We start from the raw sequence: 121,181 nt of genomic DNA, 5'->3' as shown, positions 1-121,181 counted from the left end.
TCCTCCTCCACCCCGCCATTCCGGAGCTTACCTGACAGCGGGACCCTTCCCTGCATGCACCAGGGATGAGCCCACCGCTCCATCCTCCTCGGATCCATTCTGATAGTGGGGTCAGCTCATCGTCCCGCTGTGCCTCGGTGGGATCTACTGCTCTCCCAGCAGCTTACTAAACAGCAGACAAACTAAAACGTCCATGCTGGGCCCTCTCTCCTACCGGGTGGAAGTTTTAGTTTGCCTGTCGAGGGGACAAGTATTTTAAAAATCCGAATGCCTAACAAGCTGCTGGGGCTCCGGAATTTACTACAGTTCTGTCAGCGGGCAGCGCCGCCCCCCCTTAAAAATGCTGCCCTAGACAAACGCCTTGTTTGCCTCGCGGTAAACACACCCCTGATCATCGCTTCTCACCCATACACCGCCCTATCAGAACCAACCAGCAGGTAATCTTGTTGACGGTGCATTTGGGAGGGGCCCCTTCAGGAGGCGTTTGGGCGGCATTTATCATCCACTGGTCTCAGTTTTTTCTTTATTAATTTTTGTTTCATCATTTTTGCCTGAGATATATGAGAAATCCGTGGCTGTGTTCACAAAACAATTGATTTTTAATATTTCCTGACGGTTTCACCTCACATGGAATCATACGTCATGCCTTCTTGGGCAATTCTGAAGAAGAGATTTTTGTTGATCTCAAAACGCATCAACTGTGAACCGTGCATGATCCATGATTAGCATTGCAACACCATCTCTGATGACACCGCCGCAGTATGGATTGTAGATTTATATTTATTTATGAAGAAGGGACATTCTTCCCACTGACCCCCAATGTATTCTTCCCACTGACCCCCAATGTAAGGGACATTCTTCCCACTGACCCCCAATGTAAGGGACATTCTTCCCACTGACCCCCAATGTAAGGGACATTCTTCCCACTGACCCCCAATGTAAGGGAGCATTCTTCCCACTGACCACCAATGTAAGGGACATTCCTCCTACTGACCCCCATTGTAAGGGACATTTTTCTATTGACCCCCAATGTAAGGGACATTCTTCCCACTGACCACCAATGTAAGGGACATTTTTCTATTGACCCTTTGTGAAATAATCTTAGCAGGGGTTCCGTGACAACGGCTGCAACAGACCAATGCCTGTAGACACTACTAGAGTGGAGCAGGGGAGGTGTAATGTTTAAAATCTATGATATCACTGCTCCTTGCGGTTTACATAGGACACAATTGTAAATGAACAGAACCTATTCTACTTGCCACTGATCCCCAATGTAAGGGACATTCTTCCCACTGATCACCAATGTAAGGGACATTCTTCCCACTGACCCCCAATGTAAGGGACATTCTTTCCACTGACCCCCCAATGTAAGGGACATTCTTCCCACTGACCCCCAATGTAAGGGACATTCTTCCCACTGACCCCCAATGTAAGGGACATTCTTCCCACTGACCTCCCAATGTAAGGGACATTCTTCCCACTGACCCCCAATGTAAGGGACATTCTTCCCACTGATCACCAATGTAAGGAACATTCTTCCCACTGACCCCCAATGTAAGGGACATTCTTCCCACTGACCCCCAATGTAATGGGCATTCTTCCCACTGACCACCACTGTAAGGGACATTCTTCCCACTGACCCCCAATGTAAGGAGCATTCTTCCCACTGACCCCCAATGTAAGGGACATTCTTCCCACTGCCCACCAATGTAAGGGACATTCTTCCCATTGACCCCCAATGTAAGGGACATTCTTCCCACTGACCTCCCAATGTAAGGGACATTCTTCCCACTGACCCCCAATGTAAGGGGCATTCTTCCCACTGACCACCAATGTAAGGGACATTCTTCCCACTGACCACCAATGTAAGGGACAATCTTCCCACTGATCACCAATGTAAGGAACATTCTTCCCACTGACCCCCAATGTAAGGGACATTTTTCCCACTGACCACCAATGTAAGGGACATTCTTCCCACTGACCCCCAATGTAAGGGACATTCTTCCCACTGACCCCCAATGTAAGGGACATTCTTCCCACTGACCCCCAATGTAAGGTACATTCTTCCCACTGACCCCCAACGAAAGGGAGCATTCTTCCCACTGACCACCAATGTAAGGGACATTCCTCCTACTGACCCCCATTGTAAGGGACATTTTTCTATTGACCCCCAATGTAAGGGACATTTTTCTATTGACCCTTTGTGAAATAATCTTAGCAGGGGTTCCGTGACAACGGCTGCAACAGACCAATGCCTGTAGACACTACTAGAGTGGAGCAGGGGAGGTGTAATGTTTAAAATCTATGATATCACTGCTCCTTGCGGTTTGCATAGGACACAATTGTACATGAACAGAACCTATTCTACTTGCCAGAGCTATCAAAGTTCTACGTTTCCCTGCACAGCACCCCACATATGTTTCTGTACACACTTCCTTCCTGCCTAAGCTTTGTTGGCCAGCTCCTCCACCCTTACTTACTCTTCTCACATTCATCTTGTTGGTATGACATCCATCCACTGAAATCCTCAGATACAGAAAAGCAAAAGCAAAAGACAACAGGCAGAACAAACCCTAACACTGCCTGAGCCGCTGTGGTCCAACGTTCCCCCTGAATTTGGTGAATTCATCCCCCACACTGTCCTCAGGAGGAAAAGGTAAAATGATGAACGTCGCCTCCTTCATCAAAGGACGCTTCAACATCGTTGAGAACTCCCTTCTTGTGATGGTTCTTCTCGGATTAGAGAAGCTGATGGACATGGAATTTAGGTGTCCCGCTGACAGACCCCTGGCGATCGCCTACAGCTCGGTGTTCCTCTTCGTACCGACTGTAATTGTCTGGGTTATGGCGTGCTATCTAAGCCCGGGAGGGATGTGCTGCAGAAGAGGGAGCAATGCTGAAATCAATTCGGGCGCTGAGGAGGGCGACATCGCTGAATCAGAAACGTCAATGGTGGCAGTGGAGACCGAAACCGAGAACGCAACGTGTAGCCGCTGCTGCGCAATTATGCCGAGTTGTGCCTTTAAAATGAAGGCTATCGTGTCTTGGATACTGATTGTGCTCACAGACGGACGGTACGGGGAATGTTTGGTGAAGTCCGTGGGTGAGCTGATAGAATTAAACAATTCAAATATCTCTGATAGAAAACCTCTGCTGAGCTGGATAGAAATACAAGATAATTACCTGATACAAATGTCCCAGGTAAGTACATTTTTCACCTATGAGATCACTGAACCAGTCAAATCAGTCTCTGTACCAGAGGAGCTTACACTCGAATGTCCCCCCCCCACAGTCACATCAGTCTCTGTACCAGGGGAGCTGACACTCTAATGTCCCCCCCCCACAGTCACATCAGTCTCTGTACCAGGGGAGCTTACACTCTAATGTCCCCTCCCCACAGTCACATCAGTCTCTGTACCAGAGGAGCTGACACTCTAATGTCCCCCCCCCACAGTCACATCAGTCTCTGTACCAGAGGAGCTGACACTCTAATGTCCCCTCCCCACAGTCACATCAGTCTCTGTACCAGAGGAGCTGACACTCTAATGTCCCCTCCCCACAGTCACATCAGTCTCTGTACCAGAGGAGCTGACACTCTAATGTCCCCTCTCCACAGTCACCTCAGTCTCTGTACCAGGGGAGCTGACACTCTAATGTCCCCTCCCCCACAGTCACATCAGTCTCTGTACCAGAGGAGCTGACACTCTAATGTCCCCTCCCCACAGTCACCTCAGTCTCTGTACCAGAGGAGCATACACTCTAATGTACCCCCCCCCACAGTCCCATCAGTCTCTGTACCAGAGGAGCTTACGCTCTAATGTACCCTCCCCACAGTCCCATCAGTCTCTGTACCAGAGGAGCTTACACTCTAATGTCCCCTCCCCGACATTCATATCAGTCTCTGTACCAGAGGAGCTTACACTCTAATGTCCCCTCCCCCACAGTTCCATCAGTCTTTGTACCAGAGGAGCTTACACTCTAATGTCCCCTCCCCCGCAGTCCCATCAGTCTCTGTACCAGAGGAGCTTACGCTCTAATGTCCCCTCCCCCGCAGTCCCATCAGTCTCTGTATCAGAGGAGCTTACGCTCTAATGTCCCCTCCTCCACAGTCACATCAGTCTCTGTACCAGAGGAGCTTACGCTCTAATGTCCCCTCCCCCACAGTCACATCAGTCTCTGTACCAGGGGAGCTTACATTCTAATGTCCCCTCCCCCGCAGTCACATCAGTCTCTGTACCAGAGGAGCTTACACTCTAATGTCCCCTCCCCCACAGTCACACACTATTATTATTATACATGTATATAGCTCTGACATAGACCGCAGTGCCGGACGCATGGCTTAGGATTGCTTGTCTGCTAGACACCCATACACACACAGATCCCTGTCTGGCAGACTTGCTGGCACTGATCTGAATGCAATGTCATGCAGGTCACAAGCAAACATTCACTGAGCATAGACTCTGGTCCTTGCTGGCCTCCCCAAATGGCCATAGGTTTTATGGGCCGGCTGGTTCTGATGGGCGACACCCCAATCACAGCATCTTTCTTGTAAATGGTATCTTCCTGAAACTCTCGGGACTAAAGAAGTGTGTTACGTCCTATATACACACACAGTATATATATATATACAGGGCGGGCAGAAACCCACCCTTCACGGTCAACTCGCCACCCCCATTCCCGCCCTCCAGTCCCGCCATTCCTGGAAAAAGAGAAATAATGGGAGTGGTCAGGGCTTACGGTCCCTGCCCCTGATCCACAGCCAACCTTCTCTCTCCATCCACAGACCACCCTCTGCCCCCCTGTCCACAGCTTACCCTCCCCCCATGTGCACAGCTCACCCTCTCTCCACCCCATATCCACAGCACACCCTCTCCCCCCCCACCCAACCAAGCATCCACAATTTACCCTCTCCCACCCATCCACAGATCACCTTCTCCCTCCCTGTGCACAGTTCATCCATCCATGCACAACTCACCGGCCCCCCCCATTCACAGCTCCCCCTCTCCCCCTCTCCACAGGTCACCTTCTCCCTCCCTGTCCACAGTTCATCCCTCCATTCATAACTGACGGCCCCCCCCCCCCCATCCACAGGTCACCCTCTCCCCCCCTCCACAGGTCACCCTCTCCCCCCCATCCCCAGTAAACCAGGAAACAGACTACTTTATTTTAACACAGATACAAGATATATACATTCATGGAACAACCCCCCTCCCTGCATAATGACACAGGGCGAGGCAATCTACCTTTAGTAACAAGAGACACACCAATAGACAGTCCCATCAGGAGGGAGGGCTGCTGGAAACACCCCCCACCAAGCCAATACACAAACACATTCATCCCATAATAGTTTGCCCCAAGCAAGACACACAATAGAACAATGGGATGCACCACATGGCATTAAACAATCCACAACCCCCCCACCCCAATATTAGGACAGATCACCCTGTACCCAGGGGCGGACTGACCATTTGTAAACACGGGCACTGCCCGAGGGCCCAGGGTCAGTAGAGGGCACCATGAGATGCCCCTGGTACATTTTTCATAGGCTTTTTTGAATTTGGGCAAGGACACAAGGGCCCCATGATCCCCTATTGCCCGGGGGCCCCATGAGTTGTCAGTCCGCCCCTGCCTGTACCCCTAACAGGCACAGGGTGACATAAGAGGGATATGGGGAGATGAGACAGGGGTCTCCCCACCTCTCCAAAGTGAGCTGTGTTCCATGAGCCCCCCACCCAAAGTGACTCCCTTCACAACACATTGTTATATGAACACAGCCACGGATTTCTCATATATCTCAGGCAAAAAATGATGAAACAAAAATTAATAAAGAAAAAACTAAGACCAGTGGATGATAAATGCCGCCCAAATGCATCCTGAAGGGACCCCATCCAAATGCACCGTCAACAAGATTACCTGCTGGTTGGTTCTGATAGGACAGTGCTGCAATGTAAATAATAAAAAGCAATATTAATATCAATTGGATATAAAACCCTTTTTCAGTTTAAGAACTAGCGGCATGTACCTGATGGGAGACTGAAATGATGAGGTCGGCCTCACTTGTGTCACTAGCCCTGACCCCGCTGGAGTTGGAACAGAGGGAGCTTAGGACCCAGGGGAACAAGAGTGCCAGTAGTTGTTGTTTGCAGCTCTTGCAGATGATGACCTTGGAAGGCTGATGATCCTCTGATCTTGGCACAGTAGTAGTAGGCAGAGCAGGTTTTGTAGATTGCCAGAGCAAGGCAGGTAGTGAGGACATGAGACAGGAGCAGTGTCATAGGAATAGCCGGGGTCATCAACAGTCGGGCAGCACGATCAAGATTCAGAAGGAAAAGCCAAGGTCAGGAGCAGAGCCGAAGTCAGGAACAGGTATCAGGAGAGCAATCAGAGTCAGGTGAGGAACAAGCCGGGTCAGCAACAAAGGAATCACTCAGGAACAAGCAGGACACGGGGGAGCTGAAGACCAGTCAGCACTGAACATGAGCAGAGGCACACCTTAAATAGGCCGTCTGGCGCCAATCTTCGCCGTGCGTGTGCGCGATCGCGCATTCCTGCGTGCGTGCGTGAAAAATGATGAAACAAAAATGAATAAAGAAAAAACTAAGACCAGTGGATGATAAATGCTCCTCGTCGGATAGACCTGGTATATTGCCCCATATTGGGCTGTCTTTCACATCTCAATCCTGATTTTTATCAGGTCATCAACATTTTCTCACGCAAAGTCTTCCAGCAAGAAGAATCGCGATCGGAAATGTGCATAGGAATTCCCGGATAGGAATTCTTCTCCGAATAGGATTCTTCTTGCCGGAAATCCCTTACAACTAGACGCACCTACTATGAGTGCGAAGCGATGACCACAAGGACTTTGCGTGAGAAAATGTTGTTGACCTGATAACAATCAGGATTGAGATGTGAAAGACAGCCCAATATGGGGCAATATACCAGGTCTATCCAATGCTTGATGGCTCTGAGCATTTATCATCCACTGGTCTTAGTTTTTTCTTTATTCATTTTTGTTTCATGATTTTTCACCTGAGATATATGAGAAATCCACGGCTGTGTTCACATAACTATGTGTTCTTAAATTTCTTGGCGGTTTGTACCTCACATGGAATCGTACGTCATGCCTTCTTGAGCACTTCTGGAGGAAGAGATTTTTGTTGATCTCGAAACGCGTCAAGTGCGACCCGTGCATGATCCACGATTATCATTGCAATACCACCTCTGATGACACCGATTGCAGCTGGATTGCAGCTTTATGTTTATTTTTGAAGATTGTACTATATAAAGTAAATTGTGCCGTTAAAGTCTCACCAAAAAAAGAGGACTCCCCCCCCCCCCCCCTTGTATTAAAGAGACGATCAACACTAGAAGTGGCTAGGTGAGCTACTAAAACGTATTTATGCTTTTTTGAGTAGAAATGTGCATCACTACGAGGGACGAGTGAAAAGCTCTTTGCCTACCCATGAAGCATTTGTCTTCGCCCAATTTTATTTTTGCTCCTCATAGTACATATCTGTGCGAGGTTCCATACCAAATGCTTCATGGGTAGGCCGAGAACTTTTCAGTGGCCCCTCATATTGAAAATTTTCTCTGTCTGCAGATTATTGGCCTTATCGGGATTCTACTGATTATCATTGTGGTCGTATGCCTCCAATCAAAGATCTGTTCCTGTCTCTCATGCGGGTGCAATTGTGGATTGGAATCAGAATCAGAGAGGTGTAGGAGGATGAATGAAGACAATTTGCTGCAGATCACTGAGGACCTCTTACAGGAACAAGCCAGACAGAGGCAGAAGGATTTTGTAGTGACTCTACTTAGCAGAGAAAAGTGGACTTCTTATAACCCGAGATCACCCAAAGCCCTGCAGGAACTGGGAAATATCACAGCCAAATGGAAACAAGAAGTAAAGAGACAATTGAAACGTGCAGGGCTTGGCCGGGCTGAGTCAGAAGGGGCACCTACCTTGTCTGCTGTGCCGCGAGAGGGACAGCCGAGGAATGTGCCTCTGCTGCCTCCTCATCGTCCACCTGTGTTCTCAAACCTGAACCCAGAACCTGAGATCCTCCAGATGACACTCCTAAGTGAACCAAAATGAGAGCCAAATGATGGTCTCAAGAGTCCAATTTGAGTCTATTAGACCCCAGATCTCTCCTCTGGCCTCCGAAGCATCTGATGAAACTGAGATTAGTTTGATCAGATGCTTTCACATGACGGCAATGGCTTGTTTGCATCAGACCAAAACCCAGAAGAGACAAATTCTTGTTGCTTCTAGTTTCTTAGACCATAGAGCAGAGGCGTCCCTAAGGTTGGTATCACCCTCTCCGACGATCCCCGCAGGATCGTCAGCATGCAACCTATACGGGGTGACACCGGACCCGCTCCAAGAAAAGGTAAGTTGTAAAGAAAGCTGACAATCCCCGCAAGATTTATTTATTTCAGGTACTTACATAGCGCCGTCAATATACGCAGCACTTTACATACAGTGGGGATCAAAAGTTTGGGCACCCCAGCTAAAAATGTGTATTAATGTGCATAAAGAAGCCAAGGAAAGATGGAAAAATCTCCAAAAGGCATCAAATTACAGATTAGACATTCTTATAATATGTCAACAAAAGTTAGATTTTATTTCCATCATTTACACTTTCAAAATAACAGAAAACCAAAAAATGGCGTCTGCAAAAGTTTGGGCCCCCTGCAGAGTTAATATCTTGTACTGCCCCCTTTGCAAAGCTGAGACCTGCCAGTGTCATGGATTGTTCTCAATCATCGTCAAAGACCAGGTGATGTCAATCTAAGGTCCCTAACTCACATTCATACATACACATACTAGGGACAATTTAGACAGGAGCCAATTCACCTCCCAGCATGTCTTTGGAATGTGGGAGGAAACCAGAGTACCTGGAGGAAACCCACGCAGGCACAGGGAGAACATGCAAACTCCAGGCAGGTGGTGCCGTCGCTGGGATTTGAACCAACAACCCGAATATTGCCAGGTGGAAGTGCTAACCATTTAGCCACTGTGCTGCCCCTAGCCTGCAGGGATCGTCAGCTTGCTTTACAACTTACCTTTTTGTGGAGTGGACCCGGTGTCACCCCGTGCGGTCGGTGTCACCCGGTGCAGACCGCACTCCCCGCACCTGCCTTTGGATACCACTGCCGTAGAGATGACTGGGGTCCTCGGTCATCTCTATGGCTTCAGTCCCAGGCTCCCGGGTAGAACTGAATAAACTGAAAATCGTTGTTATGGCACCAAAATAAAAAAACGTTGAGTAAAACATGAAGCTGCCCCTAATAAGGTGAATAACCACATTTGTACAAACCAATAATTATAAACAGACAGGCGCTACATAAATAAAGTGCATAAACATAAAAGAGGCTCGTTTCATAACATGCCCATAAACCAAACTGTTGAATTTTATATATTGCACCTATATATATATTGCACCTATATATATATATATTATATATTGCACCTATATATATATTGCACATATATATATATATATATTATATATTGCACCTATATATATATATTTTATATATTGCACCTATATATATATTGTATATATTGCACCTATATATATATATATATATATATATATATATATATATATATATATATATATATATATATTATATATTGCACCTATATATATATTGCACATATATATATATATATTATATATTGCACCTATATATATATATTTTATATATTGCACCTATATATATATATTTTATATATTGCACCTATATATATATTGCACCTATATATATATATTTTATATATTGCACCTATAGTGGGTGCTATAACTTTGCAAAAAAACACAAAAAACCCACAAAAATCAATAAAAATCCAAAAGTGAATTTAGGTTTTGAAAGAAGTGACAGTCCTTTCTATTCCTCTACGATGTGGCCCAGAAAAGAGTGACTTTATATCTTCAAAATACAAAAGCGTGTCGCGCTCGACTGATATACAACAAAATAGAATGTGCTCCCAAAATATATAAACCCTATAGAATTTACAAAAATATATATCTCAAACAATATAGTTTTTATATAGCATACAGTACATAAGTGATCCTACTGCAAATCCGTGCTTATTATCACTGCACAATCCATGAAATATTAAATTAGTATGCGTCTAAAAAATTATATAAATTTGTTTTTATAAAAATTATATAAAAAAGTCCACGCAGTGATTCGTTCTCCTCCTGTGCTCCTTCACCAGAGTGCGCTCACCTGATTTCTATGACCAAACCGTTAAGTGAGATCAAAAACAGCTTGTGTCCCTTTACATGGACTTGTAGATGAATGGAGATACATATCCCTGTCCCAGACGGATGGATGGATGGATGGATGGATGGATGGATGAGTGGAGTATTTCCCTTTTTCCAGCAGGGGGTCTTGCTGTTTTCCAGAGACCTAGTTTCCTGGATTCGAGTGGATGGATGGACTTATCCCACTCTCCTCTCCTTATAGATTGATCTCTCCATGTGGGTGAATGTCACGTAATCAAAGAATATAATATAGCGCCTTATCTCCTTTATAAAGTATTTATTAGGCTTCATATAACGCACTCACATTTTAAAAAACATAAAACCGCATTGTATTGCAATATTATATTGTCCTCTATGTGTTTTCGACACTCCTTATACCCGTTGTGTATTTTCCTTTAAGCATCATGACGTCAGAGCCCCTCCCCTACGTGTTACGCCACCGAGTCACGTGGCTTCATCAGGGGGAAATGATCTTTTATACTTTATGTAGACTTTATAGCTTCACCACGTGCCGGCAAGGTATATATAAATTGCTCACTCACCAGACCTTTTGACCCCAATTAAGGTGGTCATATAGGGGACCATCCTCTCAGGGTCTCCTAGAATATTACTCCCCTCCAGCAGCTCTCCGTTGATATGGCCATAAAGCATTGAGATTCCCAGCACACTTTCCGAGTCATCTATGGTGTTCAATGCGGGATAATCCTTAACCACTTGACACCGACGTCACACAAATATGCGGCCTCACAGAACGGGGCTTTTTTCCGTGGGGCTGCATATTTGGATATCTGTCTGTGTGCTGGGAGCACACCGCATAACGACCGCAGTGTCACTGAGAGCACCAGATCCCATTCTAACGATCGGGACCCGGGACTCCCGATTCCGGGTCACATGTTCGCTGTGATAGCCTCTGATTGGCTATCACAGTGATCAGTCACTGTACAGTCCGCCCCCTTATTTTTTTCTCTCTCTATGGATGGAGGACAGAGATACATTGTATCTCTCTAACTCCTGGCATAGAGGGGAAAAAAATGTTTGTTAAAAAAAAAGATAAATATATATATAAAAAAAGAAACAATACCTAGATCAAGGTTTGATTTAGTTCAGTGCCAGGGTTAGTGTTTGGGGTCAAAGGTCAGGGTCAAAGGTCAGGGTCAAAGGTGAGGATTAAATAAAACATTTGGTATTAGCGTCGATGTCAGTGTGTTTTAGGTAAAAAAAAAAGACAAAACAAAATGCGCACTATTGTTTCTGGGCTGTACTCCGGGTGCAAACAACAAATAACGTACACATATATGGTATCGCTGCGATCGTCAAGAGCTGGAGAATTTATTTTGGGTCGTTCTTTGGTGGTAGGTTGTGGTAGTAACAAGAAACACACAGCTAAATAAAAAAAGGTTTTTTTTTTTTTACTATTTTGGGACAGTTTTCCTTTGATAATAAAAAAAAAAAAATTAGAAGCTATCCATTACCATTTACCACCAAATGAAAGCCCAATTTGTCCTGAAAAAAAATGAGGTATAATTTACCCGGATGTACGAAGTAGTTGTGATGATACGGACGGTTTTACGTTTTACACGTTGCAAAATTGTGCTTAGGCATTTAGATTTGTTTTACCCTCAGGCAGGGAAGGGGTTAAGGAGATTTGGCGCCAGACCGCTCGCTGTCCCCTAGATAAACATGTGCGCTCAGACAGCCAGGGGGAGAAGTGAATGAGAACTATTGCTGCTACTTAGCTGCTCTGATCACTTTTCCTTTCATTAGCATCACCAGCCGAAAACACTGAGCTGCAGCCATGGCCCTGGTACAACCAATGGTGTATTTATGTTTTGTGCTGCCCTAGGCAACACAAAAATTGTCTCCCCCCCCACAGAGAGACCCTGACAAATACCCCCCTCCCCCACGAAAAGAGCCTGACATTGACTAACAACACCCCACCTGAGAGAGCCTTCCACTACCACCGCCCCCCCATACACTGGCAACCCCCCCACCCTACCCCGGCGAGAGAGAGGACACTCACCTTCACAGCTCTGGACATCCCCGGGAACAAGAGTCAGGCTCTGCATACACCATCAAGCAGCCCCTCTCAGATCCCACCTGGTCCCCAAGCTGCGTGTGTCCTTTCTTCCATCCCTTCTTTCGGTGGGTGACTCTGCCTCCCTGAAATAATGCCGCCCTAGGCAAATGCCTTGTTTGCCTTGTGGTAAATGCACACCTGGGTACAACCACTTCAACCCAAGGGAGTCCGGGGGCGTCCTACAGGCAGGAAGAGGAATATGAATTTTTAATACAGTTTCATAGATTTTATAGGATCATTTGTATTTTGTAATTCTTTGGTCTTAGAGATATATTTGCAATTTGAAAGTCTCCCTGTGGTGTGGCCAGTATGGTAAAGGGTTTCCTTTCTAGCAATAGGTAATGAGTAATTGCTTCTGTTATTTCTCCTGTTATTTCTCCTGCTCTTCTGGCTCGCCTATTATGTTATTGCTCAATAAACCAACTCAGTTATTGGACCGCCTGCGTTACTTTGTACCTATCCCGGGCCTCGCGATCTCTCAGCTTCTGAGGAGTCTTAATTTATTACAGAGCAGTACGACACGCCAACCTACAATTGATAACCGCATAGTTTGGCATTGAGCCGTGTCTTGGGAGATGGGAGTATGCGTTATAGACAGCAGCTTCTCCAAAGTCCAAAGCGCTTTACAATATAACGGGAGACAATACAGCAACAATACAGTTCAATACAAGAGGGTTAGGAGAGCCCTGATCCTGGGAGCTTACAATCTAAGAGGGAGGGGCTGGTGGTACAAAATGTAGTAACTGTGCGGGATGGACTGGTTGGAAGAGTAGAAGATTCCAATTATTAGCTGAGGGCAGGATAGGCTTCCCTGAAGAGATCGGTTTTCAGAGATCGCCTAAAAGTGAGCAGAGTAGGCGATAGTCTGATAGATTGGGGTAGAGAGTTCCAGAGGATGGGGGAAGCTCTGGAGAAGTCCTGGAGATGAGCATGAGAGGAGGAGACAAGGGAGCTAGAAAGCAGGAGGTCGTGCGAGGAGCGGAGAGTACGGTTTGGGTGATATTTGGAGACAAGATTGGTGATGTAATTTGGGGTGGAGTTATAAATGGTTTTATGTTATTGTTAATGTTTTGAATTTTATCCGTTGGGCAATGGGATTGGCAGAGAGGGATGGAGGACACTGAATGGAGGCCAGTGGAGGGATTGGAAGAGAGCGGTGGAGGACACTGAATGGAGGCCAGTGGAGGGATTGGAAGAGAGGGGTGGCGGACACTGAGTGGGGGCCAGTGGAGGGATTGAGGACACTGAGAAGAGGCCAGTGGAGGGATTGGCAGAGAGGGGTGGAGGACACTGAATGGAGGCCAGTGGAGGGATTGGCAGAGAGTGGTGGAGGACACTGAGTGGACGCCAGTGGAGGGATTGGCAGAGAGGGATGGAGGACACTGAGTGTGGGCCAGTGGAGGGATTGGCAGAGAGGGGTAGAGGACACTGAGTGGAGGCCAGTGGAGGGATTGGCAGAGATGGGTAGAGGACACTGAGTGGAGGCCAGTGGAGGGATTGGCAGAGAGTGGTGGAGGACACTGAGTGGACGCCAGTGGAGGGATTGGCAGAGAGGGATGGAGGACACTGAGTGGGGGCCAGTGGAGGGATTGGCAGAGAGGGATGGAGGACACTGAGTGGAGGCCAGTGGAGGGATTGGCAGAGAGGGATGGAGGACACTGAGTGGAGGCCAGTGGAGGGATTGACAGAGAGGGGTGGAGGACACTGAATGGTGGCCGGTGGAGGGATTGGCAGAGAGGGATGGAGGACACTGAATGGGGGCCAGTGGAGGGATTGGCAGAGAGGTGGCAGATACAGAACCGTTAGTAAGGTGGATGAGTCTGGCAGCAGCATTCATGATAGACTGAAGAGGGGATAGCCTGCGATGAGGTCGGCCAATGAGGAGGGAGTTGCAATAGTCAAGGCGAGAGATAACCAGGGAAGGAATAAGCTGCTTAGTAGTTTCCGAAGTTAAAAACGGCCGTATCTTGGAGATTTCTGTGCAGTTTATGGAGACAGCCATGAAATAGAAGAAAAGACGCCTTGAAAACGGATTTCTGCTAACTGACACTGAGGTTCCGAGTGGCACTACACAGATCCAGCACAGCCCTCAAGAAACACAATTACATCGTTTTAACGTTACATTGTTATCTTTAGAAAAAAACTAGACCATTCTATATGTCTGTCCAACATTTTTGATGCTTAGATGGGTGTCCCATACGCGTTTCACAGGGCAAACACCAGCTTCTTCAGGAGATGTAGGAGAGGCCAATATCTGTTTAATCGCATAGAAAACACACCTATGATATGTACACTATACAATACATACAATATTTGTACATTAGTCAGTCTAGTATATATATATATCAAAGATAAAGGTAGTTATTCAAATCAGGGGCGGACTGACCATTTGGAAACTCGGGCACTGCCCGTGAGATGCCCCTGGTACCTTTTTCATAGGCTTTTTTGAGTTTGGGAAAGGACACAGGGGCCCCATGATTCCCTATTGCTCGGGGGCCCCATGAGTTGTTAGTCCGCCCCTGATTCAAACTCAATAATTGGATGAAGTCAATCTTTCAGCCGCACACACCTTAACCAAAGAGGACAGAGGAGATCCTACGTGGCTGTCTAAAAAAACCATTAAAGCGGAGTTCCACTCATCCTGTCAAAAAATAAAAGTCAGCAGCTACAAAAACTGTAGCTGCTGACCTTTAAAAAACAGCCACCCTCGGTCCCTCGGTGTGTCCCCCGCAGCCCATTTCACCGGCCGTAATGTATTCCAGGAGGCCGGCATCTTCAGTGTGGGCGGACGGCTGTGAGTACCCACTGCACATGTGCGAGTAGCGCTGCGCTTTATGAATGGCCCTGTAGTCTTCTGGGACCTGTCACATGTCCCAAAAGACTACAGGGAGGGAGGACACCTTCTGCTTCTGATCGCCTAGGCGATCGGACCGGAAGTGGGAGCGGGTACCTGTCAAATTCAGATACCCGCTCTCCTCCCGCTCCCCAAAGGTGCCAATCCTTAATGGGGAGCGGGGGGAGCAGTCTTTAAAGAGGAACTTCCCCTTTTGGGTGGAGCTCCGCTTTAATGAGATGAACATATCCAAGTGATATGAATGAAATCTCCCAATATGTAGTAAGAGAACTTACAGATGTCTCTTTGTATAATGACAAGAAGCTCTGTCACCTGGGCCGTGGATAAGGGGGGTACCACCAGTCTGTACGGGGCCCAGGCCAGCAGGGTGATCGGAATGCAAGGGGGTAATTACTGTAACCGATCCCCTGTATGGTTCTCTCTGCTGCAGCTGAAAGCCGGCTTCTTCTCCTCCCCCTCCTCCTGGCTTCTTCTCCTCTCCCTCTTGCCGGCTTCTTCTCCTCTCCCTCCTCCTGGCTTCTTCTCCTCTCCCTCCTCCTGGCTTCTTCTCTTCTCCCTCCTCCTGGCTTCTTCTCCTCTCTTCCTCCTGGCTTCTTCTCCTCTCCCTCCTGCCAGCTTCTTCTCCTCTCCCTCCTCCTGGCTTCTTCTCCTCTCCCTCCTGCCAGCTTCTTCTCCTCTCCCTCCTCCTGGCTTCTTCTCCTCTCCCTCCAGCCGGCTTCTTCTCCTCTCCCTCCATCCGGCTTCTTCTCCTCTCCCTCCAGCCGGCTTCTTCTCCTCTCCCTCCATTCGGCTTCTTCTCCTCTCCCTCCTTCTGGCTTCTTCTCCTCTCCCTCCTGCCGGCTTCTTCTCCTCTCCCTCCTGCCGGCTTCTTCTCCTCTCCCTCCTTCCGGCTTCTTCTCCTCTCCCTCCTCCTGGCTTCTTGTCCTCTCCCTCCTCCTGGCTTCTTGTCCTCTCCCTCCTCCTGGCTTCTTCTCCTCTCCCTCCTCCTGGCTTCTTCTCCTCTCCCTCCTCCTGGCTTCTTCTCCTCTTCCTCCTGCTGGTTTTCAGCTTCTGCAGAGAGAGCCATACAGGGGATCAGTTCCAGTAATTGCCCCCTCACTCCCCCCCCTACACACCTCACTTTCCCTGCGCTCCATACATTTGCCCACTGGCAGCTGCAAGCACACAATAGGATCCTTCAGGATGGAGACTTCTTCTCCTCTCTCTCCCACTGGCTTTTGGCTGCTGAAGAGAGAGCCATACAGGGGATCAGGGGGTAATTGCCCCCCCCAACTCACCGATCATCCTCCCTGTGCACTATACATTTACCTCTACTGCCCAGGTCCCCTATGTACCCTCCTTACCCCCGCAGTGCTGCCAGCTTTCCAAAAGGCTCCACTGCTGGCTTCCCTTGGTCAATATGGTGGCGCCAGCATCAGACAGCTGATTGAAGAATTGGCTCAGAGCGAGGACACCATTGGACCCCTGGACAGGTAAGGGTCTAATATTAAAAGTCAGCAGCTACAGGACTTTTAGCTGCTGAATTTTAATTCTTGGGGGGGGGGAGGGGCGGAACTCCTCTTTAATAAGTACAGGCCAGTGTGAGAGATCCCAGTGCCTGTGTGCTAAGTTCCAAATAGAAATCAAACCTGCTATGGGTGTTAGATTGCCACCATCACATACACAATACCATTATTAACCTCTAATGGGATTTTGAAGACAACAGAGAACAAGAAATTGTCTAATGTATGTATAAAGGAAATAAACCATATAACAATATCAACCATGTCAATTAAAATTGATTTTGGCCAAAACTTTCACTGTAGTAAAAATTTGGGAAGCCACGATGGTGAGCTCAAGTGTGCCGGAACTGTTCTGAGCTCACAGAATGAAACAGGAAGGCCTGATCCTCTCTACATGGGCATGCTGGACGCCATTTTGTTCTGCATATTCTATTTTCATGGTTTCTGAACCTTAAGAGCAAACATTCCAAGGTTGTTACAGCTTATGTTTCCAGGTTATACATTTGGGGGGTACGGTGGTACCAGACGGCTACAAGATGAAGACTAGACATGATACCAAGTGGTAAGATAAATGGATGACTCCATGTCTAGATGGAACAAAGGACAAAGGAACCGTTCACAATGATTTTTTTTCCCCATGAACCTCTGGAAAAAGAGTACATATTAAACTTTACATTGAATGCGTTGTTATTATTATTATTTTATTGGTTAAAATATTCCTGCCAATTGTATTATTATTATAAGAAGTGAATACTTGGTTACTTAAGTAATTCAGGTTTTATATTACTATATTCTAGTTATATATAATTTATTATTTTTTATTACAGGTACTTATATAGCGCTGTCAGTTTACACAGTGCTTTACATATATTGTATATTCATATCTGTCCCTAATCCTCAAGGGGGGTGCAATCTAAGGTCCCTAACTCACATTTGAACATACTGGGGCCAATTTAGACAGGAGCTAATTAGCTTACCAGTATGTCTTTGGAGTGTGGGAGGAAACTGGAGCACCCAGAGGAAGCCCACGCAGGCACAGGGAGAGCATGCAAACTCCAGGCAGGTGGTGCCATGGTTGGGATCTGAACCAACGACCTGAGTACTGCCAGGCGGAAGTGCTAACCATTTGGCCACTCTGCCACCCAATATATAATTAATACATATTGGTAAATTGTGGATATTATGTTTTCAACATTATATATAACTGAGTTTGAGTTCATTATATTATAAAATCTGCATTCTGCAAAAGACGTGAGATAATAAGAAACCTCAGTACTATATCTCAACAAATGTCTAAGATATATAAGTAGATTGTTTTTCTCCAGAATCACTTAGGTAATACACAATGACATGGGTACCAGTCTGTCTGTCAGAAAAGCAGTTCTCTCTAATATTCATGATATTCTTACTAGCCAAGGTTAAAGGTCAACCTTTCACATGCTACATAAGTCATTCTACGAGGGACAGTTCCCTTTTCCTCAGAGCCAGTCTTCGAGGGACAGTTCCCTCTTCCTCAAAGCCAGTTTTCGAAGGGACAGTTCCCTTTTCCTCAGAGCCAGTCTTCGAGAGACAGTTCCCTTTTCCTCAGAGCCAGTCTTCGAGGGACAGTTCCCTCTTCCTCAGAGCCAGTCTTTGAGAGATAGTTCCCTCTTCCTCAGAGCCAGTCTTCAAGAGACTGTTCCCTCTTCCTCAGAGCCAGTCTTCAAGAGACAGTTCCCTCTTCCTCAGAGCCAGTCTTCAAGAGACTGTTCCCTCTTCCTCAGAGCCAGTCTTCAAGAGACTGTTCCCTCTTCCTCAGAGCCAGTCTTCAAGAGACAGTTCCCTCTTCCTCAGAGCCAGTCTTTGAGGGACAGTTCCCTCTTCCTCAGAGCCAGTCTTCGAGAGACAGTTCCCTCTTCCTCAGAGCCAGTCTTCAAGGGGCAGTTCCCTCTTCTTCAGTGCCAGTCTTCGAGAGACAGTTCCCTCTTCCTCAGAGCCAGTCTTCAAGAGACAGTTCCCTCTTCCTCAGAGCCAGTCCTCAAGAGACAGTTCCCTCTTCCTCAGAGCCAGTCTTCGAGAGACAGTTCCCTCTTCCTCAGAGCCAGTCTTCGAGGGACAGTTCCCTCTTCCTCGGAGCCAGTCTTCGAGGGACAGTTCCCTCTTCCTCAGAGCCAGTCTTCGAAGCGACAGTTCCCTCTTCCTCAGAGCCAGTCTTCGAAGCGACAGTTCCCTCTTCCTCAGAGCCAGTCTTTGAAGCGACAGCTCCCTCTTCCTCAGAGCCAGTCTTCGAAGGGACAGTTCCCTCTTCCTCAGAGCCAGTCTTTGAGGGACAATTCCCTCTTCCTCAGAGCCAGTCTTTGAAGCGACAGTTCCCTCCTCCTCAGAGCCAGTCTTTGAAGCGACAGTTCCCTCCTCCTCAGAGCCAGTCTTTGAAGCAACAGTTCCCTCTTCCTCAGAGCCAGTCTTCAAACGGACAGTTCTCTCTTCCTCAGAGCCAGTCTTTGAGGGACAGTTCCCTCTTCCTCAGAGCCAGTCTTTGAAGCGACAGTTCCCTCCTCCTCAGAGCCAGTCTTTGAAGCGACAGTTCCCTCTTCCTCAGAGCCAGTCTTTGAGGGACAATTCCCTCTTCCTCAGAGCCAGTCTTTGAAGCGACAGTTCCCTCCTCCTCAGAGCCAGTCTTCAATGGACAGTTCCCTCCTCCTCAGAGCCAGTCTTCAATGGACAGTTCCCTCCTCCTCAGAGCCAGTCATCAATGGACAGTTCCCTCTTCCTCAGAGCCAGTCTTCGAAGGGACAGTTCCCTCTTCCTCAGAGCCAGTCTTCGAGAGACAGTTCCCTCTTCCTCAGAGCCAGTCTTCAAGAGACAGTTCCCTCTTCCTCAGAGCCAGTCTTCGAGAGACAGTTCCCTCTTCCTCAGAGCCAGTCTTCGAGGGACAGTTCCCTCTTCCTCAGAGCCAGTCTTCGAGGGACAGTTCCCTCTTCCTCAGAGCCAGTCTTCGAGGGACAGTTCCTTCTTCCTCAGAGCCAGTCTTCGAAGCGACAGTTCCCTCTTCCTCAGAGCCAGTCTTCGAAGCGACAGTTCCCTCTTCCTCAGAGCCAGTCTTTGAAGCGACAGCTCCCTCTTCCTCAGAGCCAGTCTTCGAAGGGACAGTTCCCTCTTCCTCAGAGCCAGTCTTTGAGGGACAATTCCCTCTTCCTCAGAGCCAGTCTTTGAAGCGACAGTTCCCTCCTCCTCAGAGCCAGTCTTTGAAGCGACAGTTCCCTCCTCCTCAGAGCCAGTCTTTGAAGCAACAGTTCCCTCTTCCTCAGAGCCAGTCTTCAAACGGACAGTTCTCTCTTCCTCAGAGCCAGTCTTTGAGGGACAGTTCCCTCTTCCTCAGAGCCAGTCTTTGAAGCGACAGTTCCCTCCTCCTCAGAGCCAGTCTTTGAAGCGACAGTTCCCTCTTCCTCAGAGCCAGTCTTTGAGGGACAATTCCCTCTTCCTCAGAGCCAGTCTTTGAAGCGACAGTTCCCTCCTCCTCAGAGCCAGTCTTCAATGGACAGTTCCCTCCTCCTCAGAGCCAGTCTTCAATGGACAGTTCCCTCCTCCTCAGAGCCAGTCATCAATGGACAGTTCCCTCTTCCTCAGAGCCAGTCTTCGAAGGGACAGTTCTCTCTTCCTCAGAGCCAGTCTTTGAGGGACAGTTCCCTCTTCCTCAGAGCCAGTCTTTGAGGGACAGTTCCCTCTTCCTCAGAGCCAGTCTTCAAAGCGACAGTTCCCTCTTCCTCAGAGCCAGTCTTCGAAGTGACAGTTCCCTCTTCCTCAGAGCCAGTCTTTGAGGGACAGTTCCCTCTTCCTCAGAACCAGTCTGGCTCTGAGGAAGAGGGAACTGTACCTAGAAAACGCGTCAGCTCGAGGTTTTGGAGTTGACCTGGTTGCTTTGAGATTATGATGCTTTTGATAAAAAATTGTTTGTGAGTATATTTTGATGTTTCTATTGCAGTTTTATACTCAGGTAAAGCACTAGGCTGGTGCTACCTGTCTTCCATTGTTTTTGAGGAAGAGAGAAATGTCCCTCAAAATGCGTCAACCATCTGAGGGTCTTCACGAGGTTTTGGAGTTGACCTGGTGATCTGGTCGCTTTGAGATTATGATGCTTTTGATACAAAATTGTTTGTGAGTATATTTTGATGTTTCTAATAAAGTTTTATACTCAGGTAATGCGCTAGGCTGGTGTGCCCTTTCTTCCATTTTTTTTTGCAGTTTACATTTGGGTTCCTCCTCGACCCTTAGAGGGCAGCAAGGCCGGTGCGGGAAATGGATGCCTAAAGACCTGTACATCATCCCACAACTCTTGAGCGCAGGGGACTTTCTCTTTTTTTCCTTTACTGAAAATGAAGTGTCATGACTGTCCTGTAAAATGCAAAACTTCATAAATTGTCAGCAGAGCTCAAGCCACACGAGTGGTAAGTGAACAGTTAAGTGGGCCTCTGACAGCAGCACAGGGTCAGGATGTACAGCAGATAGTATGTATGATGGAAAACATCCTGCTGGTGTTATTCTGGCACACAGCCAAACTGAATACACATGCCTGAAAAATCCACGTATCTGATCCTCATCGCCTGCAAGAACAAAGTAGCAGCCTCTAATTCAACGATCTCCTCGCATGGAAATTCAAAGTCGGTGCAGAACACATTGATTACAGGACTGTGGTACTAGTACTTACAATTGGCAGCAACACATCGACTCTTCGGGGTTGGGGGAATCCCATCTAGCTTGTAAGTCTGTGATTGGATGATCACAAAGCAAAAGTTCACAAGTGCAACGCTATTGCTCCATACATATCTCAATGGGGTGCTGAAGCTTCTTTCAGTTGCAGAAGGTCAAGGTCAGGGTTTCTCAACCAGGGTTCCTCCAGAGGTTGCCAGGGGTTCCTTGAGCAATGAGCAATTTTTTTCCTCTCAGGTAAGTTCTCACTGACACCATTGATCTTCTTAGCTCTCTGTAAGGGGGGAATTCTTCCCAATGACCACACGTGTGAGGAGCATTCTTATCTCTGACCACCACACTAATGTATCATGAATTGTAGATAAAGTCATTTTTAGCCGGGGTTCCCTGAGACCAGAAAACAATGTCAAGGGTTCCTCTGCATTGAACAGGTTGAGAAAGGCTGGTTTAGAGCCACTTTCTTACACACTTAGCAAACTAGGTGGTCGCCTAGGGCGCACTGCCACCTAGGGGAGCCCTGGTGCAGCACAGGCCGGCACTGTCTCTGTGTGGGACACCGCCATGTAATGAATGATCCTCCAGCTGAGGGGAGAGGCAGCAGAGGGGAGGAAGAAAGGACAGAGGAAGATGCCCGGAGTATGGGGCCAGCAGAGCTGCCGCACCTTCCAGGGTTCCTCTCAGACTCAGTCCTTTACTGCAAGCTGGCTGGCGGCTGCTGCTGATCACTGTGGAGTTTCAGCTCTTCTCTTCCCTTCTCTTCCAGCTGAGCTGCCTCTCCTTCCAGGGTTCCTCTCAGACTCAGTCCTTTACTGCAAGCTGGCTGGCGGCTGCTGATGATCACTGTGGAGTTTTAGCCCTTCTCTTCCCTTCTCTTCCAGCTGAGCTGCCTCTCCTTCCAGGGTTCCTCTCAGACTCAGTCCTTTACTGCAAGCTGGCTGGCGGCTACTGCTGATCACTGTGGAGTTTCAGCCCTTCTTTTCCCCTCTCGTCTCTTCCAGCTGAGCTGACACTCCTTCCAGTGTTTCTCCCAAACTCAGTCCCTTGATGCAAGCCGGTTGGTGGCTGCTGCTGATCATTGTGGAATTTCAGCCCTTCTCTTCCCTTCTCTTCTCTTCTCTTCTCTTCCAGCTGAGCTGCTTCTCCTTCCAGTGTTCCTCTCAGACTCTGTCCCTTACTGCAAGCCAGCTGGCGTCTGCTGATCACTGTGAAGTTCCAGCCCTGCTCTTCCCTTTCATCAGGCCGAACCGTACCTATGGAAAAAGGTAATGTCTGACTCTGATGTCTTGTGTTTGTGAGAGTGTGACCCAGCCGGCCATCCATCACATGTGCAATGTGTCAGTGAGTGATGACATCATCACGATCCCCCAGCCTGCTCTTCTAGTGCCTGCTGATCTTTGTCATTGTTGGTGGTGGTGTGTTGTGTCGGATCTGTTACTGTGTGGGATCGCTCAGTTCAGGTGTTCTCTGTGTGTGGGGGCTGAGCTGCCTGCTGTCACAGTGTTTTACCTCCCCCCATTGCCTGGGGAATCCATCCTCCTCCACCCACTGCAATTTTCACCCAGCCACAGATACAGTCCGTCCGGGACACTGATTTTCTCTTTAATATTGGTTCTGGTGGCATCTTATGGCACTTATTTTTGCAAATTAAAAGAAATTTAGCAGTTTCATGTTTTGTTGAGTTATTATTTCTACCATTTTAAAAAATGTTTATGTTTTATTTTGGGGGGGGGGGGTGCAAGTAGCTGGTCTTGCCTAGGGCGCAAAATAGTCTAGTATCGGGCCTGCTTGCATTATATCACCTGGACACAACAGGTAAGTGGGACAAGAAGGAAATGCAGAAAGTGGAGGAATTGTGGGAAGCAGAGGAAGTGAGGAAAGTAGAGGAAATGTGGGAAGTGGAGAAAGTGGAGGGAGTGCAAGAAGTGGAGAAAAAGGAGGAAATGGAAACAAGTGCGGGAAGTGGAAAAGTGTGGGAAGTTAAAGAAGCTGATGAAAAGGAGGAATTGTAGGAAGTGCAAGACAGTGGAAGAAGTACAGAAGTGGAGGAAGTATAGAATATGAAAGAAGTGGAGGAAGTGCAGTATGAGAAGCAAAGTTAAAGGACAGAGTGCAGGAAGTGGATCAGCTGTTTATAGTGGAGGAAGTAAAGGTGGAGGGAATGCAAAAAGTGGAAGTGGAGGAAGCATGGGAAGTGGAGGAAGTATGGGAAATGGAAGAAGTATGTAAAATAGAGAAAGTTTGGGAAGTGGAAGAAATTGGAAGAAACGGTGGAAATGAGAAGAATTTTAGAAAAAGGAGGAAGTGGAAGAGGTGTAGAAAATTGAGGAAGTGCAGGAAGCAGAGAAAGTGTGGGAAGTGTAGGAAGTGAAGAAAGTGCTAGAAGTGGATATGCAGGAAGTGTGCAAAGTCAAAAACGTGCAGGAAGTGAAGGATGTGCGAGAAGTGGAGGAAAAAGAGAAAGTGGAGAAAATGTGGAGAGTGGAAAAAATGTGGTAAGTGAGGGAATTGTAGGAAGTGCAAGACAGTGGAAGAAGTACAGAAAGTGGAGAAGTGAAGGAAGTATAGAATATGAAAGAAGTGGAGGAAGTGCAGTATGGGAAGCAGAGTTAGAGGACAGAGTGCAGGAAGTGGAATAGGTGTGGATAGTGGAGGAAGCAAAGGAAACGCAAGAGGTGGAGGGAATGCAAAAAGTGGAAGTGGAGGAAGCATGGGAAGTGGAGGAAGTATAGGAAATGGAAGAAGTACGTAAAATAGAGGAAGTTTGGGAAGTAGAAGAAATTGGAAGAAATGGTGGAAATGAGAAGTTGAGAAAAAGGAGGAAGTGGAAGAAGTGTGGGAAATTGAGGAAGTCCAGGAAGCAGAGAAAGTGTGGGAAGTGTAGGAAGTAAAGAAAGTGCTAGAAGTGGACGTGCAGGAAGTGTGCAAAGTCGAAAACGTGCAAGAAGTGAAGGATGTGCAAGAAGTGGAGGAAAAGGAGAAAGTGGAGAAAATGTGGAGAGTGGAAAAAAATGTGGTAAGTGGAGGAATTGTAGGAAGTGCAAGACAGTGGAAGAAGTACAGAAAGTGGAGGAAGTATAGAATATGAAAGAAGCAGAGGAAGTGCAGTATGGGAAGCAGAGTTAGAGGACAGAGTGCAGGAAGTGGAATAGGTGTGGTTAGTGGAGGAAGTGAGGGAAGTAAAAGAAGGGAGGGTAGTGGAGAAAGTGAAGGAAGTATAGGAAGCAGAGGAAGTGCGGCAAGGGGGAAGAACCGTGGGAAGCAAAGGAAGTGGAGAAAATGCAAGTGAAATGGAGGAACTACTGTATGTGCAGTTGAGGAAATCTGGGAAGTAAAAAGTAAAAAAAAATATTTTTTTTTCAAAATTGTCCGTCTTTTTAATTTTTTTTTATATTGCAAATTTTTTAAAAAAAAAATGCAGAGGCGATCAAATACCTCTGAAAGAAAGCTCTATTTGTGGGGGAAAAAAAAGGACATAAATTTAATTTGGATGCAGCGTGGCGTGACCGCGCATTTGTCAGTTAACCCCCCTGGTGGTGGTAGTCCTGAGTGTAGCTCGAGTTTCAGCACCACAAGCGGTTAACCCCCCCCCCCCCCCCCCGAGCTACACTTGGGAATACACTGCAGAGCTGCTCCGGGATCTCTTCTTCACTTACCTTGTCCTGCGCTCCCGCGATGTCCCTCCTGCAGTGTCCCCTGTAATGTCCTCCGGCTGATGCCGGCATCTGTCTTCCGGGTTCCGTTCCCTGCGACGTCGGGACGTACGGGGGACGGAACGGCGGGAAATTTGAAAATGACAAAAAGTGCCATTCACTAAATACACTAAAATCACATAGTATAACATTCCTGTATCAAACCATTTCACATACATTGTGTCCCGAGTGCTTTGTCCGGCGCCCTGCCTGCATTTTTACTGTTCTTTCTGCCTGGAAACTGAGAAACGTCCATGGCGTCCAAAAAGCGTCCCTTTAGGTCAGACGCGGTTTTAGACCGGCTAGAGAACAGCGATAGTAAATCAGAACCACTTGCAGAATTGAGTGATAATGATTCGTGGGGGAAATTCCTCATCAGACAATGAAGATGATTCTGCGACTGAGCTCAGCGATGGGCCAACTTGGCGCTCTATTTCACATTTCAGTGTTTTTGGTTTGATTATATTATTGAATTAAATTTATTATTATTATATTATTAATTTTTATGATTATTTATTAAATTATAGTTTATGATTTCGTGTTTCAGATTTTATCCTCCCCGGGATGTTTACTAGACTCTTGTTCAGATTTCAGGGAGTTATTCCTAAGGATTACAGACCTACAATTAAAAAAATACATATTTCCATGCAAAAAAATGTACCGCTTTGAGCACAGAAATACTGACATCATCAGAACGCTAGGGAGGTTACAGTAACTCAGCATCAGGTTGCAAAAAAAGAAAAAGAAAAAAAAAAGGCCTGGTCAGGAAGAGGGGGGAGGGGGGGAAATCCTCTAACGTCTGCCTGGGAAGGAAATCGTTCTATTATCATGTATCTACTTAGCTTATGTAAGCGATAAGGATCAGAATGGAAGGAATTTTCCTGACACACAGAATATGTTCAGCTTGGCCATGTGCCTGAGCCCGGGTTCACACTGATGCGGTGCGGAATTTGCATCGGAATCGCACACCGTTCATGCGAACTGCTGCGGGTGTGAATGTTAAGTTAGCAACACCCCGAAAGCGGTCCGCAATACGCGGTGCGAGGTGCAGAATCGGATCATATAGGTGTGAATACCCGTGCGATCCGATTCTAGTGCGGACCAAAAAAAAAAGGGTCCTGCGTGTTTTTGGTGCGGGTGCCGTGCGATTAGAGCCATACAAAATGTACGCCTCCGATCGCACCGCACACAAATCACATGTGATCTGCAGGGAATGCGGTGCGGTTCCGGTGCGAATCACATACGATATACCGCACCACATGTTTGTAAACTCGGGCTCAAGAGTAACTCCGCTGCGCTGCGATGTGCAGAAACAGATCATATAGGTATGAATACCCGTGCGATCCGATTCTAGTGCTAACCAAAAAAAGGGTCCTGCATCTTTTTGGTGCGATTGCAGTGCGATTAGAGCCATACAAAATGTACGCCTCCTATCGCACCGCACGCAAATCACATGCGATATACCGCACCGCATGTATGTGAACCCGGGTTCAAGAGTAACTCCGCTGCGGTGCGATGTGCAGAATCGGATCGCATAGGTGTGAACACCCGTGTGATCCGATTCTAGTGCGGACCAAAAAAAAAAAGGGTCCTGCACGTTTTTGATGCGGGTGCGATTAGAGCCATACAAAATGTACGACTCCGATCGCACCGCACACAAATCACATGTGATCTGCAGGGAATGCTGTACGGTTCCTGTGCGAATCACATGCGATATACCGCACCGCATGTATGTAAACCCGGGCTCAAGAGTAACTCCGCTGCGGTGTGATGTGCAGAATTGGATCGCATAGGTGTGAATACCCGTGCGATCCGATTCTAGTGCGGACCAAAAAAAAAAAGGGTCCTGCACGTTTTTGATGCGGGTGCGATTAGAGCCATACAAAATGTACGACTCCGATCGCACTGCATGCAAATCGCATGTGATCTGCAGGGAATGCTGTGCGGTTCCTGTGCGAATCACATGTGATATACCGCACCGCATGTATGTAAACCCGGGCTCAAGAGTAACTCCGCTGCGGTGCGATGTGCAGAATTGGATCGCATGGCTGTGATTCTACTGCGGACTAAAACAAAAAAGCGTCCTGTACATTTTTGGTGCGGACGCAATGTGACTAGAGCCATACAAAATGTACAACTCCGACTGCACGCAAATCGCATGTGATCTGCAGGGAATGCGGTGCGGTTCCTGTGTGAATCACAAGCGATATGCTGCAACGCATGTATGTGAACCCGGGCTCAAGAGTAACTGCACTGCGGGGCGATGTGCAGAATCGGATCTCATAGCTGTGCATACCCATGCGATCCGATCCCAAAAAAGGCTCCTGCACGTTTTTGTTGCGGGTGCGGTGCGACTAGAGCCATCAAATGTACAAAGATAGAGGGGATGGACTTAGCGAGCGCTTACAGTTAGCAGGTAAAGCACCAAAAAGGAACCACAAACCTTTCCAGAAATGATAAAAGTAAACATAGTGCAGCGCTAAAGAATTAGTAAAATAAGTGAATAAAAACAACCAACATGAATAACATCAGAAAGGTCCTCAGATACCCGGAAGTAACAGCACATATACATGAAGTCCGAGATGTGATTGCAGCAATGATGAAGTGACAAAGTGTCCAGTGATAATAAATCCAAAACAATATCAACAGCAGATGTATATCCCAGAGCAGGGGCGGACTGACCATTTGGAAACTCGGGCACTGCCCGAGGGCCCGGAGTCAGTAGGGGGCCCCATGAGATGCCCCTGGTACCTTTTTCATAGGCTTTTTTGAATTTGGGCAAGGACACAGGGGCCCCATGAGTTGTCAGTTCACCCCTGTCCCAGTGTGAGCGAATGGTGATCCAGTGAAGAGCGACAAGAAATGGTAAGAATGCGCACTCACCGGAAGCACGATCTTAATGCGCATTGATCATAAATAAGGTCTCCCTTAGATGTAGCCTGATGTAGAATCTCCTCCTTTGTATATGGGTTGTCACTCAGAGGGGTCTGGTCAAAGGATTCTCTCCCTGGAGCTGGACAGGTCACCTGGGGTCCTGGGATGGAGCTCAGTTGCTCGAGTGTACAAGTTGTTTAGTAGTGTCTGGGGTGAGGAATGTACGTATCTTGGAGATGTTGCGGAGGTGGAGCCTGCATGATCTTGATTGTAATTGGACGTGAGGTAGGAAGGAGAGGTGGGAGTCCAGGGTGACACCCAGGACTTTGGCATGTGGGGTGGGAGTGATGGTGGCGTTGTTAGTAGTGATGGAGAGGATGGGGGGGGGGCCGCAGGCTGGGGGGAAGACCAGGAGCTCGGTTTCAGACAGGTTTAATTTGAGGAAATGGAGTGACATCCAGTCTGATATGTCGTTCAGGAGGTGGGCGATGCGGGCGGAGACCGAGGGGGTGAGGTGGGGGGTGGAGAGGTAAATTTGTGTGTCATCGGCATAGAGGTGGTAATTGAAGCCGTGGGAGCGTATTAGTTTGCTGAGGGAGGAGGTGTAGATGGAGAAGAGGAGGGGCCCGAGGACAGAGCCTAATAAATCCGAAACAATATCAACAGCAGATGTATATCCCAGTGTGAGCGAATGGTGATCCAGCAAAGAGCGACAAGAAATGGTAAGAATGCGCACTCACCGGAAGCGCGATCTTAATGCGCATTGATCATAAACAAGGTCTCCCTTAGATATAGCCTGATGTAGCATCTCCTCCTCTGTATATGGGTTGTCACCAGGGGCAGACTGACAACTCATGGGGCCCCCCGGGCAATAGGGGATCATGGGGCCCCTGTGTCCTTGCCCAAACTCAAAAAAGCCTATGAAAAAGGTACCAGGGGCATCTCATGGGGCCCCCTACTGATCCCGGGCCCCCGGGCAGTGCCCGAGTTTCCAAATGGTCAGTCCGCCCCTGGTTGTCACTCAGAGGGGTCTGGTCAAAGGATTCTCTCCCTGGAGCCGGACAGGTCACCTAGGGTCCTGGGATGGAGCCCAGTTTCTCGCTCATACTGTAGTAGGTAAATGATCCATTATTGATGAAATTAACACCAGAGCATAAAAAAGGTCCCAGTAAGGATGTAAACAATATACAGGCGAATATGGCAGGAGATTCGCTCACATATAATATTAGTAGCACATTGGCTGCTCCAAACTTTCGGGCATAAAATAACTGTTGGAGAAACTCCAGGCTGGACACCGGTGATTAGAAAAACAAATTGATTGGTTTATTTCATGCGCATGGAGAAAACACAACACAAACGGGCCGCCTCGCTTGTCAATGTGTGTTCTAACTAAATGTAAAGCTCTAGGTTTTTATAGTCTTTATTAGTGACGTGTCCCCTCGTGCTCAACTCTGCCAATCCCTCCACTGGTCTCCACTCAGTGCCCTCCACCCCTCTCTGCCAATCCCTCCACTGGCCCCCACTCAGTGTCCTCCACCCCTCTCTGCCAATCCCTCCACTGGTCTCCACTCAGTGCCCTCCACCCCTCTCTGCCAATCCCTCCACTGGTCTCCACTCAGTGTCCTCCACCCCCCTCTGCCAATCCCTCCACTGGCCTCCATTCAGTGTCCTCCACCCCTCTCTGCCAATCCCTCCACTGGACTCCATTCAGTGTCCTCCACCCCTCTCTGCCAATCCCTCCACTGGCCTCCATTCTGTGTCCTCCACCCCCCTCTGCCAATCCCTCCACTGGCCTCCATTCTGTGTCCTCCACCCCTCTCTGCCAATCCCTCCACTGGCCTCCATTCTGTGTCCTCCACCCCCCTCTGCCAATCCCTCCACTGGCTCCTGGTCGCCCAACGCATCAAATTTAAACTACTAACTCTGACCTACAAAGCCATTCACAACACCGCCCCTAACTACCTCACCAACCTGATTCCCAGGTACCACCCTACCCGTACCCTTCGCTCTTCACAGGACCTCCTTCTATCTTGCTCCCTGGTCTCCTCCTCCCACGCACGACTGCAAGACTTCTCCAGGTCCTCCCCCATCCTCTGGAACTCACTACCCCAATCCATCAGACTGTCACCTTCCCTCCTCACCTTCAGGCGCTCCCTCAAAACCCACCTCTTCAGGGAAGCCTACCCCACCCTCACCTAACAGCTGTTCCCCTTCATTCCTCCCACAACTCCATCCCCCACAGCCACTTCCTCCTGTACCACTACCCCCCCTCCTAGACTGTAAGCTCGAAAGAGTAGGGCCCTCTAACCCCTCGTGTGTTGTTTGTTGTTGCTGTACTGTTTCATGTATTGTCCCCCCCCTATTGTACAGCGCTGAGCAATCCCTTTGGCGCTATATAAACTCGATGTAATAATAACTCGAGGTGATAATAATGTTATTGTAAGATGGGAAACAGCTCTCATTGTTTGAATACTGATTAAAGTAAATTAGAGAACGTCCTGACTGACGTTATGCAGTTTGGCCACAAGATGTCACTGTTTCTAACACAGCCTCAGACTGACTAGCTCAGGGGTGGGCAAACTTTTTGACTTGAGGGCCGCAATGGGTTCATATATTGGACCCGGGGGCCGGACCAAGAGTAGATGAATGATGTGTATGTGTCATCCATAGTAAGTATAGTAATATTCCCCCATAGTAAGCATAGTAATTAATCCCCCATAGTAATTAATCCCCCATATAGTAATTCATCCCCCATATAGTAATTAATCCCCCATATAGTAATTCATCCCCCATATAGTAATTCATCCCCCATAGTAATTCATCCCCCATAGTAATTCATCCCCCATATAGTAATTCATCCCCCATATAGTAATTCGTCCCCCATATAGTAATTCGTCCCCCATAGTAATTCATCCCCCCTATAGTAATTCATCCCCCATAGTAATTCATCCCCCATATAGTAATTCATCCCCCATAGTAATTCATCCCCCACATAGTAATTCATCCCCCACATAGTAATTCATCCCCCATATTAATTCATCCCCCATATTAATTCATCCCCCATATAGTAATTCATCCCCCATATAGTAAGTCCCCCATATAGTAATTCATTCCCCATATAGTAAGTCCCCCATATAGTAATTCATCCCCCATATAGTAAGTCCCCCATATAGTAATTCATTCCCCATATAGTAAGTCCTCCATATAGTAATTCATCCCCCATATAGTAAGTCCCCCCCCTGTGTCAATTCACTTACCTTTGGTCCGCGCGTTCCTCTCGTATTCCCGCGCCGTTCTGGTCTTCAGGGAGGACTGTGAGAGGAGTTCGTCACGCTGCCCCGCCTACATCCTGGCTGCCCCGCCTACATCCTGACAGCTGCAGAGTCCTGACGTCCGAGAGGAGGGAGGGGGGCGGCCATCCGAGAGGGGGGGCGGCCATCCGAGAGGAGAGGAGGGGAGAGGAGGAGAGGAGGGAGGGGAGCGGGCGCCCGGCACACAGGAGAGCCGCATCTAAATTTGTAAAGAGCCGCGGCTTGCCGACCACTGGCCTTGCGGGAGCCTAGCTCCGCGGGCCGGATTAAAAGGTCAGCCGGGCCGTATACGGCCCGCGGGCCGTAGTTTGCCCATTGCTGGACTAGCTATTTCTATATTCAATAAGGGGTGGGGTTCTCTCAAGGAGAGTGAACAGGAAGAGAAAAAGAGAAGCCATACTGAAGAGAGAGAGAAGAAGGCTGAGTGATCGGATAATCCGTTGCCATCCAGCTGTGGAGATTGCCCTCGGTAATCAGAAATCCCATTGAGTGAAGCTGATGGTGTTCAAGACGCTAAACCTGTTCAAAGAGGGGAAGATTTGCTGCCGGGAAGCTGATGAGGACACAGGAGCAAAGCAACATACATTGCTGATAATTTTGCATGCTCAGTGGAGAGACATTTGTTCTGTTCAGAGTCACCAGTGGATGCAAAGCAGACCCGGGTCGGTAAGATCGTGCACGCACCTCATTTCAGTGTTGGTGCCCATAGGACTGAGACAGGCCTATAGTTAGTTAGGGTCTCTGTTTGTGTCAGGCCGCAAGTGTTGTTACTGATCATTGGAAGGACTCCACAACTTAAAGTGACATTTCACATTGGAGAGCTGATAAAATCCTACAAACTCAAGCCAGACTGGCGTTTTGCTCAGAAGGAATACTCAGGCACGTGCTACAGGACCAGTTATGGGAGGGGGGGAATACTGTAGATTTGTGTAAGATTGTAAGCTGTTGTGCTGCACCGCAGGCTAGCCAATCTCATACACCGATTCCTGCTCTGTAGGGTAATAACAGGTAAGGTGTGGCAGCTTAATTGTGCCCCCCAGTAGGTAAATTACTTCACTTTCTACCTTCATCCATCAGGAGGCGCCGTGCTGTGCAGCACAAGGGTCTCAGCCTTTGGGCTGGGTGTATGTAAATTTATTGTATGTTCCCAGCATTTGTGGTTGTGTTTATTTGCCACCTCTAAGTAAAATTCTGTTGTGGCAAAAGCTGGTGTTGGGGTTGTTTCCTCGTTCGTGACTTCGCTGTATCCTGGGGAGCCCCCCCCCCCCGGTACACGGCTTACATTATCTTCATGCAATCTATATGATATCCTGTTGTGTATGAGACAGTTTCAGCCGCCAGCGGTTAGCTTCAGTCACATTTTAACCGACATCTCCAGAAAGAGCCCAGGTCCCTTGCAAGGACGTGTGCAGATGTTTCCTGAGCGGGGGCACGTCTTTGTCTCAAACAAGCACATTCATTAGTACAATCATAATGCAACATTTTGTAGGTTCACTTAAAGCATAACTCTGGCTGCAAAGAATAAGAAGCTTCCTGACTTAGCCCATCCTTCCATCAATACCACCAACCAGCTGGTTTGTTATGGTGGGCGCCGGACCTCCACGATCCAGCGGCGTAATCGAGATTCCAGAGATTATCAAGAAAGCAAGGTCTTTAAGTGGCAGATTCCTTAAACTGAACCCACCTCTACAGACCACACCTCACAATCCTGGAATGCTCATCATAACCACACCGAAGAGGGATTCCAGAGTTTACCAATTCATAATCCGAGAAACAATCCAACGTCAGACCACCTAAGAGGCCTCACCCCTCTCAAAGGCCCTACTGTCAGGGATTGCGGCGTCTCCTCATCCGGCGCATGCGCAGTAGGAGCCGCGGGCGCGCCTCGGGCGGCCAATGACAGCCCGGGGGTGCGTTCTGGACGGCCAATGACAGTGCAGGGCGCAATATTTAAAGATGCCCTGCACTGTCACTAATCGCCGCAAGGTCTGTCTGTGATCCTGAGTTCCTGTACCTGCATTTTGACCCTGATTGACCCTGTGCTTGACCCGGATTGTCCTGACTACGCTGCCTTCTCCTGTGCTTGACCCGGATTGTCCTGACTACGCTGCCTTCTCCTGCATTTTGACTCGTATTGCCCTGACTACTCTGCCTTCTCCTGCATTTTGACTCGTATTGCCCTGACTACTCTGCCTTCTCCTGCATTTTGACTCGTATTGCCCTGACTACTCTGCCTTCTCCACTCCTGATTCTCGGCTTGTTTGACCTATCTGTGGACTGATTTATCCTGCTGACCCTGCGTGTGACCTGACTACTCTTTGCCTGCCGATTCTGTACCTCGCTTACCCCACGGGACCACTGCTCGTGACCCATCCTGCTAGGTCCCGCCGTCCTCCTCACATCTGGCTCTCCCGGTACCTATACATCCCCGGAGGTTCCCTCTGCCACTGGTGGGCCTGCTCAGAGGTCGTGACCTGGCCCTGGTCTGTTACAAGTCCATCCCCACCATCAGGGGCCCTGGTGAAAGCACAGACCGGGACTTAGATTCCACGCTTTGGGTAGGTCTGTCCAGTGGGCTGCCAGAGGCTCCACCTGGTGGATCATAACACCTACATTCCGACATACAATAGACTTGAACCACTGCAGCATTTATCTGATGATAATGGTGGCCATAGAGACATGAGATGGCGCCCTACCAACAAAACTAGAAATAAAACTAATAATAAAAAAACTCATCACTCTATGCATAACAGCAATAATTACAACAATTACCAGTCCAATTGGCGGAACGATAATAATAATAATAATTTTTCACAGCATCAGGGATCCCCCATGAGAAACTGGGGAACGCCTCATCATTCTAACGCTCATTACAACAGACAACCTTATACACCTCAAAACCCTCGACCACGGACAGATAGTCACCACACTGCCCCGAACTACATCACCGACCTAATATCCAAGTAGCGCCCAGCACGCACACTCCGCTCCTCACAAGACCTCCTTCTCTCTAGTTCCCTGGTCTCCTCCTCCCATGCCCGCCTCCAGGACTTCTCCAGGGTGTCACCCATCCTCTGGAACTCCCTGTCCCAACCCATCAGATTATCACCTACTCTCCTCTCCTTTAGGCGCACCCTGAAAACCCACCTCTTCAGGGAACCCTACCCCACCCCCTGCTAATTGCTGATCTCCTCCACTCTTCCTACCACTCCATCCCCCACAGCTATCTCCTCCTGTGCCACCATCCCCTCCCTCCTAGATTGTAAGCTCCAAGGAGCAGGGCCCTCAAACCCCTCGTGTATCGCATTGTATTGTTATTGTACTGTCACATGTTCTGTCCCCCTTTGTAATGTACAGCGCTGAGCCAACTATCGGCGCTTTATAAATACTGTATAATAATAAAATAATAATAATAATAATCCTTCCAAAATTGTTGCGAGGTTGTTCCTGTTTCATCGATAGCCTTCACTGCCTGATCAAAAGTGTGACATAAAGAATATTTCTTGAACGTCGCAATAACTCCTTGGTCCGTAGGTTGGATGAGCGCCGTAGTATTCGGTGGCAGATGCACTACTTTGACGTTGGGATGAAAGTCATCCATGAATTGGGGGTGACCTGGTGCATTGTCAAGCAGCAAAAGAATGCTGAATGGGATATCTTTCTCCAACAATATTTCTCTATCTCTAAGATAAAGTGGTGGAAAAACCAGTCCTGGATAATGGCCTGTGTAACCCAAGCTTTGGAGTTACTCTTCCACACAACAGGTAGAGAGCCCTTGGCTATGTTTTTGAGGGCTCTTGGGTTCTCTGAATAATAATCGAAGAGAGGTTTTAGTTTCATATCACAGGAAGCATTGCCACCAAACAACAGAGTAAGTCTGGGGCACGGTTTGTCATCTTTTCCCTGGGTTCTGGATGACCTTGTCTTGGCACTGATTGGAGGAGAGCAGGCTGAGTTACCAGCACAGCTAGAGAACTGACCACATTGTGCTCTCATGCCTAGTGTGGTCAGTTTTTAAAAGGAAAGCAGAGAGACTGGCAGGAACACCAGGTGTTTGGTTGCAATACAGAGAGAACAGGGGACTTTTTCATACAAATACATGGTACAGCCGGCGTATATCAGGAATATGAAATGTTGTGTTTACTTATTCTTTAACCTTAATATCAAACAATGCAAATGCAATAATCTCCTTTTGACTTGTAAAACGTAGAGAATTAAATATCAATATACATAAATAAACAGCATATACAGTGAGGAGCAGAAGTATGTGAACCCCCTGCAATTCTGCAAGTTCTCCCACTTCTCCATCATGGAGGGTCTGACATTCACATTGCAGGGGATTCCCACTCTGAGGGCAGAATTCAGGAAATCACATTGTAGGACATTCCCACTCTGAGGACAGAATTCAGGAAATCACATTGTAGGACATTCCCACTCTGAGGACAGAATTCAGGAAATCACATTGTATGATTTGTAAAGAATGTATTTGTCTCGCACTGCTGAACAGAAGTATTTGAACATCTAAGAAACAGCAAGAATTCTGGCTCTCAAAGACCTGTTACTGCACCTTTATAAAGTCCACCTCTACTCCACTCATTCATCTCACTTAGTAGCTCCTGTCTGAGCTCTTTAAAGACACCTGTCCACCCCACAGTCAGTCAGACATCAACTACTACCATGGGCAAGACCAAAGAGCTGTCAAAAGACACCAGAGACAAAATTGTGGACCTCCACAAGGCTGGAAAGGGCTACGGGGCAATTGCCAAGCAGCTTGGTGAAAATAGATCAACTGTTGGACTCAATTATTAGAAAATGGAAGAGGCTAAAGACGACTGTCATTCTCCCTCGGACTGGAGTTCCATGCAAGATGTCACCTCGTGGGGGATCACTGATGAGAAGAAATGTGAGGAATCAGCCCAGAACTACAAGGGGGGAGCTGGTCAATGACATGAAGAGAGCTGGGACCACAGTTTCACAGGTCACTATTGGAAGAACACTACGACGTCATGGTTTCCAATCATGCATTGCACGGAAGGTTCCCCTGCCTTAGTCATCACATGTCCAGGCCCGTCTGAAGGTTCCCCTGCTCAGGACATCACATGTCCAGGCCCGTCTGAAGGTTCCCCTGCTCCAGTCATCACATGTCCAGGCCCGTCTGACGTTTGCCAATGACCATCTGGATGATGCAGAGGAGGCATGGGAGAAAGTCATGTGGTCAGAGGAGACCAAAGGAGAACTTTTTGCTCTAAACTGCACTTGTCGTGTTTGGAGGAAAAAGAAGGATGAGTTGCATCCCAAGAACACCATCCCTACTGTGAAGCATGGAGGTGGTAACATCATGCTTTGGGGGGGCTTTTCTGCGAAGGGGACAGGACGACTGCACTGTATTAAGGAGAGGATGAATGGGACCATTTATTGTGAGATTTTCAGCAACAACCTCCTTCCCTCAGTCAGAGCATTGAAGATGGGTCGTGGCTGGGTCTTCCAACATGACAACGACCCGAAGCACACAGCCAGGATAACCAAGGAGTGGCTCCGTAAGAAGCATATCAAGGTTCTGGAGTGGCCTAGCCAGTCTCCACACCTAAATCCAATAGAACATCTTTGGAGGGAGCTGAAACTCCGTGTTGCTCAGCGACAGCCCCGAAACCTGACAGATCTAGAGGAGATCGGTGTGGAGGAGTCGGCCAAAATCCCTGTTGCAGTGCAAACCTGGCCAAGGACTACAGGAAACGTCTGACCTCTGTAATTGCAGACAAAGGCTTCTGTACCAAATATTAACACGGATCTTCTCAGGGGTTCAAATACTTCTGTTCAGCCGTGCGAGACAAATACATTCTTTACAAATCATACAATGTGATCTCCTGAATTCTGTCCTCAGAGTGGGAATCCCCTGCAATGTGAATGTCAGACCCTCCATGATGGAGAAGTGGGAGAACTTGCAACATTGCAGGGGGTTCACATACTTCTGTTCCTCACTGTATGAGTAGTGTCCATGTAAGATGAGCTGTTGCTCAGTCCAAAAGGAAACGAAGTGTCACAAGGGGTGCACAAATGCTTCTAGTTGGTGGACAAACATGGTGTGTCGGTAACAGTAAAACTTCAGATCCGTGCGTCAAGCGCATGTAGAGAGGAGGGTACATTGACTAACCAGACGGTGCAAATAAAAATGCTTTTGAGTAATCAAGACCACTCCTGGAATGTACAGGGGCACGTCTGGCGGGAAGTCTGCGCACAGCCTCTCCTCCAAAGACACTCTCCGGATACAGGGAAGTTTCCACGTCGATCTTACGCACCAAAAACTAAGCACTTATGGGATCCACCTTTGTGGCTCAAAATAAATGAGCCAGAGTAGAAAGTGCTATATAGTGCAGTATGTTTATTAAATCAGCAGAAATGACCCAAAATTGAACAAAATGCACTCACATCTGGTCCATAGGAATGCAGCTATGGTGTACAGGAATGTAAACATAAATCCAAGATGGCCGCCGGCCTTCCTCGTGGCTCAGGCAGTCTAGTATCACTGGCTTGGCTCTTTCCTAATGCATTTCCTGCACTTGCACGTCTTCAAAGGGACCTTGCCATTGCCAGTGAGGACGTATAAATATCGTCCGGCTCGCATGCGCTGAACCACGGCGTGACGCCATACTAGTTTCTGCGCATGCACAATAGATCACCTGGTGGCCATTTTATTGGAGTCGCAAACAGGGTAAACAGTATGATGGATGGGAAACAAGGCAGCTCCGTATTAAGCAAGCAGAGAGTGGTAAAATCGCTACCCTTTCTCTGTCAGGCTGTCAGCAACATCGGGAATGAATTGTAATATAGAACAAAGGTTAACAGTAAACCGAGAACAAGAGGCAGCAACTACCGATCCTCCATTTTCCTGTGGACCGCAGTTTAATAGAGGAGTCCATGATTTTTACAGGAAAACTACTTGCGGACCAACCACAGTACATATACTGCAGCGGGGCAGCGGGGCTAGCCTTTATCTGGACCTTGGGACACTATTCCCCCAATGATATGAGGCGCTATTCCAGCCACTGACACTAATGATGAGATACTATTCCTCCCACTGACACCAATGATGGGGCACTATTCCTCCCACTGACACCAATGATTGGGCACTATTCCTCCCACTGATATCAATGATGGGGCACTATTCCTCCCACTGACACCAATGATGGGGCACTATTCCTCCCACTGACACCAATGATGGGGCACTATTCCTTCCACTGACACCAATGATGGGGCACTATTCCTCCCACTGACACCAATGATGAGATACTATTCCTCCCACTGACACCAATGATGGGGCACTATTCCTCCCACTGATACCAATGATGGGGCACTATTCCTCCCACTGACACCAATGATGGGGCACTATTCCTCCACTGATACCAATGATGGGGCACTATTCCTCCCACTGACACCAATGATGGGGCACTATTCCCCCCACTGACACCAATGACGGGGCACTATTCCTTCCACTGACACCAATGACGGGGCACTATTCCTGCTACTGACACCAATGACGGGGCACTATTCCTCCCACTGACACCAATGATGGGGCACTATTCCAGCCACTGACACCAATGATGGGGCACTATTCCTCCCACTGACACCAATGATGAGATACTATTCCTCCCACTGACACCAATGATGGGGCACTATTCCTCCCACTGATACCAATGATGGGGCACTATTCCTCCCACTGACACCAATGATGGGGCACTATTCCTCCCACTGATACCAATGATGGGGCACTATTCCTCCCACTGACACCAATGATGGGGCACTATTCCCCCCACTGACACCAATGACGGGGCACTATTCCTTCCACTGACACCAATGACGGGGCACTATTCCTGCTACTGACACCAATGACGGGGCACTATTCCTGCTACTGACACCAATGACGGGGCACTATTCCTCCCACTGACACCAATGATGGGGCACTATTCCTCCCACTGACACCAATGACGGGGCACTATTCCTCCCACTGATACCAATGACGGGACACTATTCCTCCCACTGACACCAATGACGGGGCACTATTCCTCCCACTGATACCAATGATGGGGCACTATTCCTCCCACTGATACCAATGATGGGGCACTATTCCTCCCACTGATACCAATGACGGGGCACTATTCCTCCCACTGATACCAATGATGGGGCACTATTCCTCCCACTGATACCAATGACGGGGCACTATTCCTCCCACTGATACCAATGACGGGACACTATTCCTCCCACTGACACCAATGACGGGGCACTATTCCTCCCACTGACACCAATGACGGGGCACTATTCCTCCCACTGACACCAATGACGGGGCACTATTCCTCCCACTGATACTATTGACGAGGCACTATTCCTCCCACTGACACCAATGATGAGGCACTATTCCTCCCACTGATACCAATGACGGGACACTATTCCTCCCACTGACACCAATGACGGGGCACTATTCCTCCCACTGACACCAATGACGGGACACTATTCCTCCCACTGACACCAATGATGGGGCACTATTCCTCCCACTGACACCAATGACGGGGCACTATTCCTCCCACTGACACCAATGACGGGGCACTATTCCTCCCACTGACACCAATGACGGGGCACTATTCCTCCCACTGACACCAATGACGGGACACTATTCCTCCCACTGACACCAATGATGGGGCACTATTCCTCCCACTGACACCAATGATGGGGCACTATTCCTCCCACTGACACCAATGATGGGACACTATTCCTCCCACTGACACCAATGATGGGGCACTATTCCTCCCACTGACACCAATGATGGGGCACTATTCCTCCCACTGACACCAATGATGGGGCACTGTTCTTCCCACTGACACCAATGATGGGGCACTATTCCTTCCACTGACACCAATGATGGGGCACTATTCCTCCCACTGACACCAATGATGGGGCACTATTCCTCCCATTGACACCAATGATGGGGCACTATTCCTCCCTATTCCCTATCCCCTATTCCTCCTCCTACTGACCACCAATCCTGAAGCCATGTTTATTTTCCCTGATGCTGTGCAAGGGACATTTTTTTTTACCCCCAGCGGTTCACAGTCTGGCCCCCCTAAAGTCTGAAGCAGAGGCGTCCCTAGGGTAGGTGTCACTCGGTGCAGTAACACTTGGTGACACCTCCTCCGACGATCCCCGCAGAATGGATCGGATCTACGGATTTAACATAATGGATTGGACTCCGATACATTATACTCAATCCGCAGATCCGATCCATCCTGCGGGATTGTCCGCTTTCTTTACAACTTACCTTTTCTTGGAGCGGGTCCGGTGTCACCCCGTATAGGTTGCATGCCAACGAGGATTGACACGGGGTGACACCGGACCCGCTCCAAGAAAAGGTAAGTTGTAAAGAAAGCTGACGATTCCTGCAGGATGGATCGGATCCATCCTGCGGGAATCGTCGGTTTGCTTTACAAATTACCTTTTTGTGGAGCGGGTCCAGTGTCCCCCCGTGCAGTCGGTGTCACCCGGTGTGGACTGCACCCCCTGCACCTGCCTCAGGACGCCACTGGTCTGAAGCACAGTTTGGAGAATCCCTGGTATATATAAAAAGCGGTGACCACCAAAAGAAAGACCAATTTTGTGAAAAAAAAAAGTTATAAATTTTATTTGGGTGCGGCGTTGCATGACCGCACAATTGCCAGTTATATTATTGCAGCGCCGAATAGCAAGAAATGACCTGGCCACAAAGAGGGTAAAATCTTCCGGCGCTCAAATGGTTAATCGTTGTGGTATCTCACGTCGCTCTCCACTTCCCCCCTATACTCCCATCCTGCTGCTGGTCCTATAGAGTCCAAAGTGAAAGTAGATTTTACAGAAGTGAACAAAATCTCTGATTTCTTCTGCGGTCGCATTTCACGCGCTCCTCTGGTGTGCAGCCTGACCCAACGCGCTCCTCTGGTGTGCAGCCTGACCCAACGCGCTCCTCTGGTGTGCAGCCTGACCCAACGCTCTCCTCTGGTGTGCAGCCTGACCCAACGCTCTCCTCTGGTGTGCAGCCTGACCCAACGCTCTCCTCTGGTGTGCAGCCTGACCCAACGCGCTCCTCTGGTGTGCAGCCTGACCCAACGCTCTCCTCTGGTGTGCAGCCTGACCCAACGCTCTCCTCTGGTGTGCAGCCTGACCCAACGCTCTCCTCTGGTGTGCAGCCTGACCCAACGCGCTCCTCTGGTGTGCAGCCTGACCCAACGTGCTCCTCTGGTGTGCAGCCTGACCCAACGCGCTCCTCTGGTGTGCAGCCTGACCCAACGCTCTCCTCTGGTGTGCAGCCTGACCCAACGCTCTCCTCTGGTGTGCAGCCTGACCCAACGCGCTCCTCTGGTGTGCAGCCTGACCCAACGCGCTCCTCTGGTGTGCAGCCTGACCCAACGCGCTCCTCTGGTGTGCAGCCTGACCCAACGTGCTCCTCTGGTGTGCAGCCTGACCCAACGCGCTCCTCTGGTGTGCAGCCTGACCCAACGTGCTCCTCTGGTGTGCAGCCTGACCCAACGCGCTCCTCTGGTGTGCAGCCTGACCCAACGCTCTCGTCTGGTGTGCAGCCTGACCCAACGCGCTCCTCTGGTGTGCAGCCTGACCCAACGCTCTCGTCTGGTGTGCAGCCTGACCCAACGCGCTCCTCTGGTGTGCAGCCTGACCCAACGCGCTCCTCTGGTGTGCAGCCTGACCCAACGCGCTCCTCTGGTGTGCAGCCTGACCCAACGCTCTCCTCTGGTGTGCAGCCTGACCCAACGCTCTCCTCCGGTGTGCAGCCTGACCCAACGCTCTCCTCTGGTGTGCAGCCTGACCCAACGCTCTCCTCCGGTGTGCAGCCTGACCCAACGCTCTCCTCTGGTGTGCAGCCGGACCCAACGCGCTCCTCCGGTGTGCAGCCTGACCCAACGCGCTCCTCTGGTGTGCAGCCTGACCCAACGCTCTCCTCTGGTGTGCAGCCTGACCCAACGCTCTCCTCTGGTGTGCAGCCTGACCCAACGCGCTCCTCTGGTGTGCAGCCTGACCCAACGCTCTCCTCTGGTGTGCAGCCTGACCCAACGCGCCCCTCTGGTGTGCAGCCTGACCCAACGCTCGCAATACATTTCCTGAAAACAGGCAAAATGCTGAACCTATCCATCTTCATCAACAAACATTTTAACGTCTTGGAAACCTCCGCCCTCGCTCTGGTCCTTTTGTTTTTGGAAAAAATCATGGACTCGGAGTTCGTGTGCCCCGAGAATAGTCAAGTACTGGCTATTGTTTACAGTTTGGTATTTCTCTTCGTACCATTAGTAATTGTGACAATCGTGTCATTTTATTTTAGCTCCTCGGAGAGCTGCTGTAAGGAGACAGCAGCCAATCCAAGTCCAGCAGAATGCAATACGGTCCATGGAGGAGATGGGCAAGAAAACGTACCTTTGAATGTTGTGCGCACCCAGCAACGCTCTCAGAGTAGGTTGGACACTAGTGTAACTTCTGAGAAAGTCATTGGAGAAGATGGGCAAGAAAGCCTGGCTGTCATTGCTGCAGGAGATATAAAAACCCAACAAAGCTCGAAGGGTGTGTCGGACACAGCCAATGGAGAAGATGGGCAAGAAAACCTGGCTGTCATTGCTGCAGGAGATATAAAAACCCAACAAAGCTCGAACGGTGTGTTGGACACAGTCAATGGAGAAGATGGGCAAGAAAGCCTGGCTGTCATTGCTGCAGGAGATATAAAAACCCAAAAAAGGTCGAAGGGTGTGTTGGACACAGTCAATGGAGAAGTTGGGCAAGAAAGCCTGGCTGTCATTGCTGCAGGAGATATAAAAACCAAACAAAGCTCGAAGGGTGTGTCGGACACAGTCAATGGAGAAGATGGGCAAGAAAGCCTGGCTGTCATTGCTGCAGGAGATATAAAAACCCAACAAAGCTCGAAGGGTGTGTCGGACACAGTCAATGGAGAAGATGGGCAAGAAATTGTGGCCGTGAAGGTGGACAGAGCTATGGAAAGCCAACGAAGCCCTCAGAGTCCGTCGGACACTAGTGTCACTTTGGATGGGCGAGGCAATAGATCTCCGAGTGGGTGGGACACTTGTAAGGCTTTTTTAAATGACTATAAAGCTGTCATCTTTTGGATCATACTTGTAATAACAGATGGAAGATACGTGAATTGTCTGGTGAATTCGACATCTGCAACCAACAACTGTACAAAGCCTCTACCGGCCTGTTCAGAGCCATACTATTCTAACGTCGTACAGAAATGTCAGGTAAAATGTCTTCCTCTTTCCTCTTTCTACTTTTTTTTTTCTTATACAATACGATTATTATTATTTTACAGGATTTATGGTGCCAACAGTATGCGCAGCGCTTTACAATATAAGGGGGGCGGTACAATTACAATACATTTCAGTACAGAAGGAATAGGAGGGCCCGGCTCATGGAGTTTACAATCTAAAGGAAGGGGGAGGTGATACAAAAGGTGATAGCTGCGGGGGATGATCTGGTGGAGGTGATCCAAGTACAGTTCTTAGGTGGAGGTGGGGTGGGCTTCCCTGAAGAAGTGAGTTTTCAAAGATCTCCTAAAAGCAGACAGGGTGGGGGCTGACCGGATATGCTGTGGTAGGGAGTTCCAGAGGATGGGGAGGCTCTGGAGAAGTCCTGGAGGCGAGCGTGGGAGGAGGTGATGAGGGAGCTAGAGAGTTAGATATCTTGGGAGGAGCGGAGTGGGCGCTTTTTGGCGATATCTGTGATTGAGGTCGGTGATGTAGCTAGGGGCAGTGTTGTGGATGGCTTTGTAAGCTGTGGTTAGTATTTTGAATTTTATACGTTGGGTTAATGGAAGCCAGTGGAGGGATTGGCAGAGAGGGGTGGAGGATACTGAATGGAGGCCAGTGGAGGGATTGGCAGAGAGGGGTGGAGGATACTGAATGGAGGCCAGTGGAGGGATTGGCAGAGAGGGGTGGAGGATACTGAATGGAGGCCAGTGGAGGGATTGGCAGAGAGGGGTGGAGGATACTGAATGGAGGCCAGTGGAGGGATTGGCAGAGAGGGGTGGAGGATACTGAATGGAGGCCAGTGGAGGGATTGGCAGAGAGGGGTGGAGGATACTGAGTGGAGGCCAGTGGAGGGATTGGCGGAGAGGGGTGGAGGACACTGAGTGGAGGTCAGTGGAGGGATTGACAGAGAGGGGTGGAGGACACTGACCGGAGGCCAGTGAAGGGATTGGTGGAGAGGGGTGGAGGACACTGAGTGGAGGTCAGTGGAGGGATTGACGGAGAGGGGTGGAGGACACTGAACGGAGGCCAGTGAAGGGATTGGCGGAGAGGGGTGGAGGACACTGAGCGGAGGTCAGTGAAGGGATTGGCGGAGAGGGGTGGAGAACACTGAGTGGAGGCCAGTGGAGGGATTGGCAGAGAGGGGTGGAGGACACTGAGCGGAGGTCAGTGAAGGGATTGGTGGAGAGGGGTGGAGAACACTGAGTGGAGGCCAGTGGAGGGATTGGCAGAGAGGGGTGGAGGACACTGAGTGGAGGCCAGTGAAGGGATTGGCAGAGAGGGGTGGAGGACACTGAGTGGAGGCCAGTGAAGGGATTGGCAGAGAGGGGCAGCAGTCGCTGATCAGTTTGCAAGGTGTATGAGTTTATCAGCAGCATTCATAATAGACTGAAGGGGGATAGCCTGTGTAACGGTGGACCAGTGAGGAGGGAGTTGCAGTAGTCAAGACAGGATAAAACCAAGGCATGGAGAAGTTGTTTTGTGGTGTCATTGGTCAGGAAGGGGCAGATATTGGAAATGTTCTGGAGGTTGAGGAGGCAGGATTTAGCCAATGATTGGATGTGGGGCCCAAAGGAGAGGTCAGAGTCTAGGACTACGCCTAGCACCCTGGCATGAGGAGAAGGACCAATGGTTGTGCTGTTGATCTTAATGGTAAAGCCGTGATTGGGGGATCGAGGGGGAGGTTTTGAAAAGATTGAGTTTCCGGGAGTGGTGTGACATCCATGCTGATATGTCGCTTAGTAGATTTATGATACGTGAGGAGATTGAGGGGGTGAGCTGGGGAGTGGAGAGATAGATCTGGGTGTCATCAGCATAGAGGTGGTATTGGAAGCCATGGGAGGTTATCAGTTGGCCCAGGGAGGAGGTATAGAGAGAGAAAAGGAGGGGTCCAAGGACAGAACCTTGGGGTACCCCAACAGAAAGAGGAAGCGGAGTGGAGGAGGAGGGGTTGTATATGACACTGAAAGTGCACTGAGAAAGGTAAGAGGAGAACCAGGAGAGAACAGAGTCATGGAGGCCGATGGAGTGGAGTTTACTGAGGAGGAGCGGGTGGTTGACTGTGTCAAAGGCAGCAGAAAGGTCAAGGAGTATGAGTATGGAGTAATGGCCGTTGGTTGGGATGAGTATGGAGTAATGGCCATTGGTTGGGATGAGTATGAAGTAATGGCTGTTGGTTGGGATGAGTATGGAGTAATGGCTGTTGGTTGGGATGAGTATGGAGTAATGGCTGTTGGTTGGGATGAGTATGGAGTAATGGCCGTTGGTTGGGATGAGTATGGAGTAATGGCTGTTGGTTGGGATGAGTATGGAGTAATGGCTGTTGGTTGGGATGAGTATGGAGTAATGGCCATTGGTTGGGATGAGTATGGAGTAATGGTCATTGGTTGGGATGAGTATGGAGTAATGGCCGTTGGTTGGGATGAGTATGGAGTAATGGCTGTTGGTTGGGATGAGTATGGAGTAATGGCTGTTGGTTGGGATGAGTATGGAGTAATGGCCATTGGTTGGGATGAGTATGGAGTAATGGTCATTGGTTGGGATGAGTATGGAGTAATGGCTGTTGGTTGGGATGAGTATGGAGTAATGGTCATTGGTTGGGATGAGTATGGAGTAATGGCCGTTGGTTTTAGCAGTTAGTAGGTCATTAGTGAGTTTTAGTCGGGCAGTTTCTGTGGAATGTTGTGGGCGGAAGCCAGACTGTCGGGTATCAAGAAGGTTGTTGTCGGTGTGGTAGCAGTTCATACGGTTGTGAACAAGGCGCTCGAGAAGCTTGGAGGCAAACGGGATCAGGGAGATGAGTCTTAAGTTATTCAAACAGGTGGGGTCCAGCGAGGGTTTTTTGAGGATGGGGGTAAGCAGTGCATGTTTTAGTGGGGAGGGAAAGGTGCCCATGCAGAGTGAGAGGTTGAAGATGTGGGTTAGAGAGTTTAGGATAGAGATGGAAGGAGGCTGCAACAGTCATGAGGAGACAGGATCCAGGGGACAGGTGGTGAAGTGGGACTTGGAAAGGAGTTCGGAAACTTCCTCAGTGGTAACCGGGTCGAGGAGAGAAGTGTAGAGTTTGGTGTTGGGCCTGGTATGTTGGTTGGAGGAGGAAGCTTGACACTGGAGATCTCATCACGAATTGTGTCGATCTTCTTCTTGAAGTGACTGGCAATCTCCTGTGCAGTAAGTAAGTTGGTGGGTGGAGGCAGTGGGGGTGGAGTAAGGAATTAAGGATAGAGAAGAGTTGACGAGGATTGGATGAGATGGTCTTGATGAGAGTGTTGTAGTAGGTTTGCTTAGCAGCGTGGAGGCTGGAGTTGTATTTGAGAAGAGCGGATTTGTAGAAGGTAAAGTCTTTCAGGGATTTAGTTTTACGCCAAGAGTGCGGCTGCGTCTCTTGAGGCTTCTGGTGTCATCTGTTTGCCAGAGTTGTGACAGGCGAGGCCGGGTTCTGCGTGTAGAGAGAGGAGCAACAGCGTCCGGGGAGGATGATAGATAGTTGTTGTAGGCAGTTATGGCCAGCTCCGGGCAGGACAAGGGTGCAATTTCATCATAGAGGCGCTCAGTAGCGGAGTGGAGAAGGTCAGGGCTGAGGTAACGGTTTGCTGGTAGGAGGCATGGGAGGTAGGAGACATGGGAGGTAGGAGGCATGGGAGGTAGGAGGCATGGGAGGTAGGAGGCAGGGGAGGTAGGAGGCATGGGAGGTAGGAGGCAGGGGAGGTAGGAGGCAGGGGAGGTAGGAGGCATGGGAGGTAGGAGGCATGGGAGGTAGGAGGCATGGGAGGTAGGAGGCAGGGAGGTAGGAGGCAGGGAGAGTGTGAAGCTGATAAAGTTGTGATGCAAAGGAATATAAAAACTCCACTGGTCACTTTATCTAAAATGTGTTACAAATAAAAAAGACAACGTTGCAAAGTCTCTAATCTTCGGTGCACTTTTGATGCTATTTTCTGTGCCATTATGTTGTGTGACTTTGAGGCGACTTTGGATGTGGTTATCATATCCAGTTCCAGAAGATTTCCTCTCCCCCCTTCATGACCGGGACCATTTTTTGCTATTTAGCACTGCACTACTTTATCTATCAATTGCACGTACATGCAACTACACTGTGATCATAGGAAATTTATATATATATATATATTTTTTTTTTTACCCAAATAGAGCTTGACTGATATAGTGGTCATCTTTACTCCCCCAGTAATCACAACTCAATTTCCATGTTCTGCGTGTAGAAAGTACAGAGAAGGGCAACCAAACTGATACGAGGCATGGAGGAGATCAGCTATGAGGAAAGATTAGAGGAACTGAATGTATTCTCTACTGAGAAGAGGAGATTAAGGGGGGATATGATCTCCATGTATAATACATAAGGGGGGGAGATATGATCACCATGTATAATACATAAGAGGGGGATATGATCTCCATGTATAATACATAAGGGGGATATGGTCTCCATGTATAATACATAAGGGGGGATATGATCTCCATGTATAATACATAAGGGGGGATATGATCTCCATGTATAATACACAGGGCTTTCTTTCTGCCGGAACGCGGCGGTACTGCGTTCCGCCACCTTTTTCTTCTTGTCCCCGCTCACCGACTGCCTCTGCAGAGCTGACAAGCTATGCAGAGCAGCGAAAGTGACAGGTGCCGGACGCGGCTTGTTTATGTCATGCTTGCGCGTGCCCGGCACCTGTCACTGCCGCTGCTCACAGCCGGTGAGCGGGGACATGCACGCTTCACCCCCCCCCCCTCTACCGCCAGCGTGTAAACATCGGGGGCGCGGACGATGGGCGAGGACACTATGCACGCTTCACCGCCCCCCCCCGCCGGCGTGTAAACATCGGGGGCGGCGCGGCGACATCAACGGCAGTGACAGCGTGGACGCAGGGGCCGTACAGCTTGGAGTAGGTAAGCTGCGCTCGGCTCCCTGTCACTGACTGCAGTATCATGTATTGCTCTAAATTTTTACTCTCTCCCCAGCCTGTGCCCACCTAAACTATCCCAACCACCTGTGCCCACCTAAACTATCTGAGCCCACCTAAACTATCCTCACCCACCTGAGCCCACCTAAACTATTTCAGAACGCAATTGCTCAGCGCTCAGCGGCGCCGATCGAGAGCGCCCCTCCTGTGCATGAGGAACAGGAAAGATAAATTCAGTGATGGACGGTATTTTTTGGAGGAAAAGGTGGCAACCCTAGGGGAGCCTGTAGGAGCAGGCACATCTACCAGACAGGGTACACATGCATGCTAGACTGATTTTATATCTATGCTGGACGTTTACAAACGGCCTGCCATGATTTTATATCTATGCATGTGTTCCTGGTGTCAGTACGGTACTGATTTTATATCTATGCGTGTGTTTCTGGTGTCAGTACGGTACTGATTTTATATCTATGCATGTGTTTCTGGTGTCAGTACGGTACTGATTTTATATCTATGCGTGTGTTTCTGGTGTCAGTACGGTACTGATTTTATATCTATGCATGTGTTTCTGGTGTCAGTACATTAGTCATTTTATATCTATGCATGTGTTTCTGGTGTCAGTACGGTACTGATTTTATATCTATGCGTGTGTTTCTGGTGTCAGTACATTAGTCATTTTATATCTATGCATGTGTTTCATGCAGATCATGCAAGAGGCAGCCGGGGGTCCGATGACATCATTTCCCTTATATGGTATGTACGGGAAATGATGTCATCGGAAGCCCCTCCCAAATTTTACTTGCATTCCTGTTCTCTAAAGGGGTGGTCCTAGGGTTTGATGGGGGCGTGGCCAGGTTTGGGTGGGGGAGTTCCACCACCTTTCCTCTGAGAAAAAAAGCCCTGATAATACATAAGGGGGATATGATCACCATGTATAATACATAAGGGGGATATGATCTCCATGTATAATACATAAGGGGGGATATGATCTCCATGTATAATACATAAGGGGGGATATGATCTCCATGTATAATACATAAGGGGGGATATGATCACCATGTATAATACATAAGGGGGGATATGATCTCCATGTATAATACATAAGGGGGATATGATCTCCCTGTATAATACATAAGGGGGGATATGATCACCATGTATAATACATAAGGGGGGATATGATCTCCATGTATAATACATAAGGGGGATATGATCTCCATGTATAATACATAAGGGGGATATGATCTCCATGTATAATACATAAGGGGGATATGATCTCCATGTATAATACATAAGGGGGATATGATCTCCATGTATAATACATAAGGGGGGATATTATCTCCATGTATAATACATAAGGGGGGATATGATCTCCATGTATAATACATAAGGGGGGATATGATCTCCATGTATAATACATAAGGGGGGATATGATCTCCATGTATAATACATAAGGGGGATATGATCTCCATGTATAATACATAAGGGGGGATATGATCTCCATGTATAATACATAAGGGGGGGATATGATCTCCATGTATAATACATAAGGGGGGATATGATCTCCATGTATAATACATAAGGGGGGATATGATCTCCATGTATAATACATAAGGGGGGATATGATCACAATGTATAATACATAAGGGGGGATATGTTCTCCATGTATAATACATAAGGGGGATATGATCTCCATGTACAATACATAAGGGGGGGATATGATCTCCATGTATAATACATAAGGGGGGATATGATCTCCATGTATAATACATAAGGGGGGATATGATCTCCATGTATAATACATAAGGGGGGGATATGATCTCCATGTATAATACATAAGGGGGATATGATCTCCATGTATAATACATAAGGGGGGATATGATCTCCATGTATAATACATAAGGGGGGAATATGATCTCCATGTATAATACATAAGGGGGGGGATATGATCTCCGTGTATAAATACATCAGTGGTTCATATAGTGAACTCGGTGTACAGTCATTCCCCCTGAGGTCATCACAGAGGACAAGGGGGCGCTCTTTACGTCTGGAGGAAAAGAAATGTAATCTCCAAACACGGAAAGGTTTCTTCACAGTAAGAGCTGTGAGAATGTGGAATAGACTCCCTCAAGAGTTGGTTGTGGCCAGCTCAGTGGATTGCTGTAGGAAAGTCCTGGATTCTTTCTTGGATACACAGAATATAACTGGATATAACATTTATAGGGGAAGGTGATCCAGGGAATATCCGATTGCCTCTCGGGGGATCAGGAAGGAATTTTTTTCCCCTGCAGGAGCAGATTGGACCGTGCTTTGCTGGGTATTTTTGCCTTCCTCTGGATCAACTGTGGGTAAAGGATTATTATTTTTTTTTAATGGTTGAACTGGATGGACTTTCATCTTTTTTTTCAGTCAGACTAACTATGTATAAGAAAACCATTTCAAATGTTGCCAATAAACAGTTCAATTCATAGGCCCGAAGGTTTATTGAAAGGACAAAGATATGCAAGGGAGAGTGGGGGAAGGGGAAATCTGCAGACGTGCTCTTCCTCCTTGATGTCCACAGCAGACCAGATATAGTGAATGCAGGGTCCAGGGTTTATTAACATTTTAATTGGCTTGAGATTTGGGACTCTGTCACCCGATCTGTGGCGTCTGTAGTTGGGGGCGGCCAGCGGTTCTGCACTCCCTTTCTCAGAGATCACTCCTGGCAGCAGCACTCCGGATCGGCAGCCAACGGGATGGTTTACCAGACTCATTGGCGATGACAGCGGTCACCTTTCCCACACTCTCTCACTTTACGGTCTGGTCCGGTCCTCTGGCATTCTGAAAGCCTCTGTCTCACACCCACCTTCCAGCTCCTCCAGCCGATCTGTGGCATCCACCAGGTGACTGACGGTCTTTCTGTAGTTAGGGCGGCCAGAGGTTCTGCGCTTCATTCCTCAGAGATCACTCCTGGCAGCAGCACTCCAGATTGCCAGCCAACAGGGTGGCCCGCCAGACTCATCAGCGATGACAGCGGTCAGCAATTTCTCCCCTTTCCGACACTCTCTCACTCTGTGGTCTGGTCCTCTGGCATTCTGCACGGCCTTTTCCTTAAACCCTCCTTCCAGCTCCTCCAGTTGATCTGTGGTGTCCAAAAGGTGACTGACGGTCTTTCTGTAGTTGGGGGCAGTCACCGGTTCTGCACTTCCTTCCTCAGAGATCACTCCAGGCAGCAGCACTCCAGATCGTCAGTCAACAGGGTGGTCCATCAGACTAGTCGGCGATGACAGCGGTCAGCAATTTCTCCCCTTTCCCCCACTCTCTCACTCTGTGGTTGTCAAGGTCCTACCTTTTCCCAGAGGTTATGTTACTCCATGTGCTGGCATCCATCTTGGATTGCTGCAGAGCATGGTGGGAATCTTTTATGCCTTCAGGTCTCTGAGGTCCATCCCCCAGAGGGGTGTGGCTGATTACATATAGCCTGTGGTCAGCACATGCCCTTTGCACTTGTGTCTTGTGTCTTTGTGTTGCTACAGCTCTGTTCTGACTCTCGTGACTCTCCTGGAATCTGACTCGGCTTGTGACTTGACCATTCTTTGTGTTCTCCTTTGATCTGACCCTCCGTTGCTGAACCCGGCCCGTGACCTGTGATTCTCGTCTGCTGTCCTGTACCGTTTTGTCCCATTGTTGTCGACCCGGCCTGCCTGACTACTCTATTGTCCTTTCCACCAGCTACACGCCATTGGCGGCGGCCATTACCGCAACTGGGGTGTCTCAGGGGCCGCGACCTGGTTCCTGGCTGCGTCAAGTCCATCCCCACCGTCAGGGGCCCTGGTGAAGGGCAGCCTGGGACTTAGACTCCGCGCCCTGAGGGACTTCGGTCTGTGGGTGGTGGTTGTCATCAGCCAGTGCGTTACATTGTTAATAGGCCTGCCTGCCCATTCCAGCGTTCCTGTCCTGACAGTGGTCTGGTCTTGTCCGGTCCTCCGGTGTTCCACACAACCTCTTCCTCAAACCCACCTTCCAGCTCCCTAAGCCGATCTGTGGTGTCCACCAGGTGACTGATTGTCTTTCTGTAGTTGGGGGCAGCCAGTGGCTCTGCGCTTCTTTCCTCAGAGATCACTCCTGGCAGCAGCACTCCGGATTGCCAGCCAACAGGGTGGTCCCCCAGACTCGTCGGCGATGATAGCGGTCAGCAAATTCTGCCCCTTCCCCCACTCTCTCACTCTGTGATCTGGTCCGGTCCTCTGGCATTCCAAAAAGCCTCTTCTTCACACCAATCTTCCAGCTCCTCCAGCCGATCTGTGGCATCCACCAGGTGATTGACTGTCTTTCTGTAGGTGGGGATGGCCAGTGGTTCTGATGGTCTTTCTGTAGTTGGGGTTCGCCAGCGGTTCTGCGCTTCCTTTTCCAGAGATCACTCCTGGCAGCAGTACTTCATATCAGCAGCCAACAGGGTGGCCCACCAGACTCATCGGCGATGACAGCGGTCAGCAATTTCTCCCCTTTCCCACACTCTCTCACTCTACGGTCTGGTCCGGTCCTCTGGCATTCTGGAAGGCTCTGCCTCTCATCCCACCTTCCAGCTCCTCCAGCCGATCTGTGGCATCCACCAGGTGACTGACGGTCTTTCTGTAGTTGGGGGTGGCCAGCGGATCTGCGCTTCCTTCCTCAGAGATCACTCCTGGCAGCAGCACTGCAGATCGCCAGCCAACAGGGTGGTCTAGCAGACTCATCGGCGATGACAGCAGTCAGCAATTTCTCCCCTTTCCCCTACTCTCTCACTCTACGGTCTGGTCTGGTCCGATCCCCCGGCATTCCGCACAGCCTCTTCCTCAAACCCACCTTCCAGTTCCTCCAGCTGATCTGTGGCATCCACCAGGTGACTGATAATCTTTCTGTAGTTGGGGGCAGCCAGCGGTTCTGCACATCCTTCCTCAGAGATCACTCCTGGCAGCAGCACTCCAGGTCACCAGCCAACAGGGTGGTCCATCAGACTCGTCGGCGATGACAGCGGTCAGCAATTTCTCCCCTTTCCCCTACTCTCTCATTCTGTGGTCTGGTCTGGTCCGGCCCTCCGGCATTTTGCACAGCCTCTTCCTCAAACCCACCTTCCAGCTCCTCCAGCTCCTGTATATATCTGCCCCCCACCAACTCGCCAGCTCCTCTGGGAAATGTAGTCTTTTAGTTCACTGTCTCACAGCAAAGTCCTGCGGTCAGCCTACAAAGTCCATAAAGATTTTCACCAGAGTGTGTCACTAAGTTGCAGGACACTGCCACCATGTGTCTTTTGACATCCTGCAGTTTGAATAATAGGGGGGTGTTACAGTTTACACCGGCCACAGCTTAAAAAAGAACAGACCATACAGTGCCTCAAAAAATATTCACACTCCTTGAAACTTTCCACAATTTTTCATGTTACAACCAAAAACGTCAATGTGTTTTATTGGGATTTTATGTGATGGACCAACACAAAGTGGCACATCGTTGTGAAGTGGAAGGAAAATAAATATCTGAAAAGTGTGGTGTGCATTTTTTATTCAGCCCCCTTTACTCCGGTACCCCCAACTAAAATCTAGTGGAACCAATTGCCTTCAGATGTCAAATAGAGTCCCTCTGTGTGTCATGTGATCTCAGTATACAGTCAGGTCCATAAATATTGGGACATGGACACAATTCTAACATTTTTGGCTCTATACACCACCACAATGGATTTGAAATGAAACGAACAAGATGTGCTTTAACTGCAGACTGTCAGCTTTAATTTGAGGGTATTTACATCCAAATCAGGTGAACGGTGTAGGAATTACAACAGTTTGCATATGTGCCTCCCACTTGTTAAGGGACCAAAAGTAATGGGACAATTGGCTTCTCAGCTGTTCCATGGCCAGGTGTGTGTTATTCCCTCATTATCCCAATTACAATGAGCAGATAAAAGGTCCAGAGTTCATTTCAAGTGTGCTATTTGCATTTGGAATCTGTTGCTGTCAACTCTCAAGATGAGACCCAAAGAGCTGTCACTATCAGTGAAGCCATCATTAGGCTGAAAAAAACAAACCCATCAGAGAGATAGCAAAAACATTAGGCGTGGCCAAAACAACTGTTTGGAACATTCTTAAAAAGAAGGAACGCACCGGTGAGCTCAGCAACACCAAAAGACCCGGAAGACCACGGAAAACAACTGTGGTGGATGAGCGAAGAATTCTTTCCCTGGTGAAGAAAACACCCTTCACAACAGTTGGCCAGATCAAGAACACTCTCCAGGAGGTAGGTGTATGTGTGTCAAAGTCACCAATCAAGAGAAGACTTCACCAGAGTGAATACAGAGGGTTCACCACAAGATGGAAACCATTAGTGAGCCTCAAAAACAGGAAGGCCAGATTAGAGTTTGCCAAACGACATCTAAAAAAGCCTTCACAGTTCTGGAACAACATCCTATGGACAGAGGAGACCGACATCAACTTGTACCAGAGTGATGGGAAGAGAAGAGGATGGAGAAGGAACTGCTCATGGTCCTCAGCATACCACCTCATCAGTGATCATGGTGGTGGTAGTGTCATGGCGTGGGCATGTATGGCTGCCAATGGAACTGCTTCTCTTGTATTTATTGATGATGTGACTGCTGACAGAAGCAGCCGGATGAATTGTGAAGAGTTTCGGGAATATTATCGGCTCATATTCAGCCAAATGCTTCACAACTCATTGGACGCTTCACAGTGCAGATGGACAATGACCCAAAGCAGACTGCAAAAGACACCAAAGAAGTGGAATGTTCTGCAATGGCCAATCACCTGACCTGAATCCGATTGAGCATTTCACTTGCTGAAGACAAAACTGAAGGGAAAATGCCCCAAGAACAAGCAGGAACTGAAGACAGTTGCAGTAGAGGCCTGGCAGAGCATCACCAGGGATGACACCCAGCGTCTGGTGATGTCTATGCGTTCCACACTTCAGGCTGTCATTGACTGCAAAGGATTTGTAACCAAGTATTAAAAAGTGAAAGTCTGATTTATGATTATTATTCTGTCCCATTACTTTTGGTCCCTTAACAAGTGGGAGGCACATATGCAAACTGTTGTAATTCCTACACCGTTCACCTTATTTGGATGTAAATACCCTCAAATTAAAGCTGATAGTCTGCAGTTAAAGCACATCTTGTTCATTTCATTTCAAATCCATTGTGGTGGTGTATAGAGCCAAAAATGTTAGAATTGTGTCCATGTCCCAATATTTATGGACCTGACTGTAAATCCAGCTGTACTGTGAAGCCCTCAGAGGTTTGTTAGAGAACATTAGTGAACAAACAGCATCCTGAAGGCCAAGAAACGCACCAGACAGGTCAGGGATAAAGTTGTAGAGAAGTTGAAAGCAGAGTTAGGTTATAAAACAAATCTCCCAAGCTTTGACCATCTCACGGAGCACTGTGTTCAATCCATCATCCAAAAATGGGAAGGGTACAGCACAACTGCCAACCTACCAAGACATGGCCGTCCACCTAAACTGACAGGAAAAAAAGTCCGACCCACACAAAAAAAAAGCAGCCTGACAAACACAATGTGTTCCATCCAGGGATGCACGCCGAAACGACAGGAGGCGGGGTCACCCAGTGATGTCACCATGTGACTGTGCCCTCATGCATACCCGTCATTGGGTGAGTGTCACTTGTACTAGGTAACCTTGCCTCCATGTTTACCTGTCATTTTGCATGTGTCCCTGGACGGGATGTGTCGTGTTCACTGGGCGACGTGTTTTTTTTTTTGCGCAGGTCGGTGTTTTTTTTTAACAAAGTCCAAAACTCTGTGTTTTTATTCACTTTTTTGACATTTTTGGTGACATTTTAGGGGTACACTTGGTCACATGGGGGGGGGGGGGCAGAATCTGGAGGCTTCCAGAACAAGGGGATCCTCCAGATTCCGATAAGCCCACAGACCCCAACAACCACCAAGCCAGGGTTGTGGGAAAGAGACCTTTGTACCCATCAACATAGGGACAAGGAGCTTTTGGGGGGAGCTCCCCTCCCCCAAAACACCCCCCCATATTGAGAGCATGTGGCCAGTTATGGTTCAGAAGTAAGGGGTATTTGCTTGTTCCCCCCTTTTCTGGCCTTCCGGGCTGCATGCTTGGATAAGAGTCTGGTATGGATTTTGGGTGGACCCCACAGTGTTTTTTTTTGCCGTAGGGTTCCCTTTAAAATCCATATCAGACCCGAAGGCCCTGGTATGGACTGGGAGGACTCTCACGCTGTTTTGTTTTAACATGATTGTTAACCATGCCACAGCCGACTTCTCCTTAACCACTTCCAGTCCGGACACTTTCCCCCCCTTCCAGTCCGGACACTTTCACCCCCTTCCAGTCCGGACACTTTCCCCCCTTCCGGTCCGGACACTTTCCCCCCTTCCAGTCCGGACACTTTCCCCCCCTTCCGGTCCGGACACTTTCCCCCCTTCCGGTCCGGACACTTTCCCCCCCTTCCGGTCCGGACACTTTCCCCCCCTTCCGGTCCGGACACTTTCCCCCCTTCCGGTCCGGACACTTTCCCCCCTTCCGGTCCGGACACTTTCCCCCCTTCCAGTCCGGACACTTTCCCCCCTTCCAGTCTGGACGCTTTCACCCCCTTCCAGTCCGGACACTTTCCCTCCCCTTCCAGTCCGGACATCTCCCCCCCTTCCAGTCCGGACACTTTCCCCCCCTTCCTGTCCGGACATCTCCCCCCCTTCCAGTCCGGACACTTTCCCCCCCTTCCTGTCTGGACACTTTCCCCCCATTCCAGTCCGGACATTTCCCCCACTTCCAGTCCGGACACTTTCACCCCCTTCCAGTCCGGACACTTTCACCCCCTTCCAGTCCGGACACCTCCCCCCCTTCCAGTCCGGACACTTTCCCCCCCCTTCCAGTCTGGACACTTTCCCCCCCTTCCAGTCCGGACACTTCCCCCCCTTCCAGTCCGGACACTTTCACCCCCTTCCAGTCCGGACACTTCCCCCCCTTCCAGTCCGGACACTTCCCCCCCCCTTCCAGTCCGGACACTTCTCCCCCCTTCCAGTCCGGACACTTTCCCCCCCTTCCAGTCTGGACACTTTCACCCCCTTCCAGTCCGGACACTTTCACCCCCTTCCAATCTGGACACTTTTCCCCCCTTCCCCCCCAGGCCAATTTTCAGCTTTCAGCGCTATCACACTTTGAATGACAATTGCGCGGTCATGCAACACTGTACCCATGTGTATTTTTTAGCATTTTTTTGAGACAGATAAAGCTTTATTTTGGTGGTATTTATTCACCGCTGGGATTTTTATTTTTCTTGCTATGTAAATGAAAAAGTCCAAAAATTTTGAAAAAAAGTGTTTTTCTTATAAAATTTTGCAAATAAATAATACTTCAGCAAAATTTATTCCGTTATTTTTTAGTTTATAACCAAAAATTAGAATTTGTAAACATTTTTTTTTACATTTTTATTTTTTTAAATTATTATTTAGGTTTTTTTTTTTTACATACTGTCACCCTAGTAGTACAGTGTCACCATGCCACTACTTCTGGGGGGTGATGAAGATTTGTTTTTTTTTACACTGATTGCTTTTACACCCCATAGAGGCTGTAAAAGCAATCACTTCTCCTTCTCTGTGGCTGCATTCTTGCAGCCATTGAGAACTACTGTGTGAGCTGGGATTGGTCACAGCTTGTCACATGGTACAAGGCTGTTGTGAATAGCCCTGTACCATGTGATCTGTGATCATTCACAGATTTCACACGTAGTAAGCAATGATGTCACAAGTGACATCTTGCATACTAATCTGCATGTGATCACTGATAGGCCAATCAGTAATCACATGATCGGGACCTCGTACAGAGGTCCCATCCAATGATCGGTGTTCCACTGTGTCCGGAGGACACCGGATCGAGGTGCTGCGGAGCGTGCACAAGCAGGGGGCGGGGAGGCCGTTTACAAACGGCCACCCTTCCCTGCACTGCCACAGTCCAGCCTTTTATATACATGGGCCGGACGGGAGGTGGTTAATACCCAGCTATTCTTCACAAAGAATTTGGATCAGATGAGAAATTATTGAATCCTTCCGATGAAAAACAAACATACAAAAAAATGAATCGAATCCCAAAAACAAATCTATTGAACATAACGAATATGATGAAGCGAAACTCTTCAATTAACCAATAAAATGAATAAAAAATGAAATGAATATTTCGCCTGTGCACATGTCTAGCATGAGACTCAAGTCGCTACTTTGTTCTTTTTTTTTTTACAGATAGTTGGCATTTCATTCATCTGTATTACAATTTTTTTTTGTATGTGCTTCCCAAAGTCCAAGCGATATGCAAAGAGATATGAAGATATATTACTTTGGGTCACTGATGACGTCATAGAAAAACAAACAAAAATGAAGCAGGAGGAGCTTGTAAAGTCCATACTTAAAGACCTAAAATGGCCATTAGTAAAAGTTGAAGGGTCTGACACCTTGATGAATTTGGAGAAAATAAGAAACGATTGTAAAGAAAAGGTGAAGGAAGGACTTAATCCGCCAAACCCCACAAAAAAAACAGGAGGAGCCGGAGGAACAGGAGGAGCCGGAGCAGCAGGAGGAGCTGGAGGAGCCGGAGGAACAGAAGGAGCCAGAGGAGCAGGAGGAACAGGAGAAGCAGAAGGCACAGGGGGCACAAGAGGACAACTATCTATAGACATGCCAAATGTTTAAAGTGTATGTAACCCCACAATGCTACATTATATTGAACATCATGCCTCATTGTATACACTTTTAGGCAAGTTCTTTTTTTTTAATCTTTAGCAAAGTTTCCTACCTGGAGATCTTCTCAGTAACAGCACTTCCTGTTAAAGACTAACAACTGCGAAAAGGTAGCGGGATCATTGCCCGCATCCTCCACCAAAAGAAAAAAAAATGCCAACAGCACAAAGTCCTTGTCTACATGGGCTTTGGTAAAAACAGACAGGCCAACTGTAGTTTTACCCCCCCCCCCAAACCAGCCAGCAGCCAGTTAACTAGGGTGTGGCAAAAATTGTACCACAGGTCACATTCAGTGGGCAGTACCACCACCAAGTACGACCCATTCAAGTGAACAGGGCTGTGCTACAACCCCTCTGCAACTGTAGGTAATGCATAAGGTGGCGTGGTGCTACAGTCAAGGGTTAACAGGTGTCCTGGAGGCAACATATCACCTCTGGTCTACCTGTCAAATGCCTCTGAAAAGTGATCCACCTTGGATGATTCTAAGTTACTGCCTTGGAATTAGCAGCAGTGTTGTCAGCCTGCCATACAAGCTTTCTCAATTGGCCATTGGACAGCCAACTCCAGGAATACGTTGTTTTCCGGGCTGACAACTCAGCTGCTAACAGAGCCAGAGGCTCCACATCAAAACTTTCAACATTCATATCAACAACCAAACCACAAACAATTAGGAAGCTCAGGAAAAAATGAAAGATATCCAGAAAGTGTAGCCTGGCTGATGGTCAACTATGATGGTGGAAGACCGTATTTTGGTATCTCGTAGCTCATGGACTGTAGTTGATGATAATTTATACTCATAAACCTGCTGTCTAGGAGGGGGGGGGGGGGTCTTACTAAAAAGAATCCATCCATTGTGATTTACTACAGATTACTCTTCAAGGTGGCCAAAACCTCAAGTCAGGGGATCTCATTGAATATTTTGGAGGGTTGGAGAGTTATATGTATATATGTGCTATATATCATCTCTGTAGTGTGTATACAGTATATATGTAATGTATATTATCTCTGCAGTGTGTATACAGTATATATGTTCTATATACTATCTCTGTATTGTGTATACAGTATATATGTAATGTATATTATCTCTGCAGTGTGTATACAGTATATATGTGCTATGTATTATCTCTGTAGTGTGTATACAGTATATATGTGCTATATACTCTCTGTATTGTGTATACAGTATATATGTGCTATATACTCTCTGTATTGTGTATACGGTATATATGTGCTATATACTATCTCTGTATTGTGTATACAGTATATATGTAATGTATATTATCTCTGCAGTGTGTATACAGTATATATGTGCTGTATATTATCTCTGTAGTGTGTATACAGTATATATGTGCTATGTATTATCTCTGTAGTGTGTATACAGTATATATGTGCTGTATATTATCTCCGCAGTGTGTATACAGTATATATGTGCTATGTATTATCTCTGTAGTGTGTATACAGTATATATGTGCTGTATATTATCTCTGTAGTGTGTATACAGTATATACAGTTGCAAGAAAAAGTATGTGAACCCCTTGGGATTACATGGAGTTTAGCATGAATTGGGCATAAAATGTGCTCTGAATGTCATCTAAGTCACAACAATAGAAGAACACAGTCTGCTGAACATAATACTACACAAACATTAGATGTTGCCATGGTTTAATTGCACATAACATGTAAACATTCACAGTGCAGGGAGGAAAAAGTATGTGAAGCCCTAGCTTAATGACTTCTCCCAGAGCTAATTGGAGCCAGGAGTGAGCCAACCTTGACTCCAATCAGTGTGATGATATTGGATGTGTTGCTGACAGCTGTCCTGCCCTTAAAAAACACACACCTGTTTTGGGTTTACTGGTTTCAAGAAGCACTGTCTGATGTGGACCATGCCTCGCAGAAAAGAGCTATCAGAAGACCTACGATCAAGAATTGTTGACTTGCATGAAGCTGGAAAGGGTTACAAAAGTATCTCCAAAAGCCTTGATGTTCATGTGTCCACGGTAAGACAGACTGTCTACAAATGGAGAAAGTTTAGCACTGTTGCTACTCTCCCTAGGCGTGGTCGTCCTGTAAAAATGACTGCAAGAGCACAGCGCAGAATGCTGCATGAGGTAAAGAAGAATCCCAGAGTGTCCGCTAAAGACCTACAGAAATCTCTGGCACATGCTAACATTTTTGTTGACACATCTACAATAAGGAAAACATTAAACAAGAATGGAGTACATGGGAGGACACCACGGAGGAAGCCATTGCTGTCCAAAAAGAATATTGCAGCACGTTTGAAGTTTGCAAAAGAGCACCTGGATGTTCCGCAGCACTACTGGCAAAATATACTGTGGACAGATGAAACCAAGATTGAGTTGTTTGGGAAGAACACACAACACTATGTGTGGAGAAAAAAAGGCACAGCACACCAACATCAAAACCTCATCCCCACTGTGAAACATGGCGGAGGAAGCATCATGGTTTGGGGCTGCTTTGCTGCCTCAGGGCCTGGACGGCTTGTCGTCATTGATGGGAAAATGAATTCCAGAGTTTATCAAGACATTTTGCAGGAAAACGTACGACCATCTGTCCGCCAACTGAAGCTCCGCAGAGGATGGGTGATGCAACAGGACAATGACCCAAAGCATACAAGTCATTCAACAAAACAATGGCTGCAACAGCACAGAATACGCCTTCTGGAGTGGCCCAGTCAGAGTCCTGACCTCAACCCGATTGAAATGCTGTGGCATGACCTTAAGAGAGCGATTCACACCAGACATCCCAAGAATATTGCTACACTGAAACAGTTTTGTGAAGAGGAGTGGTCCAAAATGACTCCAGATCGTTGTGCAGGTCTGATCTGCAACTACAGGAAACGTTTGGTTGAGGTTATTGCTGCCGAAGGAGGGTCAACCAGTTATTAAGTCCAAAGGTTCACATACTTTTTCCTCCCTGCACTGTGAATGTTTACATGTTATGTGCAATTAAACCATGGCAACATCTAATGTTTGTGTAGTATTATGTTCAGCAGACTGTGTTCTTCTATTGTTGTGACTTAGATGACGTTCAGAGCACATTTTATGCCCAATTCATGCAAAACTCCACGTAATCCAAAGGGGTTCACATACTTTTTCTTGCAACTGTATGTGCTATATATTATCTCTGTATTGTGTATACAGTATATATGTGCTGTATATTATCTCTGTATTGTGTATACAGTATACATGTGCTATATATTATCTCTGTATTGTGTATACGGTATATATGTGCTGTATATTATCTCTGCAGTGTGTATACAGTATATATGTGCTATATATTATCTCTGCAGTGTGTATACAGTATATATGTGCTATATATTATCTCTGTATTGTGTATACAGTATATATGTGCTGTATATTATCTCTGTATTGTGTATACAGTATATATGTGCTATATATTATCTCTGTATTGTGTATACAGTATATATGTGCTATATATTATCTCTGTATTGTGTATACGGTATATATGTGCTGTATATTATCTCTGCAGTGTGTATACGGTATATATGTGCTATATATTATCTCTGTATTGTGTATACAGTATATATGTGCTGTATATTATCTCTGTATTGTGTATACGGTATATATGTGCTGTATATTATCTCTAAAAACTTACCAGATTTTTGTACATTGCTACTGAATTTTAAGGGAATTTAATAAATAAAAGTAAAACAACTCATAGTGAGGTTCTGCACAGTGTGGTGCTGCCGGGGAAACCATTTATTGAATTGCATGCAGTGTTCTTATAATGAATGCAAAAAAAAAAAAAAAAAGAGATCAGCCAAACCCCTCAGCAATCTCCATCATTTCACAGTTCAGCTGAAACTGGAAGGTTGAATTCATCGGTCTGGTTGGATTTGCAACCTAAACCTGGTTGGGTTGGTCTGCCGATTGCTCGGTGTGGTCAGCATTATCCCAGCAATGATACAATGTAACCAGGAGGATCCCGCAGCCCCCTGCTCTCTGTTAGTTATTTAGCATGCCAACAAACTACATCAATCCCCCCCCAGCTATAGCCTCTTTCCATCCTACAACAGCAACCTCATACAGTAAAATCACCCCCAACTTCCCTTCCTCAATGCTTCTTTCTCCCACAGAAACCTGGAACATATATAACCAGCAGATGCTTCCCTAGGGTTGGTGTCACCCGGTGTGGTAACACTTGGTGACACCCCCCTCCGATGATCCCCGCAGAATGGATTGGATCTGCGGATTGAGCATAATGGATCGGACTCCGATCCATCATCCTCCCCAATCTGCAGATCCGATCCATCCTGCGGGGATCGCCGGCTTTCTTTACAACTTACCTTTTCGTGGAGCGGGTCCGGTTGCATGGCGATAATCCCCGAAGGACGAATCGGATCTGCACATTGAGCATAATGGATTGGAGTCCGATCCATTATGCTCCCCAATCCGCAGATCCCATGTAGTCCTCAATGTAGTCCTCCGGGACCAGTTGGCATAGGCTGTGGGTCAAGGCATCCAGTTTCAAGGTCCAGGGGCTGGCTGTGAGATGGAATGGGACCGGAACAACCGCTGGAATGCAGGACCTTGGAACTGGACGCCTTGACCCACTGCCTATACCAACCGGTCCCGGAGAAATACATTGGACTCCAGATGGGCCTGCATTTTCTTTCTATAATGTGAGTGTATATTCACAGTGTATAATGGTCCGCACTCAGTGGCACCTACTCTACCATCTTTCACATGTGACATTGGAGACCCACTTTTACAGGCCCATCTGGAGTCCAATGTAGTCCTCTGGGACTGGTTGGTATAGGCTGTGGGTCAAGGCGTCCAGTTTCAAGGTCCAGGGGCTGGCTGTGAGATGGAATGTGACCGGAACAACTGCTGTGGTGTGCGGTGGAATGCAGGACCATGAAACTGGAAGCCTTGACCCGCTGCCTATGCCAAGCGGTCCCGGAGGACTACATTGGACACCAGATAGGCCTATATTTACTTTCTATAATGCAAGTGTATATTCACAGCTTTGTTTTCAATGAATTGCATAATGGTCCGCACTCAGTGGTGCCTTCTCTACCTCCTTTCACATGTGACATTGGAGACCCACTTCTACAGGCCCATCTGGAGTCCAATGTAGTCCTCCGGGATTGGTTGGTATAGGCTGTGGGTCAAGGCGTCCAGTTTCACAGTCCAGGGGCTGGCTGTGAGATGGAATGGGACCGGAACAACCGCTGTGGTGTGCGGTAGAATGCAGGACCTTGAAACTGGAACATTTGTGACTTTGGAGACCCACTTCTGCTCTACCCTGAAGGCAGCCTTGAAGTGATGACCACCCTGGTATCCCTGTGGATCTTCTACCGGACACAACAATGGTCTTCTCCGTGTCCCCTTTACTTTTTTTCTCCCCCCATAGTGGGGATATGGACCTGACAGTGGAAATCTAACTTGCGCCAACTCACCTCCATGTATGTTCTGTATTATAATATCCCCGCACCTATCGTCATATTGTCAGTGAGATCCCGCAAAGCTTTGACCTCTGATGGTGTAAGATCGCCTGTTTTTGATTTTACTGACTGAGCACTTTTACACTGTCGAGACACCTCAGCTGCGGTAATGGCCGCCGCCAATGGCGTGTAGCTGGTGGAAGAGACAAAAGAGTAGTCAGACAAGCCGGGGTCAACAACAACAGGACAGAACAGTACAGGACAGCAGACGAGAATCACAGGTCACGAGCCGGGTTCAGCAACAGAGGGTCAGATCAAAGGAGAATACAAAGAATAGTCAAGACAAGCCGAATCAGATACCAGGAGAGTCACGAGAGTCAGAACAGAGTAATAGCAACACAAAGACACAAGACACAAGTGCAAAGAGCATGTGCGGGCCACAGGCTTATATGTCATCAGCCACACCCCTCTGGGGGATGGATCACAGAGACCTGAAGGCATAAAAGGATTCCCACCATGCACAGCAGAATCCAAGATGGACGCCAGCACATGGAGTAACATAACCTCAGGGAAAAGGTAGGACCTTGACATACACATCTTGATATAATCGGAGTAATCTATTCTGTGAAAGTCGTCTAGACGGGCCATTGACGTGTGTGGGAGAACAGGTGTAGGCCTCAGGAATGTTCTACACATTTAACAGGTGAAGTTATTAAATGTTGGGTGAACCCGGAGGCATCATATTCAGTATTATCTGTAGCAACACATCCAAAAAATCAAGAGAACTAAAAATGGGTCCAGCAGAAGCCGTAATCTCCTCATCACAAATGGGTTATGACTTGTGCTGCTTCTATGTGCAAACATCCAACACAAACACTAGGATCCACACCGCAAAACTAATACTCAAAGCAGAGTCTGCGAAAAACCCAAATAATTAAACTGTTCCTAAACCCCGGACCCCGCGCATGCTACGTCCGCTCTCCCCGGACTCCTTTGTGCGCTACGTCCGCTCTCCCCGGACTCCTTTGTGCGCTACGTCCACTCTCCCCGGACTCCTTTGTGCGCTACGTCCGCTTGCCCTGGACCCCACGTTCGCTATATCCACATGCCCTGGACCCCAAATTCCTATTGTGATGGTGAAAAAGAGGGAAGCTGGCAGCACTGCAGTGGTTGGGGGTGCCTGGGTAGCATGGAGAAACTTATGGTGCACAGGGAGAGTGATGTCTGCAGTGGTGGGGAGGCAATTACTGGAAACAATCCCCTGTATGGCTCTTCTCTGCAGCAGCTTAAAGCCAGTTGGAGCAAAAAGGAGAGAAGCTGGCTTTCAGCTGCTGCAGAGAAGAGCCATACAGGGGATCGTTTCCAGTAATTGCCTCCCCACAGTGCTGATCACCGCCCCAGTTTCTAATCACCCAGCTGCCTGGGTCCCTCATCTGGCCCGGGCCCCGTACAGGATGACTGTTAGTACCCCCTTATCCACGGCCGATTGTAACTGAACTGTCATAAAGCACTGACACCCTATAAATCCTGTGGACAACAACTCACCTAAGATCTGCTGCTCATCAGGAAGATACAATGGAGAAGCCCTCTTATTGATGGGACTTAAGGCAGGAACTGGAGAAAGTACAGAGAAGGGAACCAAACTGATACGAGGCATGAAGGAGATCAGCTATGAGGAAAGATTAGAGGAACTGATGATTGCCATGTACAATACACGAGGGGGGGGAGAAACGATCGCCACGTACAATACACGAGGAGGGGGGTGGGGGAGACACGATTGCCACGTACAATACACGAGGAGGGGGGAGACACAATCGCCACGTAAATACACAAGGAGGGGGGGGAGACACGATCGCCACGTACAATACATGAAGAGGGGGGGGGAGACACGATCGCCACGTACAATACACGAGGAGGGGGGGGAGACACGATCGCCACGTACAATACACGAGGGGGGGGGAGACACGATCGCCACGTACAATACACGAGGAGGGGGGGGAGACACGATCGCCACGTACAATACACGAGGAGGGGGGGTACACGATCGCCACGTACAATACACGAGGGGGGGGTACACGATCGCCACGTACAATACACGAGGAGGGGGGGGAGACACGATCACCACGTACAATACACGAGGAGGGGGGGAGACACGATCGCCACGTACAATACACGAGGAGGGGGGAGACACAATCGCCACGTACAATACACGAGGGGGGAGACACGATCGCCACGTACAATACACGAGGGGGGGGGAGACACGATCGCCACGTACAATACACGAGGGGGGGGGAGACACGATCGCCACGTACAATACGGGAGGGGGAAGACACGATCGCCACATACAATACATGGGGGGGGGAAGACACGATCACCACATACAATACATGGGGGGGGGGGGGAGACACGATCACCACATACAATACATGGGGGTTGGGGGGTGGACACGGTCACCATGTATAATACAGAAAAGGTTTAGGGTGGACCATGTAACATGTTCCCATAGCTGCAGGAGCCCCCCCCCCCCCCCCATGAATAGTACAGGCAGATGTCTCCCTACGTTGTCAGATTTAACAGTGCAGCTGTTCAGGGCTCCACCCACAACACTGAGTGCCTACAAGTCCCAGCAGCCTTAGAGGCTGTGTGCTTGTAGTTTTCAATGAAATATCATGGTGCTGTGGAGTGACATGGTAGTTTATTGAAACTGTCAGTATATCTGCTTGGCCATACACCAGAGCAGATATTCTCACAGATCTGCCTGATATCAGTGATATACGGATTGTTAAATCAATGGTTTACAGGCTCCTTTAGACAAAAAAAAAAAAAGTATTTTTCCAAAAAAGGTGAACTTCTCCTTTAAACGAGAAGCTATTCTTCATAACGGATTCAATATTTTTTGATTCAGATACTTCACATCCATTGGAAAATGTTTGAAACCAGTTGGATGAAATTTGTTCTGAACACAAAATCATAAATTAACAAAACCAAACTAATTTTATTGTTCTGCACATGTCTGTGGCCCAATTTCTGGGGAGAATTATTTTACACACTACATTGTACTGGAACCATTTCTCAGTCTGGTTGTTGTGTGGCTAAATTTAGGGGGAAAAAAGAAAAATTGGCCCCATAGCAACCACAGACTGGAAATCGTTCCAGTACAACAATGTCTTGTGCAGGGGTGGACTGACAACTCATGGGGCCCCCAGGCAATAGGGGGATCATGGGGCCACTGTGTTCTTGCCCACAATCAAACCACACCCTAAAAGCCTATGAAAGAAAGTACTAGGGCAGCAATGGGCAAACTACGGCCCACGGGCCGTATACGGCCCGGCGGACCTTTTAATCCGGCCCGCGGAGCTAGGCTCCCGCTAGGCTCCTCTCACAGTCCGCCCTGAAGACCGGTGTAGCATGAAAATCTGTCTCCTATGAGGATCTGTCCCCCTCGACGTAACTGCGCATGTGCCGGAGATCGCCGATCGGCTGCTAATGCCTGAAACTGGCACATGCGCAGATACGTCGAGGGGGACAGATCATCATAGGAGACAGATTTTCAAGCTACACCGGAACGGCGCGGGAACACGGCGAGAGGAACGCGCGGAGCAAAAGTAAGTGAATTGACACAGGGGGGACTTGGGGACTTAATATGGGGGATGAATTACTATATGGGGAATGAATTACTATAGGGGGGATGAATTACTATATGGGGGATGAATTACTATATGGGGGATGAATTACTATGGGGGATGAATTACTATATGGGGGATGAATTACTATGGGGGATGAATTACTATATGGGGGATGAATTACTATAGGGGGGATGAATTACTATATGGGGGATGAATTACTATGGGGGATGAATTACTATATGGGGGATGAATTACTATATGGGATGAATTACTATGGGGGATGAATTACTATGGGGGATGAATTACTATATGGGGTATGAATTACTATATGGGGGATGAATTACTATGGGGGATGAATTACTATATGGGGGATGAATTACTATATGGGGGATGAATTACTATGGGGGATGAATTACTATGGGGGATGAATTACTATATGGGGGATGAATTACTATGGGGGATGAATTACTATATGGGGGATGAATTACTATGGGGGATGAATTACTATATGGGGGATGAATTACTATGGGGGATGAATTACTATATGGGGGATGAATTACTATATGGGGGATGAATTACTATGGGGGATGAATTACTATATGGGAGATGAATTACTATGGGGGATGAATTACTATATGAGGGATTAATTACTATGGGGGATGAATTACTATATGGGGGATGAATTACTATGGGGGATGAATTACTATATGGGGGATGAATTACTATGGGGGATGAATTACTATATGGGGGATGAATTACTATGGGGGATGAATTACTATGGGGGATGAATTACTATAGGGGATGAATTACTAAATGGGGGATGTATTACTATATGGGGGATGAATTACTATGGGGGATGAATTACTATGGGGGATGAATTACTCTATGGGGGATGAATTACTATGGGGGATGAATTACTATGGGGGATGAATTACTCTATGGGGGATGAATTACTATGGGGGATGAATTACTCTATGGGGGATGAATTACTATGGGGGATGAATTACTATGGGGGATGAATTACTCTATGGGGGATGAATTACTATGGGGGATGAATTACTATATGGGAGATGAATTACTATGGGGGATGAATTACTATATGAGGGATGAATTACTATGGGGGATGAATTACTATATGGGGGATGAATTACTATGGGGGATGAATTACTATATGGGGGATGAATTACTATGGGGGATGAATTACTATGGGTGATGAATTACTATATGGGGGATGAATTACTATATGGGGGATGAATTACTATGGGGGATGAATTACTCTATGGGGGATGAATTACTCTATGGGGGATGAATTACTATGCTTACTACGGGGGAGTATTACTATACTTACTATGGATGACACATACACATCATTCATCTACTCTTGGTCCGGCCCCCGGGTCCAATATATGAACCCATTGCGGCCCTCAAGTCAAAAAGTTTGCCCACCCCTGGTCTAGATCCATGTTTGCCCCAAGCATGTCTGAAGCCACTTACTGCTGACTGACTCACTACCTCTGCTGGAGGTCTATTCCAAGCATCAACTACCCTTTCAGGAAAATATGACTTTCTAAGATGAGTTGGGAACTTTCCTCCAGTCAGTTGGAGGTCATGGATGTACTGAAAGGTTTTGGTCATGTCCATCCTTTCCCTTCTTTCCTCCAGACTGTACATATGACGTTCCTGCAGTCTCTCCTGATATGTTTGATCCCTCAGACCTTTCACCATTTGTGTTCCCCGTCTCTGGACTCGTTCTATCTCATCAATATCTTTATGTAAGGCTTGGCTCTCACCTATGCAGTTTGTGTTTGATCCGTTTCTGCAGTGTGTTTTGTGATGCATTTTGCATTTTTGCACATGCAGTTTTAACACATTTTTAATGCATTTTTAAGCGTTTTGACTTTTTTAAACTTTTTTCAACTTGTTCCTGGGCAGAATAAAATGCAAAATGCATCAAAAATGCACTACATGCTTTTCTGTGGCATCTCCAATGAAGTCTATAGAACCAAAAACTCCAAAGTCCCTGACCCTTTCCAAGAAACGCACCTGGTGGTTGTGTAGGGCTGTGAGTGGGGGGTTTATTGAAATTTGGAAGCCCCTTTTAACAAGGAAGCCCCCAGATCCCTGCCTTCCCCGTGAATAAGTATGGGGTACATAATACACCTACTCATACAACAACAAATTTCAAAGTCAAAAACACAGCCAGTATAGGACAAGTCTTTTATTCAAAAACAAAAAAAGCCTCCTAAGGTAGGTCCCATATCAATCACGAATGCCATCTGGCGACCCAAAAAGTAAGAACCCGACCCGTACCTGGCTATGGGTGGCTTGGAATGTCTATGCACCTGGCTATGGGTGATATGTGACATCCATGCAGCTGGCTGACAGATTTCTGCCCTTGGTTATGGGTGACATGGAATATCTATGCACCTGGCTCTGGGCTGGACTTCTTTGCATCTGTATCTCAGTGTTGTGTGATGTCTGTGCACCTGGCTATGAGTGGAGTAAAACAGCTGTGTGTCAGTCTATGGGTGACATGGAAAGTCTGTGCACCTGGCTATGGGTGGTGTGACATCTGTGTCCATGGCTACAGGTGGTGTTTTACATCTGTGCACATGACTTTAGGTGGCAAGAATGCCTGTGCACTTGGCTGTGGGTGGTATGGAATGTCTGTGCTCCTGGCTATGAGTAGCTTGTAGGTCTCGGGATATATAATGGTTGGGAAGAGAGTACAGCTGGTAATAGTCGGGCAGATTCTTCCTGAGAAAGGGAAGGCTCTCACCTGTCTTTATCCTCAGACATTCAGGTCGGGACGACTTGCAGGGAAATCTCTGGGGATCAGAGGATCTTCTATTCTCCTCAATACAGAAATGATCCAACTGTTGTCAACAGATTTCAGAGTCAGGACATTTATTTATGAGACTGTTTTTGACCCCGTCCCCCATATGACCATCCCCACAACATCCCCGGTGTAAATATATGTGTGATGGCTAATTATCGTTGTGATTATTAGTGTAATTGTGGAAAAAGGAGCACAGGTCTAAAATCCAACTCCTCCAATACAAAATGAATTTCCTCAGCAACTTGAATCTCCAGGGAGATTAGAATTGATTGGATCCCAGAACAGATGTACAGACAGTTGAGATGACAGAGTCCTTCAGAGAAGCCAAGTTCTCCCGTCATAACTCAAAGTACCCCTCCCTAATATACCCCTGACCCCACTAGCTACAATGAGGAGCAATCTGGCCAGTTTTACTAGCACCCTTGACCTTGTGGGTTTTAGATATGTCTCTTGGCCTTGGACAGCTACAGTCATAAACTCCATTTAACTTTCTTTAGATCTTTGCATGAGGCTAAATAACATTTATGTGGCACTGGTTTATATAACTAATAGTGGTAAAAAATGCTAAGTCAGAAGGATTCAGAATGGGTAGGGAATGACTTGGATATGATGTAGGGAGGAGGTGACCAGAGTTGGACAAAACCCTTGAGGTACAGAGTGTGGTGAGCAATTTGGCCAACCCACCCACCCTCTTGGTAGATGTGTGACTATGGATATGACCAGTAATGCACAAGTTTAAGGAATTTAGGTATGGGTGGAGAATTGTCAAAGCAGATCCTTGATGGTGCCAAAAAGTAAAATTGTTGCTACTGTTTGACCTTAATGGTCACAAATCTGTATGATGAGGGGGGGGGGGGGTTGGGGGTCATGAAGAAAGTACTTACCAAGGATTATTCCAGGTGAATAATGGTGTAAAATTACTGGAGTGTACCCACTGAGCTGGATATGAATGGCTGGTGGCCAGTACTGGTTTTCATTGCAACATATTGGGTGGCATTGTCAAGAAACTGGCATTAATGATTGTATTTGACAGTTTTCCAGGTCCAAGAGTTTGTGTCTATCATCCTGTTATTTAATAACTGGCCATAGTACAACAACTGGTGGTATTGTTTTTATGATGTTTAATTTCCAATATCACTCCCCCAACCCTACCCAGGTGATGCCCATACCCTACCCCTGTAGCTGCTATTTTTTCAGCATATAATTAGGCTACTTGCACACTGATCTGTGGCAAACAACTCAGCAAGCAGGATTCTAAAAAGGAAATAAACCAGATCAGTGTGAAATCAGTTTTGCTTAAGCTGTAGGGATAAATCTTTGGAGAGCCAGACATTTTTAAAACCCATTTAATATCAGAAAGTCTTATGGGAAATCCAAGAAATCAGCCAATGCATACAGGAAAAGCAGCATTAGCACCCTCTTGGTTACTGTGTGCCTTTTGAAAGTAATGCAACAAACCTCCAGCAGGAGGGCGCTATGCAGCAGGCAGGGATGCTATCCACCACAGCAATCAATACAAAGTCAGTTGGGAGCTGAATAAACATTGATCAGGCACAATAGAGCTCACTGGATTTTATTTGAAATGTGGATGAAATTTACAGTAAATAATCTGAGCAAAAACACAAGGTCTGTCTATATGAGCAGCATGGAGGGAGGTGGGAGCGGCTACAAAACAGGGAAACCCTCTTCATCCACTCTGGCCATTTCACAGAGCCTGGATATGGACACGTGGGGTAGGTGGCTCCTCCATTGATGGATTCTTCATTTCAGTGTGATGGACTTGAGCTGGAGGTTTCTCACGGCCAAGTAGGAGATCTCCTCTATGGTAAAGCGGACTGGAAATGTTAAAGGATTTCCTGTAGGTAATTGTATGGTGATCTTGTCTAGTGCAAACAAGAAGGAAACCTGTAAGAAAAGATGGCAGTGTTAGCTTGCTGGACTATTAAAAACAGTCAATGACTGCTGGCTGTAGAGATGGACTACCAAAATACATCAACCAAAACCTTTCCAGAAGCTATGTGCACATATTCTGTGTTCCATTTATAATTGATTTAAAAAAAAAACAAAAAACAAAAACAAAAAAACACAAACAAAGTTTCAATTTTAGCAACAGTCTTTGACTGTTCTATAGAATAACTGGAGTCCTCAGGAGATCAATAGCTGTTGGCCAGTTTGGAGTCCTGCTCTGCCAACCAAGGTTCCTTCAGCTTTGGCTAATTAATATCCCATTTGATGGTGCCTGCTTATTTTGGGAGCCAGCTTCATGATGCCAATGAACTTCACTGCTTGTAAGTGGCATTTTGACCACCAATGTAAGGGGCATCGCCACTACTCACTACCAATGAATTGGTAGTAGGGGTTCTTCAAAGACCTAAAAACCTCAAGGGTTCCTCTGGGGCAACAGCTTGAGAGGCTTCTGTAAGCCTCATATCATTGCCATGTAGCATGGATGCTTAGCAATGTGAAAGTGCCATGACTCAGCTGTGCACTGGGGCTCTGGCATTTTGACAGTGAATCCTAGGGGGCAGGGCTTAACATTTAATGTTTACAGGAAAGGGAAGGTTATGCCTCTCAATTATCAATACTGAGATCTGCAGGTCATATGCCCTTTGACAAGGGTTCCATCTATCATGATGGACTTGGGCAAATGAGAATACCATTATTCTGGGCACATACAAGTGACCAGCCAGCCCTCCACTACTCCCCAGATTGAGCCTTTACAGGGGACCTTAAGGTGACATTCCATGTCAGATCACTGTATCCCCATTCCCTCTTCCTATAATCTCACCAAGATCTCATTTTTAATGACACAGAAAAAGCAAAATTTCTCGTTAGCATTTTTATTTCTAACTAAATTTCTGACAACCATTAATCTGACCAACAGCAACCATTCACTAGGCAGTATATCAGATCACAATGGCAGCATGACAGAATCCATTAGATCTTCCCATCTAGGATGTTCCCATCCTTCATGGAAGGAGCTGAAGGGGCAAGCATCAGAGTCCACATATCCTTGATGTAAGCCATCACTGACTGCCTACTGTATCTTTCAGAGATGGATATTATGTGTCCAATGATGACACTTTGCCCATCCAACAGTTGTCCTGCCCCTCCCAGTGTAGACGTACCATGATGTCCGATCCCTTCTGGAAGGGGAAGAAACTTTCCCTCTGCTCTTCTCCCCAAACATTGTCCACCATTGAGTTCATGACTATTGTGAGCTGGACTCCCTGATAGTCAAATCGAGGACTAAAGTGTAGCACAAGATTCTTCTCATCTGTTCCCAGGATGATGGCAAACCTAGAAAGACATAAAAGGCAATTCTGCTCAGCTGACCTTGTTGGATGTAGTACTCGAGTAATTCTACACCCCATGGATTTCAGGAGGTACTTCTGCCACCTAATAAATTAGGTCAGCTAATATTTTTGGAGACTTAAACTAAAGTTTTTCTTGAAAGACATGGGGTCCTGGTAATACATCACTGTACCAAAAGCACCTAAAATGGACCTGTAGCCTGGATATAGACACAGTTGTCTATATTTTTAACCAGCAGTAATTAAGCTTTGAGACAGTTCCTCACTGACATTTGTAGTTGCAGCCACTGTAGAACAATTCATCCTGAACATTTTCAAAGAGAAACTAAAGTCATTCATGTCTGGTCCACGCTCTGTGCTCATATCCTACTAGTGTGGGAGGAAGGGTGATCCAAGCTGCCGAGTCACTGCTGTAGAAGGGAGAATTGGGCCAAGGAGTCACCACTAGGAGGGGGGAGATCAACTATCCAGTTAAAGCCAAGAAGGTGAGCTGAGCTGCTGAGTCCCTGCTAGGAGGTGGAAGAGCTGAGAAGTGCCCTTTCACTCCCTGTTGCCATTCTTGGGGTGTTGGACCTCTAACTAGGTAAGCAGTAGTGATGAAGGGATTTCTGTTATTAAGTTTGAGGTTACAATTCCTCCACAGTGCCTGCAGCTATAAAGTTAATTGGGGTCCAGGACAAAGCAAAATGTTTGAGCTAAACTTGCTCTGAGCCAGTCAGGTATTTGAGGGACCACGCATGGCAAAACCCCAGCAATGAGGGATCAGTAGGATATTCTGCGCACAGAGCACACTTTTCTACTTTAAGGTAAACTTTTGGCAAACTATTATACAGAGAGCAGATCTATTATATAATAAATAGCTGAGGGGAGAAACATGACTTACTCTTTACACTCCACCGGAATGAAGCCCTCCACCTCCACGGAGTGACCAGGTTTGAGGCCGAGGTTATTAACGGTAACAGTCTGTATGGGAGGAGAGAATTATTACACCGATTATAGACAGAAGAGATCTCATGGTTGCAGCTACTGAACTCAGAATATATTTGGGATTTGTGTGTCACAGCCATTTGTTGACTCCTTTGTGTGGGAGAGTGGAGGGAGCTCAGACATCCCCAGCAGATCACAAATGTCGGACAGATCAATGACAATATATACATTTTCACTTACAATGGTCATGTCATGTATGCCGGCTGCCCAGAGCTTTATACAAGTTATAGTCCCATCTAGAGACAGCCAGATGATGCCAATTACTGACCGGCACAAGGCCTGCCCAGCATTCATGTTTAGTAATTATGTACTTGGTATGTACAGTATGAATTGAATTCTGGTCAGCATGTTAGTTTGTCAAGAGTACATCAAAATGTCTGATTGGTCTGGAGTGTCCCCCCCCCCCTACCCCCTTCCCACCCCCAGCTTCCATCCTGCATAGAAACAAATATCTGGCACAATGGATGAACATGTCATCTCAGAATAGGACCATTTATACAACTGCACAAAAAAGTGAATATATTCACATATACATAAAAATATAAGGGGGGGGGCATGGAAACAATGAGTTACTAAGAGTAATCATGAAGGAAATGAACGTTAGAGTCATACCAGTATATACCCAATACTAAGAATACCCAGGAAGGCAGACCAAGCTCTGTGCCAGGACAGCAAAATGCATTCATCACACCCTAAATAGGACCCCCCCCCCCACACAACACTAATACCATACCCTATACCAAGCTATACCCATCACCATCCAAACCCAGCAACTAAACACCCCCCTCCAGCAACCTTATATCCTCCTCCCACCGCCGTCCTCAGCCCCCCAAAACACTACACCCACCGCCGTCCTCAGCCCCCCAAAACACTACACCCACCGCCGTCCTCAGCCCCCCAAAACACTACACCCACCGCCGTCCTCAGCCCCCCAAAACACTACACCCACCGCCGTCCTCAGCCCCCCAAAACACTACACCCACCGCCGTCCTCAGCCCCCCAAAACACTACACCCACCGCCATCCTCAGCCCCCCAAAACACTACACCCACCGCCGTCCTCAGCCCCCAAAACACTACACCCACCGCCGTCCTCAGCCCCCAAACACTACACCAAACAATTCCCCCACAGAAACCATTTGCTCAGCTCTTGCAGCTTCCACCAGTGCTCATACCTCCACCACCAACATCAAACCAGCCCAACACCAACTTGTGTCCACACCAAGCAAACCAATACTCACCACTACCCACCACACTACACCCACCATCCCCCACAGAAGCCATTTGCTCAGCTCTTGCAGCTTCCACCAGTGCTCATACTCACATTATCTGCCATCCTGCTTCCTTATCAGAGACACTTGTGATCAGCTGCTCTTCTACTTCTTCTTATATAGGAGGTCTGCTGAGGGTGGAGCCAGTCAGGAGGGAGGGATCACTCCGCCCACTGCTCCCTGGACTGACAATTCTTCCAGAACCGCTCATTACAGAGAATGAATGAAATGTGGATCCGCTGTGACTGAGCATGGGTCGTCCATCGTCACTCTGCTGGGATGTCACCACTCACCACAAACAGCAAGGGGGCAAAAGAGGACTATCCTCAAAGTCATTTCTACACCACAAAGGGGGAGATTTCCTAACACTGGAGGGTGCAAAATCTGCTGCAGCTGTGCATGGGAGCCAATCAGCTTCTACCTTCAGCTGGATCAATGAAGCTTTGACAGGGAAACCTGGAAGCTGATTGGTTTCTATGCAGAGCTGCACCAGATTCTGGACTCTCCAGGTTTAGGAATTCAACCTCAAAGTGACAATTTACATTACCTGCCCACATCCCCCAACACAATACCAACCACTACATCACAACCAGCAACACTATACTGATACACATCATATGAGACACACAAGAAACAAAAACAAAGATAAGTGACAGCAGAAAAAAGACCAAGTGCTCCATCGAGTCTGACACATCTATATTTTAGATCCATGTTTGCCCCAAGCATGTCTGAAGCCACTTACTGCTGACTGACTCACTACCTCTGCTGGAGGTCTATTCCAACCATCAACTACCCTTTCAGGAAAATATGACTTTCTAAGATGAGTTGGGAACTTTCCTCCAGTCAGTTGGAGGTCATGTCCCGTGTTCTTCATCTTGGCTTCATACTGAACATCCTGCCCTCCAGAACCTTATTCCCCCTCTTGATGTACTGAAAGGTTTTGGTCATGTCCATCCTTTCCCTTCTTTCCTCCAGACTGTACACATGAAGTTCCTGCAGTCTCTCCTGATATGTTTGATCCCTCAGACCTTTCACCATTTGTGTTCCCCAGCTCTGGACTCGTTCTATCTCATCAATATCTTTTTGTAAGTCAGATCTCCAGATCTGGACCCAGTGGGCTCCATTCACTAAAGCAGATCACATGCGGTATTAAGGTGATCTGACACATTTTTCCCAAATACTGAATAAGAAGCTGAAAATGTTAATTCACTCACCAAACAAGCTCGGTAAATACTGCATAAAATGGTGTTCAAGTCAATTTACTAAAGGAAATAAAAAAATAAATAAATGCGGTAAATAAGAAGTGGTCCAGGCATGTGATAGCAAGGAGGCGGCACTCATCGGCATCCTTAACAACCAGTAAAAATGATGGTTGTTAAGGAGTAGACGACCGCTGCATCCTTAACAACCATGACTCCTTTGTTGTCAGTGAGCTTTCCCACTGACAGCAGAATGTAAACTAAAAAATTGCTGATATTTAAAAAATTAAGAAAAAAACAGCATGGGGTCCCCCCCAATCCATGCCAGGCCCTTCAGGTCTGGTATGGATTTTAAAGGAAATTCTTGCAATGTCAAAAATGTTAAAAAAAAAAAAAGGTGTAGGGTGCCCCCAAAAGGATCTGATGCATTCCAGATCCTTACCTGACCATGCAGCCCAACAAGCCAGGAAATGGGGGGATGAGCAAGTACCCCCTTCCTGATCCATACCAGGCCATGGGAAGATGCTTTGGACAGGGGGTTCCCCCAAATCACCTTTTCCCCATGATGAGGAGGACAACGGCCTCTTTCCCACAACCTGGGCCTGGTGGTTGTGCAGGTCTGTGGGCAGGGGACTTATTGGAATCTGGAAGCCCCCAAATCCTGGTCCCCATAAGTATGGGGTACATAGTACTCCTCCTCGTACACTAAAAAAGTTCAAAGTAAATAAAAACACAGTTTTTGACCAGTCTTTTATTCAAAAAAAGTCCCCCAAGACTGATGAAATGTCAATCATGAATGACAGCTGCCGACCCAAAAAAATACAAATCCGACCCGCACCGACACTTGGCTCCCACTCCTTCTGCCGCTCAATTAGCTAAGGGGTGGGGTGACCCAATAATGTCAGTGGATGACCAAGACCCTTATGATGTCATCAACCCAACGTGCTCTATTCAATGACATCATAAGGGGAGGGGTCACCCAGTGACATAATTGGGTCACTCCGCCCCTTCGCTTATTTAGCAGGAGGCGCTAAATAAACTAAGTAAAAAACTGGCTATGCATTTTGATTTACGTTGAACTTTTGGGGGGGGGTGAATGAGTAGGGGTCCTATGTACTCCTAATCATTCACATGGAGGGCTGGGATCTGGGGGCCCCTGACTATGAGCAGTATATGATGTCTGTGCACTTGGCTATGAGTAGTATGGGACATTTGCGTACCTGGTAATGGGTGGCTTGGAATGTCTATGCATCTGGCTATGGGTAACTTGGGACATCTTTGTACCTGGTTATGGACATAGTATGACATCTGTGCACCTTATGATGGGCAGTGTGGAATGTCTCTGCACCTGGCTATGGTTGGCATGGGACATTTTTACATTTGGGGTATTGAGTGTTGTGTGACATCAGTACAATTGGCTATGAGAGGTGTTTGACATCTGTGCTCCTGGCTATGGGAGGCATGGAATGTCTATGCACATGGCAATGGATGGCTTGGAATGTTTGTACACCAGATTATGGGTAATTTAGGACATCTGTGCACCTGGTTATGGATTTTGTATGGCATCTGTTCACCTGGCTATGGGTGGTATGTGACATCTATGCAACTGGCTATGAGAGATGTGTGACAGCTGTGCACTTGGCTATGGGTGGCATGGAATGTCTATGCACCTGGCTCTGGGCTGTTGGGGACATCTTTGGACCAGCATATCAGTGTTGTGTGATGTATGTGCAACTAGCTCTGGGTGGAATGAAACAGCTGTGTGTCAGTCTATAGGTGGCATGGAATGTCTATGCACCTGGCTATGGGCGAGGTGTGACATCCATGTACTTGGCTACAGGTGGTGTTGTACATCTGTGCACATTACTATGGGTGGTAAGGACATCTATGCAACTAGCTGTGGGTGGTGTGTGACATCTGTGCTCCTGGCCAGGGGCGGACTTGCCATTTGGAAAATCAGGCACTGCCCGAGGGCCCGGGGTCAGTAGGGGGGCCCATGAGATGTCCCTGGTACCTTTTTCATAGGCTTTTTTTTAGTTTGGCAAGGACACAGGGGCCCCATGAGTTGTCAGTCCGCCCCTGCTCCTGGCTATGGATAGCTTGTAGATCTCGGGGTAAATAATGGGAGAGTAAAGCTGGTAATAGATGGGCAGATTTTTTCTGAGAAAAGGAAGGCTCTTACCTGTCTTTTTCCTCAGTCAGGTCAGGACGACTTGCAGGAAAATCTCCAGGGATCGGAGGATCTTTTCTCCTCAATAATACAGAAATGGTCCAGCTATTGTCAGCAGATTTTAGAGTCGGTACATTTATGTCTTTATCAGACTGTTTATGACCCCACCCCCCATATGACCATCCCCATCACTATGATGTCATCCCTGGTGTAAATATCTGTGTGATGGCTAATAATTATGATTATTAGGGTAATTGTGGAAAAAGGAGCGCAGGTCTAAAATCCAACTCCTCCAACCCAAAAATGAATTTCCTCAGCAACATGGATCTCCAGGAAAATTAAAACGTATTGGATCTCAGAAGAGATGTACAGACAGAGGAGATGACAGGGTCCTTAAATTATTCATACAAGGATCAGAAGCCTTCAGAGAAGCCAGGTTCTCCCATCAAAACTCAAAGTACCCTTCCCTAATATACCCCTGACCCCACTGGCTACAATGAGGGGCAATCTGGCCAGTTTTACTAGCACCCTTGACCTTCTGGGACACAGATATGGGTCTCAGCCTTGGACAGCTTTAGTCATAAATTCCAATTAAAGTTCTTAAGATCTTTCCATGAGGCTAAAGAGCATTATTTTACCACTATTAGTAATATAAACAAGTGCCACATAAACGCTAAAGACCAATTATCATCATTATATACTTCTTGTATTGCTTATGGCCAGCTTGCATGCATTCAGCTCTTTATAATATAGAGGGAGACAGTACAATTACATTACATTTCAGTACAGAAGGAATAGTAGGGCCCTTCTCATGGAGCTTACAATCTAAAGGGGGGGGGGGGGGATGGTACAAAAGGTGATAGCTGCAGGAGATGATGTGATGGAGGTGGCTCAAGTATAGTTCTCAGGTGGAGGTGGGATAGTCTTCCCTGAAGAAGTGAATTTTTCAAAGATCACCTAAAGGCAGACAGGGAAGGACTGACTGGATATACTGAGGTAGGGAGTTCCAGAGGATCGGAAAGGCACTGGAGAAGTCCTGGAGGTGAGCATGAGAGGAGGTGATTAGAGAGCAAGATGTCTTGGGAGGAGCAGAGTGGACAATATCTGTGGATGAGGTTGATGATGTAGCTAGGGGCAGTGCTATGGGTGGCCTTATATGTTGAGGTTAGTATTTTATACATTGGGTCAGTGGAAGCCAGTGAAGGGATTGGCAGAGAGGGAGTCTAGCAACAGTACTCATTAAAGACTGAAGGGGGATAACCTGTGTAACGGTATTCCAGTGAGGAGGGAGTTTTGTGGTGTCGTTGGTCAGAAAGGAGTGGATTTTTGAAGTGTTGCAGAGGTTGAGGCGGCAGGATTTAGCCAGTGATTGGATGTGGGGCCCGAAGGAGAGGTCAGAGTACAAGAGAACACCTGGCATGAGGGGAAGGACCAGTGGTTGATCTTAATGGTAAAGTCATGAGTGGGGGATTGGGTGGGGAGGTAATATTACAAACTCTGTTTTAGAAAGATTGAGTTTTAAGGGAGTGGTGTGACATCTCTACTGATATGTCGCTTAGATTTGTAATACATGAGGAGATTGAGGGGGTGAGCTGGGGAGTGGAGAGAGATTCTGGGCGTCTTCAGCATAGAGGTAGTATTGAAGCAATAGTAAGAGGAGTTATTGCATGCGACACTGAAAAAGGTAAGAGGAGAAGCAGGAGAGAGCAGAGTAATGGAGGCCAAGGGAGTGGAGTTTGAGGAGGGGCAGGTGTCCACTGTGTCAAAGTCAGTGGGAAGGTCTAGGAATATGAAGTAATGGCCATTGGCTTTAGCAGTTAGTAGGTAGTTTGTGAGTTTTAGTAGGGCCATTTCAGTGCAATGTTGTGGGCAGAAGCCAGACTATAGAGGATCAAGAAGGTTGTTGTCGGTGAGGTAGCAACTCATGCAGTTGTGAACAAGGCACTCAAGAGGCTTGGAGGCATATGGGAGCAGGGTCTTAAGTTATTCAAACAGGTGGAGTCCAGTTAGGGTTTAAGTATGAGTGTAACCTGTGCATGTTTGAGCAAGGGAGGGAAAGGTTGAAGATGTGGATTAGAGAGCTTAGGATAGAGCAGGTAGGTTACAATGATCATGAGGGATCAGGTGATAAGGTAAGCCTTGGAAAGGCATTTGACCCTGTTGCCAAAGGAGGAGACTATTGAGTGTGGTGTTGGGCCTGGTATGTTGGAGGAGAAAGCTTGACACTGGAGATCCCATCGCAGGTTGTGTAGCTCTTGTTCTTGAAATGACTGCCACTCTCCTGGGCAGAAAAAGGAATTGAGGGCAGAAAAGTGTTGGAGGATTAGATGAATGGGTTTTGAGGAGAGTGTTGTAGTAGGTTTGTTTAGCAGCATGGGAGGATAGAGCCGTATTTGAGAAGGGTGGATTTGTAGAGGGTGAAGTCTTCAAGGATTTTGTTTTATGCCACACTTGCGCAAGAGCACAGCAGCATCTCTTGAGACTTCTGGTATCATCGGTTCACCAGGGTTGTGAAAGGCCTGGTTCTGCATGTAGAGAGAAGAACGTGTCCCAGGAGGATGATAGGATGTTGTTTTAAGCAGATGTGGCCAGGTCAGCAGTGCAATTATCATAAAGGCACTCAGTAGCAGCGTGAAAAAAAAGGGAAGGGCTGAGGTTTCTACATGTAACCATTTCCTGGTAGGAGTCATGAGATGTAGGAGACCGGGAGAGTGAAATTAATAAAGATGCTATTAGAGAGGAAAAAGGGGAGAGGTTAAAGGGAGTGCATAGGTGGAAGAACACAAGGTTGAGGGTGTTGCCATTGGAGTGGGTGATGGTTTTTGTCCATTGTGTTAGGTTAATAGGAGGGTAGGTTGAGTAGATGTGTCTGAGGATGTTAAAGTCCCCAAGCACGATGGCAGACACCTCAGTAGAGAAACTAGGGTAGCCATGCAGCGAAGTCCTCAAGAAAGCATGTGTCAGGGATCCCCGCGGCTGGTCCCAGCGCAGGCGCAGTGCGCATCCCCGTGCAAGGACGCGGGCACTAGGTCCTGGCCGGCCACGGCATCCAGGTTCGTGCATGCGCAGTAAGAGCCGCAGGCGCACCTGGCACCAATGACAGCGCAGGGCACAATATTTAAACGGCCCTGAGCTGTCATTCAGTGCCTTCTGGTCTTTCCTGTATCTGCGAACCTGTGTATTGTAAGTTGCTGATCCAGATTGTACCTGACCATGCTGTACTCTCCTGCTCTGACCCTTGGCTTGCCTGACCTCTCTTCTGGATGCCCCTTATTAGATCTGACCTTCTGACCTGGCGAGTGACCCGACTATTCTCTGCCCTCTGCTTTGTACCACACCATCCCCACGGCTACCGACCCGGCTTGTCTGACCTCGCACCTGCTCAGCCATCCATCCCATCGGGATCACCTGACCTCCCCATATCAGGCTCTCCCCCGTGGGAGCCCCTGGTGATTACCCCTACCACTGACAGGTATACTCAGTAGCCACGACCTGGTCTCAGGGTACTCCAAGTCCATCCCCACTATCAGGGGCCCTGGTGAACAAGTACTCTGGGGCTTAGATTCCGTGCTCTGGGAATGTCTGATCAGTGGGGTGCTAGTGGTACCACCAGGCGGTCCCTTACAGCATGACACAAGGCTGCAAGGTCAGTTGATGACAGCAATCCTCAGATAAACAAGGGGAAAAAAAAACCTAATACAATGCACCTCAACAAGCAGAGGGACAGATAGGGAGGTGTATGAAGAAGCTGGAAAGTGCTTTGTGGAAAGTCCAACTCTGCCCCTTTTTGTCCACTGGGTCTGGGCAAGGGAGTCCAGAGGAGGCCACCATGGGGGAGTGCAGCTGAGAGTCAGATTCCTAGAGGCAAGTTTTGTAATAGCAAGTGGGAGAGGAAGAGGTCATTGACAGTGGAAATTGTTAGAGACTGAGAAGGTGTTCCAGAGGGCAAATAAGAGGGATGGGCCAGATTGTGGAAGCAGGGCAATTGAGATGAGAGCAAGGTTTGCAGCTGCTGCCAGAGAAGAGAGATTGCCTGTTCTGTGGGTGGTTGATGGAGGGCTAGGGTTTAGGGCAGGGGTGTCCAAACTTTTTTGGAAGAGTGCCAGATTTGATGAAGTGAACATGTGCGAGGGCCAACCATTTTGCCCAACATTCTGATGAACCATTAAAATTAAATGCAAATGAACTATTTTATGCAAAAGTTTATTGAAAACGGCATACTTTTCATTTTGTGACTTGGATGACAAATCTAAACAGGTGTTAAATCACTCTGCCAGCACAGGGAGAAGGAAAGCCCAAATCTCGCGAGATCTCGGAGGCCGCAAGATTTGGGCTTTGTTTCTCCTTGCACTGTCTGATGACGTCAAGTGATCCTGAGCACCAATCCATTATAGCCCAAATTGATACCGGTAAATGGTAGCCCCAGTAGTAATTCCCTGCGCACCACCTGGGATCCTCGGCCCACGTTCCGGACCCCACAGATGAGCTGCCCAATATATAGCTTACGGCCCTCCACTAGTGATTCTGCGAACGCCACTGAGGACTCCAGGGATCTGTCAAGCGGGAATTGACGTCATCAGCCGGCACACAGAGAAGGAAAGCCCAAATCTCACGAGATCTCAGATGTCGCGAGATTTGGGCTCTCCTTCCTGCACCAGCTGATGATGTCAAGAGATCACTGGAGTCCTCAGTAGCTTTCAGGGAATCACTACCGGGGGCCGTAAGTTATATATTTGGGTAGCTCACCTGTGGGGCCGTTTCAGTCCGGAACGCGGGCCGGACTTTGGACATGCCTGGTTTAGGGTGATGTCTCTGGGAGAGAAAAGGGCGAGGGAGGCAGGATTTGAGGGCAAATGCCACTGTGATTTTGGAGTAGTGACATTATGTGGACTTAGAGCAGGAGATAAATGCAATGATATTGATAGGGCATAAATGAGGATGGGATATACGATTAATGGGGTGAGGAGGGGGTAAAGAAGAGCATTATAGCAAAAAACGTTAGTAAGAGCATGTTTGAGAGTGAGGAGAAACGAAAAAGGGAAAGCTGAGGGGGAAGAGATGAGGAAAGAGCACTTGCAGGCTCTTGGGGTGGAGCACTAATGTTTGTGCCTTAGAAGTGCTATGCACCAGAATGTTAAAACATTTGAGCCTTGTACTTTCCTTGAAATATTTAAAAAAAAACCCCAGGGATCTGCCTCTGAAAGGTTTTCTACCCCCAATTTAGCCAATTGAAGCAAGGGAGTAATTTGGCATGTGGTGGAAAAAAGTGGTGGGGGGGGCCCCAACAAGCTTCATTCTATACCTCTAGATAACGTTTTTGGCCCCTGACTGAAAGCTCTTGCAGATCAGAAAAATGCAACTTACTGGAAATCCAAGGAATCAGACTATGCGGGCCGAGAATGTAACATTAGCACCCTGTTGGTTACTGCGTGGCTTTTTAAATGTAATAAACATCCAGGAGGAGGGTGCTATCAGCTAACATCTACTACAGCAATCAATCCAAAGTCAGTTTAGCACCAAATAAAAAATAGACTGACAATAGAGCTCATAGAATTTTAATAGAAATGGGGATGAAATTTCTAGTAAATGACCTGAGCAAAGCACAATGTATGCCAACATGAGCAGCAAGGATGCAGATTGGAGGGGAGTACAAAGATAGAAAGGCATTTATCAGTCTTATCCACTATGACCATGTCACAGAGCCTGGGTGTGAATACATGGGACAGGCAGCTCTTCTATTGCAGATTCTTCATTTAAATGTGATGGACTTGGCCTGCAGGAATTCCACACCCAAGTAGGAGATCACCTCTAAGGGAAAGCGGACTGGAAATGAGAGAGGATTTAGGTGAGGTAATTGTATGGTGATCTTGTCTTGCTGAAACTGGAAGGAAACCTGTAAGAAAAGATGGCAGTGTCAGCTTGTTGGACTATAAAAAAAGTCAGTGAGTGTTGGCCATAGAGAGACCACCAAACCATTCATTTCAACAAAACCCTTTCCATAAGGTGACATGCATGTACCTAATCTTATGAGTTCTTTATCTGTTGCAGAAACTTGTTCATGGAAGGATGCGCTTCTGTGGTGCAATGTTATAGTGACAGGGTCTCTGATGAGAGCATCTCACCTAGGACAATCTAGGGCACTGTCCCCACCATGGCTCCAATTCATATGTGTCCTTGACAGGGGTCCCTTCAACTATGGATGACTTGGGTAAGTGAGAATTGTTGGTAATACAATTTTGGGTCAATCATTTTCATATAGAAGGAAGCCTTGACACTTAGTGTGAGGAATTCTATCCCCAGAGATGAATTTAGATGAACAGAGCATCCAACAGCGGTAATATCCATTCCCTGTAATCCCCTCCCCGGCACACATTAGTCTTTGCCCCGTATCCCACACATTGGTCTCCACAACAGTTTTGTAGCATGACAGATGCTTCAGTTCCTGGCCAGCCCCCCCACCAGCCAGATTGAGCCTTTACAAGAGACCTTATAGTAACATTCTTTGTTGGATGATTATAGAAAGGGGCCCCAGAAATCCCTGACAAACACCACATACACAAAATAGAAATTAAAATGTTATATGAAAAATTTAGCAAGTCAATAATTCTGACTATTGACCTGAAAAAGCAGCCATTTACTAGGTGATATATCTCAGCACAATAGCAGCATGATGGAATCCATTGGATCTTCCTATGCGGGAGGTTCTCCTTCATGGAATGAGCTGAAAGGGTAACCATCATAGCAGATTCTATATACCCTTGGCCTAAACCATCACTGCATCTTTCAGAAATGGATATTGTGTGTCCAGTATGACCAGTGATGCCACTTTGCCCCATCCAACAGTTGTCCTGCCCCTCCCAGTGTAGGCTTACCTTTGTGTCTTTTTTCTCCTGGAAAGGGAAGAAGTTTTCCTTCTGCTCCTCTCCCCAGACTCCGTCCTCCTGCGAGTTCAAGACTATCTTGTCCTTGTCTCCATTGAAATCAAATCGAGGTTCAAAGTGGACCACTAAATTGTTATTATCTTTTCCCATATTTATGACAAACCTAGAAAGACAGAAAAAACAATTATTCGGCTCAGCTGACCTTGTCAAATATAGTACTCGAGTCATTTACCAGCAATACTCCCATTTGTTTCAGAGGTACTTCTGCCACTTTTAATAGCAAATCATACTGTATAAATTATACCATCTAATATTTTTGGAGACTTAAATCAGTTTGCTTGACAGACCTTCATGAACAAATGGGGTACCAACAATACATCAAGCCTGTAGCCTGGTTATGAATATACAGTTATGGTTACATTTCTAACAAGCAGTAAGTAGGCTTTAAGACAATCCCTCACTGACCTTTGTAGTTGCAGCTACTGTGGAACAAATCATCCTGAAAGTTCACAAGAGAAACAGTGAAGTTATTCAAGTTTGGTCTCTGCTCTCTTCTCTCCCATCCTACTAGTAGGGAGAGGGGTGATCTGAGCTGCCAAGTCAGTTCCCAGAGACTGCCGAGTTCAGCTGAGAAGTCACTACTTTGTGCCCTTTTACTCCCCATTGCTATTCCAGGGGTGTTTTAACCTCTAACTAGGCAAGTAATTGTGATGAAGTGCTTTACTGTAAATTAGGATGAATTTCTCCAGTGTCTGCAGCTATATGGGTTGGTGGGGTCCTGGAAGACAAAGGACAGAATGTAATTCTAAGCCATAGTTCCTATACATTTTGCTTACACCGTAATCTACAGCAAATATTCTGGATAGTGCATCTGGTGGAAAAACTGTAAAGGTAGCAATATAAATGTATCCACTGACAAAGGGGTCCTTTCATGACTGCCGGTGCCTGATCACAGGATACATTTTGTATGGATTATATCAGGAATGTTGCCCAACAGTCAGCTAGTTCTGATCAGGGCACTGTCCACATGGAGGTTGCATGGTTTCCTACCATACACTAAAGATGTGCTGGTAGGATATTCTACTGGGATCATCCAAGATATCAGCCCCAACAGTAGATAGTACTTCAGGGTCCCCAGGAAGAGAAGTGCTAAAGAGAATATAGCCATGGCAGTAGTTTGAAAAATAAAAAATATGGATTCTACCGATTTTGGAGCGGACATTGTTCCATCACTTCTGTAGTGCCCTCCTAGCTAGGGGGAGTAAGCCAATTTGTTTTTTTGGTTTTAAGACAGAAGGCCAAGTAGCAACCTGGGAAATAGTCAGAGGGGTCAAATTCAGATCAGGGCTGAGGCTCTGCAGATCAGCTCATACCTTTCCATGATCTAGAGACTTTGAGAAGTCTCTAGAACTCAGTGGGCAGGGGTGAGGAGCTGGTCTGCACTCTTCAGGGATGCTGGCCAATCCCCAGGCAGGATGCTTGGCATGAGGTCAAAACAGCCTCTAAGAGACTGGGCCTGCTCAGCAGTAGGATAGTTTGGGTAGAAGATAGAGGAAGAGATGCAAGAGCCTGGGTGGGGGCCTACCTACAGGCTGGGACCCAAACAGGATCACTCTGCGTCGCCAGTCCCCAGAGGGAGGACCACCTGTTGAGGCAGCCATCTACCTAAAGCAGCTCACAGAAAAGACTGAGCAATCCTACACCCCCCTGAGCCAGCTAAAGGGGAAAAAGAGCACTCAGGTGGGAAACCCACCTAGCTCCTTACCTGGGGCTGTTCATTAAAGTGGCAGGCACTTGATACCCTTGCCCAGGGATTCTTGCAGACAGCTGGATAAAAACAATTTATCTGGGTTCTGGGGTGGTACACCAGGAGAGCTCTCCCAGAAGATTTTTAATGTGTAAGGATTTGTATATAGTTGCCAGAAGTGGTACTCAGTTTACTGTTCATTGGGCGTCCCATGCATGCCTCAACCCCATCCAAGTTTATTACCCCTAATAAAATCCAAGAAATTAAAGGACTGCTGTCTCTGGAAAATATGTTGCCTGGCTGTGTAGAACTATAGGGGGACCCAAATCTTCAGCAACTCCCAAGGGAGTGCTATTAGGCGTCACCATCTTCTGACATGAAGTCCTGGAAATTCAGCCAACCTCCAAGGGGGTGTACATACCAGGGCAGAAAAGATGTATGCCAGACTGAGGGATGTAGGACTGGTAGGGGAGCAAATATCGGAATCACATTGTCATTTCATATGATGGCTGTCAAGTTTTATAAATTATGACAAAAAAAGTCAACCTGGAAGAGCACAAATGCTTAACCCAAGATGGAGCAAAACACGCGATGTCAGATTTATCAGAGAATGTTACATTTCTAGCAAGGAGGGGTCAGTAGGATGTACTGTACACAGATCACACTTTTCTACATTTGTAAGTTCTGCTTTTTGGCAAATTGTATTATGCAGATAACGGACTTATATTGTAGAAGTAGCCAAGGCTTCACCTACCTTTTTGAGCCCTCTGGAATGAAGCCCTCCACCTCCACAGAGTGACCAAGTTTGAGGCTGAAGTTACACAAGAAAAAAGTCTGTATGGAAAGGAGAATGATTACACCCCATATAATAGAGGGGGAGGATTACACATTGTATACAGAAAGGAGACATCTCATGGTTGCAGTTACTGTACTCTGTACTGCAACACACAAAATATCCCATATTTGGCCGTCAGGTCCTTTATGTGGGAGAGTGGAGGGAGCTCAGAGATCCCCAGCAGATCACAAATGTCTGATACAGTCAGGTCCATAAATATTGGGACATCGACACAATTCTAACATTTTTGGCTCTATACACCACCACAATGGATTTGAAATGAAACGAACAAGATGAGCTTTAACTGCAGACTGTCAGCTTTAATTTGAGGGTATTTACATCCAAATCAGGTGAACGGTGTAGGAATTACAACAGTTTGCATATGTGCCTCCCACTTGTTAAGGAACCAAAAGTAATGGGACAGAATAATAATCATAAATCAAACTTTCACTTTTTAATACTTGGTTACAAATCCTTTGCAGCCAATGACAGCCTGAAGTGTGGAACGCATAGACATCACCAGACGCTGGGTGTCATCCCTGGTGATGCTCTGCCAGGCCTCTACTGCAACTGTCTTCAGTTCCTGCTTGTTCTTGGGGCATTTTCCCTTCAGTTTTGTCTTCAGCAAGTGAAATGCTCAATCGGATTCAGGTCAGGTGATGGACTTGGCCATTGCAGAACATTCCACTTCTTTGGTGGCTTTTGCAGTCTGCTTTGGGTCATTGTCCATCTGCACTGTGAAGCGTCCAATGAGTTGTGAAGCATTTGGCTGAATATGAGCCGATAATATTCCCGAAACACTTCACAATTCATCCGGCTGCTTCTGTCAGCAGTCACATCATCAATAAATACAAGAGAAGCAGTTCCATTGGCAGCCATACATGCCCACGCCATGACACTACCACCACCATGATCACTGATGAGGTGGTATGCGACGGATCATGAGCAGTTCCTTCTCCATACTCTTCTCTTCCCATCACTCTGGTACAAGTTGATGTCGGTCTCATCTGTCCATAGGATGTTGTTCCAGAACTGTGAAGGCTTTTTTACATGTCGTTTGGCAAACTCTAATCTGGCCTTCCTGTGTTTGAGGCTCACCAATGGTTTCCATCTTGTGGTGAACCCTCTGTATTCACTCTGGTGAAGTCTTCTCTTGATTGGTGACTTTGACACACATACACCTACCTCCTGGAGGGTGTTCTTGATCTGGCCAACTGTTGTGAAGGGTGTTTTCTTCACCAGGGAAAGAATTCTTCGCTCATCCACCACAGTTGTTTTCCGTGGTCTTCCGGGTCTTTTGGTGTTGCTGAGCTCACCGGTGCGTTCCTTCTTTTTAAGAATGTTCCAAACAGTTGTTTTGGCCACGCCTAATGTTTTTGCTATCTCTCTGATGGGTTTGTTTTGTTTTTTCAGCCTAATGATGGCTTCACTGATAGTGACAGCTCTTTGGATCTCATCTTGAGAGTTGACAGCAATGGATTCCAAATGCAAATAGCACACTTGAAATGAACTCTGGACCTTTTATCTGCTCATTGTAATTGGGATAATGAGGGAATAACACACACCTGGCCATGGAACAGCTGAGAAGCCAATTGTCCCATTACTTTTGGTCCCTTAACAAGTGGGAGGCACATATGCAAACTGTTGTAATTCCTACACCGTTCACCTGATTTGGATGTAAATACCCTCAAATTAAAGCTGACAGTCTGCAGTTAAAGCACATCTTGTTTTTTTCATTTCAAATCCATTGTGGTGGTGTATAGAGCCAAAAATGTTAGAATTGTGTCCATGTCCCAATATTTATGGACCCGACTGTAGATCAATGACTTGACAATATATAAAATGTTATGTTAATGTCATGTATGCCGGCTGCCCAGACCTATACACAAGTTGTAGTCCTACAGCCAGCCAGCAGTGGAGTAGAAAGGAGACCTACAAGGTCTGACACCATGTATTACCACTAAGAGAACCTGTCACCTATAAGTGTGGCGCTACCCTCATGAGGGCTGCTTGTATGATGTCCCATTTCTATTTACTTCGGCTGACGGAATACACTGCCTGGCTGTGGGGCAAACTTCCCACTTGTTGCCTCCAATGACCAGTCTAGGGGATGTTTGTTTTTGGAGTTTGCTGGAGAACTGGGGATAGGGAAGGGGCATTGTACATGGCTCATAAGGAAACAGAACACTTTGAAAACCAATCAGATCTCAGTTGGGAAAAATCTCCTGCTGGATCTCCATTCTGACATGGACTGGGTCATGTGTTGAGAACACAAGGATGCCCCATTGTTTGATGGAAATGAAAATTGATCAACCTACAGAGGACTGAATTCAACGACACCCCGAAAATCAAAGTGAAAAAATTATGCAGCAGGTGAGTCCTTTTAACTGACGTTTCATTGCAGCAACTCAGAATGGTCCTCAGTTTGTACAGCCCCCACATGCTTGTAGGCACGTGTGACAATGTCAGGGCATGCTCCTAATGACAGATGGTGTCCTGGGGGCAGGGGTGGACTGAACTCATGGGGCCCCCAGGCAATAGGGGATAATGGGGCCCGTGTCCTTACCCAAACTCAAAAAAGCCTATGAAGAAGGTACCAGGGGCATCTCATGGGGCCCCCTACTGACCCGGGGCCATGCCCGAGCTTCCAAATGATCAGTCCGCCCCTATCTGGGGGATTTCCTCCCAGGTCTGAACCAGGGCATCACTGAGCTCCTGGACAGTCTGAGGTGCAACCTGGCGGTTGTGCATGGACCGAAACATGACATCCCAGAGGTGTTCCATTGGATTTAGGTCAGGCAAGAGTGGGGGCCATTCAATGGTATCAATTCCTTCAGCCTCCAGGAACTGCCTGCATACTCGCCACGAGGCCGGGCATTGTCTACACTAATGCAGTGGCACCAGGGTTCCTCCTGGTGCAGAGTCCCAATGGGTCCAAGGATTTCATCCCGATACCTAATAGCAGTCAGGGTACTATTGTCTAGCTTGTAGAGGTCTGTGTGCCCCTCCATGGATATGCCTCCCCAGACCATCAGTGACCCACCTCCAAACAATCATGCTCAACAATGTTACAGGCAGCATAACCTCCACAGCTTCTCCAGACCCTTTCACATGTGCTCAGGGTGAACCTGCCCCTCATGTGTGAAAAGCAAAGGGCACCAGTGGTGGACCTGCCAATTCTGGTGTTCAATGGCAAATTCCAATCCGGCTCTATGGTGCCGGGCAGTGAGCACAGGGCCCACTAGAGGAAATCGGGCCCTCAAGCCACCCTCATGAAGTCTGTTTGATCAGAGACATTTACACCAGTGGCCTGGTGGAGGTCATTTTGTAGGGCTCTGGCAGGGCTCATTCTGTTCTTCCTTGTACAAAGGAGCAGATACCAGTCCTGCTGATGGATTAAGGACCTTCTACGGCCCTGTCCAGCCCTCCTAGAGTAACTGCTCATTTCCTGGAATCTCCTCCATGCTCTTCAGACTTGCTGGAAGACAGCAAACGTTCCTGAAATGGCACATATTGATGTGCCATCCTGGAGTTGGACTGCCTGTGAAACCTCTGTAGGGTTCAGGAACGGCCTCATGCTACCAGTAGTGACACTGACCCCGGCCAAATTCAAAACTAGCATCAGAAAAGGACTAGGAAAGAAAAAAAAAAAAAAGTCAGTGGCCTCCACCTGTAAAACAATTGTCGTTTTGGGGGTCATCTCATTGTTGCCCATCTAATTCACCTATTAACACCAAAGCAGCTGAAACCAATTAACAGCCCCCTCTGCTACTTAACTGACCAGAATAATATCTCAGGAGTTTCATTAACTTGATGCTATTCTGATTAAAAAGCCTCTTGATTTTTTTGATCAGTGTAGTAGGATACTCCAAAATCAGAATTACTCACACTGAGGACATCTAGCAGATCTTAGTTGAGCACTTCTGAAGTCTTAGCTGAAGCAGATAGACTTCCCTTACTTTGTAGCAACAAGTAGTTCAGGAGTGCGCCAAGTCCTTTCTGCAGTAGTAGTTACAGGGCTGAGCTCTCAGGTATAAGCCAATCACAACAGACTGACAGCCCAAAGGTAACATAGCTGAGCAAAGTCCTCTGCAGAAGCAACAAATTGACCAGCTCTTCAGAACACTAGCCAGTGTTCCCTTTTTCCAGACCCACGCTGACCATCAAGCAGGGGAGGTAGCAAGCACAGAGTCCCCAAATTCCTCAATGTCAGTACTCACATGGATCACGGCCAGAATGGTTGCCTCCTTCCAATCATAACCCTTCATTCACGCCAGACTGAGGCTTTGGCAGACAACCCCTCAATGAACTTCCTGAAAAACCAGGGTCACTTTTTTACTTAAGGCCCTCAAGTGGACCCACCCGAGGCCACATGGCAGCGAGAGCCAGCCTTCCTTCAGCCTAGCTGATGCAATCCACTCCCAAGAAAGACACTGAACCCATGAATGGAGTCTTCTTTACATGATCAAATACCATGGAAGGAAAACTCCATTCATGGGGCAAAAGAGGACTATCCTCAAAGTCATTTCTACACCACAAAGGGGGAGATTTCCTAACACTGGAGGGTGCAAAATCTGCTGCAGCTGTGCATGGGAGCCAATCAGCTTCTACCTTCAGCTGGATCAATGAAGCTTTGACAGGAAAACCTGGAAGCTGATTGGTTTCTATGCAGAGCTGCACCAGATTCTGGACTCTCCAGGTTTAGGAATTCAACCGCAAAGTAACAATTTACATTACCTGATACACATTACATCACATGACATCATATGAGACCCCTGACATCACATGAGATGCATGACATCATATGAGACCCCTGACATCACATGAGATGCATGACATCATATGAGACCCCTGACATCACGTGAGATGCATGACATCATATGAGACCCCTGACATCACGTGAGATGCGTGACATCATATGAGACCCCTGACATCACGTGAGATGTGTGACATCATATGAGACCCCTGACATCACGTGAGATGCGTGACATCATATGAGACCCCCGACATCACGTGAGATGCATGACATCATATGAGACCCCTGACATCACATGAGATGCGTGACATCATATGAGACCCCCGACATCACATGAGATGCGTGACATCATATGAGACCCCTGACATCACATGAGACCCCTGACATCATATGAGACCCCTGACATCACATGAGACCCCTGACATCATATGAGAACCCTGACATCACGTGAGATGCATGACATCATATGAGAACAATGACATCACGTGAGATTCATGACATCATATGAGATCCCTGACATCACATGAGATGCATGACATCATATGAGACCCCTGACATCACATGAGATGCATGACATCATATGAGACCCTTGACATCACATGAGATGCATGACATCATATGAGACCCTTGACATCACATGAGATGCATGACATCATATGAGACCCCCGACATCACATGAGATGCATGACATCATATGAGACCCTTGACATCACATGAGATGCATGACATCATATGAGACCCTTGACATCACATGAGATGCATGACAGCATATGAGAACCCTGACATCACATGAGATGCATGACAGCATATGAGACCCCTGACATCACATGAGATGCATGACATCATATGAGACCCCTGACATCACACGAGATGCATGACATCATATGAGACCCCTGACATCACAGGAGATGCATGACATCATATCAGACCCCTGACATCACACGAGATGCATGACATCATATGAGACCCCTGACATCACATGAGATGCGTGACATCATATGAGACCCCTGACATCACACGAGATGCATGACATCATATGAGATCCCTGACATCACATGAGATGCATGACATCATATGAGACCCCTGACATCACATGAGATGCATGATATCATATGAGACCCCTGACATCACAGGAGATGCATGACATCATATGAGACCTCTGACATCACATGAGATGCATGACATCATATGAGACCCCTGACATCACATGAGATGCATGACATCATATGAGACCCCTGACATCACATGAGATGCATGACATCACGAGACCCCTGACATCACATGAGATGCATGACATCATATGAGACACATAAGAAACAAAAACAAAGATAAGTGACAGCAGAAAAAAGACCAAGTGCTCCATCAATTCTTGCTCTTTATTTTGTAAATTGTTTTTCTTTTGGGGTTTTTTTTACTTTTGATTTTTTATTACCTTTTTTTGTCTAGATCCATGTTTGCCCCAAGCATGTCTGAAGCCACTTACTGCTGACTGACTCACTACCTCTGCTGGAGGTCTATTCCAACCATCAACTACCCTTTCAGGAAAATATGACTTTCTAAGATGAGTTGGGAACTTTCCTCCAGTCAGTTGGAGGTCATGTCCCGTGTTCTTCATCTTGGCTTCATACTGAACATCCTGCCCTCCAGAACCTTATTCTCCCTCTTGATGTATTGAAAGGTTTTGGTCATGTCCATCCTTTCCCTTCTTTCCTCCAGACTGGACATATGAAGTTCCTGCAGTCTCTCCTGATATGTTTGATCCCTCAGACCTTTCACCATTTGTGTTCCCCGTCTCTGGACTCGTTCTATCTCATCAATATCTTTATGGAAGTGAGATCTCCAGAACTGGACACAGTATTCTAAATGAGGTCCAACTAAAGATCCATGTAGAGGACCCAGGACCTCCAATACATCACATGAGACGCATGACCTCTATATCTGGAAATGACGTGTATCATGCAGGGGTGGACTGACCGTTTGGAAACTCAGGCACTGCCTGAGGGCCCAGGGTCAGTAGGGGGCCCCATGAGATGCCCCTGGTACCTTTTTCATAGTTTTTTTTTTAGTTTGGGCAAGGACACAGGGGCCCCATGATCCCCTATTGCCCGGGGGTCCCATGATTTGTCAGTCCGCACCTGGTATCATGCAGTGTTGTGCGTTTTTTTGCTCTGTCTCACTATGTATTTTTTCTGTTGTTGTACAAATCCGTATCAGGTTACTGTTCTGTTGTATGCTGACATCTAAAGGTAGTTTGGGGCCACTACAACTTGTTTACTTTTGTGGTTTGCTATCTTCCTGTGTCCTCCCCTCCTGTTTAGTGCTAGTTTGTGTAGCCCTGGCTAGACACTCCCTGTTTATACCGTAGTCCCTCAGTCAGTGTTAGTTCTTCTCTGAGACAAAGTGCAGGAAAGTCATTGTCTTCTTATACCTCATAAGACTGGACAAGGATCCTCTGTACTGCCCTTATCTGAAGTATCATTCAATTATTGATGAGTAACCTGCCTGTAGATGTCACTAAGTCAGCAGGTGATTGTACTGTATGGGGCCCGCTGATGGCCGTCATGTTGTGGCTGGACTTGCTGCAATATGGATGATGTGCTGGTGTTGGAAACCTGAACTCCGACCCGCCATCAGAACTGGCTGCTCAATCCTATCCATGGCCACTTCAGGAGCCAAGAAGCTGTCTGACTGCAGTCGGGGTACTACACTGCGGTATATGTCAGAGCTATATAAATGTATAATAATAGTGTGTGACTGTGGGGGAGGGGACATTAGAGTGTCAGCTCCTCTGTACAGAGACTGATGGGACTGTGGGGGAGGGGACATTAGAGTGTCAGCTCCTCTATACAGAGACTGATGTGACTGTGGGGGGAGGGGACGTTAGAGCGTAAGCTCCTCTGGTACAGAGACTGATGTGACTGTGGGGGAGGGGACGTTAGAGCGTAAGCTCCTCTGGTACAGAGACTGATGTGACTGTGGGGGAGGGGACATTAGAGCATAGCTCCCCTGGTACAGAGACTGATGTGACTGTGGGGGAGGGGACGTTAGAGCGTAAGCTCCTCTGGTACAGAGACTGATGTGACTGTGGGGGAGGGGACATTAGAGCGTAAGCTCCTCTGGTACAGAGAATGATGTGACTGTGGGGGAGGGGACATTAGAGCGTAAGCTCCTCTGGTACAGAGACTGATGTGACTGCGGGGGAGGGGACATTAGAGCGTAAGCTCAGCTGGTACAGAGACTGATGTGACTGCGGGGGAGGGGACATTAGAGCGTAAGCTCCTTGGTACAGAGACTGATGTGACTGCGGGGGAGGGGACATTAGAGCGTAAGCTCCTCTGGTTCAGAGAATGATGTGACTGTGGGGGAGGGGACATTAGAGCGTAAGCTCCTCTGGTACAGAGACTGATGTGACTGTGGGGGAGGGGACAGTAGAGTGTAAGCTCCTCTGGTACAGAGACTGATGTGACTGTGGGGGAGGGGACAGTAGAGTGTAAGCTCCTCTGGTACAGAGACTGATGTGACTGTGGGGGAGGGGACATTAGAGTGTAAGCTCCTCTGGTACAGAGACTGATGTGACTGTGGGGGAGGGGACAGTAGAGTGTAAGCTCCTCTGGTACAGAGGCTGATGTGACTGTGGGGGAGGGGACATTAGAGTGTCAGCTCCTCTGGTACAGAGACTGATGTGACTGTGGGGGAGGGGACATTAGAGCGTAAGCTCCTCTGGTACAGAGACTGATGTGACTGTGGGGGAGGGGACAGTAGAGTGTAAGCTCCTCTGGTACAGAGGCTGATGTGACTGTGGGGGAGGGGACATTAGAGTGTCAGCTCCTCTGGTACAGAGAGGTGAGGCGGGAGGATGTAGAGTGTAGAGAGGAGACATTGCTGGAAGTGGCAGCAGAGGAGGTAGAGATATTCCAGTTTCTTGCGGAGTCCCATCCGGTGGTCTATGAGGTCGGAGGGGATGTCCCTGGATACTGTGAGAGAGGTCTGAAGTCGCCTTGCATGCCGAACGTGTGCCGGATGATTTCCACCATCCTTGTCCAGGCCCAGATGACCATTACGGGATATTATATACACAACTGCGCTTTTAAATTGCGCTTCCGGTGAGTGCAAGCACATTATCAGTTCCTGCCACGGATTTCACCGACACGGATCACATAATTGCTGGACTTTATATATATGTCAAAAATCACTCAAGTCACTTTATATTTATTAATTTATTCACTTTGCTGCTGCGTCATCACGTCATCAGGGGCACGGAAATCGCATACCGCCCATAGCCAGGGGCACGGAAATCGCATACCGCCCACAGCCAGGGGCACGGAAGTCACATACCGCCCACAGCCAGGGGCACGGAAGTCACATACCGCCCATAGCCAGGGGCACGGAAATCACATACCGCCTATAGCCAGGGGCACGGAAGTCACATACCGCCCACAGCCAGGGGCACGGAAGTCACATACCGCCTATAGCCAGGGGCACGGAAATCACATACCGCCCATAGCCGGGGGCACGGAAGTCACATACCGCCTATAGCCAGGGGCACGGAAATCACATACCGCCCATAGCCAGGGGCACGGAAATCACATACCGCCTATAGCCAGGGGCACGGAAGTCACATACCGCCCACAGCCAGGGGCACGGAAGTCACATACCGCCTATAGCCAGGGGCACGGAAATCACATACCGCCCATAGCCGGGGGCACGGAAATCACATACCGCCCATAGCCAGGGGCACGGAAATCACATACCGCCCATAGCCAGGGGCACGGAAATCACATACCGCCTATAGCCAGGGGCACGGAAGTCGCATACCGCCTATAGCCAGGGGCACGGAAGTCACATACCGCCCACAGCCAGGGGCACGGAAGTCACATACCGCCTATAGCCAGGGGCACGGAAATCACATACCGCCCATAGCCGGGGGCACGGAAATCACATACCGCCCATAGCCGGGGGCACGGATGGGGGGATGGGGGGATGGGACATGTCCTCCAACTGACTGGAGGAAAGTTCCCAACTCATCTTAGAAAGTCATATTTTCCTGAAAGGGTAGTTGATGGTTGGAATAGACCTCCAGCAGAGGTAGTGAGTCAGTCAGCAGTAAGTGGCTTCAGACATGCTTGGGGCAAACATGGATCTAGACAAAAAAAAGTAAAAGTAAAAATAAAATCAAAAGTAAATAACCCCCAAAAATAAAATAAATGCAGAAAAAAAAGAGTCAGAGTTGATGGAGCACTTGGTCTTTTTTCTGCATCTCATATGATGTCATGCATCTCATGTGATGTCAAGGGTCTCATATGATGTCATGCATCTCATGTGATGTCGGGGGTCTCATATGATGTCATGCATCTCATGTGATGTCAAGGGTCTCATATGATGTCATGCATCTCATGTGATGTCAAGGGTCTCATATGATGTCATGCATCTCATGTGATGTCAGGGGTCTCATATGATGTCATGCATCTCATGTGATGTCAGGGATCTCATATGATGTCATGCATCTCACGTGATGTCAGAGTTCTCATATGATGTCATGCATCTCATGTGATGTCAGGGGTCTCATATGATGTCAGGGGTCTCATGTGATGTCAGGGGTCTCATATGATGTCACGCATCTCATGTGATGTCGGGGGTCTCATATGATGTCACGCATCTCATGTGATGTCAGGGGTCTCATATGATGTCATGCATCTCACGTGATGTCGGGGGTCTCATATGATGTCACGCATCTCACGTGATGTCAGGGGTCTCATATGATGTCACACATCTCACGTGATGTCAGGGGTCTCATATGATGTCACACATCTCACGTGATGTCAGGGGTCTCATATGATGTCATGCATCTCACGTGATGTCAGGGGTCTCATATGATGTCATGCATCTCACGTGATGTCAAGGGTCTCATATGATGTCACGCATCTCACGTGATGTCAGGGGTCTCATATGATGTCACGCATCTCACGTGATGTCAGGGGTCTCATATGATGTCATGCATCTCACGTGATGTCAAGGGTCTCATATGATGTCATGCATCTCATGTGATGTCAGGGGTCTCATATGATGTCATGCATCTCATGTGATGTCAGGGGTCTCACATGATGTAATGTGTATCAGGTAATGTAAATTGTTACTTTGCGGTTGAATTCCTAAACCTGGAGAGTCCAGAATCTGGTGCAGCTCTGCATAGAAACCAATCAGCTTCCAGGTTTCCCTGTCAAAGCTTCATTGAAGCAGCTGAAGGTAGAAGCTGATTGGCTCCCATGCACAGCTGCAGCAGATTTTGCACTCTCCAGTGTTAGGAAATCTCCCCCTTTGTGGTGTAGAAATGACGTTGAGGATAGTCCTCTTTTGCCCCCTTGCTGTTTGTGGTGAGTGGTGACATCCCAGCAGAGTGACGATGGACGACCCATGCTCAGTCACAGCGGATCCACATTTCATTCATTCTCTGTAATGAGCGGTTCTGGAACAATTGTCAGTCCAGGGAGCAGTGGGCGGAGTGATCCCTCCCTCCTGACTGGCTCCACCCTCAGCAGACCTCCTATATAAGAAGAAGTAGAAGAGCAGCTGATCACAAGTGTCTCTGATAAGGAAGCAGGATGGCAGATGCTGTGAGTATGAGCACTGGTGGAAGCTGCAAGAGCTGAGCGAATGGCTCCTGTGGGGGATGGTTGGTGTAGTGTGGTGGGTAATGGTGAGTATTGGTTTGCTTGGTTTGCTTGGTGTGGACACAAGTTGGTGTTGGGCTGGTTTGATGTGGGTGGTGGAGGTATATGTATGAGCACTGGTGGAAGCTGCAAGAGCTGAGCAAATGGCTTCTGTAGGTAGTGGTGGGTGTAGTGGTTGGTATACGTTTCCTTGGGGTGGACATGGGTTGGTGTTGGGTTATTGGGTATAGGAAGTTATGGGTCTACTTCTGGTTATTGTTTGTGTACGATTGAGAAATATGGATCATGCTGATAGGGTGACTTGATGTGAGCAGTTGGTGGTGTGGGTCAGTATTTTAGTTCTTGTCCATCTATTTCTTTAGGGTGGGATGTATGTGTATTGGTGTCCTGGCACAGAGCTATGTCTGCCTTCCTGGGTATTCTTAGTATTGGGCATATACTGGAATGGCTCAGACCCTCTTCTCCTCCACACTTGCCCATAGTGGCTCATTATTTCCATGCCTTCCCCTGGTGTGATTATATTAACCATTTGCTGTGCAGTCTTATAAATGGTCCGGTTCTGGGATGTGACATGTCCATCCGCTCTGGGTTAATCCATTGGTGCCATATTAACTCTTTCCATGCAGGATGGAAGCTGGGGGTGGGAAGGGGGTAGGGTGGATACGCCAGACCAGATATTTGATGCACACACAGGGGCGGACTGACAACTCATAGGGCCCTGGGCAATAGGGGATCATGGGGCCCCTGTGTCCTTGCCCAAACTAAAAAAAAAAAAAAACTGTGAAAAAGGTACCAGGGGCATCTCATGGGGCCCCCTACTGACTCCAGGCCTTTGGGCAGTGCCTGAGTTTCCAAATGCACAGTCCGCCCATGTGCACACATGATGACTAACTTGCTGACCAAAATTCATAATTCAAATACATAATTACTAAACATGAATGCTGGGCAGGCCTTGGCACCATCCGGCTGTCTGTAGATGGGACTATACCTTATAAAGGTCTGGGCAGCCGGCATACATGATATGAATGTTAGAGAAAATGTATATATTGTCATGTCATTGATGTGTTATTAGACATTTGTGATCTGCTGGGGATGTCTGAGCTCCTCCACTCTCCCACAAAGTGCTGCCACCCACAGAAATCCCAAACTTGTTCTGAGTGCAACCATCAGATGTCTCTCCTGTCTATAAATGGTGTAATAATCCCCCCCCCCCCCCATTATACAGGGAGTAATAATTCTCTAATTTCTCCCATACAGACTTTTACCTTTTACAACATCGGCCTCAAACTTGGTCACTCCGTGGAGGTGAAGGGCTTCATTCCGGAGGACTGTGAAGTGTAAGTCACGGTTCCATCCTCAGCTACTTATTATACAATAGATGTCTGCTCTCTGTATAATTTGCCTGAAGTTTACCTTGCAGAAGCAGGAAAGTGTTCCATGTACAGTACATCCTACTGACCCCTACACGCTGGGAATTCAGCATGTGTGGTCCCTCAAATGCCTGACATCAGATTGTTTTGCTCACAGCAAATTTAGCTCAAATGTTTGTTTCATTGACACAATTTCACCATATGAAATGCCAGCTGACATTGATCTCTCTCCTCCTGGACCTCACCAAACTGTATAGCTGCAGGCACTGTGGAGGAATTTATCCTCCATCTACATTAAAGAGCTTCATCACTACTGCTTATCTAGCTAGAGGTCCAATGGCAAGAGGGAGTGAAAGGGCACAAAGTAGTAGTGACTTCTCGGCTCCCCCTCCTAGCAGTGACACCTTAGCCCAGTTCACCCTTCTCCCTCCAACAACAGTGACCCAACAGCTCAGATCACCCTTCTCCCTCTCTATTTGGATTGTACACGGTCATTCAAGTCTGGTCTCAACCTCTCTGCATGCCCATCCCAACACACACGTTCCTGCTTTAAAAATGGCTGTGTATAAGTGGGTGCTGCAGTGACTGTCGGCTGGAACTGAACACATGCCTGATGAGGGGGTCCTGCAAGTCTTCAAAATGTCGCTTTGCTGTAACTATGTAATCATCCATTAAAATGTTTGGACCCACATTGGTGATGCTTGCTGTGCTGGTGACATCCTCCCAGACTTGAATGACTTCACTATTTCTCGTCAACTTTCAGGAGAAATTGCTCCACAGTGGCTGCAACTACAATTGTCAGTGAGGGATTTTGGGATTTTCTCAGTGAGTAGTTACTACACTTTTTTTTTTTTTTTTTTTTTTTTTAATTTAGACAACCGTCTGTCCATATCTAGGCTACAAGTTCACTTTATGTACTCTTGGCATAGAGGATTACCAGGGCCCCATGTTTTTATGCAAACTGTCAGTTTTAGTCTACAAAAACATTGATATTTTGACTTGGGTGGCAGAAGTACCTCTGATTCACATGGGTACCACAGGTGAATGACTCGAGTACTATATCTGACAAGAACTGAGCAGAATTTGTGTTTTTCTGTCTTTCTAGGTTTGTCATAAATTTGGGAACAGATGAGAAGAATCTTGTGCTACACTTTTGTCCTCGCTTTAACAATGTTGGAGACCAGCTCACGGTGATCTTGAACTCAAAGGTGGACGGTGTCTGGGGAGAAGAGCAGAGGGAAAGCTTCTTCCCCTTCGCGCAAGGATCAGACACCACAGTATGTCTACAATGGGAAGGGCAGGAAAAATGGTGGATGGGGCAAAGTGGCATCACTGTTCATATTGGACACATCAGTCTCTAAAAGATGCAGTAATTGCTATAATAGGTCACTCCTTCAGCTCATTCAATGAAGGATGAGACCCTTCCACATGGGAAGATGCAATGGATTCCATCATGCTGCCATTGATATACCACCTAGCAAATGGTTACTGTTGGTAACATTAATGGTGGTCAGATATTGGCTTAGATATTGGCTTGCAAAATGTTACATGAAAACATTTTCCAAGCCAATATCTTTCTATTTTGTGTTATTGATGTTATGCATATTGGATGATTTATTTTAGGAAAACGAGGGAATGGGGATAAGTAAATCCCTGACAACGACTCTGTAAAGGGCTCACTTGAGCCATGGCTAGGACAAATGTGTATTGGGGCCCCTGGAAGGGGAGATTAAAATTTGACACAGAATCCTATGGAACAGAGCCTCAGAGCACGTTCATGGTTCTAATACATGGCATGTGTAGATGTTGTATAGCTTGTGTGGCACACAGCAGCCTCTCCACCATTGGCCCCAGTGGAACCATTGAACCATTTTGATCTCTGGGAAAGCCTTGCTTAAACCAATTTCAGTCTGTAACCAATTTCCAGTGGTGGTCAAAATGCCACTCTTGCAGGCAGTGAAAAGGATGTGTCCTGAAGCTGGCTTCACAAAGTTGTGTTGGGGGCAGGGGCAGACTGACCATTTGGGAACTTGGGCACTGCCTGGGGTCAGTTGTGGGCCCCATGAGATGCCCCTGGTACCTTTCATAGGCTTTTAGTGTGGGCAAGGATAAAGGGGCTCCACGATCCCCCTATTGCCCCAGGGTCCCATGAGTTGTCAGTCTGCCCCTGGTTGGGGTCCAAAAATAGCCAGGTACCATCAAATGGGAGCCTAATTGGCCAACTCTAGTACCCCCATAGAAACCTCTGAAGGAACCCTGGGTGAGAATAGCTGGCAGACCCAGACTCCAAACTGGCCAAAAGCTATTGATCTGAGGGCTCCAGTCATTGGTCTAGATGACAGACCGTCCTCAGACTGTTACTAAAACCTTGCAGTGCAGAAGCACATCCTTCCATTATTCCTTTCCATTAGCAATTTTCTGTAACACAAGAAGAATGCAGAAGATGAGCTTCATGCACATATCTCCTTATGGAAAGATTTTTAGTTTGAATATTTTGGTGATAGTGTTGGCTTGCTGGACTATAAAGGTCAGTCTTTTGTATCTACAGCTGACACTGCCATCTTTTCTTACAGGTTTCCTTCTTGTTTGAGCAAGACAAGATCACCATACAATTGCCTACAGGAAATCCTTTCACATTTCCAGTCCGCTTTCCCATAGAGGAGATCTCTTGCTTGCAGGTGGAACACCTCCGGCTCAAGTCCATCACACTGAAATGAAGAATCTGCAATAGAGGAGCCACCTCTCCCACGTGTCCATATCCCGGCTCTTGTGAAATGGCCATAATGGATGGAGAGAAATGTTATCCTGTCTTGTACCCTTCTCCTTCCAATCTGCCTCCTTGCTGCTCATGTAGCCATACATTGTGCTTTGCTCAGATCACTTGCTAGAAATGAATTTCATCCACATTTCAAATAAAATCCAATGAGCTCTATTGTGTCTGATCAATCTTATTATTGAGCACTAAACTGACTCTGTATTCATTGCTGTAGTCTATAGCGCCCTCCTGCTGGAGGTTGGTTGCATTACTTCTAGGCTGCATTCACACTTGAGCCGCTTGTAGCTTCAAGTTCCAAAAAGCTCAAACTTGAGGTGAAGAAAAATCTTTCTTTGGTGTCTGTTTTACACACAGAGGCACCATAGAGAAGCATTTTGTAGCTTGAAGCTCTGAAAACACAAAATAAAAATGCTTAAGTGTGAATGCATCCTTAGAAGAATGAAGCATTAGTAGCCATGTGTACCTTCTGCCTGTGTAGTCTGATTAAAAGATCAGAATGTTTATTGGAAATCAAGTAATGTCTTTTAAAAAAATGAAAGGTGTGAGAAACGGGTTACTATGTATTCCTATGGAACTCTTCACCCTCGTGTTGTGGGTCTGATTGTTTGAGGTTCTGGCTTGCTGCGTTCAGTTCTACATAAAATGAAAGCAGTAAAGCCACATGTGCATTTTTGCTGCAGATATTTGTGAAGGCAGCCTAACAATCACATGCTGAAGTCAGTGGCCCAGTACAGGTAGTAGTTGTGGCAGTGAATGTAGTACTTCTCCAGCGGGGGAAGGAGATGCTGGCGCAGCTTTAGTCTCAGTGTACGGGTAGTAGACTAGGGGTAGTAGTGATGAAATTATTTTTCTAAAAATGAATTTTAAAATCTTGTTACCATCCCTGATCAGCACCACATCTGTTATAAGGATGCTTTACTTCACTGGTGATAGGATGGTAAATTCAATTTTCGAGTATACAACTACACTAAATCCTAAAATAGGGGACTTTTGAGGCACTGGGCTAAAGAACAAATTATGACTATAAAAGTAGATTTATTGTCCATTATAATGGTGGTCCATCTATTTCACCAATTGGTAAGCAGATATATTACAACCTAACCAACAAATCACACGATAAGATTGGACGATTCCATATCCTGCTAGTAATGCCAACACGTTTCCCAGTCTACATCTGCTTCTTCAAAGGCTTTGTGGGGATCGTCTACAAAGACATGGACATAACTTCACAGTAACAAATATATACAGGAAGATATGACACCCATTAATACACATTTCAGGAATATTTTGTTGACTCTTACCACGATGTTCACTTATATAACAGGATTGCTTTCGGTTGAAAGATAATATACACCGATATCTGCTGCCAGGAACAGATGTCCCATCACAGGCCCATAAATCCACCTCCACCCCATAGGGGGAAGGAGGAAAACTAGAGAAGCGGATGAAGACCACCGCTAATCATCAACTGTAAGCTGCAATATGAAGAGAAGGAGGCGATGTCATCTTTATAGTAAAATACCTCAAAACCAGAGCCCATTATATTCCCTAGTATTCATATATAGCATAGTATGACCTAGATTCCGATATTTCTTTTACAAAGAGCTTTATTGAGTAATAAGCAAAGAGAAACAGACAGTCAAAGCATAAATTCAATGACCAACATTTACAAATTGTATTAAATGAAGGGTAGCTGGTTCAAGGCATGCATCGATAAAAGCATAATCTGAAAAGTTTACATAGATGCTCTGAGGGAAGGGATGAGGGAAGAGGTTGGAGGGGAATGGGTAAAAAACCTGTGTGGGTCAATGATAATGTAAACTCTAAAGAGAAGTTGTGTTACATCAACATTATAGAAAACAGGAGAGACCCGGGAAGAGGCCTCACCAAAAAACAGTACATGGTCATGACCTAGAGTTTAGTAAGAAATCTAGATTGCATAAATAGTATTGCGGATGTAGCGCAGAAAGCAGTAAGCACAATCTGTAAAACATGTTTAAGAACAGATTAGACAAGAGAGTAGAAAAAGACAAATAGTAGAGAAACACGGACAACATACACACAAGAAAAAAAAAAAAAAAAAAAAAAAAGGGGGAGGGAGGGGCTCCAAGGGGGTCACAGCAAAAATCCATCCTCATATCGACAGAAGGGACTGGTCAAATCTCGAGGGTTGAGCTATATCCAGCCAGGGACGCCATATCTGCAGAAATTTTGTATGGGTATCCAACAATATGGCCGTCAGTTTTTCATTAACCATTATGAAGTTCATCCGATTCTTGACAGCCTCAAAGCTAAGGACAGGAGTCTTCCAAGCCCTCGCAATTGTCAATTTAGTTGCCATAAATAAATGTGATGCCAGCTGCCGTTAAGAGCGGAGAAGGCCCTCTAGTGGTTTAAATAGGAGCGCTTCATACGGGTTACGCTTAATGTCTGTATGAAGAATAGTGCGGAGGAGGGCGTACACCCTAATCCATAACCTGCTTACTTTAAGGCAAGTCCACCAGATGTGGGCCATGGTACCCAGTTGTTGGCACCCCCGAAAACAGACCGGGGAATAGGTAGGGATAAAACTAGCTAAACGGGCAGGCGTGTAAAACCATCGGTATAGAATTTTGTAGGCATTCTCAAGGATAATGACATTCCTGGAACACTTAGATAAAGTTTGGGTCATGTGCTGCCAGTCCTGTTGATCCAAGGTCCCCCCTAATTCAGACTGCCAACACTGATGATAGGAACGAACCGGAGGGGTTCTGTAAGATATAATGGAAGAATAAATCAAGGAGATCAGACCCGGAGCATGAGGTCTATGTCTACACTGGCTTTCAAAAGGGGATAGACGATAAGGTCCTGGATGCGTACGTATTAGAGTATGAATAAAGTGACGAAGTTGAAGATAACCAAAATGTTCTCGGAGAGGAATGTTATAAGAAGAACGCAGAGTGTCAAAGGTAATTATTCTGGTGGGGGATAGAAGTGAAAGGACATCATAAAAACCATGCGTCTGCCACCAGGCAAACTGTCTAGGGTTATCCTTACCCGGAGGGAATAATGGGTTATGCAATAGACGTATCAGAGGCAGGCGAGGAGAGATAAGGCCAGCGGAGTATTTGATAGAATCCCAAAGACGAAGCGAAAGTGTCAGCGTTGGGCTAAGGGTAGATGGACATCGGGAAATAGGGAGCCAGGGCAAGGAGGAGAGCGGTATCGGGTGAGAGTCGACCATATCCACCACAGCCCACAGGGGGAAATGGTGAGATGCATGAATATGAGCTAAAGGGGCAATGTTAGCCGCCAAATAGTAAGACTGGAGATTTGGAACAGATAGATTCCAATATTTCTAACGGGGCAAAAGTGTTGTATTTCAGATAATTCTTCCAAACAAACCGAGAATAAACTCTTCACCAGAGACACCCTCCTAGAGACGTGTATATTGAGTATGGGGTATATGGCATTATTCCTCCCCCAAATAACACACAAAAAAAGAGGATGTCCCTCACATTCACTTCCCCCCCTAAGAACTGCCGCCAAGCTCCAAACCAACAAATGGTCAATATAGATATTGGTAAAACCGCTCAACTAGAAGCAGATAAACCCAGCACCTCGTGGCCCATAACACGGTGAATGGTCCCAAAAATAGCAGCCCGGTATTCACATCTAGTCCCGCCACCACCTCTCCTCTATATGACCCAAGCGGGCCGGACGTCCCACCCAACGTCATGATGTCGGGTCGGCGCATTACGTCACACCAGCTGTGGGTGCCATGCTAATCCGCATGCACCCTTCAACAACGGACCACCATAACAGCAGCGGCCGGATGAGGAGCGCAATGCATTCCAAAGGCCGGTCCCATTAGCAGAGTGCAAGGATGGAGGGGAGGAGGAGAAGCCCCTCACCCAACACAAGTAGCCTGTCCCCCGAATGTCCATCCAATTGCTAGGCCAATATAAGGAACTCATCCCCTGTGACAGCAGACAAGGATCAATGCAGAACATAAAATGATTACAGAATTACACAGCAAAACAGGAGAAAAGAACCCATTGATAGTTACAGGAATGGTTTATACGTAAGTGCAGTATTAGAAGTATCCCACCACATGAGACCCCCCGAGCTTCTTACTAAATGCCTCAGAATGTCAGATTTCACAAAAAGGGGCCATTTGAGGATTATTTGTACTGTCCTGAGATATTAGAGCCTCAAGAAATGAGATCGGCAATCAGCAGCGAATAATTTGTCACACACCTAATATTAAGTCACACACCGACTGCACAGAACTAGCATACTACCCATAGCCAGGTGCACAGGCATTCTACACTACCCATAGCCAGGTGCACAGGCATTCCACGCTACCCATAGCCAGGTGCACAGGCATTCCACGCTACCCATAGCCAGGTACACAGGCATTCCACACTACCCATAGCCAGGTACACAGGCATTCCACACTACCCATAGCCAGGTACACAGGCATTCCACACTACCCATAGCCAGGTACACAGGCATTCCACACTACCCATAGCAAGGTGCACAGGCATTCCACGCTACCCATAGCCAGGTACACAGGCATTCCACACTACCCATAGCCAGGTACACAGGCATTCCACGCTACCCATAGCCAGGTACACAGGCATTCCACGCTACCCATAGCCAGGTACACAGGCATTCCACGCTACCCATAGCCAGGTACACAGACATTCCACGCTACGCATAGCCAGGTGCACAGATGTCCCAAGTTACCCATGTAGTGGAATGCATCTTCCTGCAGGACAGCTATGAGGAAAGTTCTGGTACTGAAGAGGTTAAGAAATCCAGTTTTAGCAGAGAACGTCCACTATGGGGCGCCTGGCTGTGCCGTGTCCCCCCTATACTAGGATCAGTAATGACAATTCCTGGGATGTCATGCGTCTCATGTGATGTATTGGAGGTCCTGATTCCTCTATATAGATCTTTATATCACTAGAGGGGTCATCGGCAGGAGGAAGGAGGTCCTGATTCCTCTATATAGATCCTGTCACTAGAGGGGTCACCGGCAAGAGGAAGGAGGTCCTGATTCCTCTATATAGATCCTATCACTAAAGGGGTCACCGGCAGGAGGAAGGAGGTCCCGATTCCTCTATATAGATCTTTATATCACTAGAGGGGTCACCAGCAGGAGGAAGGAGGTCCTGATTCCTCTATATAGATCCTATCACTAGAGGGGTCACCGGCAGGAGAAAGAAGGTCCTGATTCCTCTATATAGATCTTTAGTTGGACCTCATTTAGAATACAGTGTCCAGTTCTGGAGATCTCACTTCCATGAAGATATTGATGAGATAGAACGAGTCCAGAGACGGGGAACACAAATGGTGAAAGGTCTGAGGGATCAAACATATCAAGAAAGACTGCAGGAACTTCATATGTACAGTCTGGAGGAAAGAAGGGAAAGGATGGACATGACCAAAACCTTTCAGTACATCAAGAGGGGGAATAAGGTTCTGGAGGGCAGGATGTTCAGTATGAAGCCAAGATGAAGAACACGGGACATGACCTCCAACTGACTGGAGAAAAGTTCCCAACTCATCTTAGAAAGTCATATTTTCCTGAAAGGGTAGTTGATGGTTGGAATAGACCTCCAGCAGAGGTAGTGAGTCAGTCAGCAGTAAGTGGCTTCAGACATGCTTGGGGCAAACATGGATCTAGACTCAGACAACACACCAATATAATAAATAAATAAGGAAACATTTAAAAAAAGGAAGCAGACTCGATGGACCACTTGGACTTTTTTCACCTGTCACTTATCTTTGTTATTATATTTTGTATGTCTCATATTATGTCATGCATCTCATGTGATGTCAGGGGTCTCGTGATGTCATGCATCTCATGTGATGTCAGGGGTCTCATATGATGTCATGCATCTCATGTGATGTCAGGGGTCTCATATGATGTCATGCATCTCATGTGATGTCAGAGGTCTCATATGATGTCATGCATCTCATGTGATGTCAGAGGTCTCATATGATGTCATGCATCTCATGGATGTCAGGGGTCTCATATGATGTCATGCATCTCATGTGATGTCAGGGGTCTCATATGATGTCATATGATGTAATGTGTATCAGGTAATGTAAATTGTTACTTTGCGGTTGAATTCCTAAACCTGGAGAGTCCAGAATCTGGTGCAGCTCTGCATAGAAACCAATCAGCTTCCAGGTTTCCCTGTCAAAGCTTCATTGATCCAGCTGAAGGTAGAAGCTGATTGGCTCCCATGCACAGCTGCAGCAGATTTTGCACTCTCCAGTGTTAGGAAATCTCCCCCTTTGTGGTGTAGAAATGACTTTGAGGATAGTCCTCTTTTGCCCCCTTGCTGTTTGTGGTGAGTGGTGACATCCCAGCAGAGTGACGATGGACGACCCATGCTCAGTCACAGCGGATCCACATTTCATTCATTCTCTGTAATGAGCGGTTCTGGAACAATTGTCAGTCCAGGGAGCAGTGGGCGGAGTGATCCCTCCCTCCTGACTGGTTCCACCCTCAGCAGACCTCCTATATAAGAAGAAGTAGAAGAGCAGCTGATCACAAGTGTCTCTGATAAGGAAGCAGGATGGCAGATACTGTGAGTATGAGCACTGGTGGAAGCTGCAAGAGCCGAGCAAATGGCTTCTGTGGGGGATGGTGGGTGTAGTGTGGTGGGTAGTGGTGAGTATTGGTTTGCTTGGTGTGGACACAAGTTGATTTTGGGCTGGTTTGATGTTGGTGGTGGAGGTATGAGCACTGGTGGAAGCTGCAAGAGCTGAGCAAATGGCTTCTGTAGGCAGTGGTGGGTGTAGTGGTTGGTATAAGTTTCCTTGGGGTGGACATGGGTTGGTGTTGGGTTGTTGGGTATAGGAAGTTATGGGTCTACTTCTGGTTATTGTTTGTGTACTGTTGAGAAATATGGATCATGCTGATAGGGTGACTTGATGTGAGCAGTTGTTGGTGTGGGTCAGTATTTTAGTTCTTGTCCATCTATTTCTTTAGGGTGGGATGTATGTGTATTGGTGTCCTGGCACAGAGCTATGTCTGCCTTCCTGGGTATTCTTAGTATTGGGCATATACTGGAATGGCTCAGACCCTCTTCTCCTCCACACTTGCCCATAGTGGCTCATTATTTCCATGCCTTCCCCTGGTGTGATTATATTAACCATTTGCTGTGCAGTGTTATAAATGGTCCGGTTCTGGGATGTGACATGTCCATCCGCTCTGGGTTAATCCATTGGTGCCATATTAACTCTTTCCATGCAGGATGGAAGCTGGGGGTGGGAAGGGGGTAGGGTGGATACGCCAGACAGTTCAGATATTTGATGCACACACAGGGGCGGACTGACAACTCATAGGGCCCTGGGCAATAGGGGATCATGGGGCCCCTGTGTCCTTGCCCAAACTAAAAAAAAAACTGAAAAAGGTACCAGGGGCATCTCATGGGGGCCCCTACTGACTCCAGGCCCTTGGGCAGTGCCTGAGTTTCCAAATGGTCAGTCCGCCCATGTGCACACATGATGACTAACTTGCTGAAAATTCAACTCATACTGTACCCACCAAGTACATGATTACTAAACATGAATGCTGGGCAGGCCTTGGCACCATCCGGCTGTCTGTAGATGGGACTATATCTTATAAAGGTCTGGGCAGCCGGCATACATGACATGAATGTTAGAAGAGAAAATGTATATATTGTCATGTCATTGATGTGTTATTAGACATTTGTCATCTGCTGGGGATGTCTGAGCTCCTCCACTCTCCCACAAAGTGCTGCCACCCACAGAAATCCCAAACTTGTTCTGAGTTCAGTAACTGCAACCATCAGATGTCTCTCCCTTTCTATAATTGGTGTAATAATCCCCCCCCCCCCCCATTATACAGGGTGTAGTAATTCTCTTTTCTCTCATACAGACTGTTACCTTTTACAACATCGGCCTCAAACCTGGTCACTCGGTGGAGGTGAAGGGCTTCATTCCGGAGGGCTGTGAAGTGTAAGTCACGGTTCCATCCTCAGCTACTTATTATACAATAGATGTCTGCTCTCTGTATAATTTGCCTAAAGTTTACCTTGCAGAAGCAGGAAAGTGTTCCGTGTACAGTACATCCTCCTGACCCCTACATGCTGGGAATTCGGCATGCGTGGTCCCTCAAAAGCCTGACATCAAATTGTTTTGCTCTATAGCTGCAGGCACTGTGGAGGAATTTATCCTCCATCTACATTAAAGAGCTTCATCACTACTGCTTACCTAGTTAGAGGTCCAATGGCAAGAGGGAGTGAAAGGGCACAAAGTAGTAGTGACTTCTCAGCTCCCCCTCCTAGCAGTGACACCTTAGCCCCGTTCACCCTTCTCCCTCCCACAACAGTGACCCAACAGATCAGATCACCCTTCTCCCTGTCTATTTGGATTGTACACGGTCATTCAAGTCTGATCTCAACCTCTCTACACGCCCATCCCAACACACACTTTCCTGCTTTAAAAATGGCTGTGTATAAGTGGGTGCTGTAGTGACCGTCGGCTGGAACTGAACACATGCCTGATGAGGGGGTCCTGCAAGTTTTCAAAATGTTGCCTTGCTGTAACTATGTAATCATTCATTAAAATGTTTGGACCCACATTGGTGATGCTTGCTGTGCTGGTGACATCCTCCCAGACTTGAATGACTTCACTATTTCCCGTCAACTTTCAGGAGAAATTGCTCCACAGTGGCTGCAACTACAAATGTCAGTGAGGGATTTTGGGTTTTTCTCAGCGCATAGTTACTACACTTTTTTTTTTTTTTTTTTTTTTTTTTTTTTAATGTAGACAACCGTCTGTCCATATCGAGGCTACAAGTTCACTTTATGTACTCTTGGTATAGAGGATTACCAGGGCCCCATGTTTTTATGCAAACTGTCAGTTTTAGTCTCCAAAAACATTGTGATATTTTGTGACTTGGGTGGCAGAAGTACCTCTGATTCACATGGGTACCACAGGTGAATGACTCGAGTACTAGATCTGACAAGAACTGAGCAGAATTTGTGCTTTTTCTGTCTTTCTAGGTTTGTCATAAACTTGGGAACAGATGGGAAGAATCTTGTGCTACACTTTTGTCCTCGCTTTAACAATGTTGGAGACCAGCTCACGGTGATCTTGAACTCAAAGGTGGACGATGTCTGGGGAGAAGAGCAGAGGGAAAGCTTCTTCCCCTTCGCGCAAGGATCAGACACCACAGTATGTCTACAATGGGAAGGGCAGGAAAAATGGTGGATGGGGCAAAGTGGCATCACTGTTCATATTGGACACATCAGTCTCTAAAAGATGCAGTAATTGCTATAATAGGTCACTCCTTCAGCTCATTCAATGGAGTATGAGACCCTTCCACATGGGAAGATGCAATGGATTCCATCATGCTGCCATTGATGTACCACCTAGAAAATGGTTACTGTTGGTAACATTAATGGTTGTCAGATATTGGCTTGGAAAATGTTACATGAAAACATTTTGCAAGCCAATATCTTTCTATTTTGTGTATGTTATTGATATGCATATTGGATGATTATATTAGGAAAACAAGGGAATGGGGATAAGTAAATCCCTGACAACGACTCTGTAAAGGCTCAATCTGGGGAGTAGTGGGAGGGGGGGGGGGGGCTGGCCTGTAACTTAAGATCGTGTGTTTTACCCTAAGCTAGTCATAGTAGATGAGACCCTTGTCCAAGGGCTCACTTGAGCCATGGCTAGGACAAATGTGTATTGGGGCCCCTGGAAGGGGAGATTAAAATTTGACAGGGAATCCTATGGAACAGAGCCTCAGAGCACGTTCATGGTTCTAATACATGGCATGTAGTGTAGATGTTATATAGCTTGCGTGGCATACAGCAGCCTCTCCACTATTGGCCCCAGTGGAACCATTGAAGTTTTTTGATCTCTGGGAAAGCCTTGCTTAAACCAATTTCAGTCTGTACCCAATTTCCAGTGGTGGTCAAAATGCCACTCTTGCAGGCAGTGAAAAGGATGTGTCCTGAAGCTGGCTTCACAAAGTTGTGTTGGGGGCAGGGGCAGACTGACCATTTGGGAACTTGGGCACTGCCTGGGGTCAGTTGTGGGCCCCATGAGATGCCCCTGGTACCTTTCATAGGCTTTTAGTGTGGGCAAGGATACAGGGGCTCCATGATCCCCCTATTGCCCCAGGGTCCCATGAGTTGTCAGTCTGCCCCTGGTTGGGGTCCCAAAATAGGCAGGTACCATCAAATGGGAGCCTAATTGGCCAACTCTGGGTCCCCCTAGAAACCTCTGAAGGAACCCTGGGTGAGAATAGCTGGCAGACCCAGACTCCAAACTGGCCAAAAGCTATTGATCTGATGGCTCCAGTCATTGGTCTAGATCAGTGGTCGGCAAGCCGCGGCTCGCGAGCCACATGCGGCTCTTTACACATTTTAATGTGGCTCTTCTGTGTGCCGGGCGCCCTCTCCCCTCCCTCTCGGGCGGCCGAGGACTCTGCAGCTAGCCCAGCAATGATTGGCCAGTCTCGCTGCCACTCACATCCTGATAGCTAGTGATTGGCTGTCAGGATGTGTGTAGGCGGGGCAGCGTGACGAACGTGAGGGGAGCTAGGCTCCTCTCACAGTCCGTCCTGAAGACCGGAACGGTGCGGGGAACACGGCGAGAGGAACGTGTGGAGCAAAGGTAAGTGAATTGACACGGGGGGGACTTGGCTTACTACTTGCTACTTACTTACTACTACTATGAGGGATGAATTACTACAGTATATGGGGGGATGAATTGCTATATGGGGGGATGAATTGCTATATGGGGGGATGAATTGCTATATGGGGGGATGAATTGCTATATGGGGGGATGAATTGCTATATGGGGGGATGAATTGCTATATGGGGGGATGAATTGCTATATGGGGGGATGAATTGCTATATGGGGGGATGAATTGCTATATGGGGGGATGAATTGCTATATGGGGGGATGAATTGCTATATGGGGGGATGAATTGCTATATGGGGGGATGAATTGCTATATGGGGGGATGAATTGCTATATGGGGGGATGAATTGCTATATGGGGGGATGAATTGCTATATGGGGGGATGAATTGCTATATGGGGGGATGAATTGCTATATGGGGGGATGAATTGCTATATGGGGGGATGAATTGCTATATGGGGGGATGAATTGCTATATGGGGGGATGAATTGCTATATGGGGGGATGAATTGCTATATGGGGGGATGAATTGCTATATGGGGGGATGAATTACTATAAAAACTTATTGAAACTAAAAACAGTGTGCCATCCTATGTATTTTCAGTTTTAAAAATGTGGCTCTCAAAATAAATTTCAATCATGGTTTTGGTGAGATTTGGATCAGTTGAAAAAAAAGGTTGCCCACCACTGGTCTAGATGACAGACCGTCCTCAGACTGCTACTAAAACATTGCAGCGCAGAAGCTCATCCTTCCATTATTCCTTTCCATTAGCAATTTTCTGTAACACAAGAAGAATACAGAAGATGAGCTTCATGCACATATCTCCTTATGGAAAGATTTTAGTTTGAATATTTTGGTGATAGTGTTAGCTTGCTGGACTATAAAGGTCAGTCTTTTGTATCTACAGCTGACACTGCCATCTTTTCTTACAGGTTTCCTTCTTGTTTGAGCAAGACAAGATCACCATACAATTGCCTACAGGAAATCCTTTCACATTTCCAGTCCGCTTTCCCATAGAGGAGATCTCTTGCTTGCAGGTGGAACACCTCCGGCTCAAGTCCATCACACTGAAGTGAGGAATCTGCAATAGAGGAGCCACCTCTCCCACGTGTCCATATCCCGGCTCTTGTGAAATGGCCATAATGGATGGAGAGAAATGTTATCCTGTCTTGTACCCTTCTCCTTCCAATCTGCCTCCTTGCTGCTCATGTAGCCATACATTGTGCTTTGCTCAGATCACTTGCTAGAAATGAATTTTATCCACATTTCAAATAAAATCCAATGAGCTCTATTGTGTCTGATCAATCTTATTATTGAGCACTAAACTGACTCTGTATTCATTGCTGTAGTCTATAGCGCCCTCCTGCTGGAGGTTGGTTGCATTACTTCTAGGCTGCATTCACACTTGAGCCGCTTGTAGCTTCAAGTTCCAAAAAGCTCAAACTTGAGGTGAAGAAATCTTTCTTTGTTGTCTGTTTTACACACAGAGGCACCATAGAGAACAATTTTTATTTTTTGTTTTCAGAGCTTCAAGCTACAAAATGCTTAAGTGTGAATGCATCCTTGAAAGGTACACATGGTGACTAATGCTTCTTCTGCCTGTGTAGTCTGATTAAAAGATCAAAATGTTTGTTGGAAATTAAGTAATGTCTTTAAAAAAACCAAAAACCAAAACTTTCAGGCTCCAGAATGAAAGGTGTGAGAAACGGGTTACTATGTATTCCTATGGAACTCTTCTCCCTCGTGTTGTGGGTCTGATTGTTTGAGGTTCTGGCTTGCTGCATTCAGTTCTACATAAAATGAAAGCAGTAAAGCCACATGTGCATTTTTGCTGCAGATATTTGTGAAGGCAGCCTAACAATCACATGCTGAAGTCAGTGGCCCAGTACAGGTAGTAGCTGTGGCAGTGAATGTAGTACTTCTCCAGCGGGGGAAGGAGATGCTGGAGCAGATTTAGTCTCAGTGTAGGGCAGTGTTTCTCAACTCCAGTCCTCATGGACCCCCAACAGGTCATGTTATCAGGATTTCCCTCAGATGCAACAGCTGTGGTAATTACTAAGGCAGTGAAACTGATCAAATCACCTGTGCAAAATAATGGAAATCCTGAAAACATGACCTGTTGGGGGTCCATGAGGACTGGAGTTGAGAAACTGGTGTAGGGGTAGTAGACTAGGGGGAGTAACTACATGGCATGAGGAGTAAAGTGGCAGCAGAATGGAAAGAGTAATGGTAAAAGCATTTAATATTTGTAGCTGGGGGTATGGAGGCCATCAGATAAGTCGGGGGTGGAGGAGAGCTAGGAGCAGTTCTAGCAGTAGTGTGGTGGTAGTAATAGCATTGGTAGTGATCAGAGTAGTACTAGTTAAAGCAATATGGTAATGGGGTAATATTAGGAGTAGTTGTAGCATTGGGTGTGGTAGTAGTCACAGTAATATAGTAAAGGTAGTGGTAGATGTAGTAGTTGCAAACCAGCCAGTGTGTATATACTGCAGAAGGTCGGCACCTGCAGACAAAGCATGAACATTACTTTGGCAGCTTGGGCTAAGGGAGGGGTGCCATGCTGTCCCCCAGACACTGGACTCTGGATCCTGGTACTTGAAGCCCAGTTATTGCTCTGTGATTTCATTCATAACAGCTGTGATCGGCCCACAGCTATCACAGGGTGCCTGGGCCAATCATGGTGTCATGTAATTATTTGTAGCAAATCATTAGTGATCAGTTGTCCTAAATGGTTAACCGCTTCATGACCTTTAAATTTTGCTACTACAGAGATCTTTGTAACTGAAAATAAAGTGAGAAAAAATCCCTGATCACCACCTCAGAGTAGTACAGTGTTACCATGGTGATGAAATTATCTATCTAAAAATGAAAATTTTAAAATCTTGTCACCGTCCCTGATCAGCTTCACCTCTGTTATGAGGATGCTGTATATCACTGGTGATAGGATGGTAAAATCTTTTTTTTTTTTTTCCTGAGTATATAACTATATTGAATCCTAAAGAGTAACCTCCAAAAATAGGGGAGTTTTGAGGCGCTGTGCTAAAAATCGAGTATAAAACCATTAATATAGTCCATTAAAATGGTGGTCCATCTATTTCACCAATTGGTAAGCAGATATATTACAACCTAACCAACAAATCACACGATAAGATTGGACGATTCCATATCCTGCTAGTAATGCCAACACGTTTCCCAGTCTACATTTGCTTCTTCAAAGGCTTTGTGGGGATCGTCTACAAAGACATGGACATAACGTCACAGTAACAAATATATACAGGAAGATATGACACCCATTAATACACATTTCAGGAATATTTTGTTGACTCTTACCACGATGTTCACTTATATAACAGGATTGCTTTTGGTTGAAAGATAATATACACCGATATCTGCTGCCAGGAACAGATGTCCCATCACAGGCCCATAAATCCACCTCCACCCCATAGGGGGAAGGGAGGAAAACTAGAGAAGCGGATGAAGACCACCGATAATCATCAACTGTAAGCTGCAATATGAAGAGAAGGAGGCGATGTCATCTTTATAGTAAAATACCTCAAAACCAGAGCCCATTATATTCCCTAGTATTCATATATAACATAGTATGACCTAGATTCCAATATTTCTAACGGGGCAAAAGTGTTGTACTTCAGAGAATTCTTCCAAACAAACCGAGAATAAACTCTTCACCAGAGACACCCTCCTAGAGACGTGTATATTGAGTATGGGGTACATGGCATTATTCCTCCCCCAAATAACACACAAAAAAAGAGGATGTCCCTCACATTCACTTACCCCCCTAAGTTCTGCCGCCAAGCTCCAAACCAACAAATGGTCAATATAGATATTGGTAAAACCGCTCAACTAGAAGCAGATAAACCCAGCACCTCGTGGCCCATAACACGGTGAATGGTCCCAAAAATAGCAGCCCGGTATTCACATCTAGTCCCGCCACCACCTCTCCCCTATATGATCCCAGCGGGCTGGACGTCCCACTCAACGTCATGATGTTGGGTCGGCGCATTATGTCACACCAGCTGTGGTTTCCATGATATTCTGCATGCACCCTTCAACAATGGACCGCCATAACAGCATTGCAAAGGCCGGTCCCATAAGCAGAGTGCAAGGATGGAGGGGAGGAGGAGAAGTCTCCCACCCCCACACAAGTAGCCTGTCCCCCGAATGTCCGGCCAATGGCTAGGCCAATAGAAGGACCTCATCCCCTGTGACAGCAGACAAGGATCAATGCAGAACATAAAATGATTACAGAATTACACAGCAAAACAGGAGAAAAGAACCCATTGATAGTTACAGGAATGGTTTATACGTAAGTGCAGTATTAGAAGTATCCCACCACATGAGACCCCCCGAGCTTCTTACTAAATGCCTCAGAATGTCAGATTTCACAAAAAGGGGCCATTTGAGGATTATTTGTACTGTCCTGAGATATTAGAGCCTCAAGAAATGAGATCGGCAATCAGCAGCGAATTTGTCACACACCTAATATTAAGTCACACACCGACTGCTCAGAACTAGCAAACTACCCATAGCCAGGTGCACAGGCATTCCACACTACCCATAGCCAGGTACACAGGTATTCCACGCTACCCATAGCCAGGTACACAGGCATTCCACGCTACCCATAGCCAGGTACACAGGCATTCCACGCTACCCATAGCCAGGTACACAGGCATTCCACGCTACCCATAGCCAGGTACACAGGCATTCCACGCTACCCATAGCCAGGTGCACAGGCATTCCACGCTACCCATAGCCAGGTGCACAGGCATTCCACACTACCCATAGCCAGGTGCACAGGAATTCCATGCTACCCATAGCCAGGTACACAGGCATTCCACGCTACCCATAGCCAGGTGCACAGGCATTCCACGCTACCCATAGCCAGGTGCACAGATGGCCCAAGTTACCCATAGCCAGGTACACAGATGGCCCAAGTTACCCATGTAGTGGAATGCATCTTCCTGCAGGACGGCTATGAGGAAAGTTCTGGTACTGAAGAGGTTAAGAAATCCAGTTTTAGCAGAGAACGTCCACTATGGGGCGCCTGGCTGTGCCGTGTCCCCCCTATACTAGGATCAGTAATGACACTTCCTGGGATGTCATGCGTCTCATGTGATGTATTGGAGGTCCTGATTCCTCTATATAGATCTTTATATCACTAGAGGGGTCACCGGCAGGAGGAAGGAGGTCCCGATTCCTCTAAATAGATCTTTAGTTGGACCTCATTTAGAATACTGTGTCCAGTTCTGGAGATCTCACTTCCATGAAGATATTGATGAGATAGAACGAGTCCAGAGACGGGGAACACAAATGGTGAAAGGTCTGAGGGATCAAACATATCAGGAGAGACTGCAGGAACTTCATATGTACAGTCTGGAGGAAAGAAGGGAAAGGATGGACATGACCAAAAC

The 121,181-nt window shown here is 47.1% G+C and overlaps 6 protein-coding genes across 6 annotated transcripts; 4 read left to right on the top strand and 2 right to left on the bottom strand.

Moving 5' to 3' along the window:
* Nucleotides 1-2,477: 2,477 nt before the first annotated feature.
* LOC149436319 (uncharacterized) lies at nt 2,478-9,372 on the top strand. Its single transcript, XM_089661744.1, has 2 exons — nt 2,478-3,201; nt 7,601-9,372. Exons 1-2 carry the CDS (start codon nt 2,662-2,664, stop codon nt 8,093-8,095), a joined length of 1,035 nt encoding a protein of 344 aa, XP_089517870.1. The 5' UTR covers nt 2,478-2,661; the 3' UTR covers nt 8,096-9,372.
* Nucleotides 9,373-42,336: 32,964 nt separating this feature from the next.
* Nucleotides 42,337-60,129, top strand: LOC149436318 (uncharacterized). Its single transcript, XM_089661773.1, has 2 exons — nt 42,337-43,548; nt 58,706-60,129. The coding sequence occupies exons 1-2, from the start codon at nt 42,421-42,423 to the stop codon at nt 59,150-59,152; spliced, it is 1,575 nt and encodes a 524-aa protein (XP_089517899.1). The 5' UTR covers nt 42,337-42,420; the 3' UTR covers nt 59,153-60,129.
* A 12,521-nt stretch (nt 60,130-72,650) lies between these two features.
* On the bottom strand, nt 72,651-76,737 carry LOC149436317 (galectin-1-like). The gene is made up of 4 exons (XM_089661772.1): nt 76,717-76,737; nt 75,291-75,370; nt 74,222-74,393; nt 72,651-72,998 (listed from the first exon to the last, which is right to left on the bottom strand). The coding sequence occupies exons 1-4, from the start codon at nt 76,726-76,728 to the stop codon at nt 72,855-72,857; spliced, it is 408 nt and encodes a 135-aa protein (XP_089517898.1). The 5' UTR covers nt 76,729-76,737; the 3' UTR covers nt 72,651-72,854.
* Nucleotides 76,738-85,571: 8,834 nt separating this feature from the next.
* Nucleotides 85,572-89,535, bottom strand: LOC149436316 (galectin-1-like). The gene is made up of 3 exons (XM_089661771.1): nt 89,415-89,535; nt 86,905-87,076; nt 85,572-85,925 (listed from the first exon to the last, which is right to left on the bottom strand). The coding sequence occupies exons 2-3, from the start codon at nt 87,061-87,063 to the stop codon at nt 85,782-85,784; spliced, it is 303 nt and encodes a 100-aa protein (XP_089517897.1). The 5' UTR covers nt 87,064-87,076; nt 89,415-89,535; the 3' UTR covers nt 85,572-85,781.
* Nucleotides 89,536-100,834: 11,299 nt separating this feature from the next.
* On the top strand, nt 100,835-105,221 carry LOC149436315 (galectin-1-like). The gene is made up of 4 exons (XM_089661770.1): nt 100,835-100,862; nt 102,177-102,256; nt 103,395-103,566; nt 104,863-105,221. The coding sequence occupies exons 1-4, from the start codon at nt 100,851-100,853 to the stop codon at nt 105,004-105,006; spliced, it is 408 nt and encodes a 135-aa protein (XP_089517896.1). The 5' UTR covers nt 100,835-100,850; the 3' UTR covers nt 105,007-105,221.
* A 6,402-nt stretch (nt 105,222-111,623) lies between these two features.
* Nucleotides 111,624-117,043, top strand: LOC149436314 (galectin-1-like). Its single transcript, XM_089661767.1, has 4 exons — nt 111,624-111,652; nt 112,969-113,048; nt 114,098-114,269; nt 116,685-117,043. Exons 1-4 carry the CDS (start codon nt 111,641-111,643, stop codon nt 116,826-116,828), a joined length of 408 nt encoding a protein of 135 aa, XP_089517893.1. The 5' UTR covers nt 111,624-111,640; the 3' UTR covers nt 116,829-117,043.
* The last annotated feature ends 4,138 nt before the right edge of the window (nt 117,044-121,181 follow it).

This window comes from Staurois parvus, unplaced genomic scaffold (assembly GCF_062004578.1).
Source record: "Staurois parvus isolate SC_StPar_1 unplaced genomic scaffold, SC_StPar_1.0 ptg001381l, whole genome shotgun sequence".
In the NCBI taxonomy this organism is placed as follows: Eukaryota; Metazoa; Chordata; class Amphibia; order Anura; family Ranidae; genus Staurois; species Staurois parvus.
The sequence above is the reverse complement of the archived record's forward strand: the minus strand, read 5'-3'. Positions and strand labels throughout refer to the sequence as shown.

What these genes read in the sequence shown, in the direction of transcription:
- LOC149436319 (XM_089661744.1), top strand. Translation starts at nt 2,662, where the DNA reads ATGATGAACGTCGCCTCCTTCATCAAAGGACGCTTCAACATCGTTGAG. An exon ending in ACCTGATACAAATGTCCCAG is followed by an intron (nt 3,202 to 7,600) that starts GTAAGTACATTT and finishes CTCTGTCTGCAG; the next exon opens with ATTATTGGCCTTATCGGGAT.
- LOC149436318 (XM_089661773.1), top strand. Translation starts at nt 42,421, where the DNA reads ATGCTGAACCTATCCATCTTCATCAACAAACATTTTAACGTCTTGGAA. An exon ending in ACGTCGTACAGAAATGTCAG is followed by an intron (nt 43,549 to 58,705) that starts GTAAAATGTCTT and finishes TTTTTTTTACAG; the next exon opens with ATAGTTGGCATTTCATTCAT.
- LOC149436317 (XM_089661772.1), bottom strand. An exon ending in ATTCCGGTGGAGTGTAAAGA is followed by an intron (nt 74,394 to 75,290) that starts GTAAGTCATGTT and finishes ATGTCTTTCTAG; the next exon opens with GTTTGCCATCATCCTGGGAA. An exon ending in AGAAGGGATCGGACATCATG is followed by an intron (nt 72,999 to 74,221) that starts GTACGTCTACAC and finishes CTTTTCTTACAG; the next exon opens with GTTTCCTTCTTGTTTGCACT.
- LOC149436316 (XM_089661771.1), bottom strand. Translation starts at nt 87,063, where the DNA reads ATGGGAAAAGATAATAACAATTTAGTGGTCCACTTTGAACCTCGATTT. An exon ending in AGGAGAAAAAAGACACAAAG is followed by an intron (nt 85,926 to 86,904) that starts GTAAGCCTACAC and finishes CTTTTCTTACAG; the next exon opens with GTTTCCTTCCAGTTTCAGCA.
- LOC149436315 (XM_089661770.1), top strand. An exon ending in ATTCCGGAGGACTGTGAAGT is followed by an intron (nt 102,257 to 103,394) that starts GTAAGTCACGGT and finishes CTGTCTTTCTAG; the next exon opens with GTTTGTCATAAATTTGGGAA. An exon ending in CGCAAGGATCAGACACCACA is followed by an intron (nt 103,567 to 104,862) that starts GTATGTCTACAA and finishes CTTTTCTTACAG; the next exon opens with GTTTCCTTCTTGTTTGAGCA.
- LOC149436314 (XM_089661767.1), top strand. An exon ending in ATTCCGGAGGGCTGTGAAGT is followed by an intron (nt 113,049 to 114,097) that starts GTAAGTCACGGT and finishes CTGTCTTTCTAG; the next exon opens with GTTTGTCATAAACTTGGGAA. An exon ending in CGCAAGGATCAGACACCACA is followed by an intron (nt 114,270 to 116,684) that starts GTATGTCTACAA and finishes CTTTTCTTACAG; the next exon opens with GTTTCCTTCTTGTTTGAGCA.